The sequence below is a fragment of the Salarias fasciatus genome, chromosome 10 (assembly GCF_902148845.1).
Source record: "Salarias fasciatus chromosome 10, fSalaFa1.1, whole genome shotgun sequence".
NCBI lineage: Eukaryota > Metazoa > Chordata > Actinopteri > Blenniiformes > Blenniidae > Salarias > Salarias fasciatus.
The window spans coordinates 12,673,572-12,817,750 of record NC_043754.1 but is presented as its reverse complement, the minus strand read 5'-3'; the positions used below and the strand labels follow the sequence as shown (position 1 = coordinate 12,817,750).

The 144,179-nt window shown below is 43.0% G+C and overlaps 3 protein-coding genes across 6 annotated transcripts; all 3 read right to left on the bottom strand.

Moving 5' to 3' along the window:
- Positions 1–5,062: 5,062 nt before the first annotated feature.
- Positions 5,063–7,268, bottom strand: msx2b (muscle segment homeobox 2b). Its single transcript, XM_030100868.1, has 2 exons — positions 6,778–7,268; positions 5,063–6,416 (listed from the first exon to the last, which is right to left on the bottom strand). The coding sequence occupies exons 1-2, from the start codon at positions 7,169–7,171 to the stop codon at positions 5,965–5,967; spliced, it is 846 nt and encodes a 281-aa protein (XP_029956728.1). The 5' UTR covers positions 7,172–7,268; the 3' UTR covers positions 5,063–5,964.
- A 58,241-nt stretch (positions 7,269–65,509) lies between these two features.
- LOC115394890 (neuronal vesicle trafficking-associated protein 2) lies at positions 65,510–105,863 on the bottom strand. 3 transcript variants are annotated; one of them, XM_030100185.1, is made up of 5 exons: positions 105,848–105,863; positions 101,836–101,984; positions 89,592–89,702; positions 68,204–68,314; positions 65,510–66,224 (listed from the first exon to the last, which is right to left on the bottom strand). In XM_030100185.1, the coding sequence occupies exons 2-5, from the start codon at positions 101,962–101,964 to the stop codon at positions 66,033–66,035; spliced, it is 543 nt and encodes a 180-aa protein (XP_029956045.1). In that variant the 5' UTR covers positions 101,965–101,984; positions 105,848–105,863; the 3' UTR covers positions 65,510–66,032. The 3 variants fall into 3 exon arrangements, with proteins under 3 accessions (XP_029956045.1, XP_029956044.1, XP_029956046.1); XM_030100184.1 differs by lacking the exon at positions 105,848–105,863 and adding an exon at positions 102,317–102,434 and having other exon boundaries at positions 101,836–102,008; XM_030100186.1 differs by lacking the exon at positions 105,848–105,863 and adding an exon at positions 102,317–102,417 and having other exon boundaries at positions 101,836–101,971.
- A 2,233-nt stretch (positions 105,864–108,096) lies between these two features.
- LOC115394889 (cytoplasmic polyadenylation element-binding protein 4-like) lies at positions 108,097–133,136 on the bottom strand. 2 transcript variants are annotated; one of them, XM_030100182.1, is made up of 10 exons: positions 132,614–133,136; positions 130,338–131,575; positions 120,358–120,448; positions 113,784–113,807; positions 112,659–112,829; positions 112,438–112,527; positions 111,928–112,046; positions 111,624–111,738; positions 110,405–110,586; positions 108,097–109,146 (listed from the first exon to the last, which is right to left on the bottom strand). In XM_030100182.1, exons 2-10 carry the CDS (start codon positions 131,526–131,528, stop codon positions 108,919–108,921), a joined length of 2,211 nt encoding a protein of 736 aa, XP_029956042.1. In that variant the 5' UTR covers positions 131,529–131,575; positions 132,614–133,136; the 3' UTR covers positions 108,097–108,918. The 2 variants fall into 2 exon arrangements, with proteins under 2 accessions (XP_029956042.1, XP_029956043.1); XM_030100183.1 differs by lacking the exon at positions 113,784–113,807.
- Positions 133,137–144,179: the final 11,043 nt, after the last annotated feature.

The following is a 144,179-nucleotide window of genomic DNA, read 5'->3' as shown; positions in this document are numbered from 1 at the left end:
CACTGGGATGAAAACACGCAGCGAAGTAAAACAGGTGTTGGAACAGTCCTGGCATGTTTGCCAGTGTTTTCTCCTCTTCAAGCATCCTTTGTATTTTCCCAGATGCTCCAATTCTCTATCAGAGTCAGTCAAGCTGAGCGAACCTCGGCGGACACTGATTATACAGAGCTTTAACTTGGACTGGAGCGCCTCTGCTCTGGTATTTTGGTCTCTCCTCGCTCTATTTAAAGGAGGGCAGCCAACTGAAAACATCCTGTTTCGGATGGTCCCTGGTGGGTCGGTGTAGGGATGAGGAGATTGCGTTTGTTTTTTGTTGCTTTGCTGACACCTAGTGGATGTTAAAACGAATTTCATCCGTGCTCTGGCTCTCCCATTCCAGATGCAATCTCCATTTGATCTCGCATAACATGCACACGCATGCACAGGAAGAACATGCAAACATGGGAGCACACACCTATTATTGGGAATGCAATCAGAAGAACGAATAATAACAGCAGATTATTATTGATAAAGGAGAAACCAGTTAATGGGCTTGATCTTACCCAGTGGAGGCTATCGTCTCACTGAGCCGGCTCATTTTGTGTTGTAATGACTTCATGTACTGACAGAGGAGGAGCACATTAACAACAAATCTACTTCCCTTCACGTTCAGGTGCCTCGGCGTCATCCTTCCCCTCCCACGTTTTTCTTCTCATTTGCTGGAACTATTGATTGGAGGAAGAAAATTAACACTTGCTGACTCCTCTGCTCCTAATAGGCTCATAATACAGACACGGAATTCCACCGAGTCCCGATTTGTCCCCCTTAGTGTGCGGTTTGATGTTTTGCAGTGGTTTGACTGATACTTGCTCCTGACAGCTGTCTTGTTTTGAGCAGTTGCTTGATGGTAATGCCGGTGTCTTGCAACAATTACACGGCAAACCATTGCAGAAAAGGTCATCGATCTGATTTAGTGACTCCCAAATGGAATTCATTCGTCAACTAGCGACAGTCCAAACGTCCCTGAACGGGCACTGGAATAAGCACTCACGCGTAGACGCAACCACTTTAATAACATGACCTGCCAAGCTGTTCTTTTAGTGCCACAATTCAGTGCAGTTACTCCTTAACATCCATCACATATGAAATAAAATACGAACTAAGCATCCCCAGAACACATTTTACAAACATCACTCACATGCATTTCCATCTTCCAAAGTCTACAGGATTGTGTGTCATATATAAGAAATCAAGTCTTTTCCATTTGAAACCAATCAAGTGTGAAACAGCGTCATGCTCGCGTTGCCTCAGGAAACACCAGGGAAGTCTCTGTGGTCCCAGATAAGCAAGCAATACATTTTTATTGACAGTTTATTTATGGTGTCAGAAGCACCATGCAAATGGTGTAAATTGCCGTTTAGCAGTGCTTTCAGAAGTCGCTTTAAGGTTTCATTTTGCAATAAAGGAGAGATTTCGGCGTGACTGTGACTTAGTGGCATTAAATCCAGCATGGAAATGAAGAGTCTTCTAGTTTATAGGCCTCATTAGAGTGCCTGCTGCTGTTTCACATGTAAACAAAGTTAAATAAGTTATTGCGAAACATCGGAAGCCACTTTTCATCATCTGAATGGGAAATCATCAAATCCTCTCTTCAGACTCACTTTTAGGTGAGTGACTATCAGTGACAATATTTTAACAGAAACAGGACAGAAGACAAATTGTGGAGAGACCTGTGTCTATTTTTAATGTATTATAGATCAAACAAGCAGTATATAGGGGTTTCAGGAGTGAAATTAAAGATCGAGTGTTTGCATTTAAGAAATAGGATGAGAGCCACTAGACAAAAATCTTATTAAAGCAGACTGATGTTGTAGCAGTAAAACGTGTCAGAAAAAAGTATTGGCTTCAAGAAATTCACACCAGCATCCATGAATAAAAGTAATTCTTGGAACAATGCATAAAAATATTGAGAGATCCTTTTTTTTTTTTACAAGTTGTTTCTTTCTATGAACTAATCCATTTTTCAGCTTTAAAGTCATCTTCAACATTAAACCGAAACTGAACTGCAGGGGGAATAAATATTCAACACATTGCAGCGGAAGGAGATACATGAAAGATGAAGCAAAAAGCTTGTGAAGTGATTTTTTTTTTTTATCCTGTCTTTGTATTTTTGTGATGATTACACTCAGAGTTTCAAAATATATTTCTCCAAAAAAAGCAGTGAAATGGAAAGTGTGTGTGTGTGTGTGTGTGTGTGTGTGTGTGTGTGTGTGTGTGTGTGTGTGTGTGTGTGTGTGGTGTGTGTGTGTCTTTAGAAGCGCTGGCCATCCTTTTCTTCCACTGGCCTGCTCCGGGCAATTCCCTTACATCTGCTACTGTGTTGCTCTCGAGGGATGTCTCAATAGACCACACACACACACACACACACACACACACACACACACACACACACACACACACACACACACACACACACACACACACACACACACACATACAGTCGCATCACGTAAACAGCAGCAGTCTTGTGCATCCCGTCCCGGTCCGTCCATGGAAACTCACAGGGGGGTTGTCTTTGTTTGAGGACACTGCTGCCCAAGGCTTCATTAGTGTCTGTAAACAAATTTGAAATGGGAAACCACAGAGAATCAAAAATACTCTCATGTAAAGGGAGAGGAAATTACTTTTGACTACCAACATTTCACTGCGGAGCTTCTGGGGTGTTCAGGGCTTCTTCTGCCTGTGAGCTTCTGGCAGCAGCATGACAGTGTGCAATAACAGCATGAAGGAAAATAAAAAGACTGTATAAATGTTTTTCCTTTATCCTGACATGTCGACAGTTGGTGGACTAAGCCCGATCTGATATAAACCTCATTAAATGTATACAGCAGGTTTTTTTTTTTTTTTTCAATAAGAACCACAGGTTGCCTGAATGAACAAAAGCCCCATATAGAAGGTGTCACCTGCCATTCCTCACTGATCAATAAACCACTGCGGCCTTTCTTGGATCTTTTCTCGACTTTCCCCTGACGACAATGTGGGATCAATTTGTTTAGTTTGTTTTTTTTTTTTCTTAATGTATATCTGTGAAGTTTCATAAAGAATCAGGCAGTTACAGGAGTGTCAGTGACATTTAAAACAAGAGTTCGGTATGTGTCATACAGAATGCTAAGCACACAACAGCCAGGGGGAAAACTGCTACATTAATATACTTTGTGCTTATTCAGCTGCAGAAGCAGGTCTTTGCAACTTGCCCTCCAGACTAGATAGTTTTCTTTTTGCCTTTCCTGTTGGGACCACAATCCGACCTCACTGGCCCCTAGGTCAAGGTCAGTTCCATATGAGGAACCACAGGTCACAGCAGCTAAAATACTATTAAGAGGGTGTGAAAAACAGCAGCATCACAACACACACATACCCTCCAGGCTCCAGGCCTTTCTGTGAGGATTCTGAATTCTCTCCATGTGTTTTGCCAGTTTCCTCCCTCAATACAAAGACATGCTTGTTGGCTAAGTTGATTACTTTAAGCAGCCGGTAGGTGTTAATGTGTGTGCTGATGGGATGGAGCTGTTCCGGATGCATCCTTCCTTTTGCCCTGCGTCAGCTGGAAACGTTTTCCCACGCGTTTTTAGCTGGATGTGTAAATGAGAGAGATCACCCATAGAAGGAAGCTTGATTGTACTTTTTTTTTATATCTCTGTGGTCAAAAGATATTTTAATTCTGGGATTTTTAATCTTTGTGTGCCTAATTTGCATATGGGAATCAGGAAATTAATCAAATTTGCTTTGCTTTTTGTTGACAGTTCAAGAAACTCTGAATACCAAAAGGTGTTCTACAACACGTGAGAGGGTTTTCCCATGATGCTATATTCCAAACAGCCACTAGAGGAGGTCACAGGCAAACACATGACAACTCAGAGAGCTAAAGTCACATGAAACATTGCAATTATGCACATCGACATGAAGAAGACCAAAACAATCCCCAGTGTTTGTGACAACCCTGTGAACACTGAATTCTCTGCCGCTGAAATGCAACACCTCTCCAGTCGTGCAGCTTAACACGAGATTGGGAGTCTCTCTCCTGCCAATCTGCACTTCATTAAGCTGATTGCTCACTCATCTGAAAGCGACTCGCTGGCTTCCCTTTGCTGCCTGGCCTCCCTGCCTTGTTCTGATTAAAGGGGACCCTCATAAATATGATGCTGCTGCCTATAAACGATTTCCTCATTACATCAAAGTCACACGGAAGTTGTATCCCGTTTTCTTTTTTTTTCCTTTTCTTTTCGTTCTCTCTTTTACAAATGTGACAAAACACAGGCACCACACACCATCAAACTCGCCCCGTGGCTCAATAAAAAAACCAGCGCCGAGCTGGACGGGTCTGGCTTGGTTCAGCCAATTCAAAACAAAGCCAATAAATCTAATAAGGCAGGAAGAATATGATGCACAGCTCTGATCAGCTGAGGAAATTTATGACAAACAAGCAACAGTTATGTCCATCGACACGTCTCCCACAAGCCGATGGAAACGCTGTAGTTAAATAAATCGTAAAAGTTGCCGCTACTCGGTGGTTTGGTTGTGAAAATCCTGACAAAAACAAAACCTACCAACTCATACCAGGGACAGATGTGACAACAAATCCTCATTCTGCTTTGATAATAAGATCCAGAAAGATAACACATGGCATTTCTGTAAGAGGGGGGGAAAAAAAAAACATACAATTATACAATTACATCTCAGAAACATGAAAAGAAGAAAAAGGGAAAAGTTTGACCACTGTGGAGGACAGCAGCTCAGTAATAACAAGAAGTATCTGTGAAGCTGGATAATTTATGGGTATCATTCATGGCTTGTCAAACATTTCCTTGAAGTGACCACTGTCTGATGGGAAACACAGACGTGGGATTGAACTACACACACGCACACACACACAAAGCATTAAAAAAAGCAATAACAGCTGGATTGTTTCACTCTTATTGCCGAAATTTGACTTGAGATCTCAAGTGAACGGATGCATATGTTCACATTTTTCAGCTTTATTTTTTCACTCCCAAAATAAAAAAAAAAAGCCTTTTATGAGAGAAACAGTCTATAAGGCTTTAATCATTTTGCTCTTTTCAACAATGAAACAGACAGGAGAAACGTATATACAAAAAAATACAAACTGCATAGCACAATGGAAGCCCTTTCAAAGGGACATTCAGGAAGAAAGGTACTATAAATACATCGTGGTCAGAAAGTTTGTACCATGTTGTTGCGACCTTTCATAAATACAAAAAGCATAAGGCACTCGTACATTTCCAGCATTGTTATTTTAAGGATAATAAATATGTCTATGCTTTAAAAACGTGTTGTAAAGACACGATGGCGTGGCAAAGATGCTTTTATTGCTATGACGGACGAAACATGAGCAAAGTTTGAATTACTGTGGCGCAAAGATTATTGAGAGGGCTGAACTTGACCGATTCAAAAGAGCCCATTAACCTGGATCCGACTGCTGCATCAAGGCAAACGAGACACTTTGGGAAAAGCGGGAATAAACAAGAGTGTTTCCGTGATATGTTTTATCTGGCCTGAGTTTGTAAAACACCCGATTCACCCACATCAGTTTCCTAAGTCTCTTGGTATGAAGGCCCTTTTTGTTTTGTTTTGTTTTTTTCATAGAAAAAGTCACAGTCTGTGTCGTGGCGCACAGTGCAAGTCCTCACCCAGCTCAATTACTTCAGAAGTAAACAAGGAGAGAGCATAAACAGCCAGACGGAAGCGCCCGTCTTGACGTAGACGCAGTCATGTAAACTATCCAAATGGGCAAGAGAGGAAGTGTTTTTCATCCTGGGTGGCAATAAAAAAAAAGAAGAAGAATTTGCTGCAAAGTGCTCATAAAAGAGGATGCGAACACTTCTTGTGCAGTAGATATTTTATAAACAGATTTTGCGTGGGAATCCTTTAAAACGTGTCTCACTCAAGTCTGTGATATCTCCATCTTTATGATAAGTGGTACATGCTGTAGCCCAGGGGGGCGGCGTACAGTCCTAAAGGCGAAATGGGCAGAATGGGTCTGTGGTGGCCGTGATAGGCGGAGTACGACTGTCCGTACAGCGACATGGCGCCCAGCGACAGGGGTAACGTAAACCCGGGGTGCAAAGCTCCTGCGGCTGCCGCCACCGCCGCCGTCTTGGCGTCCGCGGCCATCTTAATTTTCTCCAGCTCGGCCTCCTGAAGCCTCTTGGCCTTGGCCCGGCGATTCTGGAACCATATTTTCACCTGGGTCTCTGTCAGGGTGAGCGAGGAGGAGAACTCCGCTCGCTCGGCGATGGAGAGGTACTGCTTCTGCCGGAACTTCCTCTCCAGAGCCAGCAGCTGCGACGTGGTGAAGGGAGTGCGGGGCTTTCGGTTGGTCTTGTGTTTCCTCAGCTGGCAGGAAGCACTGATGTGACCTGGGAAAGAGAAACAAGGTGAGGATGAAGACCGGTTTTGGAAATGCGCCGTTTTAATGTCACTGGATGGATTTTATGTGGATGTGGAGCAGATCTAATAGAGATTGAAAAACAACAGAATGCATTTTATCTTCTAGATTATTACAGATTTCAAACTTAAGAAATCAGCTTTCTCTTATAATACATGTTTTCAGATAATGATTTAGGTTTTTCCATCTTCATTCACTCTTAATGCGAAAACCTCAAACTTTACTGTAAAGTTTTGTGAGTTTTTGTGAGTTTGAGCAGCAGGATATGAAAAAGAAATTAAGTTGTCAAAACCACAGATACTGATGATCACTAAGAAAGGTGCGAGACTTACGTGGTTGTGCAGAAAAGGCGCTGGCTGTGACCCACTGAGCCGCGCAGTCTTCGGACTCGGACGCCTCGGATTTCACCGGCGACGAGGGCGCACCGGGCGCGCACTGCCTGCCTCCCTCCGGAGGACTGCGCGCCTCCCGGTGCAGATACAGCGGGTTAAAGCCCGCGGCCGGGGAGCCTCCCGTCGGTTTATAGCAGCCCGTGAACTCCCCGCTCCGCCTGTCCGCCTTCCTGCCGCCGGACATGAGCGCCTCCACGCTGAACGGGTGATGCCGCCGCGCCGCCGGGGACGTCTTCTCCACGAGCGGCGGCGGCGCGTCGGGCAGGTCCGCGCGGCTCCCGTCCTCCTCGGAAGAAGTGCAGCCCGCGTCGTTGAACGTCTCCTGAGAGGACATGTCTCCTCCGTGTCTGCTCGGGCTTGTGGCCAGGTGAAGCTCGGTGCGCGCGCTGTCGTGAACTGTCGGGCGCCGTGTGGGAGTTTGAGGACGCAGCGGCACGTTGACACGGAGCAGCTTCAGCCAATCACAGCGAGCCCTGCTCACTCCGCTCAAATACACCTTCTCCTGCTCCTTCCGGTTGTTCCTCTTCTTCTGAAATCCAGTTATGAAACTACACACCTCTAGTTTTTTTTTTCTCATTTTCTCCCAGAATATAAGTATTTACATATACATGCATACACTGTTTTCCAAATATTTGATTTCAGAAAAGAAAGAAAGAGAGACAAAAAAAAAAAAAAAAAAATAGGAAAACTAAACAAAACACCTCCACTCCTCTGCACCTGTAAGGACCACACCGACCTGACTAACTGAATAACTGGCTGCAGTCCTGGAAAACAATTAATTACCTTACCTTACTGCAATAATGTTTGGCAGAAATTACTATTTTGAAATTTTTTAAAGATATATCTTTATTGCTTTTCTGATTTATACAGGGAAAGTATTGCACAAAAACATAAAAGCGCCTTACAGTGCACATAACAGAAAATAAAAAGAGAAAAGTCCATAGAGGCCCTTAGAGTCAGCTCGCTCTCCACACTGATACAGTCCAAGAAAGGGCTCCACGTTTTTAAAAATTACAGGTTTATCCTTAAGCCTGTAGGTCATTGCTTCCATTACACCCAGGAACCACGGTGAGAGCTTGAGAGGTTTATCAGGGATGCAGCATATCTGGCAAAATAACATCAAGCAGTCTCAGCGTGCAAGGTTTTAGATTTAGTGCAGGATGTAGTCCAAGGATTCAAGACTTTGGAGTAAGATCCAAGTCTTGGTGATCCAAGATCACCAAAAATGTCAGAAATTCCTTCGCAAACCTCCTGAAATGTTTAATAAAGGGACAACTTTATTTAATCTAGAGGCTGGAAACTATCTCAGGGGGGTGTCCAAAGTCGGTCCTGGAGGGCCGCAGCCCTGCATGTTTTCCATGTCTCCCTGATTGCAATGAGGCTGGTTATCTGGCTTTCTGCTGGACTTGGCCATGAATCTTCATGAGATTTGGGTGTGTTGAAGCAGGGAGACATGGAAAACATGCAGGGCTGCGGCCCTCCAGGACCGACTTTGAACCCCTGGACAGTCTTGATTACATAAGGTGAAATGACATCATGTGGAAGACAATGATGGACGAAAAGGACAGATGTGTGTTAAAAATCCAAACATGGCCTGGTTTCAGAACATCCTGACACAGTGCCTGTTTTAGTGCAATGCCATTTGTTTGTGATAAAACTTGTTAAAGTTCTGAATTTATTCCACACAACTTCGAGATATAGAGAGTTGGACAACTCTGTTTAGAGTTGTCCAATAGAGAGATTTTAGAGCATGTGGTGCTGCTGTCTCCCATCTGGCCAAGCCAATACCCACATAACAGGAACATAAGCTTTTCTTTGACACCTTTCTGGTGTTCCAGTCACACCTTTCTGGAACATTTACTTTTCCTCTTGCATTATCAGCTCCTTGACCTCTCTTTAAAAAAAAATCCAGGTGATCCAGTGACGGTTTGCCAGCGTTTGAGGCTAAACATGCTCTCAGACATCCTGTCAGGCACTTGATCTGCTTTTCAATCTGATACTGCACGGTTTTTATTCTGCTGCTTCAATGCAAACAGTTCAGCTGGGTACTTAGAGCTGAGTTCTTGGTATGACATTCAAACGCCGTCCATCTCCTCCTGGAGGGTTTTGGTTTTTTTGTCTTTCCATCAGCAGGACAGCTGATAGTTTTGTACCAGACTACGTTTATCAGACACACCACCACTGCATCGGGACAGTCTCTGGATTGGATAACCTCCTTATCCTCTTCAACTTCCTCTTTGTTTCATTTTTCCTTCTTTATGCGTATTGTTTTTTTTGGAGACTCAGAGCTTTCCTTCCAAAGTGTTTTCCTTCTCCATTTCCAGCAGCACCATCAACGTTTGGATTTCCTCATGAAACCTGTGGATAGCAGGACAGTGCTGCTCATCGATCATTCTACCCTCCAATAAATAGCAGCAATCTGAAATCACAATTGTGAATCTGATGCAAAAAGCTAATCCTCATTTATACAAAGACACTTTCGACATCCACCAAACTGTTGTTGTCACCATTAATTATCACTTAGCACCGTGCTGTCTTCTGTTCCTGTGTTTTTGTGTCTATATATATAACACTCAAAACAACACCTGTGGTGATCACTTGGAGGATGGAAATGTAAACCTGAGGTGTTGGAATTAAAAAAAAAAGTTACTCAGAAAAGTGGTTTGAAAATGACATTTTGGTGAACAAATGCAGATGTAAAAGTCCTTGGAATATGCTTATGAAAGTGCACTCAAATGTAACTGAGAAGCAAGTCATCGTGCATCAAAATGCCATTAAAATTATTTTTTTAATTGTAGAAAGTAATACTATGCTTTTATGGGAGTTACATTTGTTTTCCACTCCGACCATACAGTTAAGTCTTGAAGGATATTGCTCAAATAACCTTGTTTTATTCTTTCAGCAGTGTACACGTCCTCTCTCTTACCGTAAATTTACGATTCTTCAGCCAGAAGCCATTTCAGGCTTTGGATTATAATAAAGTCAATTTTTCCGGATGGGTTTGAAGGTGTTTGTCCGCTTGAATTTCTTCAGCGAAAATCAATATTTCTTTGAAAATCCAGATGACACGGATTGCCCTCGTGTTGCCTCTCTGGCAAAATAAGTGAATTCGAGGAAATGGACTCAAATATAATAGCTGTGAATTATCACATGTTAAGCTTCGGTAATGGATTAGCTCTAACCCTAACCTCATGAGACTGCGTGTGTAAACACGGGCCCCATGCGGATAATTATGGAGAATTACACCCGGGATGAAACACTGATCCCCTTTCTTCTTTATCTCGCTCTCCGATATGTTTGGTGTTCCTTTTATTGGGACTTTCCATTGTAATTTACAAAGCTGTTGTGCGCCGTGTCGCTCCGGCGTATAAAAAAAAAAAAGGGTGTCACGCTCAAATTACAGAGTAAATCACTCTGCTAAATTACAGATTTAGTTTTTTTTGGAAAACCTTGGCTCGCTGCAGATGGTGTTCTGAGGCGCAACTGGACACAAACCCGATCAGGAATTCACATGTCTCCCTCCATGACTCATTCATCTTCTTGTCCTATGATTCAATCCAATTCACCACGCACATTACACATCAAGTGCGCCATTGTGGCACTTATGAAATAACTCATTGTGATTTTTTTCACGGACAATTTCACGTTTTGTCAGATGAAAGTATTAGACCCTTGATGAAGAACTTAACACTTGTTCCAGCGATTTCTCCGAAGAAACAGCCCTTTGATGGCGGCCGGAATATTTTAAGCTGAAAGGATGTTTCTCTTATTTCAAGATTTTTTTTCCCATGGTCATGCTTATTTAAGTAATTCCTTATCTTTCGCCTAATTGCTCATATTTAACACCCAGGCCGTTGCGGATCGGAACAGTTCTGCGACTGAATGTGGATTGATCGCCATTTTACATCACAAGGTCTGGTCCATGTGAAATGTGCAGAGCGGCTGAACGATGTACATGTGTGTGTCCTGTCATTCATCGTCCCGCAGGAATCAGCTGTAGGCGGCAAAACAATTCTCACTCGCTGCCCTCAGAGACAAATACAGTTTTATTTCTCGGTTTTAAAGGGCCCGTCTTATTTTCCTCAAACGTCCCTCAGGATAGATTTTCTGTACATATTTGGGTTTATCTGTGTATTTGGTCTTTAATGTTTCCCCCAGCAGGCCCGAGGAGCTTGTCTCTGTCAGACTTGCAGAGCAGGACTCAGTTCCCAGGAGGCTGCCACTGCTGCCTTATTAAAGTGGGGTTATTTCACAGACAATCAGAGGTTTGTGAAGGCGCCAGTGAGCGGCCAGATGAAAGGACCGACTCCTCAGGGGAGAAACTGTTGCCTTTTTTTTTTCTTTTTTTGCAGTTCTGTTTGGGATCCCACCTCTCTCTCTCTCTCTCTCTCTCTCTCTCTCTCTCTCTCTCTCTCTCTCTCTCTCTCTCTCTCTCTCTCTCTCTCGCCCCGCAGGCACCTTGTGAGTCAGTCACATAACTCGTTTTTTTGGCTGAATATCTGCTGGTGTATTTCTTTCTTTTGTACCTCCTGTCATGTCTTTGACACTCTTCAATGCTAGTTAACTTTGTTGTATGCCCTCTAAGTTTATTAGTTGCATTCTTTCCATTTGTATCCCTTTTTTTTCCCCCCCAAACAAATCTTATTTCAGTTTTCTCTGCAACTCCGTTTCCTCTATTTTCTCCATCTTGTCATATTCGATCCAAGTGTAAACAGCAGGATTTCAGGGGGTTTATTTGAGAATCCACCCACTTTTTTCGCTGAGTTATCAGAAAAAGACATGACTGAAAAGACGTGAGGATCATCGGAGTGAGGCTGAATGGGGCGGGACGTAAAAGTTGATTTTGACGTGTGTCAATCAATCTTTCAATGTTGGAGCAGAATGAAATGTTCCAGTGTCTGCTCCTCTGGCATTTTGGCACTCATTAATCACTTTATTTGAATATTTTAAACCCATACAGCTTCAAAAGAAGCTGCAGCTTGCATAGAGCACACATTGAAATCCAACACAAACTTCCTCAGGCACGTCTCTGTAACAGGTTCCTGCTTTTCCTCGGGTTGTAATGTTCATCTAATTTATCTGTGTGTTCAATAAGGAGGTTGTAGATTTTAGTGGCATTGCGGAAAGTCATTTCCAACATCAGAGGGGAACAGTATTAACCTGTAATCAGACCATATCTGGTAAGAAAACGAGATGTGTTTAATTTACTGGTTAGCTGGACATGATAACTTCAATACTCAGCCTAAAGTAGAATGATTTTTTTTTTTTTAGTCATCACTAAATAAAATTTTGAATTTAGTTAGCGGATTTTTTTACAAAAGTACCATTTGACATTTAGGAAAAAGTACCTCTTTGTACATCAAATAGATTCAGCATTCAAAGGCAGGAAGAAAGCGAGGAGGGCGAGGAGTAAAGACGAGGAGGGGGCGCTCTCCAGGGTGTAGCAAAATTACCCACACATCCCACTTCCTTTTTTCCATAATATCATTTAAGCTTGATAATAACGAAAGCAATTTGTCTGAACATGTTTGTGCGTGTGTGTGTGTGTGTGCGTGTGTGTGTGTATACATACACAGTGTGTGACGGGGAAGCTTGAGAAGCCCCTGGTTGTGTGGGTCGGGCACACCTCAGAGCATTGTAATTACAGCAGCAGCTTTGAAGTGGTGGAATGTTTGGTGGGGATAATCAGCAGGCTGGGCTGCACTCACACACTATTTACATTCCCATTAAAACATTCATTCATGCCATCGCACCAGCACGCCTTTACTATCTGTGCTCATAGAACACGGTAAAGAGTGGCAAGTTGAAACCTAAAGTGAGACATAAGTTTGGCATTCTATATGCATATTTATAAACAGTTTTTAGTCTTTTTTGAATGATGTAAAGCTAAAATGTGGCTGTAATGTAAGGTTCAGGACAAATCAAGACATTTTGTGTTGTGTGTTTTCAGAAAAAAAAAGAATAATACAATCTGACGCCCCAGTTACATGACAGCGTTTCACATATTATAAACAGACACCTGGAACGCAATGAAGATTTTGTGTTTTATTTTGAAACCGTTGCTGAGTAAATAGGACCTGAAACTCAATATCACATGTCCCTTTTTTTTTTTTTTTTAGGGTAAATACATTTCATTTAAGGTTTTTACAGATTCTGATTGTGAGAATTTTTGCTAATTTATCAGTTGCTGCCCTGAATGGTGTGAATTTTATGTTGTTTTCTTTCGTTTGACAGCTCAGTGTTGCCCTCCAGCTGTCAGCGCTCTCAGAAGCAACAAAGCTAACAGATAATTCAAATGTTTGAGTATCATTTATGTAAAATAAACAGAAATAGAAAGTCTTTTATTATATTACACAATGAACAACAAAATTGGAGAGCTGCTTCCCTCGCAGTGCAAATGAACAGAATATAACAAGAAGCAATAGTGCAACATAAAGAATAGTGAAATATGGGAATAGACTCACGGATGTTTCACAGTCGATGGATGAGTTCTTTAATGAGCAGAATGTGTGAATCAGTGAATGTTTAGGGTGGTTATAGTTAAGGTAAATGTGTGTGAGGTGTGGTTAGTTACAAAACCTCGCATTTGAAAGCATCAATTAATCAATCATTTAGACAATCCGTCTTCTCAGATGCTAAAATAAGCTGCTATTAAGGTTTTCTGTTCACCGTCTACACTCATGTTAACCCCACGTTGGCCAGCACTGTGTCGGTTTTTTCTGTATTGATTCAGAAAGGGGCCGCGGTGGCCAGGAGGTCAGGGTGTGAAGCTTGTGACCAGAGACGTGCAGGTCACATGTGTGAACCGCTGGAACACACTGTTCATTTATCCATGCTATATTATACACTGTGGTCCATGAGCTTTTGTGTATTTGTTCTTTGGCAGTTTTCTTCTTTCTTTCTTCACATTGACAGACTTAACGTTGTGGTTTGTCACTACAATAGATTTGCATATTTGTAACACTGAGTTTTTGCCCCACAATGTAAAATTAGAATACCTCGCAATTATGTTTTATGTCCTGAAACAATCCAGCTGTCATTTAAAAAGTCATCCCCACTTTGTGCAATTTATCACACAAATGCAAACTTATTTTTACCCACAGGCACACAAAAGAGCGCTGTCCTGCACGCTCGGCTGATACACACCGTTCCCAGTAAGACACGCAACTTGTGAAACCAGTGGGACACGTTGGTCACGCATGCACACAAGTTCAAGGCATTGCTTTTGGCTTTGATTCATATTATCTTAGCACAGTCAGCCACCCCGCCTCTCCCTCTTTCTGAGCTTCCCAAACCCTCAGAGCCTCCGTCTGTAATGCACCTAAATGACTACCTTGAATGCTACAATGGCGCCAGAGTCAATTAGCTGTTAACACTGGAGACAGATCTATTCAGGAGCCGGAGAATGAGGCCTCCTGTAATGTGAAAGATTGATGCCTACTTTGCTAATGACAAGAGAAGGAGGTAATCTGCTGTTTGACTCAGAGCCGGGCTATGTTACAGGATAGTCAGCTGATTACTGCCAGCCTGCGGGGGAGCGCTCCTGAGAAAGGTGGCAGTGGATTACAGGTCACCGCCGGGGTTGAACGGAGGACATTACAGCGCTCGCACACCTACGCACGGCTGTGCGGTGATGACTAAATCCTGGGCACAGGATATCATCAAGGATATGAAACTTTCATTTTACCTCGCCGTTATTTTAGCATCCTTTCCTTTAAGGTTGCGTCCGAGCGAGTTCGGCAACACGGAAATAGAGCAAATAAGAAAAAACAAAAACAAATTAGCTTCACGTGTGAGTGCGTCACTTCGCTTTGCACTCCAGCATGTAACAAACTGTTCTTTTCAAAAGGATAATTGCCTGGATGATTGCCAAGCGTAATTATATTTTAGAAGTGTTCTCTGTTCTTTGGTGGAGTTTTAAACACCACCTATGAGCGTGCATACTTATAAGAGTTCATCGCTTCACCTCACCATAACCCATCATTATCAGGTCTTCCTCTCATTTCATGACTAAACTGTTAAACCGAGGAGGGTTTTGGAAAGTTGGCTGCCTTCGAGCTCCATAACCTTTTCACCTTTCCTGTGCCCAATTTAAATTTTGCAAATGGATTACCCTGTCTTGTTATTATACGTTGGCAATTAACAGAAACACCCAGGAACCAGTTCTGTGGAAAGTCTTGGGTCTGTCAGAGGTCAAGTCGTGCACCATATGTTCTTTTCAAACAGCATAATTTTTGTGTTTAATTAGTATTTAGAGTTAATTAATCATTACTTTGATGGATTGTTGTTATTGGCAATAATAGAAATGGCGATTAAGTAGTTTCAATTCAAAGCATAAATTACACAGTGAATGCGGTTAAGGTGCTTCTCAGGGTGCAGCTGATGCGCAAACATTTGGGCAGATTGTTATTTTAGGATTTTTCTTTACATGCTGCGCTGTGTGACATAACCCACATTAAGTGTAAAGGTTGGTATGTGGAGACTGCAACTGGGTTGGCGACCCCATAACGTACCGCAGTTTTGCAAGCATACCATCATCCATGCGCACCACCTGCACTCTCAACACACACATATTGATATGAAACTGATGCAAATCAGGCAATTGCTCTTGTTATACGAATATAGAGAGGATCAGAAGACTGTGGACACGCACTGCATCTGAATTTCATGGATACTTACAGATCAGAACATTCACAGACATGCAACAAGGAGAGTGACTTAAAACGTTAGATAAAACAAGAAATATCACAGCAAGGATGAGGGTGTTTTGGGGATTTAGAATAAAGGGAACTGCTCAGGCAGCCTCGAGAGCCGATTTTGAAATGAATAGATGGAGTGCTGGAACTGGAGGCTGCATGGCTTCAGAGTTCGTGTCAAGCGCTCAATCTTTGCAGACAGTAAAAGAGACTAGCCAGGGGCCGTCTGTTCTCCGCACAGCGATGAAGATTCTGTTCGACACATTATATCTTAATCAGCTTTGGCAGGTAATATTTATGACAAGGCCATCGTGTAAATCACAAAGAAGCTTGTTATCATGGGAAGGCAGTGAAATGGTATAATTGTTTTAAGTGGTACTGGAAGGGCAAGTGTTCATGTACTTCTTTGCGTGTGTGTGTGTGTGTGTGTGTGTGTGTGTGTTGCATGTGATCGTGTGAACATGCATTATGCTCTGGGAAGTTATCCAGCGATTGGGGAAATCCACCTTCCACACAACAAACAAGCTAGACCACAAAAACAAATCTCCTTAAAAGAATTTTTTGTCTCATTATGGCAAATGACATTTCATGGCTGGAGAAGCCGCAGCTTTCCCAGCTGTTACGACGGAGTTACACGCACTCCTTCAGAGTGAGAGAAGGAAATGTGATTGCACACAAGAACCAGTGTGGAAAAAGCTCTTTATAAGGACTTGAAAAGATCGTTTTTCAGCATGCAAATTGTCCATTCCTTCAGTTTTTCTTTGATTTGTCTTTGCCCTCAATATTTGCAACAGTAGATCTTGAAGTATGTGAAGTGTTGAAGTGTTGTGTTGTATTGTATTTAATCACAGTAAGATTTAGTTGCTGGGTTAATTGGTGACTCCAAAAAAAACTTTGATGACCAGTTCAGGATGTGGCCTTTCTTCAGTGGATTCCTTCTCCCTGTGACTCATATTTGGATATAATCGCTATCAAATATAGCATCTAAACTTTTTCCACTGTGGGCCATAAACAGAGAAAAATACCACGGAGGTGAATTTCCTGATTCTTTATTTAGCTTTAGCTACCTACTTCTGTACAGTCAAGCAAAGCTGTGATTCGTGGGAAGGATTTGACAGCTCGCTGCTGGCAGGCCATAATTTAGATACCTTTGGCTATATATTGTTGCTCATAATGATAATTACAGTGAAGCTATTCAGTTGGCAACATAGCGCACATGACAGTCACTACGATGGAATTTCTTAATTAATTGCCTTCGTGTTAATTCTTCATTCATTGTGTCCCAGGTTGCAGTTTAGATAGTTATTTGTCTTCAACAAGGGAAATACCAGAACACAGAGCCAATTTCCAACCCAACTCTGCATTATACTAACTTTTACTTTAGACATTTATCCCCCATCGATGGCTGTTAACCTCTGGAGACTCACATCTAAGATTCACGATTAAAAGTATTCAACCAGTATTTGCAGCTTTGCCATTGGTGATCATTGACACCTCCTTTTAGAGAGTCATAAACAACAAAGTACTGAACCGATTAAGCAAATTTAGCAGAAAGAAGAACGCGAGAGCGTCAAAGTTAGTCGTAACCATTTTAAAGGTCAGCGGTTGGGAAGGGCCTGCGTGGCTGCCTGGCTCACTGATTGGATCTCCAGTGGTTTTAGTGCGTGAGGCGGCTGTTCGGTTGCGGAATGAATGGCTGGGAAAACTCTGGGCCAAATGATCATTACTATCACTTGCAGGCCACTTGACTGAGAAGACCGACAGTCCTGCAAGCCAACCTTATAAAATATAAAGAGCAAACAACCTGACACACACACACACATACAAGTGGCTCAAGATGGTCGTCAAGAATGAAATCATTCATGTCTGAGTGTTTTGTGTTCGCGGCAGACTCAACACTGTTTAACGAGCAAAGGATGCCAGCCACAGAGGGGTCGAGGACAGAGCTGGGCTACGATCACATACAACTCACACACACAGAAGCTGAAGTGCTCTTTGCTCTGACCCGGTGGAGAGAAGCACTACTGGAGTCTTGTGTGGTGACCTTTCCTTTCCTTACGGGGTCAAAGGTTTTCAACCTCTGCTATTTCCTTTGAAATAGAGCAACAGGGGCTTGCTGCTGGACTGACTGGTGGGACGTCAGAGTGAAATTTACTATCTCCAGTGATCACGCAGTGAGGGAGAGGAGGGCTGAGAGAGCAGCTTAACATTAAGTGTAAATTATAGAGCGTGTGTCCTCTCCCCGGCTGTCTTACAGACTGGGAAATGGGGCATAGTGTGTTTAGGCTTGCTCTTGCCATTTATAAATAATGCTGTTGCTGTATTTTCGGCTAAAGCATCATTTTAAATGTGACATTTTAATGGCTTTCAGAGTGGATGAAGCATGTCAGCTTTGATCACATCAAAATAACAGACTTTTTGGGGGTTCATGTTGAATATTTTAGCACTGCGAGTACTTGGCTGATTACTTAAACAACAACATTCACAAATCCTATGTGATGCATTAGTCGCACTGATGCATGCTGGGACAGGAAACTCATTTCCAAGGATAAAAGTGCCATTGGTCAACACACAAATGAAATTAGAGCCAGGGAGCAGCAGGAAGTCGCTGAACAAACTGCCCTCCATCACAGGCAATGGAGCCTTTTAAAAGGGAAACTGCACCAGTGGCCAAGCAGGTTGTAAATACATCCACCGTATCCCTGTGATCTTCACCAACAGCGTGCACTTAAGGTCAAATCAGAAATGTTAGAGCAGCTGCTTTTGATATTCCTATATTAAAAATGGATTGATGGACCACATGCTTAGGAGCATGTCTATTAACTTTTAACTCAATAGTTTTTATATTTAAAGTCACATCGTTACAGCTCTGATTTGGCTGAGGCCTAACAGAGTAAAAAAAAAAAATATATCCCTCATAATGGATTTTAAATATTTACATTTGAAGATGAAGAGCTTCTTACTACATGAACATGAGCAGTTGGAGCTTTTCCACCCACACCCAAAACGCAGTGAATGTTTTCCCTACATCGTACAATGCCCTCGTATTAACAGGACCTAATTTAGAAAGTTTTATTCCACTCTGCAGTGAATAGACAGCTACTTTAGATATAGAAGCAGTGGCGTACTATTCATGGAGTGCTGTAGCTAATGCTGCTAAGTAACTACTTACTAGGCAAAGTAACTATTGCATTACTTTAAAAAATGTGTCTAAATACGTCAAAGAATTTGGATCCCCTCTTAGTGGAACTTTAAGATTCATTTTCAATTATTATAAAATTGAAAACTTGACAAAATACAGTTCAGACAGGAAACACTGCATTAATCTAAATCATTTAGATGTTGCTGTGTGATAATATGAGACAAGACACAAATCAAATTTGAACACAATAGGCATAGATGTCTGTACTTCCATATAAAAGCTGCCTTTGAATAATCAGAGCTCACATGACGCATTTTGCACCAATATGGTTTCAGACAAAGGAGTTGGCAACAATGCATTGGTTTTAAATGATGTCATCAACCATTTTGACCTGGATATTCAAATGAGCACACATACAAATTGGATGATGATGTCATATAGAATGTTCCTGACTGAGGAGTTGGCAAAAATATATCAGCTTTAAATGACATTGTCATCTAATTGGAGTTTCGTATACAAATGAGCAGATATGCAAATTGGATTATGATGTAATTGACTGGAAAGGAAAAAACTCCTTTTTAAAAAGAAGAAACCTTCCTTTTAAAGGTCAATTATTAAATAAATAAATGGACACTTGATGGAATAAATTACAAACAAGAAATGCTACATTAATCCAGATTTTTCAAGTGTTGCTGTGCGATATATGAGACAAGACACCAATCAAATTTCATTTGTAGCTGTAGACCGGACCTCTACATTCACTGACATAGATCTTTTTAAGGAAAATTGGCACCTAATATATTTTGCCATGAGTCTCATTTCAGGATTAAGTTCGGCGGTTCCCTCTGTTGCCCCCTTCAAACCTTTTAAGTCGGGCTGTCTGCTGATCTGCAGATAATTGGTGACGGTAATAGTTGCCAGGAAATGGACCAATCAACTCCAGATGACGAGACAAGAGTGTGGAGAGGGGTCGGAAGAAAGACGGCGGAGATATATGAGGGCGGTTTTGTGCAGCGGATGTCACAATCAGTCACCGTTCACGACAAAATATTGTTCTGCCTTCATGTATGTGGGGCAAGTTGCCAACATGTCAGTGACTTTTCCATTTTGTTTCTTATGTCATTTAACAGCAATCACTCGCGATTCAACAGTACTTGAGCGCCACTTAAATCCTGTTTGCCTCTAAACTCCCCGTGGCTGTGTTTTAGTACAATGCCTAGATCTTCCAGCTCGACCCTGAGCTTGGAGGAGTGAGTGACATTGTTTGCCTTTGGAGTAATGGCTGTCATTATGTTGAATTACTACTTTACCCAAACACAAGTGATTCCCTAAAACCACCCCACAGCGCTCCGTCTCTATCTCGCTCTCTGGTCCTGTTGCCTTGTTACAATCAATTAAGCTGATTACAAGCACTATCTTCACCACATCAAAGGAGAGCCATTAAACCGGGTGAGACTTGCTGTCTCTTCACTCCGCTGCCTTCTTGTTTGTCCCCGAGAAAGGAAAAAAAAAAAAAAAAGAAGTTTACTTACATTACACTTTAGCATTTGAGCATGGTGAAGTCTGTTGATTTTTCAACAATAAATACCAGTGAAACAAGTTTTGTAGGCCAAGATTAAAGGATAAAAGACGAGTAATGAGCTGGAGACAATTGTTGCTTTGGGTCCTCTTTAAAGTTGAAGGTTGACTCCACGTGGGGTCAGACGACAGGTCACACAATAAACGCAGGGACGCAGCGAGAGGGAGCGAGACACCAAGTCTAGACGGCGCATTTAGGACCCTCCCTGATTGCTTTGTTCTGCTCCATGTCTACAGGTAATTACCTCAACAAACTACAGGGAACCATGTCAAATCTGACACAAGCGATGGGTGACAGGAATGAAAAGCAAATGAAGTAAGACAATTAATGGGTTAACTCTCACGGATTTGTCCCTGGCCGTAATCTGCGGGAGCAATGTGGTAAATAAGCACTTTTAAAGATCGCTGTGACTCCGCATTACCATTGAAAGGACAGTGGTTCTCAAAGTGAGGGGCAGGCCCCTGCTGCAGGGCAGCGGAGGAAAATCTGAGGGTCAGGAGGGGAGGGCGCCTTTTCCCAGCCGAAGGTTTACTTTTTTAAATCTGAAGTGTTATAGACAAATCAAAACTGTAAAATAAGCTTCAGTGTGAGATCATACATGTGAAAACAACTGCATACCATGTAAAAAAAAAAAAAAAAAAAATAGTAATCCTGTGGGATTTATAATTTATTGACCAAGACGAATCATGTTTTCTTTTATTCCAAATGGACCTCAGTAATTATCAGCTGTTATATTGTAAAATGTGAAAAATATAGGACTAAAAATATGATGAAACAGTTTAATAAAAACAAGAGTCTGAATATTCGGTCAACAAATGTTTCTGTTGTGTAGTTTTTGTTGGTACTAAACACAATCAATCCATTCAAAGTGTTCATTATATCACTAAAAGGATCAATAGACTGCTTGTAATTGTCTCATGTGGTGACAGCCTCACCTAAACAGAGACTCACTGTTTACAGCTTCACCCTTTTGTACCGAGAGTTATCTCATCAGGCATCTGGAAAACATCTTCCAACCACAGCAACACAACAAGATCAATTTACGCAAACCATCCTCGTTCTCACACATAAGCCATCCAATAAGCAGTTTGACTATGAAGCATCAGCAACAAAGATTTTTTATCTACATCTCCTGTATTTTTTACAACAAAAACAACAACAGCAACAGCTCTTTGGGTGAAACGACAGCAAGAAACTGATCAATGAATTCAAGTTCTGTGATGTGCTTTAAATAAAAATCCACACTCATTATTACGTTCAATCAAATTCAAGTTCTGCTGCTGTATAAAAGTTAATGAGAATGAAACCCGTCCAATCCAACCTTTCATTATGATGAGGCTCACCTGATCGTTTTCTATTCATCTTTTTTTTTTTTTTTTTTTTTAATTACCAAATGTGTTCATCATTCTGGTAAACAAAGATGGCATTGTCCTCCTGACATCTTCATCCAAAGAGCCCGTTCGGCCACTTCTGTTAACTGTGGGAATCGCTTTTCAATGCCAACTAGTTCAAATCCACTTAAATAATTAGTTGGTTACTTTTCAGTCCTCATAGTAAATATTATTTCACTGTTGACACTCACCTTTGTGTTAATATTATTACTGGGATCTTTTTCAAGAGCTCCACCCAGCCAGAATAACAAGCATAAGTACATTATGACAGGATAATTATTGTACAATTACCAAATAATGTAGTTAGTCGGTACACACCTGTTACCTTTAACTGTTTCATCAGACTCAGATGTTTTCTCAGCTTGTTCAAATCTACTGTCAACAGCACGCTGTAACATTTTAATGAAGCGTTTGTTTTGGCAAAAACTAATCCCGTGGATTTATTGGGGATGCGCGTCATTAATTAAGGAAAACAAGGGATGCAGCCGCAGTGGAGCAACACCCAACTACATTTACATCAAGCCGTCTGCAATAAAAATGTCCTTATGTCTTTAACTAGACCCCAACAAGCAGAGTAAGGGCTGGATTATATTTTAGCTTCGTTTTTGTCACACCTGACACTCAAACCCCTGCCGGCAACCTGCTTGGAAAATAATATTGTACATAGCATGTCTGTGAAACTGTAAGTGAAGTCAGCGGTTGAACGCAGAGTGATGGTTATCTGTTATGAGCTTCTGCTGTTCCGATTATAGCGTGCTTTCAACGAACCCATTATTTTCATGTGAATGCTATGAGGTCCTCTCCCGCCCAATAAATACACGTTTGGCGCCATGCAGGCGTTACATTTCTTTGCCCCATCAAAGATGAGCGGATAAGATTTGCTTCTGTGCGTCCGTCATGAACAATCTCCAAGCACAAAGATTCATTGTCAGGAAGGATCAGACAGAAGCAGAGAGGAAAATGCGAATCCATTTCACAGGACGGTTCCCGTATCCTCTCTCCGATTCCCTGAGACTTTAACAGATGACAGACGGATAAATGACTTCCGAAGACACCGAATGTCAGCTCATATTGATCGCTAGAAAGCTCAAACTCTCTCTCTCTTGAATTTGTCCTGCATGTTTGGATCACGGCTGACCGGCAGATTGCTGGAGTGGAGGCTTATGTTGCAGCGACGTCGGCGACTACAATTCAAACTGTCAGAGGCCTGCATGTTCAAGAGGCTGACCAGACATTGTTATCTTAATCCCCGAGCTTAACGCTAAAGGGGAAGTAAAGGAAAGTGCACTTCTTCCTCATTATACTCTTGACACGAGCTGAAGTGTCTCTGAGCTAGCCGTGCGCGCGGAGCGTGGTGCTGTGCGCAGCTGTGCTGAAGCAGCAGATATTTCCTACGTGTTTGAAAAAAGAAAGAAAAAAAGAAAGAAAGAAAACACTTGTTTTGATTGAAGAAAAACACAATTTTCAAAGTTAACCAAGCTGTCTGAAGTGGAGCGACTCCCCTCTGTCGTCTGCTGACCCCCCCCCCCCCCCCCCCCCCGCCCCTCGCTCGCACGCACACTCACTCAGCGATATTGCTTTGTCAGCCGACGTTTAGGAGATTAACCTCGAATTTTAGCCGGAGGGCATCCCCTCTCCGCCCTCCGCCACCTCGCTCTCTCTGGATACTTGCGCAACAAGTGGCGCCGCTGCAGAGCCCCCTGGGTATTAGAGGGTAGAGCGGCGTCCCGGAGAGCCATAATTACACCAACGCTCAGGTGATTTAAAGGTCCGGGAACATGCTGACCCATGCATGGCACCAAAAATCCCACATTACACTGACACCTACCCATGTTTCGTGTCGAAGGACACATCATTTATCTTTATCTCGCAGGTAATGATTTAACGACTGAAACAACCCTTTCGAATTGTTGGCTCTGCACGAACACGAACGTGAAATTGCCTCTTATCACACGCTTCCATACCTGTTTTCAGCTCTCCGGGCACAATAATTTGCATTGCAATTAAAGAAAACCTTTCACCTACAGATGCAGCAACCGCAAGCTGGCGGCTTCCGCTGCAGCCTGCAGGTTTTCCTCAACCAGACGCGTTGAGAGGACCATTAGCGAAGAAACGGGAATCACAGACAGTGCACAGCATTTAGAAAGTGGAGTTGGGTTTCCTCTCCAGCCAGGCAGACATGTTAGTGACAACAGGGAATGTTTTCTCCTTTAACAAGCTCTGGGCTAATGCTGCTTAATTTGAGGGGGACGTTGCTCCGGCCCGGACTCCTCAACTCTCACCTCTCTCTCATTTCTCTCGCTCGTCCTCTCCCTCTCCAGGTTTAACAAGCTGCCATGAAAGAGGTCACGGTGATGTATTAGAAATGTGTCGTCCGGGGTTTGCTCAGGATGAAAAGTGCCCCCCCCCCCGGCAACAACTTTTAGAGCGGCATCGAGTCGCCGCCTCTCGCCGCGGATCCGATGAAATCGTTACCAATGTGCAAAATTCTGCTCAGTTCGGAGGCACAGGGTTGCATACCGACACAGACTTGAGATTTTTTCATGACACAAAAAGTTGACAGAAAAATCCTGAAGCTAATTTTCGTCTATTTTTTTGGCCACAAAGCTGCAAGTATTACAGGCATGTGCTAATGCTAACAGAAGGCAGGCAGGCAAGCCCTCCGCCTCTGCCTCGGCGGTATTTCAGCTTCAAGGACACGCAATTTCTAAGAAGAATTTACTTGCGACTTTTGCTGGAGTGTTGCCTCATTTAAAAGGGGGAAACAAAGGTGAGTGGAAGAAGCGAAAAGCTTGACAGACAAGCATTAGCGCAGAAAAGAGATTATAAATAGTTTCTTTTCACTCAAGGTTTTCTCAGCGTTAGCAAATGAGGTATTAAAGTTTCCTTTCTTCCTGTTAAGATTTTGTTTCTGACAGCACTGGTTAAAGAAATTGTGCCTTTTCAGTTGTAATCCCTACAATTAAGGCTGTAGGTGCGGCTCCATTACCTCAGCAGGATTAGTAATGACCCAGGAGAGAATATAATTGCTTCTTAATTTGAAGTTGTGAAGTGCATGAAATACCTGAGGCTCAGCCTGCCGTCTCAGCAGCGGTTCGTTCATGGATTAGCTTCATTTTCCTCCATTTGTTTTTTTTTTTTTTTGCCTTTTCCAAACCAGGACTTTCAGAAGTGGTGGGTTACATGATGTCCTTTACACTTGTTAACAATTTAAAAGTGATTGGTTCCACTAACCACAGCTGTTTAAAAAAAGAAAAATATGTTTAAACTGCTCCTTTTTTCCCCCTTTAACTCCATTATTAACCTGTAAAGAAGAAACATTTCCATCCAGGTGCCATATAAGAAAAGTAAGACCGGCGTGAGCATTCAGAAATAACACGCTGCCACACAGGTTGGCCAGGAGACAGCAATACCTCTCATTATTCGGCCCCGACATCTGGCCAGGCCGACTAATACTATATAATTACAAGGCCTTTGACCAGTCATAATGCTCTTTTAAGACCTGCCTTTTGTCCTCGGTGAGACATTTCCAAAGTGTCCATTAGCAACAATGCCACAACTGAGAGCTGAAAGCCCAGCGCGGCCCGATCGTTATTTAACTGCGGGGAACTAATGTGATCACGTCCAGGTGGTTCAGCCAGAAATAAAACGGGAGAAAACAACATTTTCATCGGATAAATAGCCTACTTACATCCCAGCTTTGTGACTGTAGGGCGCTGTATGTCAGAAAGCTATAATTTAAGCCGTGTTTTCAAGGCTGACACACAAAAAGCAGGCCTTTGTTTTCTCGACAGTCAGAATCTTTACCGCCTATAAATAACCAAAATAGTTTAGATTTTATGGAGTTTCTCCATGAGATTAATCTGTATTCTCCACTACTGTTATCTCATTGTAGCGTGTGTTTTCTTCTTCTTTTTTTTTTTTTTTCTTTTGAGAGGCCACCATTCCCACGCTTCACAAGCACAAGGCATTCACAGAAACCAATTGATTTCTGTGATACTGTTCTTCCTTGTAATGTTATAGCGCTGACGTCAGCGTGACGGCTCGCCCTGTAAACAGAGAGCCAAAGCAAAATGAAGCCGATACAAGAGAAGCGTTTCAGGGTTTTATTATGAAGCAGCTTCACACACCACGACGCGGTTCGATGGAGGAGGAGCCGAGGGGAAAAGAAGATGATTCATGAATAGATGCAATAAAAATGAAACACGACACAACATGATGTCTGTGAGAGATTTGATTTGGTGTCAGGAGTTTGTCCATTTCTGATTTTTACAGCTGAGAACGATTTTAAAGTGGATCTGAAATGTTCGTAGGAAGAAGTGCAAAAATGCTGGTAATGCAGTTTCATCTCTCACACAGTATTTTCTTTGCCAGTGACTAATGGCTTAGTCACTCTTCAGCCTTTGTGATATTATAGAACTTTATTTGGAGGTCTGTAAAACCACTGTAGTGTTTCTGCAGTGAAAAGACTGTTTGTTGGGAGAAACTCGTTTTTTTATTGCTGATATTTATGTGCTTGTTTTTGGACCTGAATCGAGTTTGTTGCCGTCATTTATTGTGTTTCCTTATCTAATTTTTCCCACCCTGCCCTGTCAAAGTGTCGGAGAGAGACGTCGCTCCACATGCAAAAACACGTAATGAGAAACCTGCGCATGCAAAAATCTGCTGAATAACTTTCCCAGGCTCCGCTTCGATCAGAACGTCGGTGACTCATTTTCACACTAACAATGCACGGAGGAGCAATAAAAAAAAAATCAAAAGGTTGACAAGCAACAGGATGTCAATTACACAGCAGCAGTGAAATCCACACTTCATGTCAGCTTAGAGCTGTCAACTGTCAATAGAGAGGAATGCCAGACGGCCGCGCAGGAGCCTGCGTGTGTGTTTGCGTTTGAGCGTGTGTGTGTGTGTGTGTGTGTGTGTGTGTGTGGGAGGGGGGGGGGGGGGTACTCTGTAACTGTAATTGGAAACATTCACTCATCCGTGCCGAAGTGTGTTCTGCAAACATAAACTCGACAATCCGCAGTGTCAGCGTCATTGACGGCAAATTAATAGAATCAAAGCGTCACGTTGGCGTTTCCTCACATGCAGCTCTGACTGTAACTGTTTTCCCCCCTCGGCCTGTCGGTGGGGTTTTAAAATGCAGATGTTGTGAGTCTTCCTGCCCCCTCCCACCTTGACACTACGTCCAGCGCTTTAATGTCGAACATTTTATGTACAAGTAACACAATAAACAGGAACATTCAGGCAGCCAAGTGTCTTTTACAGAAGTCACTGAAGATTTTTTTTTTTTCAGTTTGTAGAATATTAAAGGATAAAGAAATGTTTTTGGGTGTGTCTGTTTAGATCCCATTTGCACTTTAAAAGTTCATTTTTTTTACACGGCAAAGCTTTAAAAACAATGTCCATTTACAGGGAAACAGCAGAAAAAAAATAGTAATTTTCCTGTTTGGCCACTAGTGGGCGCTGATGCTTGTTTTTGTAATGAAACCACACGCATGCAGAGAGCAATGCGCCGTTGCCATGTAAACAGAACTTTAATGCTGTTTCTTTAAATTTCCTTTATTTGGAGGCTCATTTGCTCCCTCCAGTGGTTGTAATGATTATGACAGGAGCATGGAGGAAGTCGGGTCGCCAGTATGAATGAACCACATGAAAGCAAAAGTCATCTCAGATCAATTTTAGCTTCCATGTGTTACCTGATGGTATTTAATGCAACATCAGCAAGTGACAATTATTTCAAGAAGTCATCTTGTTTATATTAAACCGAATGCATAAATCTATAATTTAACTAACCAATTGTTCAGTTGTTTGTTCTTGTTCTTTTCACGTGATTTTCATGAGCTGTTGTTGCTCTACATCACTTTCTCCTCAGTCTTTCTCAGTCTTTGTTTGTAAATCATTTTTCAAAATTTTGAGTTCAGTAAACAAGTAAATAAAAACTATATTCCTTCATTAATCATCTTTCTTTTTTGTTTGATCTGTGAAAAAAAAAAAACTATTTTGCGATGTAACGGTTTCCGGTTCAGCCAACCAGTAATGTAATAACAGCAAACAGCATGAAACATGTGACCATTTCAGATAAAATGACAGTAATTCAGTAATTTTCATTTGATTCAGGATTTCCCGCTGACACCTGTAGGACTGCCCCCCCCCCAGTCCTGACTTGCAGATTTGACACAATAGCGTCTTGACTGGATCGGGCTATTTTCTGCTATATTCTTTTATAGCAGTAACTTGAATCATGCTTGATCTGGATCTCAAACCTTTACAGCTGCTGGAAGCAGGAGTTAGTTTGTCTGCGGAAGCTGCTGCTGGTTTCCTCAATCAGACGCCGTGTTGAGTCCATCTGCCGCTCGGCACCATGTAATCATCACAAAGCTGATTTGATTAATGATGGTCTCCACACGCGCCAGCTCACTAGACTTTACAGGACCTTCGTTCTTAAACCCCAAGGAACGATTAAAGTAGCGTAATCTGTGATTATTAATTATTAATTATTAATCTCATTTATATTTACTCTGATTTCATTGATCGTAACTTCAGCGTCTTTCTGATGTTCAGCAGAGTTCTTCTTCAGAACCAATGTGTAAACTGAGCACATTCTCTCTCTCTCTCACACACACACACACACACGCGCACAGTCTTGTATTTCTATCCTTGTGGGGACCGTCCATTGACTCCCATTCATGTCTAGCCCCTAACCCTGACCCTTACCCTAACCCTAACCCACACCACAACAAAGCCTAACCCTAAAGAAATGTTTTTGCACTTTTACTTTTTTCAGTAACAACAACATGGTCAAGAAAACACAGTTTCTCCTACTTAGGACCGGAAAAAGGTCCCCACAAGGCACGTCGTTCCACGTTTTGCTATCCTTGTGGGGACATTTGGCCCCGACAAGGATAGAAATACAAGAACGCACACACACACACACACACACACACACACACACACACACACACACACACACACAAAAGGTCAATAGCAGCTTCCCATTTTATGGTCGACTCATTTCCCCAGTAAATTATAGTTTGTGTGTGCGTGCGTGTGTGTGTGTGTGTGTGTGTGTGTGTGTGTGTGTGTGTGTGTGTGTGTGCGTGCGCCCACTAAATTAGGAACTTATTAGGACTAAAAAACGCTCTCGTCTTTCACACAGGGAGCCCGGATCAGTCTTCAAAGCCTGTGGTTTGGCTCTTTTTTATGTCGTAGCACCTCATGTTTTATGTTAACCTGAGGTCACATGTCAGACTCAGACGTTGATGATGTGCGGTTTAGATGTGATAGGTGTTAACAAATGACAGTTAAATCACTTCCAAAAAGCCACTTTTGGCTTCGTGTTTGTCTTCATTTCGCCAGAAAAACAAATTCTGTTGACTTGCAGCCATAAAATATCATGAGTTATTCCTCATTCTGCTGCTTTCTCCTTTGAAATAAAGCCTAAATTGTTAAATTTGACAATCAGCAACCACATAAAATTTGTTTAGCACTTGTGTTATATTTAGAACTGTCATTTCAGTGAGACTTGTCCTCGTAGGGCCACAAATCCACAGCGCAAGTACCACAACACTCGCTTTCATCTTTTACAAGCATGTAGTAATCAGAGAGTTGGAGTCTGTGTTTCGCCATGAAGCTGACAAATCGTGTCGTTTTTCACCGGGAGTTTCTCAAGACACGAGCACGGTGCCGAGCCAGCGCCCCGAACCATCCGTCCTTATTCTCCCTGCAGTAAATACATGTTCACATAAACAAGAAGAGCGGAGAGCCCTGTTCCTGCGTGAAGCCGCAGAGCCGCCTCCCTCCGGGGAACAAAAACAACCTCATGACTTCAGGTCGAATGCAATAAAAAGTGACCACCGTCCTGATTAAGAAGCCTTTTAAGTAGCCTGAAGGCTGTTTGGCCACGTTATTAGAAATATTAGGAAAAGTATTGATGAAAAGGTGTTCTGATCAGGATGTATGAATCATGGAGTTCTGTCGTCTCGCCCACGCCATGTTTTATTCACAGGCCTCTCTTATTATCGGAAAACCTCGGTGGAAACGTCCCTCCGTCTCGTTCTGTCTGTCATCGTATTGCATTAGCGTCGCGAGCTCAATGCATCGAGGGAGCGGCTCGGATTTCCCGCGGAGATGAGACGGAGATGGAGCGTGAATCAAACAGACGGAGACAGAGCGCCGTTGGTAGACGGTCCTCATGTTCCTCTTCACAGCTGCTGCCAACAGCAGGCCAGTTTGTTGTCTTTGTGTTATTTAGGGCCTCTGACACAACAAGGAAACTCGACCTGTCTCCATTATGATGGCTCCGCTAATAAACGCCGTGACTCAGTTTCAAACCGAAGAACCTGTTTTGTGATTTTGCAAGGCCGTCACTTAACCCCCTCAGTACTTACCCCCATTAAAACTGCCTCTAGAGATTGATCTGGACACTGGGATGTGTGTGTGTGTGTGTGTGTGTGTGTGTGTGTGTGTGTGTGTGTGTGTGTGTGGCGGCAGGAAAAGAAAACAAGAATATTAATCCTTTTTCACCTGCCACTTTATATATCTATATTTGAGGGATGATTTAAAAACACAAAACACAGCTTTACATGCAAATCATGAAATTAAACCACTGAATAATTGGCTTGAAGGTGGCCATAATCTCTCGTTTTTCATGCTTTCCATTAATAAGATATCCTTTCCTTTGATAAAATGAGATATTCACACAAAAAATAAAGTTTTTCTCTCGATCTGATGCATCAACTGGGATTCAGAGAAGATTTACTGTTAAGAATATTTCTTTTTCCTTCCTGCATTCCTCCCATTCTATCATTTTTGGATTGGAGGAATTCATAAATATAAGCACAAGTTCCCCAATGTTTGTGTTTCTTGTTTATCCGCTCTGACACTAAATGAAGAACTTATCATTGCGGGTTTACATTTCTCCGTTTTGGAGCGCAAAGGGGAAGAAACTGAACGTTTCGATGTGCCGCCGTTCTCATGGAGGAAAGTGGGACTTTGATGCAGACTGAGAAGTGTCCACTACAGTGACTTTTTTTGTCCTCGTGTGACGTCAAAGAGCTCTAAAAATACCGGCGGCCCAGCAGCCTGAACGAGGCTGCTTCATGATAAACCGCAGGCTCTTTGTGAGTTATAAATGAGACTTTAAGGATCCTTTTCATCATTCATAAATTGCCCCTCTATTTTTGAGCTTTGCTTTCGTGAGAACCACACCAGAATATCTATGAATGGAAAAAGTGGATGATGGCAGCAACCAGAAACACTTCAGGAGTGGAGCAACTGTTTGTGAAAGGATCGATGTGACGGCCTGAATACATTTTTGGAAGTGTTTAATCTTCATGCTGTGGTTTTATCAGTAGAGATATGTGCATGATGTGATCATAAAGTGGATCAGACGCATTGCAACAGGTGGCGATTCTGTTATCCTGGCAGTGTGATTTTTTTTTTCCCAATTTCTTTATCTGTGTCTTCTTTGTGTGTGTGTTAATATAATAGGACGTGACATCTATATGCTGTCTGTATTTTAGAGGTGTCGTATTTGTCATTTTCAAGTGTGTTACAGTGAAAATTTGATAATTCATCACAGTTTGTAAAAGTCTCCACAGGTTTTTATGGATTTGTCTGCAAAATCCAGAAAAATACACCATTAAGAAACTTTATATAGGCTCTACTATTTATGGAAAAAAAGATGTTAATAATGTTCAAACCAATCAGTATGTGACCCTGGATGCAGAAATAATGATTCTTAGGTGAAATGTCAGTATTCAATATATGGAAATCTTATTTATTTTATTTCAAGAAAAATATAACACTATTTCATTCATACAAACTAATGCAGGGATGTCAGACACATTTTATTTCAGCGACCACATTCGGTCCAGGTTCACCTCGAGCGGTAAAATAGTGCCATGATCTTTACATTTAAATTTTAGTTTTCTTTGTTGTAACGATCACTGGGCGTGAGAAAAATGTCTATATACTGATTAAACCAAACAATCGCTGCCGAACATTGCTAAAATCTGAGCAAAATTTCCAATTTGAGCAATCCCTCCTGGTGCAGAAAACTGTGAAATGTTAAAAGAACTTTTGCAATTTGCATTTTATTTTTTTTACAAACTCACCAAGGTTCTTGGGGCTAATGCTAGTTTAGTCGCAGTGCTCTCAAGAAATTTGTTAGATTTTTTTTTTTATATCTGTTTTCTTAGAGATGTTTACAGCGTGTTTGGTGGATTATCTTTATCATACATTACATATGTTTTTGTTCAAATGTTTTTTTGTTGTATTCAGACTCTGAAGCGACCTTTCAGTGAGATGACAGTACCAGCAGTGGCCCCCACCTCAAGATTGGACCTCTGCATGAGAGTTGGGGGCTTCGCCACTGAGTTATCTTGTGCAAGAGCGCCCTCTTCTGTCAGGTTTAGATACTCACAACAATTTTTGGGTAAGATTTTTGTTACCAGATTTCTAGCATGTAGGTCCCATGTTATGGAACATTAAACAAAAATTGTATTTGAATTCAAATTCTTTCACACTAATAATGCAAATTTGTTCAAGCAGAGATAAACGTAGTATAAAAAGTCATTACATTTCATGGCAATCAAAATTCTTTCAATATTCCCATAAACGTTTCTCTGCTGGGTTGCTCTGAGCAAGGATGTGCTCTGCTCGTTTTCCACCACATCATATTTTGCATTTAGTCCATAAAGGTAAATTCTGGTCCACAGAACAGCTGGATTAACACTGAGATTACATTGCTCCCAGATGAACTTTACTCAACAGTGAGGCGACTTCTGAAGGCTCTCGGTTGAGAGATCAGCCATCAGCGTTTTCCTCAAGATGTACCATTAGTCTTACAAGTCCTGCTGTGAGGGTGGATTTGTTTAAAGATGCTCCCTGAAGGCTGCAGAAGTCATGTGGCCTGAGTGGAGACGGGCTTTACTCTGAAACGAAACATTGTGCAGAGCTGGTTTCAGATGTTGAAGGAATTCGTTTCACTTTTACGATGAAACAAAATTCAGAGGGAGCCGAAGAGTTTCAAACGGAGAGCGTGTTTCTGTGAGGCGATATTTAATAGAGAGGCGAGCAGTACGGACGGCAGGAGTTCAGCGGATGTGGAGAGGTTCAGCTTTGTTGAATAAATGATGACCAGAGTCGTCGTTCGAGAATGACTTGAGAGTGATTGTATTTTGGCAAAGAGGGGGCAAATATGAAAAATGATATTTTATGGTGTTTCTGAACTGTATATGTTGTCTAAAATAAAGCACTTGTAAAAGTTTTTAATTTGGATAATATTTTATTAATAATATTTTAATAGTATTTGATTAAATGTTCACGTTTTCAAAATGACAGTGTGACTGTCATCTGTCTAAATTCAGCTTTTTGTGACCCCTAAAGTGTCCATTCTGGTAAAAAACCTGCTAAGTCATAGAAGTGAGGGACGCTCCTTTTATATATAGTTATGTTAGAAACTGCAGTCAAGTTTTCCCAAGTTCTCTCAAATTATTGATGCATTATTCCCATTTCTTTTCCAGCCAGTTTGTATTTTCTTTCTTCGCAGTTTTGTTTTTGTTTTGAATGGAGACTGTAAATCTGAGAGTGGCTTTTCTGGTCATAAAATGATTAAATCTCTGACCAAACTGTGTGTTCAAAAGATCATCTCATCCAAAAAGGAAAATAATATGAATGGACTGATTAGCACAAAGGTGTTCCTGTTCTGGGAAATAAAATATTGATTGCAGGACATTTCACATTGCATCCCTGGCAAATGGCATGAGTAGCCTTTTGTTTTGTGGACGGCAGGTGATCGAATAAAATCTCCGTACAGTTTAACTTTCAATGAAACTCTTTGAGTCGCTGCAGCTTTGTGCCGAATGCATCATTTTTTTTTAATTTATCTCCTGTGGCTAAACCAGTTTAAGTGGACCGTAAACAGTGAAAAACATCAAACACTTCCCAGAAACATTCGAGGAAAAGACTTTTAATGTCTTGTTTAGTGGAGTTTCATGATTGTGAATAATCACTTTAACAGAGTCAGCAGTGATGCTGAAGGTCAGCATGAATCAGAAGTTTGTTCACAAAAAACCTCCTGCAGACAAATTTCTTCTCCTCGAAAAAAGAAAGCGCATGTTGTTCAAGTGCTGTGGGAACAAACTGATGGAGGAACAGAGAGAAGCGATGAGAAACACTTCCAGTATCAGCCAGCGACACACGATACAGATAAAGGACGAGACACTCGCAACACGACGCCTCCAGTAACAGCAAAACTCACCGATCACATGAAGAAAAACATGAAAGATGGTCTGAGGAAAGAAAAACACAGCATAAAAAGCATGAAGTTTATTTGAAGTGAATGTTTACAGATGATACAATGTTACAGAAACAAGATTATTCATTTTGTGTTTCGTGCATTTTAACCCCTCTAAACACACTTAAATATACAGGCTCATAAAACAAAATCAGATTTAGCTGGGAAACCAAAACACATTCAAAATAATGGAATGAAATAAGACAAAAACAAAATGGTGAAACGGTAAAAAGACATTCAGAAAAAATGACTAAAACAACCTGATGAGGGAGTAAAATATAAACTGTATAATTATTTCAACAATATATAGACTTGAATGAATATTAGTCCTAAACAGAGGTGTTCAACATAAGGTTCCAGGGCTAAAATCTGCCCACAAGAGGCTCCAATACAGCTCGCCAAACAAATAAGCTGAATTTTAACAATTTCAAAGAAAACAGTGATTTCTCCACTTTGGATGAAGCTTTTTGCTCCATAATGTATCATTAAAATGGACTCTGTGTTCACATTGTATTCATTCTTGGTAGTTTTTCTTTAGCTTTGTGAAAATATAGACATTTTTATCAGTAACACTCTGCACCACTGTAGTGGTAAATTATAAAGTTTGCATCTAACGGCGTTTATGGCCCTTTTTACTGATCTGGTTCACTCGAGATGAGATTAGACTGTATGTGGCCTCCGAACAAAAATATGTTCGACATCCCAGAAACTATACTAGAAGAGCAAAATCTGAATGAAGCTACAATAAGAACACATCACCAACGTAAAAAAAAATAACAAGTGCTGAACCAAAGTCAGTGGAAAAGTCACTTTATACAGAAATGTCTCTACAAAGCAAAGCAGTAAATATAAATGTTTGACAGTCCATGAAAAAATACTGTTCAAGCTTTGAGCAACTTCCAGAGTCAAATGAGGAAACAGCTGAGTGAGTTATGAATATGCTGCTGCTGCTGCAGGCCCTGGTTTCTGTGTGGATACTAACAGCCAGCAGGTGGCGCTGTGCGTCTTCTGATAGGTCAGAGAAGATGAACACTGATGCCAGACACTCCCAGAGGCTGGAGATGTTGCACATGGTGGCCTGATGGAGCAGTGGTGGAGTGGTTCGCACTGTTACCTCACAGTGAGAAGACTTATGGTTCAAACTTAAAACGACAGGATATCGTGGGGTTTGCATGTTCGTTCTACATCTGCAAGGAACACAGACATGACTGGTGCAGCAGTGGGGTGATGGGAGATCAAGATGGAGGCAGATGCAAGCTGAAGGGGTATAAACTTGATTCAAAATTTCCCCCCTGACATCATGCCATGAATATTTGTTCCACTTAATGCATGTTTTTGTCATTTCTATTAAAAAAAGAAAGAACTACGGCCAGTAAATTTCATGCTGCGAATGGAAGTTTATTCACTTATCTGAATGGAGTGAGAGAAGGGTCAGCGGAGTCCAGGTTGGGGGGTTTGAAACCCATTACTGCGTTTTGTTTAAGCTGAAATCAGACGTATCAGCTGCTGTTGTGTCTGCAGAGGTTGCACCACTGCAGCAGAGCCGGGGCCTGAAACAGTCCGGTGGTTATTCAAACCCTGACCACGTACTTCAGAGTTTACTCTTTCTCCTCTGGCTGCAGTGTGTGTGTGTGTGTGTGCGTGCGTGTGTGTGTGTGCGCGTCAGACCGATAATTACTGCAGATATACTGTAGGTCACAAACATACACATGCACGGGAAAGCACAGCAGCAGAGTTGTGAGTGTGTGTGCTTACAGTGTGACTGGACCAGCGTGGGCAGAAAATGATTAATCACTCGGCTCACTCTCTGCTGCTGGACGTGCGCTCACATTTCTGTCTTGTTAGGAACGCTTGTTGACTCCAAATGGGAAAACAGAAAATATGAAAAACCAGAGGGAGGCAAAGGACGGTTGATTTAAGTATGAGGCTTCAGATTATTGATTGGATTAAATATGTAAAATCTGAGGTATAAATTGTCCGTAGAAACTCTAATTCAAGACTTCATTTTTTTCCCCGTGCCGAAGTGACACATACGTCTCTATCAAACACATCTGCAAATCCTCTGAGCTCATAAAACACGGTTTTGATCAAATCCTGACTGAATCTCTTCTTGCTGCTCTCGTGAGTCATCATCATCTCCATGTTTTTCATTTTTTCAGCCAAATTCAGATGTATTTGTTTAATATGTTTGGCAACCTCTCCACCAACAACTCCATCTCCAGCAGACCACGTTTTATTTAGTGTTTGTCGCCTACATTCAGTCATGCAGGACCCTGCTTGTAAAAGAAATAATTTGATCTCAAGCAGCTGGCTGGTAAAATAAAAATCAAATGAATAAATAAACTAACAGTGTGTGTTCACATGGGACAGTTTTCTTAGTTCCAAAACACATAAAATCTGAAAAAGCAATCTATTTACACGTGGATGCAAATTAGCAGGCTTTTCACAGGATCTTGTCAATTTGGGCCCCTAAGAATCAACACGTCCCAAAGTCCCAAAGTATTCTCGAGTAATGTCATCAAGCATTAAAGAGTAAATGAGGTTCACCGTGCGCATGCTTTACATGCTTCGGACCTGCTCTGCTCAGGGGGAAATTACCATGTGCAGCGGAGCGTGCACGTCCGGCACCGCTAATTTTTTTTTTTTCCCCGGCGCTGGAATGAACCGAGCCACTGGAGTCTGGTTATCAGCACCGAAAAATCTGATGCACGCTCGTGCATGTCAGAGCTGTCAGCTGCTGTTTGGAGACGGACCGTCACCGTGCTCACTGCGGACGTTTCCCGGCTAATTCCGCCACTCGCGGCTAATTGGCAGCTTGATTAAATGTCCAGAAGTATTGTGGTGTTTTCCCAGTCTTCACATGTAATAAAAACAACTGGGACTTTCAGAAACCTTTCCCCCTCCTCTTAATATTTTCTCTTTTGAGATTCTGAATCAAATTTTTTGAAAGGGAGATCTGATTGAACCGAAATGGACACGGTTTGGATTAGGAAGTGCTCAGTCAAATTAGCTCCCGAAGTCTGAAACGAACGGCCTTCAACCCGATTCCTGTTCAGTGTGACTCCTTTTAAAACAGATTATTTGGATTTTCTGAGTAAGAAAACACAGCTGCTGCCAAATTTTATGCGGCTTTGTTTGACAGCGAGCCAGCAGGCTCAACATCAGGATTTTTTAAACTAAAACACCAAATGAGAAAAAAAAAAATCCATTCTCGCAGGCAGTAATCATTGTGTTCATAAACAAATGGGGATTTCCATCTTTATTTGTCAAATATATGATAAAAGTTCCTCCAGCCGTCTTCGTGGATGCAGCTCTGTACCCTCAGGACTGGTGACAATGACATGATGCTGTTATTGTTGTCAAACCAGTAGTTGTAGCGACGGCTGCTTTTGGAAAGACTGATGAGAGTTTAAAGTGTGTGTGACGGCGCAGCCCCTTCCCTCTCCGCCTCTGTATTGAAATGGCGCTCTCTGGCCTGTCATGATCATTTCTGAGTTGGTTATTTTCATCCAGTTTTGTTGTCTTTGGACAGGAATATGGGATAAACCTGAATTGTAAACGACAAGTGTCAGTTTGTTGCTCCGATATCAAACCTGAAAAACAAATGTCTTGATGAAAGGGAAATATTGCATGATGCAGGATATTTAACAATCGCAGAATACTTTGAATAAATTTACCTTTCAAGCTCTTTATGACTGATACTGGAGCTTTGACGTCTTTGTTATCTTGATGTTTTGGTGCATTTTTTCGAAGTGAATTGAGCTGCATTTGAGACTGAATGTCTTTAGTCAAAGGTATTATTAAAATAAACACCTGCATCATTAAGCAGAGCGTTCCTGTATCAGAACTGCGTTTCATCTCTGTGATTTCTACAGCAGATGACCGAGCTGTGAGAGCACACGTGGGTGTGCTACTCTCGGATTACTGTTATTTATCTATCTGAATTAATCATGTCTTATAAAAAGAACCAACAGTTCCATGATTGCAGTGTTTGCTGTGACATGTGAGATAAGCTGGAGGCGTTCGATACTCGGCCTAATGACTGATTCCAGTTCATTAGTGGGAAGATGCTCTGCAATTTGGACACCATCAGTTCTTCAAACACAAATCGAAGAGCTAATGACAGCGAGAAGAAGCAGCAGCAGACACCTGATTTAATGATGAGCGGGACCACTTCACGTGGTTTCTACAATGAAAACTACCGATATGTCATTTCATTGACTTGGCTCAGAACCTACATGCACAACATTTCAAGTGAAAATGCATCATTTTTGCATTTTCATTTCAGAAAAGTTTAGTGTCATTTCAAAAAGTTGTACCCTGGAATCATTTTTCAAAACGTTAATTGCAAGATTTCTGAATCCATCAATCTAACCATAAACGCTAACAGGATATTTATCGCTCTAATAGATTAGATTATTAGTTAATTGTCGAGAGTTATCAAAATGAGAATGTCACAGTACCTCACTCATTCCTTCATTATTTTTTTTAATTATTATCATTGAAAGGAAAGTAACTGTGATTGCTATTGCAGACAAATTGATGATATCTCAAACAGAAAACAGATAAAAACTACATGCATTTATTATTCTCTGCAGTTTTAGATGTTGAAAAATGATGTGGCACAAGAACAAAAACTAAATTAAATTGATTTCTGCAGATATACATGGCTGAAGCAGACCATGCATAGAAATGACTCAGCTGTATCCCCAAAGATTGAATATAATGAAGAACAAAGAGAAGAAAACATTAAAAACCACCCAGTGTATCTTATTTTAGCAGTGAAACCGTTGTTTCTTTCTGTAGCTCATGACTGATGTACATTTTGCACATTTTGTCAATAAATGACCTGTTTTGCTGCCTGAGGAGCCACGTCTGGAGCAGAAATGTCCCCCATTAGTGAGAGAGAGGAAAAAAAAACACTCCTCTCCGGATGCTGAAACATATTTCTAAACCCATTTTCAACAAGAGCTACTGTATTTAGAAAATTAAGACTTTTTTGAATGCAGCTTTGCACACAACAACAGCAGCAGCGGCAGCTGCCTTTTACTGATCAGAACAAGGACGTATTAAATACTGAAGTACCTCAAAAGCCAAGATCAGGGAACTCTGACATTGAGGAAGTTTTTCTGTGGAAGCAGCAGCTCAAAATCATCGCGCCCCTGCTTTAATTGGTCTTTTGAGGATCACAGTGCAGAATGAGGATAACCCACTCCAGGTGTGTTTGTAAGATGTTTGCTGCAGTGAGAAACATTTAGACTGCAGGTTAAAGTCACACAGTAGAATTAAAGGGAAGATCAGGAGACAAAAACAAATCAATGAAAAAAGAAGTTAAAATCATTTTCTGGTGTCGTGACGGAGAGGATTCCTCTTGTCCATTTATCCACTTTTCTGTACAATTTTCTGTAGAATCATTTTAAAGGCAGGGAAACATTTATCTAAAGTCTGTAGTGAATCTGCTTCTCCAGCAAAATGGGCCAAAAAAAAAAAGTACAAACAAATGAGCTTTCAACCATCTCACACACCCAGAGTCAAAAGGTCTCGTCATTATCTCTGCATTAACTCTGCTTTCTGCTTTCTATCTTTTTGACTTGTTCTTATTCTGCTTCTCTTCCATTTTTATGCCACCCATATATTTGCCATTTTTTTTGTTGTTTCCTTTCAAAGCATCTTTAGTTCTCAGTCCGCCTGATTAACGCATCTCATTAGAAACCGTAGGTCGGAGCCGATCCACTAAAGCTAGTCTAGACAGTGTGTTCAATTCCAAACGCTCTGTAAGCAAATCGAGTGCACCATTTACAGAAACTTGGTGAGAAATGCATCATGTTAAGATTTATTTAAGGCATTAAATTGTGATTTTGCTAAATTTTACTCAGGCACAGGTGTTGCTCTTTAGTGTTTAGTTTTAGAATATCCTGTTACCTTGCACTGGATGGATGGATATTCAGCTGTATGTACCCTTTCCAAGAAATGTTCTGTAAAGTTGTGTATTTTGGTAAAAATGTGTATATTTTTGTGTTTAAATATGTTGAATTTAAGTCTAACTGTTTGATTTTTCAGGTTAAGGCTCAGATTTTCTATTAATCACTTTCAACCATCCTGTCTGACATCAAAACAAGAAGTGATGATTATCCCTTTTCTATTCAGATATCTCTCAGTTACCTGTATGCCATGTTTTTTTTTTTTTTATATGCACATCATATACTACAGAGTCCACTATGATTTGGAGTCTCCTCTACATCACCATTAGGCTTGTAAGCGACTAGTAAATGAGGCACACGGCGAGCTCGTGCCGTGTCTTCCTTGTTGTTACCATGGTGATTACATTACCAGCTGATTGCCTGGGACTGTTTTTCATCATTTCTTTGCCCTCTCCTCTTTTCTTCCTCCTTCCCCTCGCCGCCTATCTTCCCGGGGATGAAAGGCAGGGTATCAGCCTCTCTGCTTCCCTTCGTTCCAAAGCCAGCCAGTTGCAGACCCAAGCAGTGCGAGGGATTATCCCTCTATTTCTATTAGTCACACGCTCATAAGCCATGTATCACTGCGAAGCTTTGTGTCAGCAACTCCACATCCAAAGTGCAGAGCCTTCTCATTATTGGTGGATTGAGAGGTTTTTAGCTAACACAGTAGAGTGCAATATTTGGAAAGTCATGTCGCGTTTGAAGTGAAATGCGTTCCGCAGATCACAACATCATGTCATTTGTCGTGACTTTAATTGCTGTTCTGATTCTGTAATTGGTGTGTTGGTTAAAGCTGAAGTGTGTGCATCATTCGTGTTTACCTGAAATGTTTGCAAGTAATATTTAGGTTTACCGGTTAACTTCACACACATGTTTTGATCTGTGGGAGAAAACTGGAGGGCAAAGCTTTCACACACAGGGAGAACATGCAAGCAGGCGCTCTTCTTCTTCTTCTTGATTGTTTTCCTTTGAGCATCACTCATTTGAAGCTCAAACCTTCCTAAACAGACACGTATGATCGCTAAAGCTTAGTGTTCGTAATTGTCCTCTAAAAAGTGGTATCAGTGCCTCCCTATGTGATATCTTCCCCTGTATAGAGCTGGAAGGTGGTTTTCCAACCGTGAAAATTGTGGAGCAACAAAAAAAAAAAAGTTTCTGAAATGTAAAATCTATGAAGAAGTGACTTCACAGCATAAAACCATTGAAATCATTCAGAGATTGTGAAGCTGCTCGTCTCTTCTCTTCTTCTTTTGGATTAGATTACAGTAGAAAAAGACAGTGGTGAGGCTGGTCCTGTCCCTGCTCCTTTCAGTGAAGCTGTATTTAATAAAGGAATCTGAAGCACAGTTGTTGTTCTGTGAATAAGAACTGGGTTATTGGAAGTCATCGGCTCTTGTTTTTTTGGCCAAACAATATGACCGCCCAAAAGGAAAAGAAGAGGGGAAAAATAACTAAGTTACATTTATGTGTTTACTTGAAGCTGTGTTGAGCTTCTGAGGCATTGTTTCACAGCTTATGGAGCACATTTCCACGACTATACGAGTCCATAAGTATTTTACTTGCAAGACTGTGCATGTTTTAGTGTGGTTGTTTTGCTTGTGATGAATATTCAGCGCAACGCTGCAGCTCACAAAATCATTGCTTTGTGCTGAAAGATCGACTTTGTGATTAAAAAGCCTCAGAAAATTCATCCTCTATAACAGGAAAACATAAACACGCACAGCCTTATTTCAACTCGAGCGGGTCGGATGGGTAAAATATTGCCATAAAAACCCTTTGAATTTAAAATTTAAAGGTTTTATTTGTTGTGGCGCAGAGTGTATGTGAGGAAAATCTCTATATTTTTGCAGCATTACTATGGAAAATGACTCGATATAAATCCAGTTTTAATGAAACCTTCTGGTGCAAAATAGAGAGGAATGTCCAAAACTCCACGTACTGCTGCTGCATTATGAATGTTTTTATGAACTCAGCGATGAAGCTGATGCCAGTTTTCTGTCTTTCATGGCAGCATCACCGACGCCTCAGCTCAGGCCTTCGTGTCATGTAGTTTTCACAACTAGAAATCTGCTGAATAGAAATCAGTGTTTTCCTTGAAAGTTCTACAGTTTGTTTGGTGGTTCGTCAGCCGGATCGGAGCCTCTTAATGACACCTTAATGATCTACAACATCCACACATTAACTATAAATGAGGAGAGTGATCTTTTCGATGGATGAATGACCGCATGAGTCCTTGAAAAATCCTTCCAATGTACGGAGGAATAAAGGACAGAAACTGTGTGGTGGGTTTTAATGCACATTTATCCTCTGGCAGACTAAGGCAGACTCTCAGTGCATTCGAATGTGAGCAGAGTTCTACGACTTGATGCTGCAGATACCTTGATGCGATGTAATATACAGAAAGTCAGTGTAGTCTGCCATGAAAAATACTTGGAACAACGCTGCGGGGAAGAATTAACATTTTATGGATCATCCTTGGATTTAATCTTACTGTGTAAAAAGCTAAACTCATTGTTCTGATATAATCTTCTTCTATATGCTTCCCTCCGTCTTTCTTTTCTAAGAAAGACATTAGTCTTTTCACCGACTCAAATCCAGCTTTATGTTAATTCCCTCTTTTTTTTTTTAATCTTTTCAACTTTACATTTGGCCGTGACTCAATGACAGTTTCTGTGAGTGAATACTAGTGCCACAGGTCAGGAGCATCTTCACTCTCAGGGACACACTTCCTGTTTGTGTGTTCCCATTTTCTGTGGAGCGTCTCGTTTTCAGAGAAGTGACCTGATTTATTATTATTATTATTATTATTTATTTATTTATTTCATTCCCAAAACTTAGAGCAGTTACAGGAAGCCATGATTAATTCATGAACAAATGTAAATGCAGTAATGTAGCAGGATTAAGGGTGACCTCAGAATAGCTGCACTTTTTGTGTGTTAGGATGGTGTGATCAATTTTTGCACAATCTAAATGATTATCATATTTGTTTGTTCCGCTCCGACCTCCTTAAGATGAAGCTGGACTGTCTGTGGCTCTTAAACTAAAACATGTTTGACAGTCTGTATATGAATGGGTCACTCTGTGGTTCCAGACTACAACAAGTAAAAAAAACATTTTTAATTATGCTTAATTGCGTTCAAACACAGAAAAGAAAAGTCAGAGATGTAGTTATTTTAGCTCTTCTACCTAAAAAAAAATCTTGTGAAATATAGTAAAGTACAAACACTGTAAGAAAAGCTTCTGTTTTTCTTTCTGATTGAAGAGATGGGTGTTGTTTGCTCCAGTGAGCTCACTGAGGACTTTTATTTCGAAGTCCACACTCTGCTGCTTGGTGTCGATCTCTTTGAAAGCACATCGAGACGGAGTAATCAGCCTCGCTGTCAATTACACACATGAACCCACAACCACCACCAGGACTGTGAAACCTGCAACACAGCAATCAATGAAAGTGATTTGAATTATTGGGAGCCTCTTTTTCAAAGATTGTCTCATTGATGATGGTTTACTTTTCAGTTTCAAGCTTTCTTAAAGTCAGATGTGGTCCTGAGCTCAGCGGTGTGTTGCTTACCTGTAGGCAGGTAGTGTGTGTGAACAGCTTCTTTTTTTTTGTTTTCTATTTATTGAGTTATATGAGAATACAGTTGGAGTTGTGAGGTCATGTGTGTGTGTGTCCCAGCGTTATGATAAAGTGAATAAAACATGAAATGGGGGTCGTTTCTTTATAATCCCCTTCAATGCACAGACTCTGAGACACACTGCTGTGTTCAGGTGAGCTCATCTGAATTCTGAGGACATCAGTTCGTATCTTTTATTATTGCATCAAATGGATAAACAGCACTGAAAAAAAAAATCCCCAAAACACAGATTCAGACTCATTTGAAGAAAATTGGTTGCTGCTCCTTATTGTTATTTCCATGGTGTAATTTGTGACATGTTTATTTTGCACCACCTTTTGTGGCTTTAGCGCCTTTTGAAAATGCTCTCCTGGCTGTAGCTAAGCCCAGCAGTTTGAAACATGGTCCAGAATGTGAGCAGTTGTACAGATGATGCATGATTTAAACTGTTTTTCCTTTATTTCCCTTCAGAAATCTGACAGCGCGCTGCACATACCTGAAGAAAACACCCTCATATTCCCGCCTACAAGCGGCGCAGACAATAAAGAACGGTGATCACTGAGCCGGCCGAGTCAAGGGAGCGAGAGTGCGGACGCCCTGGAGGAGTCTGCTGAAAGGAAGATTAGTCATTTCAAGCCTCCCACCCCGTCTTTGATGAACTGATGCAGTTTTAGCAGTTCAGCTGTGGTGCTAAATACCATCCAGCTGAACGAAGCTCTGAGCCCCATGAAGAACTGCCCCATGTCGTGACATTAAACCACTGTATCTTATCTCACTATATCTTTTCTTTTTTTGCTCTGTTGTGCCTGTAAAAGAGCAAATCCAGCATTATCCCATATTTCCTTGTATATATCCTCTAATATGCTTTCAGCCACATTTCCTCCTCACAGCAAGAATATCTCAGACAGTTATAGATGAACGTTAAGGCCGTGATTTACCACGATCGCCGATAGAAAACACGGTAATATCGGAAAACGAAGAGGCCGGCCCTCCACCGGGGGGCTTTCTAAATTCATCCATGTTTGTTTGGAGTCTGTGCGGCGCGGAGGTGACGATAAGCGGTTCCGTTTTAAACAGCTGGCTCCAGCGGAGTGGCAATTACCGGGCGAGGAGAGGCTGGAGATGCCCACGGACTCAGAAGAAGAGGAAAAAAAGTGAGGGAAGCACAGTGACTGAACTAAAGTAAGTGGGTGTCTTCCAAGGTGTTTATTATGTGGGTTCTGCATGAAACAGCAGGAAAGTAACAGGCAATTTGAGTCGCAGGCCGTGTTCAGTAGCAGGCTTTGTTTGGCAGCTTGTAATTATCACACCCACACTTTTAAAAAAAATAACAACATAGCAGCACTCGGAGTCGCCAAGGGAAAGCTTCACTGCAACAATTCACTTCCTGGCGCCGTTCTGAGAGCCTGAAATCTTCAAATCATCAGATAAACACAGAGCTGTGGTCAAAATGGTGCGTTTCCCTCAAAGATCCCCAGACTTGTATTTTCTACTGCAGAGTTAAATATAATCTCTTATCTGATCCCCAATATGATCAGAACAGTGGCCTATACGACATTTAGTGTTTTAACTGTGATAACAGTGTTTGACTTATTATTCTGACTTTCCCAGCGGGCACGTTCAGCAACCTCCTCTGGAAAATAATTGAATAGAGTGGCAACGTTGTGAACTGAGGCACTTCAGACTTTTCTTAATTAGAGGGAAGATCAAAAAGGCCAAACTGGCCCTGATGTGCTGCACATGCAGAGGGCAGGCGGAGGTCAAGTCCACACAGACCTGGAATCACAATTCACAAATAAAAAAGACAGTGTGGCAGCCTTGCTTTAATCACCGCATTCAATGCCTTGCTTTTTTTTTTTTTTTTTTCCTTCCACTTTGTCTGAATGGTGAGCCTGACCTCAGGTCACTATTCCAGATGTTGTTGAAAGCATTAAGAAGTGGTTCGTCCTCTATGCAAAAGACGCAGACGAGTTCATTCAGTCACTGATGCTCTGCAGCCTGATTCAGTCACCATCAGGGTTTTTGCACACAGCACTCAAGATCTATACGATCCACACTCGATAAAAAATTCTAGGATTGCTAAATTTTCAGTGTATGTAGACGTCTGGAACGTGTGGTGTAAATGAGAAGCACCTCCCCTTGAAGTACTGAAATCACCAAATGTTTCCTTTGACAGAATATCAGTATCATGCAAAAATGTACATATTCATCTTTTATTTATTGGGAACTAATGAGGCTCAAAATGTACCTCTGCGAGGCAGACTTGAAAAGTGTGAATGTCGTATGACACTAAAAAACTAGTTAAAGGGAAAATAAACTAGATTTCATTTTAAAAAAATGTTTTTCATGAATGTCAACACATGTTGCTGGAAGAAAATGCCTGTGTTTATAAGACCTTTTACTTGTCAGCCTTAAAAACATGCAGCTAAATGTGTTCTGGTGGTAAAAGGTGTGTGATCCCAGTTTAACCATGAAGCCGTGGCGCTTCTGGTGTTTTCCTAGACTGAGCATTTTGTGACTTGGAGGCACTTGAATGTGAACCTGCATGCATAATTTGGGCAGGTTGCAGCGGAGTCAGGGGGCAATGCACGGTTCAGGAATTCTAATTGGTTACAAATCGCCTGGTGGATAACGTGTGCTCACTGCCTGCAGGCTGGGGAAGCACAGGTTCACTAACCTTCATGAACCAATGAGCTGCTCCGACTCCAAGAACTGCTCCAAAGATTCTTATCATATATTAGAGTTAATCACACCTACGTCATGTCTGTCTCTTTAACTCTTGATATATTCATTCATTTATTTATTTGGAGCTATTCAAGAGCAGGTACAGAGTCTTTGTTTTGTGTGCTTTTCTTTCTGCATCAGCAGGTTGTGCAGTGAGAAGCTTTGGAGAGTCTCATGTGCCTTTTGTTAAATTTATACACAGAGTTTGTGCTTTTCTAAAATCTTTTTTATTTTTCAGTTTAAATTCATCAGTGTGAGGAGAGGAGGCCCTGCTTTGCTGAAGGTACGCAGCAATAATTATCCAGGTATTCTCGATGTCAGTGGTGTCAAACATACGGTCCACAGTCCAGAACTGGCTCGTCAAAGTCCAATCCGGACACAAGGTGGAATTTTCCAGTTGTGATAAATTAGCTGCAGTATATGCGTATGACGAGTTAGTGTTATGTGGCTCAAGTAGTCAGGATTACAGAAGCAGAAATGAGTTGACATTGAAAACCATTTCTGGAAATTGATCTTTTACTCTGTCCATAATACGACTCATCCACTATATTTTTAGTTCCAGCTACTCAGACCAAGTAGTGAATTAAGAATGTCATGTTTAGCATCACAAAAAAAAAAAAATATTGCCAGTGGTTTTTAAGCTTTTGCACATTTTAAATGATAAAGTTAAATGGATCAAATGTTCAGCTGTAATCAAATGCTCAGCCCACCCCATCATCACACACATACACACGCACACGCACACACACACACACACACACACACACACACACACACACACACACACACACACACTCTAAATGTCACAGGACTTTAACAAATCCACGTCTTACTTCAGACAGATCAGCGACTTCACAGAAAAGTCTGACAAAAGACTGAAATAATGCAAACTACTAACTGCCAGACAGGATTTAATACCCAGGGCCAATAATTATGATTTCCTATTATCATACATTTTCACCTCTCCGTCTGGGAGCGGAAGAGAACTGGGAGAAAGAAGAATAGAGGTCAGAAGGTTTTCAACACTTCCTCCTAATTATGCCATTTACAATGGCAGCTTGAGATAATTGTGCTGATTTCATTCATTGAAACAGAACCTCAGATTTCTTTTTTTTTTTTTTTTGTGGTCATTATGGCCTTCATGACATTCAAAGTAAGTCATTTTGAAAGAAGCGCTCAACTTTACAGATCTCAAAGAAGCAGCTGATCTTTGTGAGTGAGTATATTAGACAAGTCTACTTTAGGATTTCAAATTGGATAAACATTAAGTGGCAAATCAACCAAATTGTATTTTGAAAGAAGATGTTTCATGCTGTGAAGAAGCATGAGGTTTTCTGGTTTGGAAGGTGAAATGTTTTGTTGTGGTCACGCTGAAGTGTTTACTGAGCCAGACTTCAAACAACGGTGTGATCAATGGCTCGCCGATAAATTGCGTTCGGGCTCAATTGAGGAAAGTTCCCTGAAAGTGGTTATTGAATACATGATGAGGTCTTCCTCCCATCAGAGCGCCTCTGCTCTGCGTCAGGAGCATGAAAGCGGAGTCTGGCGGTCTCCGCGGGATCGGCGCCGTTCAGCGGGAAGACTTGATGGGATTTATGTGACAGATTTCTTTTCCTCTAAATCAGCAAACCGCCTCTGTGCCTCTGCCGGTTGTTCTACATTCAGTCTGCTTGTTACACACAGTGAATTTAAATGACTTCGCGTCAAACACATCAAGAGTCTGTCGCTCGTCGGTTTGTTCCTCTGCTTGTCTCCAGCGCGGTGACGATATCCTGACTCGTCCTCCTGAATGTCACATTTTAACTGTAACGTAAATACGACGGTACGGAATTAAACGTTAAAGCAACTTGTTACTTCTGTCGTATGTTGAAAGAGTGGAAGAGCTGCAGAGCCGCCGGTTGTTTACAGGCAGGAGATGTTACTATGTCATCAGACTCCTGTTCACTCCTATAAAATACTTACACTTACTGAAGTTTGCACATAAACTTTGATGTCTGTTACACTTTGGATGTATATTTAAACACTATCACAATCTATTTAAAGTAAAAGAACAAAAAAATAAATAAAATAAAAATAAGACTAACCAGACAAACCAGTGTCGTCTGAAAAGTTTCTGTTTCTTTGTTGGAAAATAAAACATAGAAATAGACGGAGAGCGACACAGTTAAACTGGCTCCCATCTGCACGTGTAGGGAGTGACCAGAGAGGTGGGAATGGAAGCTGATTGATTCAGAGAATAAGTATTCGAATGGTGCAACAACATGCAATGGCGAGTGTGAGGACAGCAAAGTGGAGCGATGGGGGAACAGTAAGGCAGGAAAAGGGACACATAGCAAGGGTTCGCTGTCAAATATTATTTAAGCAGCAAAAGTGTTTTAACTAAGCCTGGGGAAAGATTGAAAAAAACATTTTAAATCATGATTAATTGCAAAATTTCTGTCATCACAACTAATCACATTATGGCATATAAAATTAAAATTCTGACATTTTGCATTTAAAGGCAGTTTTAAGCCTTTATATAAAGCATTACTTATCAGAGTGTCTCAGCTCGGAATCAGATGAACACAGAGGATTTCCTTTTTGATCTTTTGAATAGAAAACAGAAAATCAGTTTTTCTATTATGTGTTTATTTAACAAAAGTCGAGAAATACAAACTGACCATAATTCATCTCAAACTGTCGGAGTAGCGTTGCAGTTTACTATTTAAGCCACGTAAAACTGTTCAGACGATGTGCTTGAAGCTCATTCAGCAGCAACACGAGTTCTCCTGAAAGCACCAAATTCATTTTTAACTGCTTGAATTAATTCGCCAGCTATTTTAGCATCAGCATCGGCGATGGCCTGTCTTTCCTTTGCTAAAGTATTCTTGATGTTTTGTTCCTCCTCGGCCGCCATTAGTGATGATGGTACATGTTGGGAGCATTTCTGCCGTTACTTTAACGCTGGATGATGCTCTGCAGTGTCCTGCCCGCTAGGGTTACCGGAGCGTCAGCTGCTTCTGGGTGTTTATCATGGAGGTCGACGTTCTATGGCACGTTCTACGGCACTTAAGCGCTTTTTGACTCGTAAACTGAACCGTCTGGGTGTTTTTTAAAGTTTAACAAGCCATTCAGGAGTCCAAAAGCACTCTGTCTTTCCATCACTACCGTGAGTTTCCTGTAGAAAGCTGCTTCAGTCAGAGGAGGCAACAGGTAAGTAAAAGGGACGACAAAGCTTACAATTTAAAGTCATATTATGGAAAATTCACTTTAAGATGGTGTCTTTACAGTCATATTACCTCCCAGAGCCTCTGTACGATCCCCCAGAAGTGAAAAATTCAGTCACCTCCCTCAGTTGCGCACTTCACTTTTAAGGAAATATGCACTCAAACACGATTCTGAAATCTTCCTCTTGTCAACGTCAACAAGAGGAACCCCCCCCGGAAGAGGATCCAGCCTGTGGGGGCCCTCGGATAGGTGGTTATAGTAGTATTGTTGCCGTAGCCTCATTGAAAATTGTCTTTTTCCTCCTTGTCTCGCTACACAACATTTTTGAAAATGAACTTAAACTCAAGCTGAAACGGTGGAGGGGACGTGCCTCTGACTGTGGCCCCCCATATAGCATAATAGGTCCGCTTTAAATACAATTTAAAGATATACTGTGTTAGCCTAATTGCAATTAACGCTTTCATGCTGACAACTCACTGTTTTCAAGCAATATATAATCAAGGTGAGACTCTTTGAAGGCATTCGGTGTTTGATTTACTAGACTTACCGCTTCTGCACTGGCTCTCGGGTGTTGATCATGAATGATCGACCAACGTGAACCAAGTAAACCCACGCTGGTCTAAAACATTGTTCAATATAAATATTTAAAGTTGCCATCTTCTACTCTTCGTTGTAATTGCAAAGACGACACTGACATGACAAATCACATGCTGTGTTTAATCACATGTAAAGGATTTAAAGTAATGCAAAGAAAAGTCGCTTTAGTGTAATGGCTCCTTCGGGTGACGGTTCCAGATGTGTTACTCAATAGCAGGTTGGTAAATACATAGCGGAGAGTCAATATTCATGTCTCAGTCTAATGCCACAATATTTGATCTTATTGGATGTTTTCAGATGATTACTGCAGAAGCGGGTCCAGTTTATAAAATTCTAAAAAATGAACGCAAATGAAAGTACCACCACCAGCAGGACATGCTGTTTCAATCCTGAAAACTCATTTTAGTTCCGTTTTTTGAAAGAGACTCTGGGGCTCGATTAGGGTTTCATTTGTATTTCGTAATTACTACCCTCACTTTCTATGAAACGAGTGATATCGGAATAAAATAGCTGCATATTCACTTGATCGTCAGGCCGCGCGGCTCCGCAGACACGGCTTCAAAGTCTGAATAATAAACTGTCTGAAAAGGCACAGTTTTTTTCTTTTTGTATTTATTGTACATTATAAGCTTGATCAGTTATAAACCGTGACCATTAGACCGTGAGAAGTAGACTTCATAAAGTTCACAGGAACAGCAAAAACTAAACAAAAACAAAATGGAAGTTAAAAAATGTTTCATTTCTGGGCACTGTGAATATTTTAGACATTTTGCTGACTGACAACAAAAATCAACTGGCTGTGATCACACATGTTGAAGAGCAAAGAAGACGTCAACTCGAAAGTGTTTGCATTTGCCTCTCCTGTAGACCCACAGAAGAGTTTAATGTTGGACAGAGGAATGTTCACTGACCCCGTTGATGAGGGACAAACATCTGATTTCAAGCCTCTAATAGAAGATTTAAAATGTAGGAACTTTCGCCAAGAACCAAGAACCATCCTAGAAACTTTGGACATCTTGACCTCTGGAAACAGACTCCATACTGAAGAACTTCTGTCAAAAACCGCTGAGTTTGGGTCTTATTTCTGAGTGCTGATTGAATGGGCCTTCTCTGTCTGTGCAGTTGTGTGTGACTCTCTCTTTTAATTTATTATTAGTGTGCTTCCATCATTTTTGGCATTTCAGATCCAACTTGTTATTGAGGTTCTTTTCCACTCTATTGTCCCAATGAAGCCATTTGCGTTGCTTTAAAGCACTACTCAACAGCAACTGATGCACTTCCTTTATGTTTACGGTCTGTAAAATGAGACTCGCAGCCTCTCTTTCATTTTAATGCTGCTGTGTGACTTCCTCTTACTGCCCCCCCGGGTCGGCGGTGTTATGCAGTTACATTCATTGCTTCTTTTTTTTTTTTTTTTTGTCATCAGCCTGATTTTCTAAGCATAACGGATGAAATCCTGGATTTCAAGACAACATGTATCATTGTGTCTTTTCAGAAACGGAGCAGAGCAGAGGTGTTTTCAGCTGCTGTGAGCTCCTCCCAGATGTTTTCTGAGTCGGACACGTTTGTGACGCTGCGTCCGAGCGAAGGACTCTTCATAATGCAGTTATCTTCCTCGCATACATCCTCCAGCAATCAGGCTAACTGCAGCCTTGGTACTCCACACAACTCTCCTCTTCCTCACCAGAGTCCATTTTCTCACTGTGTGTGTGTGTGTGTAAGTGTGTGTTTTCAGTGTACTGAGCTGTGCATATGGTTTTCAGTACACTTTCTTTGATAAAACTCATCTCTCAAAATCAGCCTTTCATATGATAATTCGGAGCACGTCATTCGGGACATTATTCAAGGTGTTTTGATGTTATAGAACAAGGGCTGTGAAGCCGATATGACAGCTGAGATGAAACACCGAACAAGAACCAGAGTGACAGGGAAGCTCGGTATTTGGCAAGTATATTGAGACGGGCAAAATGCCTTTTATTCTGTCTTATAAAGAGACGGATGCCTTTTCAGTAGACTGTTCTAATTATCCACACGCTTTGAAATGCTTTGCTGAATCTTGGGCCTGTTTAGTGCTTCAATAAAACCCCTTTCAAAACACAGAAAATGTCCTCCTTTAAAGCGTATCTTAATGATTTTCTAAGTTTAAGTGATTAAAATAACTATGCATCATTATATTTTAATCCCTCAAGCTGTTAATAATAAATATAGAGCCAGCATTCATATTAATGCATGGTTTTCATTACAGTGTCAATGCAGAAACGTGTGAAGGTCAAAATCCTCAAACACGGTTAGGAAAAAAAGAGGAGGAATTGGCAATAGACCCTGAAAATGTTATCATGCAAGGAGTAACAAGCGTGAGTAGATGGCTCTCCCTGCAAGGATAAAAGACATTTATACCCCACAAGCACATCACCCTAAAAACACACTTCTTCAGAAATATAATTCCCCACATTTGGATAGGTTGTTCAAGGGAGATTAGCTTTATCAGCAGTGCAATTACCATTTCTAGAAAGAGCCGGTGGCCGTCTCTAAACATGAGCAGGATGTGAGGCAGAGAGATCTCCTTAGACCACGGTTCCTCCTGAGAAAAGCTGTAAACAGATTAGGGGGATATTTTAAAATCTCTCCTTTGCTCGTCGGCACACTGACACAGACTTGACACAATCACCACGCTCTAATGTATTGTCTGGAAAAGTGCCACAGTGTGTCATTCATTATTACATGTTTTTTTTTCTTCGGTGATTAACTGTAAATTCCTGGAAGGCAGAGCCGGAGCCGCAGAGGACGGTCGCTCACCGCAGGTGAGAGTCTGAAATTAAAAAAGGACGACATGCCTAAACTGTTGAGTCCTCTGTAATTTGACAGATCAATTTTATTACAATTTGCATGTCCAACTGCATTTTAACATACCGAGAAAACCAGAGGTTGGTTTAATTAAAAACCTTGAATGCCAACTAAGGTTGATTTCAGAGTTTTAGTTTTTAATTTCTACAGATGTTTCTGATCTCCTCTAGTGGAAGATGGGATTAAACATCGATCTTTGAATCCTGATTACAGGCAGGATATCCACTGAAAACTTACAAGTCTGTGGTGCTCATGACTTCCTGCCTACTCTTATTAAGCTGTTTTTAGTGTTTTCTTTAGCGTACAGTCACAATGGGAGGGACACTGGCATCATTACTGAAACAATGCATGATCACACATTTGTGTCATGATTTGTGAAATAATTCTGAAAAAGGTAGGGACAGTATTATGAGAACAAATAAAACACATAATACAACCTAAATAAAACTAGTAAAGCAGTCAAGACAATGAGAACTAATGTCTACAAGTAAAAAACAGTGTTACTGAAGAAGATTGTGTAAAAAGATCTGAAAATAACATCTCTCAGATTCCTCTTTCACTTTAAGATGACAAATAATCTGCAGTGACCCTGACAGCAATGCAGCTTTATCGGTATAACAGAATGAAGGAAAATGCAATTTAGAGGACTATTCATTAACAAATATAAACAGTTGGAAAGAGCAATTAGAAAAATTAATGAAAATAAAATCAACTACAAGGGATAAAATGTACAATAATGAAATGTGTAACTTGAAGTAAATACTTCCTTTCCTGCAGTAATAACAAAGGTCTTCAGTCTTCAGAGTTGGAGCCATCCTGCAGTTTTCAGTCAGAATGTTTCAAATATTTCAAACTAAAAGTTTCTGTATGACTAAACAGATGTGGGCCGTGAACAGAGCCATGAGGAACTCCACATCAGTTTGTTCATACTTTATGGAGCAGGACGGAGGGGAGAGGCCTTGAAGACATTTAATGAAACATTTTTTAAATTAAACCTAAACTGAACGAGGAGCCAATGATTTGCTGTTTGAATCTGGGTGATGTGCCCTCATGGTTCCTGAAATTGCTGTAATTCAAGTGAATTGAAATAATCAAAGCAAGTTGAACTAAAAAGTTGAAATGATGCAAAGAAACAGCTTAATTACACATTAATTCTTATATATTATATAAGAAGTTATATAACATTTATAAAGCTTTTAAAGTATCATTAAAACTAAACCTTTTGATAGGAAATTATTACATTAAAAAACAAATACATGTACATCAGGACTTGAAACCCTGACCCAGAGTTGCAAGAAAACTCTTTCCAAAACATTATATTCTAATATAAAATCTCTTTCATTCAACCATGAAGCACTGCTAAATGTAAAAAAGAAAAGAAAAGCATGTTTGGTGTGAGTGTGAGTTTCTACCTCATGGTGAAAAGTCACATATCCACTGGAAAAGTCAGATAGTTTTTTGAGGCTGTCAGATATCCAGGCTCAGGCGTCTGTCCAAAGCTCAGCATCTGAGGTATAAAGTCTTGATCTCCTGCACTCAGTTGATCCTTGAACGCTTCCTGAAATACTGAGCCCACACCACCTTCTTGAAATCACTTCAACTGGCTTTTTCCTGGAGTAAGAGAGCAGAAGGCCGAATCAGAAATCCTCAATCATCACACCGACAAAAAGCATCCCCCCTACAGAGAAACCCATTCTCTGGGTCACTGAGACGGTGAGATGAGGGCAGAGACGATGATCGATGAGTTCGCATTCATAAATCCGCCGTGTTTTCCCTGCCAACCTCAATCTGCCTTTCTTCAAAAGATATAAATCGATTCAGCCCAATTTAATGCACTTCAGAACCATCTGACACAGCGGTGGAAAAACATTTTAGAAGAATAAATGCAACAGATGCATGCGTGGCCAGTGAGATCTCCAGCAGCCCTCCTCCAGTGTCAGATGTGTCAGTGCACCGCGCTTTGCTGTGCAGTTTCTCCTCGGATGCACCCGTCCGTTTTAAAATCTGCCAGCTATGGCAGCCCCGGGATGTCAGGCTGACACCAGAGTCCTCGGCTCCGTGTGTGTGTGTGTGTGTGTGTGTATGTGTTTGTGTTTCATATGTGATTCAGGACATACCCCGTGTGCTCCTGCTCTCAGATTCTTGTTTGCGGGCAGTAAATGCCACGAGGTGTGCACATGCTGACCTTAAAATGCCACACACCTCTAACAACGGCGGCAAGGCGTTCAGAAGACGCAACGAGTCGAACATTGTGAATCAAGAGAGAGTTTTTTTGGGGTTTTTTTTCTTTGCAGTTCATTGATGCTTTTAAGCAGAGAAGTGGAAACACCTCAGTTAACAGGTATTTAGTGGCTGTTTTGCCCCAGGGACATAGGTGCGCATATCCACCGGTGTTTTGGCATTTTCAGAGGGACGAGGAGACACTTCCTCTTGCGTCTCGAGAAATGACGGGAAGTATTAGTTTCTGAAATGTCTCGACGTCTGCGAGGTTGTGCGGCCCGGACTCAGTGACATTTCACGTAGCATGAAGCGGACCCAGTGTTTGCGAGGGAGTAAATGTGGTGAACTTCTGCAGGCATGTGCGGCCCGTCACATCAGGTCTGCAAGCAGGTGAGAACGTGTAAGATTTCACCCCCTATCTCAGATTTCTTTTTATTTTGTTCAGAAATGCAGGATATGTTGTTATATAACGATGAGTAACCACAGGAATCAGCCTCAGGACAGAGAGACACACAGCAGTACTTCAAATATGTGCACAATGTAAAAAAGAAATAGATAAAAAAAAAAAATAGTTGGAGGACCTCATCACTTCAACCACTGTCAAAGATCACTTCTGAATTTAGAAGAAAAAAAAATCTGTGCAGATTCAGTATTCATGACTGTTACTGTCAGCTTCAACTTCTTCTCATGCAAATGAATCTCTGATTGGTTTTTGAATAAAATTACGCTTTTTGCAGGGAGAACCAGAGAGCTACAGGCAAACAGAGGCTCACAGTGCTCTGCGTCTAAGACACGGGAGTTTCTCTCGTTTCAGTGCAGGAGCCACATGCAGCCCGGCTCTGTCCTGGGTGGAGTGGACCGGTGGAATAAAGTCATGACAACCTTTAAATTTCAACTTTAGAGTTTTTCTCTGCTCTACCTCAGAATACACATGATGAACATATCTATATTTCTCCCAATATATGAACAATTAATATAAAATAATACTGCAATATAGACATAAAGTACATTTTAATGAGGAAATGTCTACAAAACATCAGTAACCTTTTCATTCTGCATCCTTTTGCATGCACCCTGGCCTTCATGGCTTTGAGGCTATAATGCCTGCTACTCTGGAAGCTATGTGTTTTAAAGTTAATGCATTAGCTTGTTGGATTTTTGGGCCAGACTGGAACCTGTAATGGGCTGGTTTTGGATCTCGAGCCATATATTTGTCACCCCTGTTCAGCAGTTCAAGCTTCTATCGAGCTGCATGTGAAATCTGTTGCCTCTGAATCATAGCTAGAGTTAGCATTTTAGTATTTTTTTGAGGGTGCAGAAGCATAAAGGGACAGAAGTCTCACTCTTAAAACGCAGTCCTGCTTGATCTGCATGTTAAATACATTCACTTCTGTGTGTTTTGCTGGTTTTTTGGGAAGCAGCAAACATGAAGGTTGCAGACATCAAGTGTCCCGAGCAGCAGCAGAAGAGAGACTGCTGCAAAGTTCAAGTCTTTCAAACTCATTTGTTGACCGATTGATTTATTGGCTACAAGATTCAACCAGAACATAAATCCAAGCTGCAGGTGAAGGACGTTTCTTTGTCTTTTTCTCCAGGTGAAATTGTTAAAAATGTCATAATAATGACATTACAATAATTTTTCAGTTGTAATCTAAACCTATTCAAGTTTTTAAAAAAAATCAATTGAATGAATGTGTTTGCATAATGTATATTTGGGTTATATATGGCACCGCAGTGTAAATGTGTTTCGTATTGAAGTGAAGGGAAGTTGAAGGATGTACAGCAGTGTGTCTGCTGTTTACGATCTGCTGCTTTTTTCACCAATAACTGCATAACTGTGGAAGTCACTGTACCATATGGTTTATGTTTGAATGCAAGCTGTTGGACATTATGCGCCAAATGAACATCATGTAGAAGTGACTGCCAAAAAAATATCACTAACACCTTCCCTTTACTTTATTTCCAATCTGAGATTTGGCCCGCCGCCACAACCTGTTTTCACCTTCATGAAAAAAAACCCTAATTAATTCTAGCTTTTCTACCTAAATTAATTCTCACATTTTGTCATGCAGACCTTTTCAAATAAATTCCCCTCACCTCACAACAGCAAATGGTGTAAAATGTAATGAAATAAATAATCAGCAGTGGTTTGTTCTGGAGTGGGACTCATTTCCACTGGATCACATCTGACAACAGAATGCAGAAATATGTGTATAAATAAAGTTTCATGCGTCTGATCTGTAAATATCAGTGATTTGTGTCCTGGAGGTGTGAACGCACTGAAGGCAGGAAATGTGAAATCTGTCACATTTTTTCCTCACTGCCGCCTGCTGTGATTTGAAGTACTTTACTATTGTCACACAGTTCTAATATGTACTATTTCCCTGAATATTAATAGAAATTGCTTTTTGCTTTGTGGGAATTGAAACAATGTTTGCTTTCTTTATATGTTACGCGAGTCAAATGTACTGTATGTCAAATTAAACATTAAAAAATTATACTTAAATCTTTCAAAGGTTAAGCGTTGAGGTAAACAGGAGAAGATAAACCACCTCTCTGATTATTCTTCATTTCAGTGTGACTGTTTGATGAGGCTGTTATGCAGGTGAGTAAAAGCTCAATAATTACAAGAGAGATTTTCATTTTTAGAGGAATAAAGAAGAGAGGAGGGCAGAGTATAGGTGGAGAAATGTGTGATCATTACTTTAGAATGAGCACAGCTTCTCTGAACTTTAATGGGAACCAAACTGAGGCCTGCAGCAGGAACCAGAACCGAAGAAGACCAGCAGACTGTAAAGTTCCTGTTACACTGCGGTTTAACAGTCACACATTAGCACCAGATTGTCAATATTTCAAATTAACAAATCAGTTCCTGCAGTTTACAGAAGTTACCTGAAGAGCTGCAGAGCCGCTGTCTCTCTTTCCTGTTTAAAAGATTTCAATCTTCCTGCGCCATCTTACAAATCTTAATCTCATTCGTGGGACACTCGTTGCTGCCCTCTGAGCTGGTTTTCTCGTTTGTTGGATCCGGCGGTGCAGCCGTCGGAGCGGAGTGGGCTCGTGTCGTTACCGCAGTGAAACAGTCCCGCGTTTCTGTCCGCCGCTCACACAGCAAGCTAAATAATATGAGTCATAAAATTAACACGCGAAATGACTCCAGGCTGGTATTTAGCATCATCTCTGCGTAATCCCTGCTCTCGCGGAGCAGGGTTTCGCTGTTTGCTGTGCACACGGCGCTGGCATCCATTCCTAAACATGACTGACATCTGACCAGGGATTATCCCATTGGCCCAGTTTCACTGGGACTGGCAAGCAGGGAGCGCTGTGTCGTAAATAAGCTGCACAGACTGCACAGAGATCAGAATGTGTGTGTGGGTGTGTGTGCTTCACAAGTGTCTGAATAGGTTCATTTCTGTCTGTCTGTTGAAGTATGACCATTTACACACACTAATATTAAACTGCGTGTGCGTATGTTTGTCGGTTTTGGAGCATGAGACATATCTGAGACATTTAATTGGTTTCATGCAGTAACAAATGTCCAAGCAGCCGGTGTGTTATTAGGCGTGTTGCAGCTCCGAGAGAAGACTGCCATCCTTTGACCCAGACGTTTCTTTCTAAATAATTGAAGTGTGTTTGGTATTTTGAATATTATATGTAGTGAACTCAGCAGGAGCACCGGGCAGCATCCAGGGTTGGTGGATTAAACTGACATCCTCCTAAATGGAAACTAGGCCAGAGCAAAGTCCTCAGACACCCGCAGATGCACACTTTAGATATATTCACAATTCAACATTTTGATGATTATTTATTGGACTAATTACTCTGTTGTTATGTCAACACACAATTTAATATAGTAAAGCTGTACAAACAGCAGCTCAAGGCTCATTAGTCTGTGCTGTAGATTAAAACGAGTGTTAAACACACGCACGCACACACTCGGGATTACTACTCTCTTTAAGGGAACATTACATCGACTTCCAGTCATGTCCTGCAGACGAGCATGAAAACATTCACTGCCTGTCTCCACGGCAGAAACAAATTCTTATCAATACACACATACAGAAGACACACACTGAGCTGCATTTATATTTAAAGAAGACTTAATTATATATTAATGCACTTACATTGTCACAGAAACATTTCAATATTTTAGATATTACGAAAACACAATTTTTTTGAACTATAGATTAGAAAACTTTTCACACACACATGCACACACAGACACACTCAGCAGGAGCCTGTAAACCCATTTGTAAAGCTCTGCAGGTCTTCTTCCAGCAATTATTTTATAGGTGTACTGACAATAAATGATTCCCTGGTGTTTTACTGCTTTAAAGTCAGGCTGTTGTTTTTTTTTAATACTTTCCCAAAGTAGATCAGCTATAAATGGTGATGGACTTTACATAAATGACACATTATCAAGTGTGTAGGAACCCTTCACCTTAAACACAAAATGTGAATTTTGTGCTGAATATTTCAGGTTATATGAAGATTGTTTTTTTTTTTTTTTTTTTTTTTTTTTTTTTTTTTAACATACATTCTTTTCCAGCAGTTCACAGACATCACACCTGGTTTTCGGACTTCATTTCTGAAGAGGTCTCATAAACGGACAACGCCACGTTCTCCACAGAGAGCTCGTTTTTGAAGAATCCTTCACTTCTCACATGAAGTGGTGCAGCCAAATGTCTTTTCTGCATTTAATCCATCCCTGAGGAGGCGTTTGTAGCCGCTGTGCAGCGAGCTTTCCTGGGTTACTGGCCCTGATAAGGGAGCCATTCGACCCCCGCGGTCACAGACCCTTTGCCATTAGGTATCAAACTCAGGAGGGCTGACCTGATAGGTGCATGCTGAACTGTGCCCCGCACCTTTCCTTCCTTGCTTCACCATTTCAATCAAATTTAGTTCTTTTCCTCTTCTTTTTTTTCAGTTTCCTACATAAACTTTGCTCACTTTACTGCTGATAACCAGGCTCCATCGTACACTGAAAAACTGTTAATTCCATATGATCCCTAAAGATTATTCCATTCTCGGCGCTGCTTCAGAGGTTATTACAAGTATTAAGTAGAATTGGAGGCAGAGCCTCCAGTTATCAGTCTTCTCTGATGTGGAACCAGCTCCCAGTTTCAGTGAGAGACGCAGACACAGACCATCATAAAACTTACAGCGGGTGCTGGTTCAGCCCACTGTGGACCACTTCCTAGTAAAGCTGCTGCAGGTTTAACCGGGTTCGGCAGAGTTTTTCCTTCTGCGTTCACTCATGTTGCCTTTTTCTCTCACCTGACACTGAGAACTCCTGCAGTTTGAGAGGTCGGAGGCCTTTCTGTGAGGAGTTTGCACATTCTCCCTGAGCATGCAACTGCAGGTCATCGGACTGTGTGATTCATACAGCGAATTTAATGGATACGTGTGTGTTGTTTTATCTGACTTGAGCTGTAATTCCCGGATGTTTCGAGGAATGTTTATACTGAGTGAATTTTCCACATTTTGTACAAAAATGCACTAAAGCCGTGCCTTAAACCAAAGATTTGCAGAGTGAGGTGTTTTGCTTTTCTCCCTCTGCAGATGCTTAGGTTCATTTAATGACACTAAAAACTCAGCAGCAGAATGTGTGGATTCAGACCTGAAGTCTGAATGACACCCTGTCAGGATCTGTCTGCAGAGCGGCGCTTTGATGAAACTCCTCTTCCCCACCATTTACCTGCCTCCTCCTCCTCCTCCTCCTCCTCCTCCTCCTCCTCCTCTTCCTCTTCCTCTTCCTGGGGTAAATTCCCTCTGGGTCTGCCCCACTCCTCCACTATTCTCTCTCCTCCCTCTGTTTTCCTCCTCCGCCTCTGAGAGGTCGACTGCTGCGAGGCAGCCGCTCTCTGACAGCAGGGGAGCGAGCTGAAGGGAAAGATGGAGGTATAGAGCACAAATTACACAGATGCCAATATATATGTGTAGTTTGAGGGCGTGTGAATGTCAGTCAAAAAAAAAAAAAAAAGACAAACACACACACACAAACCATGTTTGACTGAGGATTTGAAAACGCTCAGGGGAAAAAAAAAATGAATAAACGCATAATGTGCAGCCAGTAAACGTGCAATAATCTTGTGGCGTGTTTAAGTGAGAGGATCGCTGTTCGGGGAGGACGGCAAACATAATATTGTGTCTCATAACTACAGCATACACGGCTGAACTCTGGTTAACATCCTGTGAAGAAATCAACACGGCGGAGCTGCGGGGAAATGTGGAGACAGCCGGAGTGTGCACGTTTCAAACACACTCGAGCTCGAAGTCCCGCTGGACGGACCAGACAAACCTTTTTAAAGCTGAAGTGGCTCAGGTGCTGGAGAACAGTGTCTTTCAGTCATAGTGATCAGTGCTTCTGTCCTCAGGAGAAAATGCGGTCAGAGGTGTGTGAACTGTCACCTGTTGTCCATAAATTCCGCTAATTATGAAAAGACTTTAACTGTTTAAAGCAGGCAAGTAGTTGAAGTTCACTTCCTCAGACTGTAAAGCAGGTCCTGAGCTGTAGGGAGTATCAGAGGGGGCTCAGTACTCACCCCTGTGGTGCGCCTGGCGATGATGTGCCAATCCCCATCCTGCATCTGTTTTTATTAATTAAATATCACCTTTCATGTGTAAACTGCGTGTTAGAGGGAGTTCTTTCAGCTGCAGTCTGCAGGATTGCCATTAGATGCCAGTAAATCCTTCAGACTCGCTCTTCACTTTCACTGCACTGCAGCTGAGCTGTTTCAGTGCATGTTTGCAGCATTGTGTTGGTAAAAGCTGAGCTTCGTCTTGCTCTTGAAATGAAAGCTACACTCCTCTTCTGACTCATCTATTCATAGGTACATGGTCTAAAGGATTTAACATGATGCTAAATAACAGCTAAATGCAACAACTGCATTATTTGCCTCAGTCTCATCTCTGTACTGGAAACAGAAGCATCTTAACTTGTGTGATGGTTCAAGCCCAAAAACTCTCCTCTGTTAGCAGCTGAAAACATTTACACCGTGACTCTTGATTTCCCCCTTTGCCCGTCTTTCTTCTCTTTCTCCAGCTCTTCTACAATCTCTCTGCTCCTTGTTCCTCTTCCTCTCTGAAAACGCCGACGACCTGTCCGCCGCAATCAGTCCTCCTTCACATCAATAGCCAATATCCTGCACTGGAAGGAATTTAGTCTGAATTATACCTCTAAAAGCTATTTGCTGTTATAATTAGAGAGACAGAGAGAGGATTAAACTGCAGTTCATCCCATATCTGATTTCCAATTGTCTCTCATAAGTAATTAGAGCCAGAGGTCTTTTGAATGAATGCTCTAATAAGCCCGGCGAGGATTGTTCGGTCCTGAGAAGAAACACATCTCATGTTATGACCTTTTCCTGATGATCAGTGAGCTTCAAATCCCATAAGTTTATGTGGAACCTTCTAAACCGAACTGAGCTTTAGCAATGTGCGGCTTTGTGTCATTGTTCAGTCAGATGAGTCAAAGACCTTTCCGTGTTCTTGTTGGCTGCATTTGTCGTACCGTAAGAAAAGCAGGTGGCTCTGTGGCTTCACCTGTGTGTGTGGACTGACCAGCTGCAGCCCCTCACCTCACCCTTCATTCAGACCGTGTCAAGGTTGTGTTAGCATTGTGTAAGCTCTGCATAAGCAGCCATCTGCTCGCTTCATGCAGGCTCTGTTGTGCAATCTGTGTGTTTTTTTTTTATTTAATATGAAAAGGCAAACATCAGGAACAAAAACATTTATTATGGATTTTTTTTCCAAAGGTTTTTGTTTCCTACACTGCATGAAGGAAAACGCTGCAACATAACAGTGCTTAAAACTGTTATACAACACTTGATATTGTTGAGTTTGCTGTGTATACTGCTCTGAATATAAAAGTAACTGCAATGACCCCATTAACTTTATTTGATCCAAACTCAAACTTATCTTCGGTTTTCCAGAAAGATGCAATCCTAAAAGGTCATGTTATGATTGTCGGCGCCGTTTTGCATAAACTTGCAGATCTTATTTGATGAGATGTTCCTTGTGTGTTCAAATCAGCAAACTGGGTTTGGTTTAACCCGTCCGGGGCTGGAGGACAGCTCAGGTGTTTCACTGATTGTGAAAATGATGATTAATCAGAGAAAATTAGTCTTTTTAGCCATTAGGAGCTCTTATGGGCCTTTAAAGGCTGAAAACTGAGCAAAAAGATTTTCAATTTCATGTTTAACAAGTGGAAACACTCCGGCTTTTCGCCTAATGACAACTATTACTGACTGTGAAATAGTCCTTCTTCACCACAACTGATACAATTAATGCACCACTGCAGCCGCTGCAGCGATCTGCCTGTTGGTCTCACGCTCCACCCTTCCCCCACTCATGAACAAGACCCCAAGATACCTAAACTCCTCCACTTGGGGCAAGGTCTCCCCACCAGCCTGAAGAGTGCAGACCACCTTCTTCTGGTAAAGGACCATGGCTTCGGAGTTGGAGGTGCTGATCCTCATCCCCATCGCTTCACACTTGGCTGCAAACCGCCCCAGTGCATGCTGCAGGTCTGGGTTCCATGAAGCCAACAGGACAACATCATCTGATGAGATCCTGCGGTCTCCAAACCGGACCCCGTCCGGCCCCCGGCTGCACCTAGAAATTCTGTCCATAAAGATTATGAACAGAACAAAGGGCAACCAATGTATCCCTCTGTGATAAATTATAATGAAACACCACCAGATGTTCTGCAGGCTCCATCCTGGGGTTTAAATTACACACACAGAGTTGATTAAAGTACAGATACATGTGTGAGAAAGGATTTAGGTAAAAACACCTTCCTTCCTTTACTCATTTCAAACTTAGACAAAGTTTTGAAAATTCAAATCAAGCTACTCACTTTGCTGTTGCACAGTATATTTTTGAGGTACCTTTAAACATTGTATTTAAATTTACTTTAAATAAAGCATAATTTAAACTGAAGCAGTTTTTTTCTAAGCATAAATTCTTGCCATTCAACCACTATTGATTGATGTGACTCCATCACCTTCGGTATCAATAATTCCGACTGTTTACTAACTGTTATTCTGAATCAGTTAAAAAAAAAAACCCTTTTATTGATGCTGGAGTTCAAAGTGCAGATATTTGAGGGAGAGTAAAAAAGAAAAGTCGCCTGAAAAAGAAACCCACTCCATCAACGACATCTCGGTTATTTAGACATGACTGTCTGTTTTCTCTCCTGTTTTCACCCTTCGCGTGTACACACTCACACACTCACACACACACACACACACACTGGGCTGATGATTTCATTAAAATGCTTGGCTCTAATTAGGAAAGCCGGTTATTCGTGTTGCTCTTTGAATATGAGAAAAACCAGGGAGCTTATCTGCCGCTCACACAGGGACTCCGCAGCTGATTAATAAATCCAGCTGCCAGTGAAGACGTGGGTCTTTCCCCGCTATGTTTTTGCTTGTCAATCACAGGTGTGCATCATTACAGCCACCCTGAGCGGCTCCGGAAGGTTTTTTTTTTTCCACGCGAAGAAAGCAGCGCGCACACACACACACACACACACATCCTCTGTAGCGTCGGAATAATGTAAAGCTGCTGTCGCTGTCATTCGTGTATCTCTGCCTCGGGCCTACATTAAGCACTGTGTGAGCGCTAAACACACACAGCGGTGAGTGAGACTGACACACACACACACACAAAGCACAGGTCACAGCTTGTTTTATTTTCAATTGGAACCAAGAGAAGAAGGACGAGGATGCACACTGATAAATTACACCAGGTATCGCTACATATCAACTAACGACGTCACAATATCTCATTAAAGCGGTCTCGACGACAGATCCGACGTTACAAAATTTAAAAAAATAAACAGTGCAGGGAACAAAACTGAGCTGCAGCTGAAGCCCATCTATTAACGGAAACGACACACAGCGGAAAGTAAGGTGTTTCTGGCGAGAGACGGTGAAATGCACAACATGTCCGTTCCCATTTTGCTTAATGAAGCTACGAGGCGGCAGCTGAAGCCAAATGGAAGAAGTTCACTTGAAGGGGGTTGCAGGCCTGCTTAAAAAAAATAAAGAAAGAAAAGAATAGAAGAAGGAAGAAAAACTTTCCTACTAAAAGCTACCACACTGCAAAAACACACAGAACTAGCCTGAATGCGCAACGGTATGTACAGCTTGGGCCAACAGGGGAGCGGAGGATTTAAAATGTATGGCACGGCACACTGAAAATGTCATCGTACGCCAACTATCAAACCGCCGTAATGGAAATCTTCATCTTTGACCTCAGACGAACCGAGCGGAATTTCTCATCCTGTGAAAACGCATTAGCATGAGACTGAGCCATCTGCGCCTGTCGCGCTCGAAAAGTGGACGGGAATGAAAAATACAGTAACTACATTATTACACACCTAAAAAAGAAACGACTCCAAACTCCGGAGAATCCCACAAAGAAGAAGCTTGAAATTCAGCATTGACTCGTGCCTTTGTACAAAGAGTTACCTGGTAATCACATACAAAACATCCATACAGTACAGTAAAAAATAAATATATATATCGTGACCGTCGATGGGCGATAAATTAGAGGAGGGGAGTAAACATGATGTCAGGAGAGCAGACTCGTGTGTTGATATGTGTCAGTGTGTATCGATGGCAATCCCAACAGAGCCAAGGACCCGATGCCCCTCGATAAGAGAGCGAGCACGTCAATGAGCAGACGGGGGGAATTAAGATATAACCGAGCGTGTGCTTGAGTGTGTGTTTTGATGTCTGCATGCATGTTTTCACTCTACATCGTCACTATAGATGTCAATTTGCGTCTCTTTTGTCTAAAACTCTAGATATTCGCCTACGTGTTTTGTGTCTGCGTCTACGTCTGTATGCACTGCTTCATGTTCAACGTCTGCCGTGTTGTCTGTGTGTGCGTCGGCGTCCTCCGGCTAACTCAGTGGCCCTCGCCGCTGGGGGGCTTGGCGTCGTGCCCCGCCGGCCCCCCGGGCAGCCAGGGGGAGACGGAGTGCGAGGTGGTCTGCTTGGCCATGCTGTAGTGGCTGATCACCGTGTAGAAGCGGCCCCTGGAGTTGGCGTCCTGCGCGGCGTAGTAGGCCTCGAGTGACGCGGGGATACACCGCTTGTGCTGCGGAAGCAAGAGACGAATTCATTGAGCTCATGCAAAACTTGTAAACCACATAAAACACATTTATTATGATTCATAAAATATGTCATGTCATTGTTGTAGTTTTTTATGTTTTTGCTCTGAAACTGCACTAAATGTGCAAAAAAAACAACTCAAAACTATATTTTATCAGTCCTGCCATTCGCTTCATAAAAGAAATATTTGGCAGCAGTTTGTGAAGTTACTTCCTCAGCTACTTTGTTTATCTGAAACTCTGCTGATATTGAAAAATAACACTGAAAAATATAGATTTTACAGACAAAGTATAGGCTGAACTGTCAACACGAAGAAAAATGTATTTTTCAAGGTTATTTTCAACATAATGAAGCCAGTTTTATCTGGAAATGCATTGCTATTCAGGCATTAGGGGTCCTAAACGTGCCCCGGGAACCACAGGGAAAAATAGTGTTAGGGAGAATCCGTTCCTGCGCCAACATTGTGAAGTCGTGCTGTTCACGCTCCTTATTGTGCGAAAAACTGCATTTATTCCAGCGCTGGAGGAACAGGCCTCCAAGGTGACCTCCCGCTGAGTACGGTCAAACCCATCAGGAGTGAGGATCCCTCCACGCTCCTTCACACCACGACAGCGTGCACGTCCAACGGCGCGGCCTGAGCCGCTTCCTGTGACGGCAGAGCGACCTCGGCCGCAATGATCCGGAGTCAATCATAATGCGGTAATTATCGCAAAATAGGCACTAGGTCTAATTGGTATAATTTCCATTTAATCGTCAGCAGAGCTAATAGCATAAGAGAGCAGACTCACTGGAGTCTGTTGCTTTGCTGTTCAGAAACAAGAGCATAAAATCGAACTTAATTATCACTATAACAAATCATCAATATCACTGATTGATGATTTCCCTTCAGATTTGCCGTCTTCCAGCAACAAAGCGGGAGGGTTTTTCTCTTCTCCCGACGGAGACCGCTGTCACCGTTTCGACCAGAAAGCGAGGCGGGACGTGGTGAAGGGCAGAGGGGATTCGCTGCCTTGCTCAAGGTGAACACTTGCAAGCAAAGCAGTGCGACATTATTCAAATGAGGAATTAATCGTTCACTCAGCAGAGAGGAAAGTGCCAAATATTCAGCCTGAGGCTTTGATGCTTTTTAAGTAGCGAATCTTTTGGATTTTAAATGTTGATCTGACAAAAATCAGCATCCTGACAAAGTCACGGGTAACAGCCTGATGGCACCTCGTCTGATTTATGGGAGCAACTCCCAGTTCCTGCCTTTCAAAGACGGCGTGACGTGGCGTTCACACTCTGTGGAAGCTGGTCGACAAAAGATTTGCCTGGAGGAGCTCGACGAGAGAAAACACGGGATGTAGCTTCCTGGAGGACTTTATGCTGACGAACCCTAAACCTTCATTTAAATCCTTCTGAGAGTCAACAAATAGCGGCTCAAATAAACATTTCTAACAAGGTGAAGAATAGCAGAAGGTAGTTTAAAGCGGTGTCCTCAGATAACTGAAGCAAGCTCATTTAGCAAAATGATGTCTGCAGGTTTCCCAATGAATTAGATGGATTTTTCTTCAATAAAACACACTCAGCTTAATTGCTTTTGCTAGTCCTGTTAAGTCACCGAGCTTACAAGACCCTTCATTTATCTGCAGTATGTACACATTATCCCATTTAAAGAGTGAAAAATTGTCTTCCTGCCTCCGGTTTTTCTGATATCTGTAATAAATTAAAAAACAAACTGCCGCAGATGCTCGTTCAGCAAAAATAACTTAGATCAAATCATGGCGTTTATTAGTCGCACAGTGTGTCGAGTGGATGGAGGAACTGAAATTCCAACTGACAAGTGATTTATTAATGAAATCCACATGAGCTGCAGGCTGAGATGATCTCCGACAACGAGTTTCCAGTTCGTCCACCCGGCGGCCTCCGGCTGGGGACAAACATGTTGTCCGGCTGTGGAATGAAATGCAGGCTCGAGGGTCTCACCTTATAAATGAATCCATCCGGGCAGGCATGGTCGTAGGTGAAGGCTTTATAAACCACCAGGAACACGATGCAGGCGAGGAAGGCCAAGGCCAGGATGATCAGGATCGTCACCTGCAGGGAGGACAAGCGGTGGTCGGTGTGAGCGGCGCGGCGACGAGGAGCAGTGAGGAGGCGGCGGCGGAGGGAGCAGACAGCGAGAAAGATGGAGTATGTGCAATAGTCAGTATCTGTGTGTGTGAGTGTGTGTGTGTGTGTGTGAGTACAGTCATAATAAATGGTAAGATGCTGCCGGCTGAGGTCAACATCTCCTCAAGGCAAGGTGTTCCTGCGGAGTTCTGTGATGAATGACTCAAGTCGCTGTTAGAGAACCGGCTCATCTCCACAGACGGTCTGCTGCTCGCTCTGTGCAGGCAGGAAACTTCCTGTCAGGTAAATCAGCGGCACATCAGGACCTTCGTTCTTCTACAGCATCGATCCCGTTCAGGTGTACAATCCAGAAGTACATAAAGCTTCTTCTTTGTTATATTTATCTTTATTTCAGGGAACAATTTGCAATGTTGTTTCCCCCCCATTTCCATGGAGACAGAGTCGGAAATATTTACTCTAAATTCAGCAACAACTTGAAGCGACAACATTAAAATTAGGCACAGAATTTCAAATTTTTTTTTTTTTTTTTTTATAAAACTTCAGATTTTGTCAGTCTAATACTGGTGTGGTGATATAAACCGCTTTATTTCCTTGAACAGAATCCAGCCCTAATTATGAGTTTATTATGTGGACCTGTTTGTATTCTCTCTGCAGCTCCAATGGGTTCCTTAAATAAGGTTTGCCGTAATTATAAACTTCAAATTAGCCGTGCTAAAATTTATATACATGCTGCTCATTAAAATTAAAAGTGAAGTGAAGCCACTTCAGGCCTTATAACACAAATCACTTTATTATTACTGACCTGTGTGGTGATTTTTCTTTATTATTTTCATCCACAGTTTTTTCGCTGTTTCACACGTTGATGTGCAAAATACTCATCTGAAGCAAATTATTAATCGAACCTGTCAAAGTGAGAAAAGCTGCTTATAATTATAATCATACAAAAGATTCATTGTTCATCTTATTTGCTCAAATCTTGAACTGGGATATAAAGTATTTTCTACAACATTCTGATCCACTAATCCACTTTTATAAAAGTCCAAGTGATGCTATCACTTGGTATTTTCTGAACAAATGCCACACGCACTTTCCTCACCGCGTTGGGCGAAATAAAATAGATTTCCCCTCACGTCTTGCTTCCATTGAATCAATCAGGATCGCTTCCACCTCAGAACCCACATTGACTGTTGACGCACTTAAGCCAACCCCAGAAACATGCCGGTGTTTCATTTAGCTTTTGGATGTTTCCAGCTGTTTACTGTCAAAAGCAGACGAAAGAGAAAAACGCTCTGTGTTCGTCTGGCTCAGTAAGGAGGCGGCGCTGCGGATTGCGAGCTGCGCTTGCTGACAGCCGGAGCGTTCCATTCAAATTAGGGCTTTTCAACTTTTGGTCTGAACTCATTTTATTCCGTTTATAAACAACTGCGACCAAATAAAATGTTCCGGTCAGTTTTTTAAAACAAGGAGCTATGAAGCTGTTATCAGCCTCCGCCTGAAAGTGCGCCGCGAGGATAATTGAATCATTATGCGGCGTGGAAAATACCTAATATCAGCCACAAGCAGAGCAAATCTAAAATGATAGAAATAATGCATTTAATTCCACCTGTCCATGCAAATGTGTAGTCTGAGGTGTGAAATATGCATTTCCCTGGCAGGCCAGACAATGTTGTAGTAAAGCAAATTAACATATAAAAGGAATTGTTTCCCACTACTTTCTACTTGACACTCTGATTGGGTCCATCTGAGTGAGCCTTTAATTAGAATTATGCAAATGAGGAGGAAAGGATAGCTGCAGGTGTGTGTGTGTGTGTGTGTGGAACGCTGCACGTCACTCTCCAAAAAATGAGAAGTTGCCATTTAAAGAGCTGAAGCATCTTCTGTGAAGGGGGTTAAACCCCCCCCCCATTTGGCGTTAAAGCCACCACCGATTTCCCGGCCGCCATACGGTCTGTCATGGCGACCTGTCAGAGCGATTACACGCGGGTGTGATCATCGGTCTCCATCAGGGCGGACAGGGACACCCGGGCTAAGTGACTGTTTACTGGGTGTCAGCTGGGGGACACCGCTCGCAGCCTTGGCCGCCGGCGACACTCTTTGGTAAATTACATCTCCCACATCACACAGCGGCAAACGGGGGGCATCGAAAGTGAGAGTGGCCCGCCCCTCTGGAGCCCCGTCTGAAGCCTGTCCCCCCCCCCCCACCCCCTTCTGCATAGCGGCACAGTGATGCACATGAAACGGCTTATTAAGAGAAGGGATTACAGTAAAGCTCCTCACATCACGAACGGAGCAATGTGACTGTTTTCATGCTTGTGGACTTAGACACTCTGAAACGTGAAACCGAGACTCGAGCCGCTAATAACTGAAGAGATTTGCACTTTTGTGCGCGACTGAAACGGATAATAACCCTCAAAGCGTCCTTTGCATGTGCATTTGAATGACAGCGTTTTGCCTGAAGTCGTCACTCTGCGGGATTATTTACCGAAAGAGAACCGATTCCCGGCAGAAAAACGATCTGGTCACTCTTTAACGAGTCTTAAAATGAGGTCCTGACACGGACCATACATGCAGCAGATTAGTGGGATTAACCCCCCCGACATGGGGAGGAGAGCTGTGTTAATGTGCAATCACTCTTTAATTGTACATTCAGCACAAGTCAAGAGCAACAGTTCGTACCGAACATACCCGGCTATTAGCGAGGGGAGTGATCGCTGTGAAATCCCCGCGGATGCAGCGGCGGCCATGTGGTGTAGGAATCCATTAGAAATCCATCCTGACCTTTCTCCGTCATTTATAATCTGAACTCCGCGGTAAACCTCAGGAGGTCGTCAGCGGATGAAGACCACCTCCATGAAGCAGGCTCCGTTTCTCCGCGATACTCTAAAAGCTCTCTGTTAACATCACTGAGCACAAACAATTGGACCTTATAAAACAGGGCGAAAATAGAAAAGAATACAACGGAGCTAAGATATCTCCCGGCGAGCGGCTTCCTCCCACTCGTTCGGCTTTCCAGTTCAACGCAGTGTGTGAGAGCGCTTCGTCAGTGCGTGTCATCCAACACCGGCAGACCCGGCGGCACAGTCACGGCTCTGCTGGCTGTGGCGCCCAGATAGCGGCCGGGTTTCCACCGAGTTCAGTTGAACTTTCCTTCGCGGGTCGCGTGCTTCGAGGTGAGTCCAGCCGTGCAATCGGCCCCACATTCCCGTCCGAAGCCGGACTTCCCCGGCCCGCCGCGCTCCTGCCGCCTGCGTCCGGCGCCGACGGGCGTCGGAAAACTCTCGAGTCCGTTTACACGGCAGTGATAGAACTCTGTCTCCATGGAAACGGGCAAAACACAAAACACGCCACTTCTGGACGGCTGTTAAGCTGGAACCGATCATTTGGCATTTTTGCCGCCCCGAAACAGCTGTTGAAATATTTGCTTTTTTTTTTCGTTGTTTATTTTTTCCTGCCAACATTACAGATCAGTGGATGAAGCTGCCTTGTATTTCCTGCAGCTGCCGCTGTGGCTGGATCGCATTATGAACCAAGACAAACAATCAAACCAGATTATAAAAGATCCATTAGGATTGTTCCTCTGCTCCACGGCCTTCTCATCTCTGCCTGCAGATTAAGCAGTTTCCCGATTGTTTACTTCCATCCGCATCTTTCACATCAGGAGGTGTGATGTTTCCTGCTAAATACGCTCCACATCAATTACTTACGGCTGCACGGTTGCGGCGCGAGTTCAAAGGCAGGCTTTCTAAATGGATGTGCTTCCTCACACCCCGTTTCACCGCCGTTTGACATATGATTTTGACTCCTTTTTTTTTTTCTTTTTTTAACACCGCACTGTGTTAGAATGCAACACACCGCCCACACGCAGGCGGCGGTAAGTTGACAGGCCATATGGGGGAGCAGACACCTCCTCACATTCGCTCCAGGAACAGAGGACAATATGTAAGAGCGTGTCTGAGCGCCAAGAGAGGTGGGTGTGTGACAGGAGAGGGAGAGAGGGGGGGGGGGAAATGGCGACGATAAAAACAGATAACAGAGTGACGGAGTGAGAAATAAAGGGGGGAAGATGGCAAAGGCAATAAAACAGCGAGCGAGGAGGCAGACAGGGAGCGAGTGACGGAGGAGCAGGGGCAGATGGAGACTCTGGACAGACGGACGGACGGGCGGGCCGACAGGGAGGCAGGAGGGCAGCGAGCACGATGGGATATCAGCTGAAGCATCAATCAATACACCTTCGACGGAGGCGGCCGCCACTATTCCTCATTCATCTTCCTATTACCCCACTGTCACCTCCTCAAGAACACAACAAAGCAGCTCCAGACAACACTTCTTTACTCATTCTCTGCTCCGCCGCGATTTTTCGTTTGTGCCTCACTCGTGGCGGCATTCATTAAGAAGAGCTATTAATACCACATGAGTACAGCTCCAGTATGATGTGGTTTATTACGGCCGTAATATCTCAAATGCCTTGAGCCAAGCTTGTTGATTAATGAGATTAATGAACTTGGTGACAAGTTGAGCTGGTGCAGAGAGAAAGCCTGCCATCCCCAAAAACAAATAATAGTTTAAAGAAGCGTAAAGGTCATTGAGTAGATTAGAGAAAATGCCAGGATGTCGAACAGAGTCGATGTTCGAACGTATAAGATGCTGAAGGTAGAAAAAAAAATACTCCTAAAAGAAATTAAAGCTCGTTTTCAGCGAGTAAATAGACATAAAACAGCATCTTCATCTCAACATCATTACCATGAAGATATAAATATCATGACCGTTTATGATCAAACCATCTGGATTTCCAATGTAAACTAATAATTCTATGGTTATCATCGTCACTGATCAAATAAGCTGCAAATCAATTTAAAAAAAAGCTGAAATAATCAAGTCTGAACTGACTGGAAAACGCAAAACGCTGAATAAAAGCTCAGACTGCCGAGTGACTCTGTTTGATTTTCCAGAAGTTTCTGACAGATCGTTCAACATGTGTGGAACCGAACAGTAGGAGAGAAGACCTGAGCAACTCCAGTGAGTGGTTCTGTCTCTGGACTCAATGGACTATCAAAAAAAAAAAAAAAAAAAAAAGAACATCCAAAAATATACATTGATAAGGTAACAAAAAGGCAAACTGCTGTGTTGTCTCAGCTTGTCGAACCTTAAGAGCAGTGTCTTGTTTCATGTTGAACTTTTATTTTCTGAGAACATCTTGTGTGCAGTTTTGACACATTTTCTCACAAAAAAAAAGAGAAAAATAACAGAGACAATGCTTTTGGTTTCCTCTGGAAACACACCGCGCCAATCTAACCTGGACTTTTCAGCTGCAGAGACGCTGAAGTGTTTAATCGTGCACGTAAACCCCCCACCCAGCCCGCCACCCACCGATTACATGAAAATGTAAATGAAATATTCTCTCATCCTCTTAGGGCAGTTTTGTAAGGATGAAATTAATGAAGTGGGTGATAGAGTACCTGTTAGGGCAAGTGGTTGGGAAGTACAGCTGATAACTGAAAAGGTCACCGGTTTGATCCCCAAGTGTCCTTGAGCTAAACAGCGCTCTCGCAGCTCCTCTTGTTACACATGGACTGTGAATGTAGGGACGGCTATTGCATGCTGGAAGTGGAAGCCAAAGAAATCAGAGGAGTTCTGTAAAGAGGCTTCAAGGCCGGCGTTAAATCAAAACTGAAGCTCGCCGTCACTAAAAAGCAGCTCTTTCTCTCTAGAATAGATCATGATTTTTGGCCCTTTTGTGACATTTATACTTCAATTAGATTAAAACTCTTCAGTTTAAGAAATGATTGAAGGTCATCGGACATGGAGTGTGTGGTGAATTTTGTGTGTGGTGTTTTGACTGTGATAAAACTGGTTGCAGTTCACACTTGAGTTTGCATGTTCTCCATGTGCATGTGCAAGTTGTTTTTTTTTTTTTTTTCTCTTTTCAGACCTCCAGCCACAATCCAAAAGAGTGAGAAGTGTATTAGTTTACTCTACCTTGCTTTATTCTGGGTTTTAACTAGAATGAACGAGTATTCTTTGATCTACAAAGCAACACCAGCTCCACTTCTAAACTACCTTGTCTACCAGCTACATTCTACAAAGTCATTACTTTTTAAACGTACTGAAAGCTTGGACAGATTTAGAAAAAAAAAAAAAAACACTCTTTCGTACTGGAATCATTTACAAAGATCATCAATAATCTGCCGATCCAGTGTTTTTCTAAGTTTCAAGTGTTTTGATTTAGTGTCGCAATTTTTTGAGTGTTACACACATTATGGGACTATAAGTACAAGAAATAGGATTTTACGTTACCTCTTCAAAAAGTGTTTTTATTTAAATGAAACCTCCCCAGAAGTTGGAGAAATATCTGATGTAAAGGTTTACAGGACAGAAAAGGTCTGGTTTAACCTTTAATGCAGCGCTGCGTTCACTGTGATCATCACTGTCTGTAACACAACATGCTGAAATGTGACCATCTCCAGGTGAGAAACATGTCATTTCCCTGTGAAATGCACTCCAGGAGTTGTGCACAACAGCAGGACATGTACCGAGAAATGACCGAGTGTGAATGTCTTCAGTCTCTTTGTGTTTAAGGTTCAGTCTCAAGCTGCGGTTCAGCAGGAGGAAGCATCTTTTTTTTTTTTTACTGAATTTGTATTTTTATAGCTATTTTGTTCTGTTTGTTTGCCTTTGAACTGAGGTGTACTCCATTTCACAGATTTGTTTTTGTTTTTTTGTTGCTCCTAATCTGGTGCACTGCTTTTTTTTTTTTTTTTTTTTTTTTTTTTCCTTCCAGAGAAGCTCAAAGAGAAATTCTCTTTGTTTCCAGTCAGTGGAACAAAGAAAACTCTCACAGCAGACATTGTTTGGGGAGCCGGGAACCTCAGAGCCGGGTATCTGAGACGGGGCAGGGGGATGTCAAGGAGACCGCGTACGGGGGATTTGGGCTCTTGAGAACTGCTTATCCGGTTGAGACGGGCGCCGCTGCAGTCGTGTGGCAACACAATACAAACACTGCGCTGCGGAGATGCACGGCGTCACGGATGGAAACACAAACTGTTAAAGCGCCAACCTGAGAAAACACAACAAAACATCTGGGTCTGGTTTCCGCTCATCCACCCCCCCTCCCACACCCCCTCCGTCAGGTGAACGAGCCGCAATGTTCACTCCGCCCGAAAACAAGCGCAGGAACACAAGCGCGGCGGTTATTTATGCAGAGCTCCTGCTGCGCGGGGATTTTATCATAAATCCAGTATTTCCAGGAAAGGTCAATCGAATGCAGCACAGAAAACAATTAATTCAGTAAAGTCACGTCAGATTTTTTTGACTACAGCTCTGCGCCCCCAAAACTCTCAGATTATATTGAAGATTTGCGGCCGCACAAGGTGGAAAACTGCTGTGATTAAAAAAAAAAAAACCTAAACTCTGTCTGGTCTGAGCAAACAAAATCTGTGACGGCGAGCATCCGGGAGGTCAACATTCTGTTACAAACATTTTGTACTTGAACGTCCTCTGCAGCCGCCTCCATAAAAGCACAGCGAGAGATGCTGAGGAGTCTTTTCAGGCACAGCGGGCCGTCAAGGCTTCTGAGTACGGCAGATAAAGTCTCAGCACTTGTAAAATCCTGACCGACTGTGAAAAGGATGTCATGCGTGTAACACGATTTAAGCTTTTAAAAGTCATAACAGGGGGGAAAATGTTACTTCTGAATTATCTCAACCCATTCTGAGGCATTCGGTGATTTACATTTCCTCCAAACATCGACACGTATAGGTGTTGCTTTTGGCAGGATTTCAAGGACAAGTGTAAATATTGAGCATCCATGACAGACACTTCACGCTTTTGAACGGATGTGAATGGAGCAGATGAGAGGAGCGGACAGTTTCAGATGCAGAATATTCAACAAAGAATTCACATGTCACCGAAGTCACAAAGATACTGAGTAGGAGCTCATTAGACAGTGGCGTTAATGTAAAGTTAGAGAAATTAACAAGAAAATGAAATAGATTAAACAAGCAAACAGTCAAGAGAAAAATTACAAAGCACTACATTACAAACCGGCTCGGAGCGTCAGCCGATGTTTTCTGAGATGATAAGAGGCGCCGCGCAGGTTCACCGAGTGAAAACATTTCAGTCAAGTAGTCTGAAGCCAGAGCCTGTAGCGCTTTGTAAACTGATAAAAAGAATTTCACGATCAATAGCAAACAAACAGGTAGTGTGGAGACTTTAAAATCAGATAAAAGTGCTGTGAATTCTGAACTGATGAAATGCATTGTTTGGCGGAGCAGAGAACAGAGCAGGGCTGGTCCTGTTGAGCTGAGGAGACAGCATGCTGCAGACGCGTCTATAGAAACAATACAGTGAATTTCTGATTCTTCCTCTGAGACGAGAGAAAGAGAGCGTCCATGTTCAGCAGGAGACGGCTGCTAATTATGCTAATGTCTCCCAATTAGGCGAGGTCTCTATGGAGACAAAACTTCAAAGGTTTTCTGGAGGCTTTACTGTCACATTACTTCCAGACGCAGCTCCGAGGAGAACGTGCGCTCATGGGGATAGACTCCAAATCAAATAGCAGGTAGCATGAAAGAGAGTGGAAATAAAAAAAAAAAAATAAAATTCCAAAAAGAGAGAAACCTCTATTTCAGCAGTGTTGAATCTACTGCGACCTGCAGCTGTAAATACAAACAAGTAAGATAAATAACAATAACCGTTCACGGGGAGAAATCTTAACGTCTGTCCAATAAAGTGAGCCCTGAAACAGACACTAATCATGGATCAGTTAAAAAGTCTCGACGGAGACGCCGAACATCTGGATTAGATCTGCTAATCACCTCCTACTCAGCTTGATGAAGACGCTGCGAGAGAAGAGAGATTATTAATGATAGGGGCCCTCCTCCTACGCATCCACCGACACACACACACACACACACACACACACACACACACACACACACACACACACACACACACACACACACACACACACACAAAGCGCTAAACAGCTGTTTACATCACTCGACAAGGTTCATTACTCTAATGTCTCCTCAGCTCTGTCTCCTGGGAACTTTTTATGTTCCTGCATATGTTCACAATGTACACTCTGTGTGTGTGTGTGTGTGTGTGTGTGTGTGTGTGTGTGTGTGTGTAATAAACTGCTCGAGTCACAAACTCTTGTCTATTTATGTAAGTTTGGTTTCATTAAAAGCCAATTTACATGTTTTAGTGCGAGTTACTGGTTGCCTTTCATCAGTATTAAGTATTATTAAAGCAGTTTAATGATGCTTTATATATGAAAACTGATGCACAATTAGTGTTTTCTTATTATTTGATCCAAAAAAAACTTAAAAAAAATGAAAAGGGTTTCTTTTTGTTTGGTTTTTTGTGGGGATGCTAGTAAAACATGTGAACATTGTCGAGATAATGATAATGATCATGGTCACGTCAGTGCAAATAAAAATCAATACAGTACAGTTTTGAGTGTGCAAATTTGCATATATTCTTTTGCCAACAAATTCTAATGCATATTGCATAACAATTGGGATCCCTGATATTGGATTGTGCTAACATATCCAATCAGACTCATCTTTTATCCCATCTTTAGTCAGACGAGGGTCACAGAGGACACGCAGCTGGTCTGATTTCCCATTCAGCATTATTTAATGCAAACTTCCAGGCAGTGTGAGGAAACCGTGCAAACTCCAAACTGAAAGGCCCACAAGCCTGCACTACCCAATCTCGGCAGAAATATTTATTTTGCGACAGTACTCGCAGCGGTCTGGTGAATTTATGCCACCCTACAAATCAAGAGAACATTGAAAAGCCAAAGTGAAGAACTGGATGAGTCAACTCTCTGAAGTTTGAATAGAAATTCATACTTCAGTCGCACCGGGTCCAGACAGCCCTACTATTACATCGATATGATCGCAGGAGACAAAAGAATTTACCGAAGAAATATGAGAAAAAGAAGTTGAGGGGACAGATAAAGAGGATTTCTGTGCTCGGAGAGAGTAGATGGAGAGATTTGAGTGTGGGATAATGTTCAGCGGGGACAGAGGAGTGTGAGGGTTTGTCTTCAAGAGGGAGGCTTCACGGGGAAATGGAGAAACTGCCTCCTGCTCTGATCACCGCTGCAGAGCTAATGCAGCAGTTCTCAGGAAAACAGGCGCAGCAAGAATCTCACAAAGTTCATGACAATCGTGAGATCTGTGCTGCTTTATAAGGTCATATAAACTGAAAATACCATGGATTCAGATCAAACGGCACAGTTTTTATTGGCTTTAAGAGAATCAATTGAGGAAATCTCAAATGCTACATATCACCAACGGCACACAATTTGAATATTTAAATATTAAAAATCGACAAGCTGGAACAGCGTGGGCTCAATCGCTTTACACTGGGGGAAATATTGACTAAAGGACAGGAGGCGTCTTCATGCTTGGACATTGCTTGTGGCGTCCCTCAGAGGTCAGTACTGGGTCCCGAACTCTTCACCCTTCCTGCAAAGTTTGGAGTGTTTTAAAATTGGCCTAATTTACAAAACAATAACTGCAGTAGCATGTAAAATAAAGAATTGGTTTGACAGGAATAAATTATCACTGAATCTAAACAAAACTAAACTTATGTAATTTGATAATTGTCAAAAATAATCCAAACAGATGGGACTGACATCACAAGAACTTGTGAAATCCCATTTCTCAAAGTAATACTGAATTTATGAAAATCAAACAGGAAATCTCATGTTAAACATGAAACTGTAATGAAGGCAAAACACTTTCTGGACCACAGTTCACTCCACATTATCTGCTGTTCACTCATATCACCATATTTAAATTACCGAGCAGAGATATGAGTTATTTTTACTGCCATAAAGGGCCGTAAGAATCTTTCACTACACCGGTTAAAGACACCACACAAATCCACTATTCTTACAGTCAAATTCAAATTCACTGCTTCATTTTCAAACAGCGCAAATCATGTGAAAAGCATCAAATAACTCACTCCAGGCAACATCTGAAAACTGCTTTAAGGGGAGGTTTATATAATTAGTGTCCAACCATGTTGTTGCTTTGTGATTATTTAAGTTTATAAAGATGTGGTTGGTTGAACAAAAAAACAGAGATGGACTGGTGAGGAGGTTGGGTTTAATGAGATTATGCTTCTTTCTTTTCAAGCTTCAGTTTTCATTTTCATTGCATTCATTGTTGTGGGCTTTTTTAAATTTATTTATTAAGAGAACTATTAGCGTTCCGGACCTGATAATGTCGTTGACGTCTGCGCCTCGCGTTGGAAGAGCGAGGTGAACCAATTTCAAGGGCCGGCGTTAAAGAGAGAGGAAACAACAGGAAGCGGCGGGTCAGACACACACTGTCTGTCTCCTAATTGCTCCCATGGCTCAGCTTGTCAGAACAACAGCAGCAAAGCGAAGGACTCTGTCTGAGGACAATGACCGCTCACTTTCTTCCTTCACTTTATCATTTTAGACATGAAAGCATCCAAGCCGGCTTTTTCCCTTTCTTTTTTCTTTTTTTTCCCCCCCTTCCTCTTCATCGCTTATCTCTCAAGTCGATCCGCTGCAGCAGAATGAGCACAAACTGTTCCCCTCTTTCTGCAGCGGGACACGAAGCTCGGCAGCTGAGATGCTGCAGAAATTCGCTCTTTCTGCCGAGCCCCGCCGGCCTTGAATTCATAATCGTAATAAATTACATTTTAATCCCGTGTATCATGCAAAGAGACCTCGGCTAATACGGAATGTCCTCCAAACTTAACATGCACCGTCGCGGGGAAACAAGCAGCTGGTACTTCTGGATTTTTGCTTGGAAATCCATCCAGTCATCTTGGCCTCACGGCCTCTGCGGTCAATACAGAAGATATCTGAAAACAAATCTGACATATTCGGAGCTTGGAATATTAAACCGCTGATGATGAAAAAGGACCTGTAGTCGACAAACTCCTCTGGACTTGGACTAAAAATACACAGCGGCTACAGAAACATGTGTTTGGGGTTCATTTTTAATCTAAATTGCTCACAGATATAAAAAAAATTCCTCGAAAGGAAAAGGATTTGACAGTCTGCAGCTGCTGACGTGTGAGGGCTTTAGTGTATTTCATACAGTATGAATTCAGATCCAGACCTGCGCAGACAGTCTGTCCCACTTATTGTTTCAAAAACGATCATCTCCTCTTGCGGAGTGATGAAATGCTTTAAAAACCGCCATATCAGCATCAGACACTAGTTAACTGCGTCCTCGGGCGATGTCCTAATTTTCACAGCAAATTTCACGATGCTATAAAGACATTTTCAGCCAGCTATTGAAAGAATAGTAATTAAGTTGAGAGACGGTTTTCCAACCAGCCACGGAGACGACGGGTCGTTTAATCGCGATGTGGCGCCGGTCAGCTGAGAGGACGGTGCATCGAGGTGGGCTTAAAGCAGAGTCGTGTTGACGGACTCAAGCAGAGTCTTTAGCGAAGCCGCATCTGGATGCGAGAGCGAGGAGATTTACTGCTGTCAGGCCACATGGACTTATTATTGGCCATCCATCAGACTCCGATATGCTTTTTACTCCTGGCAAACAGCGACAACTGAGTTATTCAGTCTATCAGCCACCTCTGCATCTCGCCGTAAAAACACCACGGGAGACAATATCAGGATGCATTTCCTGTGATCACGAGTTGGGTTTTCTCTTGGTTTTGACCTTTAAGGACATGCAGTAAACTGCACTGAGATGCTGGTGTGTGTTGACTGAGAAGCGATTTCTGTGTGTATTCACGCCTCTGCTGGTATTGATAGGGCGACTGATGGTGACTGAAGTGCGCTGAAGTCCTTTGAGCTGCCGCTTGATGTGGGATCTGGAATGAGAAGTCGAGCGGAACAGAAGCCATCTGGACTTCTAAGTCATCCCACATATCAGTCACTCAGCAGCCTCTCCTGTTGTCAGTCTGTCTGTCTCTCTCTCAGGCCTCAGGGACTTCGAGTCGTCCACCTGTTCGTCGCTCTCATACGGAAAGCGACACCCTGAACCTCTCAAACAGTTGTGTGTTCACGGTTCGGTGTAGCGTGACGACGCAGACACCCTAAAACGCTTCGGAAGTTTTACGTTTTCACTTGAAATGATTGTTGGGGCCTCCGATTCACCAAGTGTTTCTTATTTTCAGCCTTCGTCCGGTCTGTTCCGCACCGATAACTCATTTTCTCGCTCGCATAAAAGCCGATGCAGCCGTCACGTCCTGCCGGGGTCTAAACTTAACACCGCACCCTGAGTGTATTCACAATTCGACAATAACGGTCTGCGGCGAAAACCACGCAGGCTTCACGTGTGTGCGCACGTCACAGCTCCAGGACGGAGGGATCACATCTGGCCGTTTCATTTTATTGCGAGCCAGTTTCCAACAATAGGACGGCTGTGAGTATCTGCCAACGGGAGCTGGCAGCCGTCCCCACTGCGAGTGTGTTTGTGTATCGCAGGAGCCGTAAAACGCCTCCCACCGCACAGTTTTACGAGCGAGCGCGCCGCTGCCAACCGTCGGCTCGTCATGACACGACGGAGACGGAAGAGGAAGCGGGTGAAAGGAGGTAAAACGGTGCACAAGAGTGTGAACCTGATGAGAAGGCAGGAGAGGGATCAATATGAAGAAACATGCAGAATTTAAAAGTCCTGTGATAGCGGGGCTGCGGAGTCCGCATGTTCTCCCTCTGCATTCAGTTTTCTGGGGTTTTTCTCAGAATGGTCCAGTTTCATCTCTGTGTTTCTTGGTTTGCGTCCACCACGGAGAGACTGGACGGAGCAATGAGGCGTCGCGCGCCTCGCGTTAGAGGGGGAAGTTATTGAAAATACCGGAGCGTCACAGCAGATAAACATGAATTCTGCTTTAAAAAAAAACACAGTATGACAGATGATGAGTCACATAGTCGAAGCTGTGTGAAAATAAAAGCAAGAGAAGAGATTTTTTTCAATATTACAAGACATAAGAAGGATACAACTGTATGTGTGTGTGTGTGTGTGTGTGTGTGTGTGTGTGTGTGTGTGTGTGTGTTCATGCCTGTTTTTATAAATGCAAACCGTCAAACAATACTCTGCACGTGATTATGGAGGGTGCATTCGTTTCAGTTATTGTTTAGCGAAATGATAATTCTCTTGAATTCATAAAGAAATGTACGGAATGATCTTCTCTCCGGGATGAATCCTCCAGCAGGTTAACCTGCACCTTTCTAACCAATTTCTTTAAAGCTGCCGCTGGCAAAACCACAGCTGCTGACAATGATATGCAGGACGATTACTACACTGAAGTCTGCACAGGACTTGTAAAAAAATGTGTGGAAAAAAAAAAAAAAAAGCTGAGAGTAGAAAGTAGAAAGCCCTGAGGCGCATATCTCCCTTTGGTTGTCAGTTCATAAATATATTCACCTAATGCATTTTCTTCAGCCTGTTCCTTCGCATCCTCCTGTAATGAAACAGATGAGGTTTTACGCCACCCTCACCCTTTCTTTAACAGCACCGTGTTGTAAGTAGGGTGTAAATATAGGAGATGTTGTTAGAGTTTCTGGAATCACAGATGAGAGCCTTTTGTTTTTATCCTGGTAAAAATATTAAGACCTGGACTGTGTATGAAATTCCTACATTTCTATTTTATTTAACTTCTACTGGAAGAAGGGCTGCAGAAGTGGATTTGACTGAAAGCTCACTGACGATGCTAATGCATGCCTTTTACGCATGAAAATTTATGGAAAACAAAAACATGTCGGGAAACTGTACCTGACATTTCTAAAACGTCCCATTAATCATGATAATTCATACAGCTGGTGGATCATCTGCAATCCCTCAAACAAGGAATCCACAAAACGGGTTCTCCCCCCCACTGACAGGGCGACTTACATGGACAACAAACAGTTTGGCTGTCGGTCCTGAATATCATGAACTTTTTGCAATTAAAAAAAAAACCAAAAAAAAAAAACCAATATCGATGTGATTTAAAAAAATAGCAAAACCCCTTTAAAGACACCTGCTGTTATGTTAGAGCAGCAGAGGAGCTAAATAATTGATTTTCTCTCACTTCAAGTAAAAAGAAAAAGAGCTCCCTCTAATACATTCCTCCTCAAACGGCGCACACAACTCAGGGTATGATACCAGTACTATGGATGAATCAGTCGCTCTCCGTATTGTTCACTTCTGTGTGTGTGTGTGTTTGTACGTGGGGGTGTTTAACTGAAACTAGGCAAAGGCTGAAACGCTCCCTACAATCAGCACACTGAGTCATCCATGAAAAAAAAAAGAGAAACACAGAGCGGCGATATGTGAAACAGGAGGCTGCGTAAGGTTTCAAACCGCAGCAGTAATTACCTCCAACCTGACGCGCAGTGAAAGTCCGCTGTGGAGGCGGCAGGCTGCTGCAGCAAGGCTTTTATCTGAAGGCAAAATGGAAGGAATAATAGGATAATTGTTTTGGACGATTGTGCCGCTACCTGCTCACTTCTACTGGCAGCAGGAGTGCTCGGCTTGGCACTCATGGCACTGTCATGTGGTCGTTGTCTATACCTGTGTGTGTGCGCATAGTGAGGTTTGTGTTGGCATTTGCCTGCGAGGGTGAGTGTGTCCGTCCTGCGTGTGGGTTTGAAGTGTGTGTACGTGGGGGCGAGAGCCGGCCAGCTAACACCATGTTCTCTGAACGAGCCAGAAAGCAAGCAGGACAACACAAATCAGATCTCCCCGTCATCAATCTCTACACCTGCAACTCTGGACGCCTCCCCGACTGAGCCGGGCTAATCCGTTCCTCCGTCTCCAATCCAAGCCTTCAGATCTTCACAGCCTCCTTTAATGAGAAACTCCACGGCTGAGCATCATAGAGCAGATCTTCTGCTGGATTCAGACCCAAAAACAGAATAAAATCCTCCAGACGTTTAGTTTGCAGGGTTGCATCTGGGTCAAGGCAACATATTTAAAAAAATCAAGCGCTCTAATTACATGCTGTCTTCTCTTACACCGTATGCAGGGAAAGTGCTTCCAGAATATGCCCGAGCTGCATAAAATAGAGGAAAAACAGCTGATTCAGTTCAATGTGGCCCTTTGCCTGCATTTTAAAACCAGATTGGATGAGATAGATCTCAGTGTTTCCACCACAGAGCAGCAGATGTAAAGTCGCTAAATGCACACAATCCAGCATGTTCTGGTTCACTTTCATACCGGTCCAGCACTGCTTTGGTTTGCATTCAATATCTAGTCTGGAATGCAAGCAGTTTCAGTTATTTATCTGAAACATGGACACGAACAAAGAAATCTTTTCAGGTGTAATACTATCAGACTTAATAAAATGGACTTCGATGTCTTTTTTGTATCTCTGGTGCAGTTTCTAACTGGTTTTAAAATATCTTTCTGATTGAAAATTTGAAATAAATATCAGCAGATGCTCATCGTTATCATGCTTAACATTTTTATAATATGAGGTGTAATGTTTCACAGGGATCGGTTTCAGTCTATGTTGCCATCGGGAGGTGTGATCAAATACGGCACCAACCTTCACAGCTATGCAGATGATACACCGTTATACATAACCATGTGTCCTGATGACGAGGCGTGAATTAATACTGTTTTTTGTTTTTTTTTTTGTTTTTTAATGTATCTTACACAATAAGCCCAGAATCCAGAGAAACTGAATTTTAAACTCAAACAATATTTGAAAAAAGGAATTTTATAATGTGTGTGTCTCTGTGTCGATCCTGCTGTGGACTACTAACCCATCCAAGCAGTACAGTAGATGAAGGGAAGGATGTAACTACAAAAGAAAATGAATTAAATTGTGAAAAGAAAGAGCGCAGTGAATACTTAAATGAATGCAAATCCAAAGGAAAAAAAAAGGTTTGAGCTGCTTTGAAACGACTAATGAACAGTAAAGGGTGAATATGGGCAGGCCTTTGTCTTTGTTTCTCACTTAGCAAGGACCTTTCAAGGTTCAACCTGCTCTTTGTAAATGCGGTGAAATTCAGCAGCGTGGACTCCGTCTTTGTTTCAGAAAGCTAATGAGGTGGGGAACGTGGCCTCCTCGGCTCGTTCCTGGAACAAAAAAAAACTACAGGGAACGCACTGCAGCTCAGACCTGCTGGGAGCAATCAGGTAGATGGAGAAGAAACGTAGGAGGGAGGGAAGAGGGACAGAGGAAGAGATGACACATGAGCCTGGTCTGAGGGGAGGCATCTCTGGGAAACCGAGGGAGGCGGAGAGCAGGGAAAAGAAGGATGGAACCATCACACAAGCTGAAATTTAGGCGTTGCTCGTATTCGTGCCTTCTTGCTTTAATCCATCTGCACAGTGTTCCTGTTCGTGCGCGTCAGTCGTCTGAGCATCGCTCGGCGTTCGCGGGAACACTGTCACAGCTGTGCACGTCACTGTGTGCAGGAGCCGCGCTCAAATGTCTGGAAAGCAACATGTCGTTTACCAATGCCGCTGTTCCGCAAAATGTCCCAAACAGAACCGGTTTAAATGTTTAAAAAAAAAGAGAAAAAGAAAGAAAATCCACCCTGCAAGCAGAAATATGAAAAGAGAGGGGAAGAAAGAAGCCGGAGCAGGACGGAGAGTGGAAGCAGGAACAAGGCGGCGGCGGCGGCGGCGGCGGCGGGGGGGGGGGGGGCAGATTAGAGAGCATTTTACACTCTGAGCTCTTCATCCATCAACACAATCTGCAAAGCTTTGAAGAGAGAGGAGATGTGCAAGCTTTTCATCCAGAAATGTTTGCTCTGCACAGCACAGCGTGCAGTGCTCTGTGCTGTGTGTGTGTGTGTGCGTGTGCGTGTGTGTGCGCGTGTGTGTGGCTGCAGAATCAGCTCTGTCAGTCAAGCACAGCGAGCGAGCGGTTCAGTCGAGCACCCAAAACTAAGCGACATCGCACAAAATCACACGGACTTGAAATGCATTTCTGCCTAGCAGAAGCTGATGTGATGTGGCAGGCCGGAGACGACGGCGGGGTGTGTGGCGACGTTCCACACGGCTCTGATAAGCGGCGGCATCTCAACAAGCCCGCTCGACGTATACATGTATGTATACGGAGCGCTGCGTCTTCATTCATATATGCTGCGAGTCGCAGCGACGGCCTTAAACGCCTGTCCAATGTATCATGAAAAGATTTAAAGCGTCGGGAGGCTTTTGTGGCTGAACTGAAGCTCTCGTGGTGAATAGTCACTGTGACAGCCTGGAGTTTAGCCGTGTGTGTGTGTTCAAAGGCTTTGCTCAGCAAACTGTCATGTATTAAACTGTAAGAGGAGACCAGCAGTGCCGTCAATAACCCCCAGTTAGAGCTGCAACAAGCATGAACTTTGGATATCATTCATTCTATAGTCATAATATGTATGATAAACGTTCATCTTAGAAAAGAAGCAAATATTTTCAAAACCATGCAAAATGTGAAAATATCAATCTATTAAATATGCCCTAACCCAAACCCAAGACGTGCAATGTTGCTTGCTATAACATAAGGTCACCATATTTACACAAGGATCGATCCATTGTCTATGCAAACTTCATCCGGCGCAGGCCTTCGGGGGCTGAACCTGACCCCAGTTTCATGCCAGTCCGTCACAGGGCGGACACGCAGAAACCGATGTCTTGACTCAACAGGTCATGACGATGTTTAATCCACGTCGCCCGCGCCTCACCCTTTTTAACCCGCTCAGTTTCAGATACCTTCTTTTAAAAGATGTCACCCTGGTCTTCGCATGGCTAGAGTTGAAATCAATAAAGAACACCAGAGGCGAGCCAGATGCAGGAACGATGATGGACAAAATCAGTATTTTCTCAAAGTAAGAATATATTCACGTTCGCGTCCATCCGTGCTGCTGATTCTCAGAAAGCCTTGTCGTTTCACAGCTTCGGAGCGCTGCGCAGGACCGGTTTTCTGCTTAACCTTGGCAGAAACGCTTCAGTGTAACAATCTGTGAATGGAAATGAGGCTCACTCGGTTTTCATAACCTCTTCTGGTGTCTGATATCCAGGGAGCTATTTTCCATGGACGGAGGGAGCACAGCAGCCCAGTGGACCACACATCCCGTCAACGAGCAACGATACTTAACTAACACCCCCTCCTCCGTCCATCCAAATTTTCACTCTTTCTATATCTGTTACACTCCCATGCCAACATCCTGTCTCTCTCCTGCAGGCTGCGCCTCCTCCTCCCTGCGTCCTCCCCTGCTGGATCATTTGTGCCTCGTGACCCCATGGAGCCGCTGAGCCAGCTCGCTGCTTGAGGTCAACTTGTTTGTCTGCTTGTTTGCGTCTCTCTGTCTCTCGTCCGTTGCTCCCTCACCAACCCGAGCCCAAACAGCAGGAGGCCACTGCCTCTGAGTTTGAGTCGGCAGACGTCTCTTCTTCCCACACTCGCTAGTAAATAAAACTACGAGCCGTTGCAGGGAAGCGTCCTTTGCTTGAAAGGCCTCTCGATGTGGCGCCGGCGCTCTCCTCTCACACACCTACACTCCTCCGCCTGGGCACTTTTCTTTTTTTTTTTTCCCTCGTCACTCTCGATCGGGGTTGCCATGGAGGGAGGTTTTCTTTGCTGCCATGACAACGTGAGTTCTCAGCAGTCCTCCTCTTGCAGCAGAGTGAGCAGAGCGATGACGATGTTTTCGATGCCTAACGCCGGGATTTACCAGCGTGTGGCGGATCTCACATGCACTCCCAAAACACATCGGATCAATAGAATATAAAATCAGAGTAAAGCAACCCTCTCACTCCTCATTTCATCTGAGTAGTCCTTAGTGCATTATCTTGAGTTTTACATTAAAACTTATTGTTAATGTTTTCGTCCACGTACCAAAAAAAAAAAAAGTTTGCTGATTAGAAGTTTGAAACTGTCACATCTGAACATTTATGCACTGCATCTTGTTTACAACATCAATTTGTCTTCATCAGACTAATTTGTGGTTAATTGCATAAGTAACGGGACTAAATAATGGCTTGAGCTCCACTTAAGCCTTGCAAATTGCGCCCTGCAGGTAACAGTCAGGAGCAAAATACTACTGAGGTGAAGACAAAGAAGAAGAAAAAAAAAGCTTAATCTGCAGCTGAACACTCCCTATGAGTCATTTGCATATTAATACCTGAAATTACTTTAAATAGTGGTGCAGCAGGTTAGAAGCTGTGCCTCCAAAGTTGGTTACTATAAACTTCTTTTTTTAATCTATTTAGCATACAGGAAGATTCTGTTTAGTGACTTTCGACTAATGATTTCTATCTGTACCATAGCAGTGAAGATGTACTGGAGGGAAGATAGAAGCAGAATATCCAGTAAAGACAAGGTTTAGGTTATTAAATTACAGTTTATATAAATGATCCCTTCTATCAGAGTGTGTATTTTTCTACTGATGCAGGAAGTCGCCTGGCTGCACACTGCAGAGGTAATTCAGTCAATCAAGAAAAGGTCAAATACAGCTGAGTATCATCTTCAGCGGGGGAAGCCGGAGTGTTGCTGGCAGTCAACTGGTAGCCTGCGTTGCACCTTCTAAAAATAGTATAAACAACATTCTCTTCGACACTTTTGTCTTGAGGGTTTTCACTCGGTAGCCTCCATGAGGCTCTGAGAATCATAAAGCTTGATCATCCAATGATCTCGGTGTTTTGCAGCCATGCAGAACCGAAGCATCATTTCATGATTCAAAACTTTCTCTCATTACACAGTGACACATTTTTTTTTAATCACAACATTTCTTAATATCTCGTGATAATGTAAAATGCAAAAATCTAACCACTTTTTCTCCATAATATATCATTTTTATGCATGTTTAAGAAATGATGATAAATTAACACATCTAAAAGGGGACGCCACCCTGAAGGACTAAATAATAATGACAAGTAATAAAATATTGTGGCAGAACGTACAAGCACACAATAAGAAAGTGTCACGAAATCGCTGCTGCACAGCCACATAAAATGGGAAACAAGAGGCTGTTACTGGGGAATCTACTCAGCGTCTCTCCATCATGAGAGCCGGTGCGGCCGCATGCATTTGCATGATTACGTGTGTGAAACACTGAGAGCGCCGCGTTCACGTCTGCATGAGAAGGTCACATTATTTCTCATCGTTTCATTTGTTTGTGCGAGTCCACATCACGGGGTGTTTGTGTAGTTATCCTGATGACGGGCGCGTCTGAGAGCCGGAACTGGTCACACAGGTGGGTGTAACGTCAGATGAATCAATATCTGGTGGATAATTACAGCGCCGATGGCGAAACTCCCACTGGAAGAGTCTTATTGTTGGTTTCCATCGCAGCCTCTCTTACCTTCAGTCTCTCGGAGACGCCGTCGGTGAAGCTGATGGTGAACTCCTCCACCTTGGGACCTTCAGGCCGCTTCTTCTCCGTCTGGTACTCTGTGCGGGTTTTCACCACCACCTGAGAGAGCAGGGAAACTCAGGATGTTAAATATGCATGGGCGCAAAGACGGTGGAGGTCACGCTGCTGTAAGTGACAACGGATTTAACACAAGAAATTGTGTGAAAGATGGTAGATATTCCTCCTACAGTCCAAAGACGTGTGTTTGAGGCTAATTGTCGATTAAATCGCTTGTTTGTCCAAAGTGGATCCTGCCTTCCCCCATGGATGGACGTATGGAAAAGTATGATATGAGAATCCCTCGATTTCGTCCTTGGTGTTTTCCATATCCTTGAAATAAAGTGTGGTGTTCTCTGCCCAGTTAACTAGATGTGTTGAGATTTATGGGGCCCATCTTATAAGCTGCTCGAGGTATTACGGCTGAATTAAAACCCCCTTATCTTGGTCGTACAGATTCCTCAGTAAAATCTTTTATTTATAGATTTACAGGCTGTGCCTTCTGTACATACAGAATGAATCTGTGTTTTGAAGCGCCCTCTAAAAACGGCTAATAACATAGTCTGAGGCATCGTGAGCCATCTGGGAATAAAAGCACAGTGAGGACGGCTCATCTCTCACTCTATAAATTCTACGGAGATACAGATGTGATGAAAAGCCATTCTAAACAAGGCAGATTGACAGGCGTGCACAACTCGATACCCCAAGGTCTGAGTGTGTAGCATCGAGGAAAAGTAAAGTAAGCTACAGGGAAATTAAATTCTGCAAACAAAAGGTACACAGACACATATTATAGAGAAACTGTCAGATCCACTGCAGCCGCTCTGCATTCTAAGGGAAAACATGGACCTCTTTTCTTCCAGCATGGATCAAATCTCAGTTTCGGAACATAAATCAGACTGAACACTTATTACAGCCGGAGAGGCATTTGCAGACCGAGATGCCTGTTAGCTCTACTGTATCCTAAAAAAAAAAACTGGAGAGAGAGAGAGGCCCAGATCCACAATCTAAGATCTAAAGAGAAAACTTTGTGCTTTGTGCTGCACCGAGAAGAAAAGACAGAGGGAAAAAAAAAAAAGGCCAAAGCAGCAGAGTCCTGTCAGTCTGACGGCGCTCAAACATCACAAGCAATCCAGCCAGAGTTCACAACTCCTCCGCTCTCCAGCAAACTTTCAGCGGCGTGGTGGGAGTCGGTGATTCAGACGATGTGGGAGAAGAAAGCGGAGAGGATTTCACCACTAATCCCAAGTTCTCCTCAACACAGCGTCAACTGGCTCAAAGTTTCACCATAACAACAGTTCTGACAACACAGTCAAAACATTCAGTCTTTATCGAGGCTTTTAATCTTTTTATTATTACCGTTATTCAGAAAGACTGTCTAATCTTGCAGTGAACACATACAATTTCAGCAATTCAACAAGAGAACATTAGAAATTTAATCTATGAATATAAAAACGAATCCAGGATGCAGCGTGTGTGATCCAGTCATTTACAGGTTTAAACATTATCATAATGTGTCTGAACACAAAGCCTGTCTGCAGGCCGCTGAATTTGTGCTCTAATGACAAAATTGGTGGTTCAATCCCCACCTCGGCTGGCTCTAAGGCAGGACTCAGTTTTTGTTCACATTTTTACAAACACTTTGATACTGTGTCTCATAGCCACACTTCTTCCTTCTCACATGAAGCAGTTAGTCATTGACCCAGTATTTAATCGTATTGATAGGATCAGGAATGAATGATGACATGTGAGAGAAGAGAAGCGAAGAGAAGAGAAGAGAAGAGAAGAGAAGAGAAGAGAAGAGAAGAGAAGAGAAGAGAAGAGAAGAGAAGAGGAATGCTTTATTAATCCCAGAGGGAAGTCCCTTGTGGCGTTGCTCCACACAGAGAAGAAGACACAGAATAAACAGAAGAGAAAGTTAAATATCAAATCAGACAGGATAAAATTAGCCGAGTAATATGATATAATAAAAGGTCCGGGCCTGACGGTGGATAATATAAGCACAGAGCGAGTGAAATTAGTGGAAAACACAGCAAACACTCTTCAGAAAGAGGTGTTGTGTTCAGAAGTTCAGACTGAAGGTTCCTCTTGACCCCCGGCATCAATAGGATGGGTTAATTCTCCAAGGGGATCAATAAAGGAGCTAAAAATAGATCCAAACAATGTAGAGCCACAATCCCCAGATGAAAGGACAGCTTTTATATTTCTCTTTTCTCTCCATATCTGTAATGAACCAATAAAGTATCCCAGCGCTCTTTGTTGTGCTCTCAACACTGACTTGTGGCCACATTTGCACAACCGCCGTTTTACTGATTTAGCTCCCTCCGCTCTCTTGTGGCCGGGGCTTAAACGAACCAGAGAGGCACTTTCACCAGGTTTCACCTTCATCACGGCAATTACCGAAAGACAAAGTGTCCCCGCCGCTCCGTGCGTCCGCCGGCGCCGCCGGCCGGCAGAGGGCAGGGCGTGGAATGGCGGACGAGTGACGGGGCGGACGGGAGAAGGATGGAGGGAGGAGAGGGAGAAAAAGGACGGGAACAATGTCTCGGTGTCCTTGTGGCTAATTGTGCTGCCTGCGAGCCGCTCTCTCCGTCACTCGGAGACAAGCCAGGAACTGCTGCGCTTCTGCGCTCTGAATAACAAAGCTGTCGGCCGGCTCCACACCTTATCTCCAGCGTGCGGAGGCCTCGCTCGGCGTAGCGAACACGACGCTTCGATTGGCCCCCCGGGGGGCTCCGGTACCCGGCGGCTCTCGCACGTCAGACTCCGACACGTCTTAACTAATGCCTCAATTTTGTCCCCCAACTTAGCTCGTTTCACAATCACAGGCCGAGGGCCGCTGGGTTCACTCTACGCCGCTCCATTACTCGCTCCCCTCCACCTCTCCTGCCTTTATTTCATATCACCTAACGAAGCGGTCATCAATCAATGTCGCCTAATTTACGCAGCCCTTCAGCTATAAGCAGCTCACAGAAAAACTCCCGACAGAGTGACACCTCGCTTGATTAGACGGCTTTAAATTCAACCTGGGAAACCATTGATTTATGAACAGCCGGCTCTTATTTAACCAGACCTTCTGCGCAAAGAAATCACATCAATGATCGCCATGAAGCGCCACGGCTGGATGAACAGAGACACTCTGACAGTCTGGTTTCTTATTATTCTACTGCACTCTTTATTTATTCTGATTCCTTTGGAGACATTTCATTAATCATGTGTAAATCACACCTAGCGGCTTTACTGGTCATCACAGAATGTGACTTCTCCCATGAGCCTATCTGCTTTATCCTGTTCTGGAATTAACTTAAAATATTTTGGAACTGTGGGAAAATATCAAAATGTACAGCGCGCAGGTGGAACATGCAAACCTCCACACAGAAGGCGTGTGCAAAATCATACATGAAATACATGACTTAAGTGTAATCAAATACGACAAAGCTACTTACGAATAATACACCAGAGGGATGAAAAACGAGAACCACCTTGAAGGACGTGAGTCAAACTCAATGCTGCAAACAGCCAGAGTCACAATGAAAGAAAAGCAGCAGTTCTGTACTGCTAATTCTCATCGGCCGTGACGGTGTACAATATGTACAATGTCTGCAATGAAATGAAGAAATGTAGCCGGCACAATGTGGAGCCAGACATGAGCACAATAGTACCTGTAAATTACAGTATGCAGCAGCGTCTGTCAGTGTCGAGGCTGAGCTCAGGGTACAGGGTTCACATGTGAGTGGTTTTGGTGAGTTCTCCAACAAACTGAGTTCCACCTTCTAGTCTAGAATGATCAATCTTTCCATATTCTTGGATTTTTCACTTTATTCAAGTGACATGATGTTGAATCGGTTCAGGTGATCAGGATCTCTACACAGATGTAGAAATGTATTCCTCAAAGATCATTGTTAGATTTTCAGGAGTTACTCTGATCATAATATGAGCTCGTCGGCTAATATGTTTGACTTCCAGCTACGTGTGGTGAAACGTTTTCTAAATAGTGCGATAAAAATCTACTGTGTTCCGTAAGTTTTGAAGCCAATGGTCAACTGAGACATGATCTTGTGGAATTCCTAGTTCTTTTTTCAAACTCCAGGTTAGTCTCATGTGTTTAAAAGGATATTTCAATAAACGAACTTCTTAATGATGTATTGATTGTTTCATTAAAACAAATACAGAGATTTAGAATTGTAGTTATTCATATATTATGTTGTGTTTCTCGGGTCATTAAGTTTCTTTCAAACTATTTCAGCTCTTCCACTCTTTCCGTCTCTTTCTGAATGAATGAATGAGTGAATGAATGACACATGACGGGCATAAAAGTACATTTGAGAAAAGAGCGCTTCAGCTCGTCAAACTCGCCCTGCCACTACCCGTTGTGTCTCTCCATCTTTCCATCTCGAATCACTGTTTTTTTTTTTTCCCTCCTGATTTGAAATTCCCTGTGGAAAAGCTGTCAGAACTTCTTTTTTTCCTGCCCGTCTCCCCCCCCCCCCCCCCCCCCCCCCAAGTCTGTGACTCCTCAGACCTGTTATCACGATCATCGGCGGCTCGTTTTTATTCCAGCCTCTCGACACGGAGGCGTCGGCTGACGAGATCTTTGGTGAGTTCAGCAGCTATTCTGCTGCGCTCACAGCGAGCGGAATCCATTTCCTGAGGAGGCAGCAGCGGCGGCTGTATAACAAGTGAGATTATAGGGTAATAAGCGGCTTTTTAAATGTTTACTTTTTGGTTGATTGTGATTACAATAAGCTGTTTGCAAGTCATTCCATGAAAAATGGCAGATGATGTTGGTAAATGGGTTTGGTTTAGAGCGCTGGCTGTGTATTTTCAGATCCTTCAGAATGGATTTACTTCCAAACATTTGCAGCCAAAAGGGCTTCAAACTTTCACACACAGCAGAGTGATTCCTTTCACATTTTAACCAACAAAATACGAACAGCGAATTCAACACGTACCTGTCTTTAAAGCAGATACGAAAACCTTCCTATTTCAGAGTCATGCAGTGCTGTTTGAAGCCACCTGGAGAGTTCAATAGACATAAACTGGAAAAAAAAAACAAACAAAAAAAGGCAAATATCCGGCTGCTAAATCCCGCACTTTGTTCAACATCACTTCTGCTGTTTGGTGCATTGGAGTTTTTAGGGATAATTTAACGGAAAACAGCTGCCTGCCGCATCTAAAAATAACAAAAGAGTAAAGCTGCAGGCTATAAAACTGAAATAATCTCTCACTCTAAGAGTTTCATCATCACAATAAAAACCTACGGTGCTTTTTGCTTATTGCTGCAATTGTATTAATGATTGCATCTTCATAAGACGAAAGCCCCGCACGGCTTTAACCAGCAGCAGCTCCACCCTGATGCCCCCACTGCGGGTCTCTTGAGGCCGGCGCTGCTGGTTTTCTTATCATGCATGTAAGTAAGAGCAGTTATTTGCATTTCCCCCGACATGGCAGTTATAGCTCAATCTCCATTTACAGAACTAGATCAAAATAAGGCAGCATCCTGAATTCTGACGTAGTATAATCACGAGGAGACGCTGCAGTTACATTATACATATGAAGACAAAGATCCTGTCGGATTTTCTCTGTACTCTTTCAACGAAAGAAGAGATACTTTATCGGCCTACTGTTTATATCTCAGTTTGACCAAACTCATTCGTTTTTCAATATTCCAAAAATCACAACTGTTGCAGTTGCATGTCAGGCCACTAGTGGGTGCTGTATTTCGCAACCAGAGAACAACAAAGGAAGCATTCTCGTGTCTTTAGCTGTTCTTCATCAGCAACCTGCGGCTCCCTGACATTCTCAGAAAATTATTTGGAAATGAAGATTTTATTTCCAGAAGTCATGTAATTTGATGACAAGCTTGTCGTCGTCAATTTGACTGAAATTTTGAGGAAAGAAATGAAAAAACGTGTTTCATTAATGCTAAAACGTCATCATTAAGTGTTCTGTATCTCGAAGTCGTTGCTGACATGGAGAACCATTTACTGAAATCTTGCCTAAAACCTGCGGAATTTACACAAACAGTTTTGTAAAGGCACAACAGAAAATATGTGGACATTCATCAGGGAGCTGAGAATAAACTAGTGATCAATGGTGGTTCGCCACTTTTTCTAATAACAATTTCAATGATTAAACAGTAAAAAAAAAGAAAAAAAGAAAATATCTTACAATAAATCCTGTAAATTAAAGTCATGGCTAGCCACTAAGCCTCTCACCACAATAAGAGGGCGAGCCGATTTACACCTCCTCTCTAAACCGTTTGATCAAAACGGACACGATCGATAAAGTCCTGCTCGACAGCCCCTGTGAAAAGGTGTCCAGATAAATGTGAGTTTATTTGCAATTTATTGTGATTTGTTTTAATTAAACTTGGAATCGAGAAATCACTCAGCGATCCGTGGCCGGCTTGACTTGCTGACTGAGGATTCGCGCTCAGACAATAATTCACGATGAGAAAACACCGCCGTGAAGAATGAATGAAAGTTAAGAGCTACTTCGAAGTTAAAGGGGGGGGGGGGGGGGGGGGGGGGGGGGGGGGGGGGGGGGGGGGGGGGGGGGGGGGGGGGGGGGGGGGTGAAGCAGGACTTTCTATCTGCTGTTTGTTCTTGGAGAAATGACACTACGAGGAGATTTAAGTGTCTCTCTGAGCGCTCTCTCTTCTTCCACCCTCCTCTTGTTGTTGTTTGTGAGTTGTTTTTTTTTTTCTTCTTCTCTCAAACTACCAGCAATCCAATCAAGATATTGGTGACCCGGCGGAGGCTGCGTGGCGTCCCCGCCCAGATGGAATCAAATCTAATGCCTTCCTAATGCCGCAGACTCTGCATGTTTTGTGTGTGTGTGTGTGTGTGTGTGTGTGTGTGTGTGTGTGTGTGTAGGGACTTCCCATTCAAACCCACCCGGACTTCACCTTACCCCTGCAAACACCCCCGGGTAAACCCGCAGCCTGCGAGGTCATGCAGTCATCAGGAAGGATCAGGGTGAAAACAGCTGGGGTCGTATTTGTAAAGCTGCCCTGCAGATCTGGGGTACGAGGCGGATCACATGACCCAATAAAACTCGCTTTAGCTTTAAAGGGCGCCGAGAGACAACGCCGGTCTGCAGGGTCAACAAAAGCTGATTAACGGTGAACGCTTTCTGTGTGGCGAGGAAAAAAAACAACAACAACAACAGCCTTAAATTTGGAGAGATTATAGAGATTTAATGCAAACACAGCTGGTTTCAGACTGTCAGTGTCCTTCATGTGCCAAATCACACGCGTCCAATACACACTGTGAAAGCAGTAACTGATAAACACTCACAGCTCAGATATTGTACTTTCTGTGAAACTCTGTACTTGTAGTGATAAACTCAGGAGAATTGACTGACTTTCAGTCTCTCCCTGAAGTGATCTGGTTCACCGGAGTCACTGCTGTTGTTGCCCGCAGTGTTTCTGTGAGTCCGCGAACTCGCCTCGTGCGCTTGGCACCTATTAGCCGGAGCACTCCGGGGATCCAGGTTAATGGAGACCTTGAACATGTGACGCTGGAAGCAGGAAGCAATCTGCCTGACTCTGAACATTATCGTCACATCCACAAACACACAAAATAGAAGAGACACAAACGGCGAGATGTCAACGCGATGTAACACGGCGGTCAATGATGTGTGACAGCCATGTGTAAATAAATGAGAGTTTGCCAACATGTTAGCTTTATCCGCCCAAAGATGGATGGTGACACACATCAGTTTGTATTCAGCTCGCTCCTGCTGCCCACACAAAGTCAAGGTGTGTGTGTGTGTGTGTGTGTGTGTGTGTGTGTGTGTGTGTGTGTGTGTGTGTTATCAAGCGGACCCAGCTTTACAAACTTGTGCAGTCTCACGATACCACTTGGTGCCACGCTGACATCTAATCTGTCCTAAATCCATCCAGAAAGGAAGAAGCAGCAATTACGGAGTTCAGAGAGGGAAGAGTAAACACAAACTCACAGAACTGAGCACTGCAGTGATGCTCGGCCACCTCCACACACAAACACACACAATCTGACATCCAAACCTCACACACTGCTCAACTGAACATGAAAGGCTTCAACATGTCAGTGCGGGTTTCACGTATTTCAACTGCAAAATTCTTGCCCGTATATGTAATCTAATGAGTAAGTTGGTGCTAAAATGAGGAGCTTCGGTGATATGACATGTTCACATGTGTATCTCCACTTTACAGCAGTGAAATTTACTCATGAGGCAGCAACAATATCACTTTTAATTCCAATTCTGAACTTCAGCTGTCACTTTCACTACTGCTTGATAGATAACCCAAACCTAAAAGACCTTAGTAAATATCTAGTGAGATATTTCTCTTATTTTATAGAACATTTGGGGCTTTAAAAGTCATTCTAGGTCATTTTTCACTTTTTTTAACAGAATGTATTGAATATGTTGACATGTATTATTGCTTATTTCTAGTGAAAATAAAATAAATAATTTTGTGATATAGTTTAAAAAAAAACCACACACATCCAAAATGGACTACTGACTTCCATTTTTCACTGTATGCTGTAGACCAGGGGTGTCAAACATAAGGCTCATGGGCAAAAAACCACCAAAGATTGTAAAAACATACAGAATCTAACAGTTATAGGAGAAGATTTTTTTTTGGACTTATCACTGTATTTTGAAAGAAGAGTTATCATTTATTTAAGTTGTCTTTATGCTGAGATTGCTGTTATTTTTTATTAGTAATTGTTTGGATAAGTGCAAATACAGACATTTTCATCATGTCTACTCTGCATAAAAACCAAGACAGGTTATCCTGACACAGTTTGAGCAGTTCGGCCCACTCAGGATGAAACTGGACCCTGAACTAAAATGTGTTTGACACTCCTGCTTTAGCCTGTTAAAATAAAGACCTGTAACTTTGAAGCTGATATTACAACACTCAAAGAAATCACCAAAAAGACAGAGAAATCAGTGATATTCATGATTTTTAAAAGAAAGAATTGCAGCCTTCTATATGCTGAACAGTGGAGGGTAAAGGTCTGAGTGCTGAATTTGAAATGTGCTGGCCTTCATTAACATCTCCTCCATTCTAATGTGTAATTACAGAATCATTATTTTTTTGGGGGCCTGTGTTGGTTTCATGCATCACTTAGCAGGAAGACAAATTCTCACACTCACAGCTCTCGACAAATTCACAGAATTAAGCAGCGAATTGACCTTTTACGACTCCCACACTGTCCGGAGAACGAATGACCAGAGCTGCTTTCGCAAGATAAGATTATCAAAATAATTTGGTCTATGAAGCAGCTGAAAGAACCAAACAGAAAATGCTCAGGCCTTCTGTAAATCTGCATCAGCTGACAGGAAGTTTATCCAAAAACAGCAGTAGCAGTTCAAGGATGTGCCCTCTGAGGTATGAAGAAATTCACCTTTAATCAAAAAAAAAAAAAAAAATCTTTCTAACCTCTTCCCTTTTTTTTCATGTGGCAACAATAACTCCCCCTATCTCAGGGTATTCTCTCGGCTCAGGTAATAAGTGTAACCTCGTGCTCATCATCTCAACACAACGGCCGGAGCAGAGCAATGTTCGCGAATCCGCCGGGACCGATCTGATCAGAGCCAAATGAGTGGCAGCTCTATGAATGTGGTGTCACCAAGTGGAGGGCTGCTGACAAAAACGACTTGTCACTTTGATTCACACACACACGCACACACTCGTATTGCACCTACACACTCTTAGATTGCACGCAGGCCTCCACTGGGAGAGTGCGAGTGTGTGCGCGCGAGTGCAGTGAATGACAAGTCAGCCCAGTTATCAGGTATGTAAAATGAAAAGCGACGGCGCCTCCCTCAGCAGAATACGCAATGTGAGTTCAGGCCGTGCTGCTTGTTTCTGTCTGCAAATGGATTTTCACTTTAAGCAGTATTGGGGACTGAAGCCTCCATAAGAGATGGCTCTAACAGCCCTGATCAAGAGTCGGATACCCTCTTTATGGAAAACGTGACACTCGCTCTCGCTCTTATGAGATAGCATAAATTGCTTTTTAAAGGCCACAATGAAATCCTTTGTCCTGTGAAATTTGTAATACTTAAACGGTCCCAAAGAAATGACATCTTTATTTCTAGACCTGGTAAACGGTTTCCTGCTGCAGCAGCAGCCGGATGCGTGTTTACATGTATTATTGTTCTGGAGCCTGTGACTGTTTCAGGTCTGTTTGTTCACCTGATGGGAATATCTGGCTCTTTAGCTGCTAAATGCTGCACCGTATCCGAAAAACTCCTGAACTCCTGATGAAGCTCCCTTCACTTTAAAACAGACGCATGCGCTTTAAACTGTTTAAACTTCTCCACCTCTTTGCTCCCATGTGACCTTTTGTTTGGCAATTAATTAATCAGTGTTTGCTCTTGCGGGGTTTCTCTTTAATAAAGAAGGAGGAGGTGAATCACCGTGGCGTGAACCGGGAACCGGGACAGTTTCCAGCAGGGAACGTCCAGTTTACAGCAATCCCACCAAAACAACAGCAAGCAGCAGCGGTACTGTGTTCGAAGCTCAAGAAGTAGAAGTTCTCTCCACACCGCAGCTCTGCAGACTCTGACCTCAGTTAGTTTTCTGCTTTAACATTAAGCTAGTTAACGTGAAGAGTTCCCAGTTCCTCATGAGTATAACGTTTTAATCACGTTTCACACACCAGAGTGTCTCACTAAATCATCTTATGGTGCATAGTGGGTTTATGGTACTATAGAGCAGGGGTGTCAAACATGAGCTCCGTGGGCCAAAAGCGGCCTTCAGCAGTCTCCTGCCAGGCCACCAAGCAAAGAGTGAAAATTTCAAAGAAGACTTTACTCATTTGAACAGAATTCTTAAGAGTAGTGGACACAACACGACACTGAGACTGAAGCTGAGACGTCGGTGATGCAGACATGAAAGCTAGCAAACTAGCATTAGCCTCACAATCAGGGTGAGTTTCTATGTTTTGAGGTATGCACGTATGAATGCAGCTATGCATGAATTTTAAGGTATATTTTATATGAAATGAACCAACCCAGTGTGTTAACATAGTTTGGATATGTATATATATATATATAGAATGTAATCAAATGAGTAAAATTCATTAAACTAATCAAAATCACACTTATTTCAGCTTCTCTTGCATAAAAAAAACCTCTTGTTTACACTAATGAGCACCACTGTTGTACACTATATACTGGATTATATACAATGAAGTATCCTGACTGTGAGTTATCACTCGGCCTACAGTACACATTTAGGAATGTTGATCCAGTCTCCTCCAGCAGTTGCACAGTATATGTACAATACATCACTCTGTTTTCATAACCTGGTTCCCCTCGTCATTTCTGATTAAAGACATTAATCAGAGGATTTCACAGGGGTGAAGAGCAGCTCCCCCAAAGCATGAAGTGAAATATAACAGCAGCTCCTGCATCAGTCTTTACCATCACATCATAATCCTGTATTTGTTATTCTCCTCAATTTATGATGAAGATGTCAAGAGAAACAATAAATGACAAATCATGATGAATTATTAACACCAGCATGAAACCAACAGCGTTGTTAATTAGGTTGTAAAGGTCTCCCGGCTTCAAATAATAATGTTTGTTGATTAGACAATAGAAAATATTGATCACATGAACCAATAAGATGTAATGTCATTTCTCTGTGCAGTTCCAGATTGAACTGATCGGCCGGACGAGGTGGAAATACGTGCAGGAAACACAGCAAACACACAGTAAAGCTCTCAGATGTGGAGGGAGCGACGAGGAGCTGGTCTATTGTCTGACTCCATTCATTTTTATAATGTGCAATCAGCGCAGCTCGCTGTCCCAGCCCCACACGCACACCGAGGGGCTCCACGCCGCCGCCATGGTAACTGGATTAACCAGCAGCAGTGCAGCGACTATGGGATGTCATGATGATAAATGACAGTCTGTCTGCCACCAAATCTGTCTCCTAATCTCAGCTGGAAAACAAAGGACACGGCTGGCAGACGGCAGGAATGAATGAATGAATGAGAGAGTGAGTGAGTGAGTGAATGAATGAGTGGGTGGGGGATTTGCGGGGGGGGGGGGGGGGGGGGGGGGTTGAGGATGGCAGAGGTCAACAACAGGGAGTTCATAACAACATATTCAGAAACAAGCAGGAAAACACTCACTTATCATTTCTCACACACACACACATGGAGTTGGTTGAGCGGTCTCTCACCTTGTCAGGCGCTTGGCTCTGGAGGCTGCCAACATCCAGCGGGGTGATGAGGGGCACATTTTGAAAGCCATCCTCCACGCTCACAGGTTTGGCGCCTTTGTCTTGAAGATTACTCCCCAGTTTCACCATCTTCACCCTTTAGATATATTCCCGTATTTCCCAGAAGACTGCTCCTGGATGGAGGAGGAGATGGAAAATGATGGTTTTACCTCTCAGCCTCCCAGCTCAACGAGACCAGGCAGACTCGAGCATCACATTTAGACGAGGCTACAGCATATCGATCACTGGATCAACTGGATTTCAGCTTCAGAAAACAGAAAACGCTCAATTGATGAAGATTTAATTGGAAGCATACCCGGTGATAAATAAATAAATAGGATCATACACACATGCTGGAGTTATAGAAACTAACAGACGTTGTGTTTGTTTGTTTGTTTTTGCTATTTGTGCGGTGGAGAAGCAGAATAAAAGCGGGACTCACAGCTGATCCTTCTCGTCCGTCCGCCGGCTCCGGTGCTGCTGCGGCAGTGGAGTGGACGGAGGCGGAGCAGGTGAGGCTGGAGGAGGAGGCGGAGGAGGAGGAAGAGGAGGAGGAGGAGGAGGCGGAGGAGAGGCTGCGGGAGAGCAACGCTGAACCGCCGGAGACGGACTGTGGAGGTCTGGATGGAGGCTTGTTTTTCAGCCCAACCCCCGAGGTCCACACGGAGAGACTGCTCCTCAGCGCTGCTGCTGCCGCTGCAATGGCCGCCGGGAGCCGCTAGAGGGAGCTAGAGGGAAGAGCTAGAGGGAACAGAGGAGCAGATAGAGGGAAGAGCGAGAGGGGCAACTGGACTAGAGAACAGCTAGAGGTGTCGGCTAAAGGGGAGGGGGGCCTCTAGAAAGAGCGGCTAGAGGGGGCTAACACTGTCACTGACACATCACTACCACTAAAACAAACACTATCACATAGAGTTGGTTGTTTGTCACTCTATTTGGTTCGTTTGATTGTTTGTTCCTTCTTCATTCCTTCCTTCATGCATTAGCCTCCAGATGGGGAATGTTTACCAAGCTGACCTGTCAGTAGAAAGGCCCACAGCGCGGCAGTCGGAGGGAGCTGATGGGGGCCGAGGGTCTTCCTTTTGAACTTACAGTGCATATTTTTTGGTTCAATGTCACAGTATGTTTTACTTTTACATTTAAAATATTACTAAAGTATTTTGCTCTCAATGTGACCTCTTGACCTCCCCTATGAGAGCCCACAGGCCTTCAACTAAAAGCTCAGGAATAAATAGTTGTTTATGTTGCTATTGTTTTAACTTTGTCAGATGTATTTATTTTGTCTTTTATATTGCAGATTCACAGATATTCATCAGTCAATCTAAGATCATTGATTAAATTTAAATGCATGCACTAGGAGAAAAATATATTGACCAAGGGCAACATGGGAGCTCCACGCAGACAGAACTCAAACTTATCAACCTTTCTTTGAAACGAATGTAGTGCCATTATTATTATTACAATTTAGACATTAATTTTTGACAGTGCCTGTCAGCAGCAAACTGTCTGAGACTTCATTTTGATCCTCTATCGCCCCCTGGCGGTCTCCTCACTGACACGCAGCTAAACCCCCACATTATTTGAAGTAGTGTATAAAGAGCAATTCATAGCATGACTGTAAATGTGTTAAACCTCTGGCGAAGATAAACATGTCTGCAGGAGAAACATAAATACACATGATCTATTGAAGTTTGGAGAAATTAGAGGCTGTGCAAATTTGCCAGATTGAAGTCAAATGGTTGGAAGCAAAGAAAATCTACGAGTATAAATAATGTTAGAGTAAATCTGACTGAGGAATGAAGTGCAGCACAATCAGGATGTTCTCATCAGCTGTCTTGTTTCTGTCTCATTTGACTCATAAAATGTATTTTTCTTTCTGTCACAGCCACTTTTTTCATGTATTTTCAGACTGTAGCTATTGCTTTTGATGATTTGTTTTTTGCTGTTAAAACTAATAGAAAATCCAAGACAGTGTTATATGTCTTATCATACAGACGTTTATCCCTCATATCCATCTAAACTCCGTAAATTTCCACTGAGACTGATATTTGGGTTTTATATCTTTCTGATCAGATTTTTACAAGAACAAAAGCTTTCTTGATTTGAATCTTTACATCAATGTAGATTGTGAGAATTCCAATGGAAACCAGTCGGAAATCAATTCCCCACCATCACCCGATGTGCTATTTGTTCTTAATCATGGTCATTTTCGTGGTCAGCTGTTAATTTTTAGGGGAGTGTAATCCTGTGGCTGTATCTCAGCCCTCAGTTATCAATAAATAACCTGCTCATTCCTGCTTTTTCATTCACAGGTTAATAGATCCTCTCACGTGCAGTACAGTGCAGGAAGCAGCCAGCAGAGGGCGGTGCCGAGCTGCGAATGTGGCCCACAGGTTCCTTTAAATTACAAAAAAAAACAACCTAGCCTGTCAGAGGTTGTTAAATATACATGTTGACTGTGCAAAACTTTTACACTCAGACAAGATGAAGTGATTGGTTTTGACCAGAGTTTTTAACTGATCTGCGTATCATTCGGCCGAGCTGGCTTCGGTTTATAGCATCATATTAATCCGGGGTCACGTGGGCCGGGGCTTATCCCAGCTGACCCCGGGTGACGGGCACGAGCTGCCAGCCAGTCAAACAACCCAACTCGCTGAAAGAAACACAAGCAGCTCCTTCTTTCATCACAGTTAAGATTTATTTCATTCAACATTTCACATTACAAATATTTAAAAATTATGCATACTGTTATAAATAGTTGGCTGCAAACAATTAAATAACATTAGATTTTTCTTTTCGTTTCACTAGCACTTCTACAGACCAACTCCTAGAAATATGGACATATCCGTATTACATAACTTAATTAGAAAGGAAAATACAAAAATAGGAACTTATAAAGTGAAATGACAATAAAAATTAAGGTGATATCTTAAGTAAAAAATGCTATTAATAAATACAACAACCTTCCCATACACAGTTAAAAACTATTGAAATCTTGCCATTAAGTAACATCATTAACAGACAAATATTTAAATATTTATTTTCCTTCAGAAAATGTGAACCATATATTGTGGAGCACAATATAGCAATTAGTAAAAACTAGACACTTTAACATATTAAAAGCTTCACCTCAAAAATATAACAAAAATCTGATCAAAATTATAAAAATCAATTATACATTCCAATTAAAAATATACCAATAAACAGCTAAATACATTGTTGACCTAATAATTACAATGCAATCAATCACAGTAGCTTAAAATAAACAAAATAAGCAAATGAGCACAAAACCTTTTAATGTTTTAAAAATAACTTCAATTATTTATATTAGTACAAATAGTTTGATTTCTTTTCTTTTTTACAAACACCAGCATGAAAAGGATTACAATAACAGTAGAAAATGACTGTGAAAAACATATTAACATCTTCTTTAATTAAATGTCTGCAATTAAAAATGGCATTAAAGAATTACATTGCAAAGAGTCTTTAATCTGGAAAAAGGTTCAAAAGAAGTATTGCACATAACAACTTGAAGTTAACTTGCAACATTTACCACATTCAAGTCTTTAAGCTCCCCTCTCCTCCGGATAGGTCTACGTTAGAGCGCCTCGGCGGCGGGGCGGGGGGCCGGCTCGCAAGTCTTTTTAAAACAGTGTGTTTTCCAGAAGGATGCTCAAAGTCCTGCACTGCCAAATCAATGTGAAACTTTTTCTCTCATCTCTCTGTCATGTGCATCCTGCAGAGGTCTGCGAATGGGTGGGGAGGGGGCAACACGACGTGGGGGGGGGGGCGAGGAGGAGGAGGGGGTGAGAGTGGGTTCGGGGTTGTCCTTAACAATAAGTTGAGAAACATTTGGTGCACACCACAACAATTAATTGTAATAGCTAATTCATGTACTTGTCATGTTCTCTTTTTTTTTTTTTTTCTTCGTCATGCATGCTAAGGATTACAATAGGTGCTAGTTGGCAAGTTCAAGAATATATATATATATTTATATATACTTTTTTTTTTCAAATATTAAAATATCTAAACACCAAACATCCATTCTTGTGATACGAGATTCAGCGTTAAGCGTGAACCGAATTTTGCATTCTCCTTATAATAAGTTACACTCCATCCATGGAGAGGAAACCAAGACAGAAGTTACCATTTCCAACTAGTAGAGCCATGTTTAGAGACATTAACATCGATTTCAGATTACAACTCTTTATGTGTGTATTGTTGTTGTTTTTTTTTTTTTTTCTCGCCATGCTGTTATTGACCAGATTGACTGGAAACATTTAAATGTACGAAAAGCTAAGACCAAGAGAGCGATACACTTTGGTCTCTCTCCTCTGCAGATCTGAAGTCGCATCAACACAAGTGCGCACTTAGTTGTAAAGATTCCTCAGCACTGAAATGTATAAAAAGCATAATTGAAAATAATATATATTGAAATCACTCAACTTTTTTTTTTTTTCTTAAAATGAACATTTCCATATATGCAGATCTCTCAGTAACAAAAGTACAAAAGCTACCTTTCACAATGTGAAAAATTGAGGTATTGCAAAAAGGAGTTTCCCCATTTGTGAAAAATGTGCCTAAAATGACTGTTGGAAAAAGAAAAAATATTTAGAAAAGTAGTGCATAATAAATGTTTATATGTGCATGACAAAATAATTTAGCTAGAAAACACTGTACCAAAAATCAGCAGGCCATGTATAAAATAATCTTTTTTTTTTCATCTCATTTAACAGCAAATTCTTCACAAAGTGTTTTAACTTCTAAAATGCTCACCCAACACACCCGCAAAACTAATGTCCAGGGTGCAAAACCGGTGCAAGGACACCACGCCGATATGAGGATTCTCACTAGTGTGTATCATCAAGTTTCTGTACTGACTCCCTGACATTTAAATGCTCGGCTAGTAAGGTTACCGCTGAGTGACGGGAAACAAATGAGAGGATTAGTTTGACTTTTGCTGTGGGAACATGCACTTTGTGTTAACTTTCCCAAACACGCAGACCTATGTGAGATTTCAAAAGAAAAAAAAAAAAGAAAGTGAAAGGGCGCACCTCTGGCCGGAGCCGGGGAGTGTGAGGCCGGTCGGGTTTGTGTGTGTGTGTGTGTGTGTGTGTGTGTGTCAGCCCTGATCCACTGGTGGTTCTGATGGTTCTCTGTCAGACTATAAAGATCATGTTCAAGGCCAATCTTTGGTTTGTTGGAGTCCACCAGGGCGTGACAGTCAAACTAAACGTGGGTAAGAAGATTTGAAAACAAAAAAAAACTATGTCGAGATATGGAAAAAAAAAAACAAACATCCAAACTTAGAGAGAAAAAAAAAAAAAAAAAAAAAAGACGATATAAAACAAAGCGAGAGGAGAAAAAGAGCTCCAGAATGAGCCACTACTGCACGGCACTCTTTGGTTCCCAGAAGCCGACTGGACCTGCGCTCCCGAACCGCATGTGGGTCACAGGTGTGCAGTAGTAGAGCACGCTGCAGACACTATCTTCATTTATGCTTCAGAAACACTGGATGCTGAGTTGGATTAGCTTGGCAGGAGAAAAAAAAAAAGGGGGGGGTTGGGGGGTTGGGGGGGTGGAGGGTTCGCTGATGGGACAGATCCCTCCACGACGCAAAGCAGGTATTCTGCTTTTACTCATCGCCTGACTCTTGGATGCAGGGTAGAACTTTTCTTTTCTTTTTAAATTATTATTAAAGACTTGGGAGAATTGCACAAATGCATTTAAAAAAAAAAAAAAAAAAAAAGAAATACAAGACAGGCTTTTCCTGTTTGGTGGTAAAAACTGCACTACTGAAGCAGCCCTTCGACCTCCGACCTGGATCCGGTTAAGCGGTGGGGGGTGCGGAGCTGAATTCATAGCTTCTCGTCTCTCCCGCAGCCTCCCTATATGCCATACATTCCCATTAAAAGACGCGGCGCACGCCGTCCGGCGCGCCGCTCCGTTCCCCCTCGCACAACCCTGGGTTCGTTACAAAAATAAGGAGGTGATGAAGCAAGTGAGTACAAAACTGTGCCGGTCACATCGCTCTCGCTCTCTCCGCCTGTTGCTTCACTTCCCTCTGATTCTTCTACTGAGGAAAGGAGAACACTCGCTCTCTCTCTCTCGCTCTTTTTTTTTTTAAACTGTATTCGGCACATTAGCAGCTGAGTTTGAGGTATTAGTTTTTGCATGTCAAAATGGAGATCAAAACCCAAATCTGTTGCTAAAATTGAATGGCGATTTTTCAAGTAAGGTTAAAATATCCGTACGGCCTCAGAAACCATAAAAAAGAGAAGTTCAGACTTGTTGTTGTGATCTGGAGGGGAAAAAGGATGGGTTTTGTTCAGCAGTGGGCCCTCTGTGTGAATTGAGATTCAGCTTTGGTTAACTACTAAGGGTCTCATATAACTGTGTCTTCACTCTTTCAACTGGAAATAAGTGCACTCTTCTTCAGCAACACCTTTTTTTTTTTCCTACTTCTTCTTCTTCTTTTCAAAAGCACATTTTTTTTGCCGTGGAGCCCGGAGTCTCGCCGGTGGAGACTCCGGACAAAAGAAAGAAAGGAGAAACAGCTCTGCTACAAGTCAGCTGAGTGTCGAATGGAAACAGGTCGTTTTGGAAATACACGCTTTAGGAAAAAAAAAAAAAAAAAAAAAAAATATGCCAATTGAACAGCAGAGTACCAGAATCACACCGCAACCTTTCCTATATATATGTTGTTGTTGTTTTTTTTCCAAGAACTAATAAAAATATTCCAAAAAATCAAACGCATAAATAAAACTATGTTACACATCTTTTTTTTTTCCTTGCTGGACATTATCGGATATAGTTCCAGTTTTTCTTTTCTATCTTCAAAATATCGATATATATTAACTTTTAAAAAATAAAAACGAGGAGAAAAAGAAAAAAACAAACAAACAAACAAAAAAAAGTCCGGTGAAATTAGAGCGAAAAGGAACCAGCAACAGAAAAGTGCATTTATTTGTACAATGATTTGCGACTCCTGCACTACCTGCCCTCCTGCTGCCTTGCCTCCGTTGCCTCTCCCTCTCCGGCCTCCGCTCAGTTCCAGCGGAAGGAGATGTGGCGCGGCCGGTCGCCGCCCTCCTTCACCAGGGGCTTGTGGAACTCCCGGCCGGCGCGCGAGTGGATGGCCGCCCAGCAGTACTCGCAGTAGTACTGCAGGCAGGTGACGTTGGCGCAGAAGAACGGGGCGAACTTGCCGCCGCAGCGGGTCCCCTGGCACTCGTCGCACAGCTGGTCGTCCAGCACGTATGGCTTCACTTCCACCTGCACACACAGCGCCGCACGTTTGCATTTCATTTACATCCCTGTGTTGGCAGAAGTGCATGAGACTTTCACAGGAAAAAAAAAAAAGAAAAAAGGAGTTTACAGTGTGCATTTGCAACTCGATCTCACTGTTTACCGAGCCGCTTCCGACTGCTGAATCAAAGTTAGATCAGGTTACCACCAACCAACAACACATTTCCTGCTTCTGGTGGTTTGCAGTAAAAGTTCCTTCACAGCAGAAGAAAATTCTTATCAGCGAGAAGGAAAAAAAAAAAAAAAAGTAATTGTGATATTTTCTGAGAGAAGAATCAGTCGTGGTTGCTGTACTGTGAAAAAGATTTCTGGCTTTAAAAAATTCAAGTTGAAGGATTTCCAGTCACGACAGAAAAGCTCCTTTTGAATTTTCTAACAAAAACTTCCTCGACACGTTTACTTTTCAGGCTGCGCCTCGGCTCACGTGACGTCTAAGCGCTGGCCGTGCTCTGAACACACCTCTTAAAGCCACGTTCAGATCACAAAGACACGTCAAACAGCAGCACTCACCTCAGCGGAGCTGCTGAAATTTATGGATTTCTAACTTCGGCTGAACGCTGAATCACTCTCTCAACTCACGGGCAAAAAGAAAAAGTCAAGAGTTAACACTAAAGTACACCTGCGCTGCTTCTTTCCTGCAATAAGAAAGCGTCTCCAGCGGTAACCGCCTGGTACGAAACACCCAGCGGGGCTGCAGAGTGGGAGGAGGAATTTCTGGCCCTCTTGGACTGAAAATTGAAATTTCCATCCGGCGCTGCCACACAAAGTGTTTTGCCGCTCGCAGCCGAGAGCGGGGAAATCGTCACTTGTGTGGATGATTAACGGCAGCGTCATAAAACGTCTGGTTCTTAGACAAAAAACTCAAAAAGCCACGGGCTTGGGAACATAAAAATTTAAGAGGCGCAGTTAACTATGACTCCCAAGGTGCATTTCACCGAGAAACATCCCATTACAGAGCTTAAGGTTTTGTTAACGCCGCTCTCATAATGTTCCTCCAACCACGTCCACTTTACTCTCACTGTAACAGTTATAAATGGAAAAAAAAGGAAGAAAACCGGTCAATAATAACGTGAATAATTTAAAGTAAGATGTTGATATTGAACTTCATCTGTGTGTGAAGGCCGTCTGGGGGGGGGGGGGGGGGGGGGGGGGGGGGGGCTACAGAAGAACGGGGGCCTCGAGGAGAGATGTGAAAAACAGTGAGCTCTCTTTTCTTTCCACTCACCCGTTTATCGATTTCTCCATGCTGCAGCTGTACAAAGCGAGCACTGATAGCAGCAATGTAGCTCTGCTGATTAGAGAAGGCGACCCGCCCCGCTCCCTTGGGGTACTTCAGCTCGGGGTCTGTGTCGATGCCGGCGTAGCAGACTCCCCCGTACAGGCGGTCCATGATCATGGCCAGCTCCACTGCAGACAGAGACGGGGAAACGCACAATTATCTCAACCCAAAAATTTAAAAAAAAACAAACAAACCGAGCTAAACACACAACAACCAAGTTTTAGTTTGATTAAAGAATATCAAAGTTGGATCAGGCAAATATAAACATGGCAGCCCCGTGAACAGCTCCAATAAATCCCAACACGGACTTTACGGGCGACAAATACGCAAAGTAAGGGAACATAACTGTGCATATTTTAAAATGTTGATTTATTTAGAACTGCATTGTTATGTGGAATTTCAACTTGGAAAGTTTGACCCTGTTATTACAGAGAGCGAGAGAAAGAGAGAGAGTCATAAAATATTTAAAGCACTGCAGGGCCTGGTGACCTTGGTCATTACCGCAACTACAGCACAGAGGTCTGAAACATGGCTACCAGTGGTGCACGGCGCATATAACATTGCTATCAGGAATAAAAGGAATTTAATATTCTGGACGGTACATTGTGCCACAGAGAGCACTTCCTGATATAACCAGTGTAGGTCACTGCCTCTTTAGCTCCAGCAGGTCTAATTTTACTACGACCACAAGCCGATCGTGTTCCTGTGTCGTACAGAATGGAGCGTTTTGCATTTCAGACGTCAGGTGGACAGCAGTGGAAAACAAAACCACGTCTTCTTAAAGCTCCGTGCTGAGTGTTTATGCTATTAAACATGGGAAATTCCATTAAACACGTTTTCATTAAAGGGAATAAATATTTTGAGGATTTTAATGATCCCGCCATCCATGTTTTGAATTAAACGGACCTAATGTAAGTGAGAGGTTAGAAAACAACAGTAAAGATTTTTTTGTGTTGTGTCGCTAGCTAAAGGACACTTTGACACATCAGCAGGGTGAGACGGGGCTCAAACCTCCAACCTTGGGACTGCCAGGCGACCTGCTCTGGCAGATGACCCGCAGGTGCGCGGCCCGTATGCAGTGCGTACACTTCAAACGAGTGTGTTTGTGATATAAACACTGGGTGCGTCGGCGATTCGCCCGGTGGAGTTCAGAGGCAGAGGGTACCTGCACGGAGCGGACGAGGAACTCCGCCCACAAAGATGGTTTTCCTGGGGTCCAGAGGCTGAGATCCATCCATCACGAAGTCGCTGTCATTGAGGTTCCACGGGCGGATCTGGACCTGTCACACACACACGCAAAAAAAATACTGCTTTCAGCTCCAGAAATAAAGCCATAACTTCACACAAGCTGCTGGTAAAGTCAAGTAAAAGTCATCACCGCCGAGTTCAGAGCAAACAGCGAGAGATTTAAACACACGGGTGAATTTGAGTGTGTGTGAGTGTGAGTGTCTGTGTGTGTACCCACTGACCGGCTTGTCTTTGATGGTGGGGCTGGACACACAGAGGTACAGCTTGCCGTCCTCCTCGATGCAGGCATCGATCAAAGCCTGCACTGAGCTCTCATCCTGGAACAGCAGGAAGGCATAGCCTACACACAAACACACACACACACACACACACACACACAAAACAGAGTTATTCACTCCGCCGGGGCCACCAAGTATCGACAGAGAAGCGTGCTGGAATTCTGCGCGCTGATTACTGCGACTGTATGACTGATCACGACACGCTGCATTCACAGCAGCAGGGCTCAAAGCTTTTACAAACACACACACACACACACACACAGCCAAGACGTGGATAACAAATGCTTCAATAATGAGCTGCGAACACAACCAGACTGCTCGGATAAAAACGTTTAGTTGGTAGCACACTGACAAAGGTTTGCTTCCACTTTTCAGAACGGTGTGAAGGCGGCACGGCGCTGGCGGTGAAGGGAAGCAGCGGTGCGAATGCGCAGTGACGGCAACGGAAGATACCTTTAGGGGGGAAGTAAGATTTGCTCTCCGCTTTGTGAGGCCAGTCCACAAACAGGTGTCCGAAACGCCGGAAACTGGCTGTTATCTCATCTGAAATCAAGCGAACAGAATTATTAAAATTCCACAGAAATCTGATTCACATTTACAGCTGAACTTTCAGCTGTGTCCGTCTGAAACCGTCTGAAGTTCTGGTTGAAAGAGCACCAAGGCTTCTTGTGTACCTTCATCGATATCCGGAGGCAGACCCCCGACGAAAACCTTGCGGGAGTAGCGTTCCACGCGCTCCCCGTTCTGGTGAGGGAAGCAGTGAGGAGAGCCCAACCCGGCGAGGCCCTGCTCGCCACGCTCGTCGTCGGGGAAGCCGTCCTCCATGGGGAAGAGAGAGGAGTGACCTGGGAGACACAGCAAGACAGACGGCTGCTCATTTACAGCACTTCGTCCATTTTCCAATGTGCTGACTCAGCCGCGGGAGGGAACGCATTAGAACGTGTTTCTGTTGGAGCGCGCCGCCTCTCACATGTACTGAGGGCTCAATGTTTGAAACCAAATAAACACACTGATGGCCTCAGACTCCAGTGTCATGGAGATTTGAAAGGTGCATTTAATGAATCATGATCTTGATCACACACATGCAGAAAATGTAATGCTTATGGAGCGCATGCATGCAAGTTATCACAGAAACACGACCGTCATCCTAACGCAAAGGTCCGAATAATTGCAGTGTGTGCGCGTGTGTGTGTGTGTGTGTGTATATAATGCGTACTCTACGGTTGGACCTCCCTCTTGCTCGTTCCTGTTCTCATACAACTGAGCCTGAGCTGCTTTCTAAAGATTTATGTGAAGCAGTTAGCTTTAACTTACTAAATGAGCTGTGAGTGAGTGTGCCCGTCCATGTGCTCGGCTCCCGTTGCAGTGTGTGTGTGTGTGTGTGTGTGTGTGTGTGTGTGTGTGTGTAGCCCACGTCCTACACTCTCGCCGCCTCGTTACATTTCCGCTAAATGTTACGCTTATTTATCTCGTCTGCCTGGAGTTTGCAATATGTATGTGAAGGTGAACAAAAGCGGCGTGAAGTCGAGCGTGGCGTAATGAGAGAGAAACAAGGATAAAAGATGCATTAGATCACTTCACAAACTTAAAGCAAGGCGCCACACGCAAGACAGTCATGCAGACGAACATGGCACTTCGCTGGAAGTTACACGGAAAGAAAAGACTCGTCAAACACTTATATGACTTTTAATGTAACAACAAACCAGCAGCCTATATGCTCCAGCTCAAGGTGACAAAATCAGTTGGAACATCAAGGAATGAGCTGACAGCCAGACATAATATATTTATACTTGTATTACCTCGTCTCCTGCTATAATTCCTGGCTGCATGTGGAATAAGGACAAATCAAATAAAAAAAAAAAAAAAAAAAGGAAGAGGGTGTTCATAAATGAGGCATTTTACACCGAGGCAGTGAAAGAGCTAAAGAATGTCAATAATAGAGAGGTCAGGGGTCGTCAGTCTGTTAGGATGAGGAAACCAAATCTTAATTTCAATTGGAATTTAGAGTAGAAAGTCAGCGCTTCAAAATCTCTATTACAAACAATTATTATTAGTAGTAGTAATTATAGGAATTGGCTCCTGACAGCCAACCAGATCCACAGAAATAAAAGCTAAACTGATAAAAGGCAGGTCGGGGTTTATATATTGTCTGCACCTGCTGTTATTAGTGTGTTTTAATGAAATGACGCTTCAACCTAATGGTAAATCTCCTGCTTGAGAGCAACTGGATCACCGTGGTCAGAGATGAATTCTAGAGTTAAAAAGTCTGTTCCTCACGGTGGGATTACCGAGATGAAGTTCAGAATCCCTGCAGAGATTAGATGCTCAGATTCCCGCTGAGGACGGAGGACGGAAGCTTCATCTCGACTTGACCAGATGCCCGACGCCGGCCGAACAGCTGCGCAAACTCGCCCAGTTCAGTCAGTCTGACTGGAAATACTGAGTAAGTGTGAACATCACCGGGGGGGTGGGGGGGGGGCTGAGGGAGACACCCTGCCTTCTAATTATGGCCCTGATTGATGCTCAGCTGAAGGAAGAGGAGAAACATCCAGCGTGGAACCTTAAAGGTATCTCACAGGTGATCAAAGGACGCCGTAATGCTGCGAGATCGGCTGCTAAACCCACTGCTTGAGTCCATGGATCAAACGTGACTCCACAAGGCGTCATTACGATTCAAATCAGACTCATGCAGTCCCAATAACAAAATGAAGACTGAATTTATCCAGTCTGTCACACTAATCCAAACTTTCCTGCGGCAGTCCCCCCCTCTGGAGAGAATGCAGCGAAAGAACCACTGTACCAACCTTAGGAGGGGAAATCATGTCTCTGCACAGAGCTAAACGGAAGGAATTAAAAATGTGGGCACTGGAGAGATTTAAGCATGGAGCTACACTGTAAGAACATGAGAGGATGAAGAAGCGACCAGAGCACACAAGCAATAATCCTTGACTCCCTCAGTGGACTTTCCACCCCAGATGGACATTAACTCTGGGTGGAAGGTCAAACAGAGCTACAGAGAGGGAGAGGGAGGGAGGGAGAGAGAGAGAGAGCAGGAAAGCAGATTGAAAGAGAGCCGAGAGTGCTATAAAAGATGTGTGTGAGAGAGGAATAGATTGGGAGAGATGGAGGAGCAAGCTGATAAAAAGCTGTGTGGGGTGAGAGAAAATGAGAGGAAGGGAGAGATCACGAGCATGAGAATGCAATCTGTACATGTATTCTTATGAGAGAGGGAGAGAGAAAAGAAAGGGCAACGAGAGAGAGAGAGCGGAGAGAGAGAGAGAGCGAGAGCGCGAGATGGTGTGCGGCCTCTATCCTCGGCCTATCCACTGGGCACCATCTGTTCGGGGCTGATGACAGCTCCTGACCACGTGACTCTCCCTCATTGACCGACGGGCTCGGGAGAAACACTGGCCTCTCCCGTTTCACATTCTGACCCAGGACCAGTAGGCCAAACGTTATAACATCACCAGCACACGGGGCAAGAGCAGATCTGGAGGTGGCTCAATATGAACACTCTGCTGCGTATCTAGAGATGAACTTGTTCAGTCACAGTAGAAGAAGGAAAAAAAAAAAAAAAAAAGACGATATAACGTAGAGGAAATGCAATCTCACCATCACTCTTTGATAATGTGACTGTCAGAGTTAGTAATCTATACTTTCTGTTCAATTAAAATAATTAACTGAAAACAATCAAGTATACTGTTGTACGAAGGATATATCGGGTAAATCTAAACTGGAATTTCTAAGAACAGTCAGTCTCAGAAAGCCTGGCCTAGACACATACCACTGAGATCACTGCCCCCGTCTGAACCCGCCCAACACTTGGATGTAATAAACATTCTTCATCCAGCAAACCAAAAGCCTCTTTTCCAATTCCATCTCTTTCACCCCATGTACTCATTGCCTGGTGTCAAAAGCCATTACTTCTCTCTCCCTCAGGACAATCCCCCTCATCATCAGACAGTTTAAGAAACCGAACAGTGTGAACGCAGAAAAATGAAGGGAAAGGACCCGGCAGAACAACGAGCTGAACGACGAGGTGAAAGGTCACAGCAGAGAACGCTACTTAGCTAAAAGCACTTCAGAGTGGGCAGGTGTGGAAGCCGCTATATGATTTCCTTTTTCATGTCTGGTGTTGACGAAGCGGGAGCAGACGAGATGCACGAACTCGGTGCTTGGATTCGATCCCAGGAAAGCAAAAGCGAACAGGAGGCTCGGCGGCCACCAGACACAAACGCTCAGGGTCAGCCACACCGGCCAACTCCACTCCACCTGCCACGCTCTTGAGCGGCCAATACCGAGCTCGACCGGCAGATCTCGAGCTTTCTGAAATCGCTTAAAAGAGGGAGAATCATCGTCTTGTGGTCCATCTGAAGGTAAACAGGCATAATTCTCCCGAGGGAGTGCGTGCTTTACACAGGAATAAGAAGCGATCCTGTTTGTCCCGAACCACATATTTTCAGATTAATGAGTGATTATAACGGATGGAAGTCGTTCTTCTTAGAACACCAAAGAACAGTGTCAGTTTAACAAATTAGATTCTGGATTAAAAATCCTGACCTTTTTTTTTTTTTTCAATTTTATTTCTTAGCTATACCTTTGATTATAGCACACAGATTACCATACATACCATTAAGGGGAAGAGATTTTCCCTCCAGGGTGAGGGAACCCCAGACGACTACACAGAAAGACAAAGAGCAGAAATATGGATTATGGAAAATATCTATGGCTCTTTTGGCTTCACTCTGAGGTCAGGGCTTCTATGAGGCCATTGTTCTTGTCCTGACTCAAAACGAGAATAAAGAGGCAGCTGATACTTTGTTGAAAAAGCCTTTCGTTACCGAAGCGAACACAAATAGAAGCTACATTGAATAAACAGCATGAAGCAAGATGGCACCGCTAATGCTATCGTTTAGCAAGCAGCCATCGACACAGTGATGTCCTGGACTATTGCCACATGTGCTGGATCAACTTTGCTGTTGAGTACTAATTGTAAAGGAAACAAAAACGCATCATCGTTGCTAATTTTCCTTTGGCTCTGATCTCTCATTAGAGACACTACGGCTGTGGGACATCGCCGATCTCCTCTCCCCCCCCCCCTCACGCCGACCTCCATTTCACTGTCTGCACATCTCTGTTCCTCCGAGCCTCAAATCATACATTTTACATCGAGCCATTTGCCAGGACCATATCGCACGCACACACAACAACACGACACAACACACGCACACACCCACACAAATATGTGTTATGATGCCAAACAAGCCTCAAAGTTATGCAAGGCCCGCTTGCTTGCAGAGGGGATAATAAGATGAAAGAGCTGAAATAGTGCGGCCATTGTTGTGCGGGTACGGACCGCCCTATGATTGGTGCATTCCCGTGCCTCGGTCACATGGAAATCTGCTGGCCCCTCCCCCACACTTCTCCTATTGAGCTCCACAGAGCAGAGAAAATACAACTAACACTAACAAACACCGACAGGACGAAGAAGAGTCCGTCCACAGCTTTAATGCGACGCTACCCTACCATATCGTCACCGACATCCATGTGTTCTAGCACGCATCCAGTTTAACAGAACACCGAGTGCAATCAAAATAAAATCAGATTATACAGACGCAAATCCTCCACAGTACACTTCTCAATCCACCGGTTCCCCCTCCCTCTGTAATTAAGCTCTGTAATATCACCTTTTTAGAGCTGGGCCGACTAAAACCAAACCGCACCTGAGGAGACCTTTTCACGCTGGATTTTAAAAGCCTCTATTAGTCCGGGAGGGGCGGGTGTGCAGGCACGTAGGTACACCCAGTGCACGTCGGTCTGCGGGGCTGTGTGTGCCCCCTCAGTGAACCTTATTTGCATGCTGCTGGCTATGCACACATACAGTAACAGCTAAAGCCCATGCATGCACAGGCGCGCACACACACACACACACACGCAACTCAACACAGCGGGGAGCGTGGTGTGCATGTGTGTTTGCGATGGCTGAACAGAGGGATCCTTTCTGTCAGTCAGGACAATGCTGGAAGCGATTCAAAGCCACTTCTACTGTAGACATTTTGTCTTGCCCGTCCGCCTGCCTCGTCGCCCGCACTTTGTTCAATATGTTCAGCTGGAATGAGAAATGGCTGCATCGAAATGTGCCCATGTATGAGCGCAATCCGTGTTTGTGTGCGAGTGTGTGACCAAGCACAAAAGACAACAGGAGCTGGCCAGAAGAGGAGTGCCATCTCGATGAGAAATTTGCTGTGATGATGTTTTTCTTCTTACTTTGCCGTGAGGGGAAACACACTAAAGTCAGCGCGACTGTGCTGGAGCTGCACTGAACAAAGAAACAGTATCATTATCACTACAGTCGAGGGTTTTAAACACACAGAAAGGTGACGATAGGAAAATTAAATATGTAATAACAAATGGAATGCAATATAATATGCTTAATAAAATTAATTATTGAGTATCTGTGACAGAGAAAGATAACCGTGGACACAACATGAATTATTTAAGTCAAATTTGCAGCTACTCTAAGTTATTTCATCATATTTTCAAAATCTTGCACGGTCCCGAAAAAAAAAAAAAGAAAAAAAAATTTCAGTTTGGTTGTCTTCTGGTGCCAAACGGTTGGATGAAACTGATGTGGGAACCGGTGCCAGCACGGCTGGAGCCAAGATACCGAGACGTGCCTAACGAGGAAGAAGTGCAGTCTTCCTCTCTGGATATGGAGGGAAGACGTAGTGAGGTCGGACAGCAGAGCGTTAGATCACAGCTGGATGCAGCTGAGTCCGGTTTGTTTGAGGCTGAGATTGAATCCAGGTGATGGTGGGACTGTTTGCCCTCATTTTGTTACTGTGGGAGCGGAAACCGGATTGGAGAGTCTGCGTCTTCCACACGTGCCACCGTTCATGAACATGAGGCCACGTCGCCGATTCAGTGATTAAACAAGCAGTTTTTGCTTGAAATGATGCATGTAATACGTTTCCTTTCATATTTTCTTAGCATTCAGCACGATAAAATAAAAACAACACCTTCATTCTGAGATCTTTCATGCAGCCTATTGAGCACGTAGAGAAACCAAAATTAATCAATTTCTGGTGCTCGGCCCACGGATTGTTACAAGGCAACAAAGGCACAATGCAGCCGTTATCTACAATGGAGCCTCGGATCTGTTTAGCGCCTAACAAATATGGCTGACAGCGTCAACTACTCTGCGCCCCTCCCGAAGCCTTCAAAGTTGGCTAAAGCCTTGAGAAATCAAAGTGGTTCCTTTTAAAACAGCGTCACTGCCAGAACGACTCCGCAGCTCCTCCCTCTTGGCCAACAGCGAATTCTCACCACAATGCCTTCTGTTGGCCAACTGTTCTCCAAGCATCCTGCTCACCGAGTTCCACCTTCAGACAATAAGAGAACCGACTACTGCAGGATCCAGGTTAACAGTGACCAACGCCGCTCCGACAGCACACACCTGGTTAATAGCTGCTCAAGCCCAACCCTGTATTTTATGTTTAATGCAGTTTTGGCCTCTGATCAGTGCGTACGCAACTGCAGGTAACTGCAGCCATTATTTGAGCTTATCGCAAGCATGCCGGGCGAAATAACCTCCCATCATCCATCACTGCTCAAATGGGAGGCTGTGCCGCATTGATCATTACAAACTAATGACAGCCAACAACTTCGGTTCAAATCAGTGGGAGTCCTTCCATCTCGCGTCATAAATCCCTCTTAAACACAAAGCCTAGCCCCCGCCATCACGCTCCCAGCATCTCCGTCTTCTGATAGATAAGAAAAGGAGGGTCATTCTCACTGCATCTCGCTCAGATGACTGTTCTGGAAAGGAAAGAATCCCACTTTTGTGTGCGGGTGTGTGTGTGTGTGTGTGTTTTTTTTTCTCTCTTCATACTACATGAAGTGGGAAGAAGAGAGAAGCGTGAGGAAGACAGAGGTGCGATCTGGCTGCTACACAGACTGACCTTTCCTAATATTGTTGATTATAACACAAAAACACAGCTTCTGGAGGCCAGACCTGTGGAGGACGTGAAACTTCTCTGCTGAGAACTGAGGCGTTAGCTTGTGAAGACGCGCTCGCTCGTGGTGTGTGCGCGTCTGTGTGTGTGTGTGTGTTGGAGTTATCAGCTCTATTTTCAAGCGGTCAATGAGATGCAGTCGTGACGCTGGAGAACTGGTGCTGTTTTAGGAACAGAATGTCCTCAAACGTTCAGAAGACTGTCTTAATCTAGTTTCGTTTCTTTTTCCCCTCAAGAAACTGTTTCCTGTCCAAAACTACAAACCGCCAGCAGATTAAAAAAAAAAATAAAAAATCGGTAGCATTTCTACTCGTCTGTGGAACGTCTCCTGCCCCTGACTGACGGCTGGCATCGTCACCTTTCAGGTTATCCTGCTCAGCTCTCATGATGTCGATCAGGGAGCTCTCCAGAGTGTTCATGTTGAAGCTGTCAAATGACCTGGTGCGTTCCTGCGGACGAGAGAGAGAGAGAGAAAGGAGAGAGACGCTTTTATTATCTTCTATAACCACATAAATAGTCATGCACCAAATTTTCATTGTTTAAATTGTGACAACCGAAAAACACTTCATCAGTTAGCCGGAGGTCGGCTAAAAGCCGTCTAAACCGAACACAAGCAATCATTTTTCAATTCCACATTGACCCAGTTAACCCAAGATGGCCACCAGGTACGCAAACACAAGAGGAGGAGACGGCTTCTCATCCTGGTTTACACAAGAAGATATATTGTTTTGCTGCGATGAGCAAGTCGCACATGGTCCCAACACTTGTGCTGGAGGCACAAAGAGAGGCGTAAAAACAAAAAGAGCAGCCAGATGCTTTCCCCTTGCTTTTACTTCATTCTCACTTTTTTTTTTTCTTTCTTTTTTTTTTTTTTTGTTTGTTTTTGCTTTCGGTGAGAAAAAACACAAAAAGAGACGACAGATGGCCTCAAGGAGTATGACGGGCTCTTGGTGGAAGATTTGGAAACTTAAAAGTGGACTGGCACGTGCAGTAAGCTTCACGACATGAATTACTAAAAATATTCATTTCTTTTTTTTTTGTGTTATTGTGTTTGAATCTCACCACAACCCTCATTTCCTCGCATCGCCTTGCATTACCAGCCATGTCATTTGCAGAAGTCAGGAAACATTAAAGCCTTGGTGGCACTGGTTGGGCCGGGCGGCACAATGAAAGTCAAGAACAACACGGCGCAAGAATGAAGCAGCAGCCGAGAGAATTCCTGCGCGGCAGCTTTGTCACTTAAAATAAGGCCATCCTTGGCATACCAGCCACACTGGATCTATTTGTATGCACACACACACACACACACACACACTCATACAATGTGCATCACAAAACATGCTCAGAGTGAAAACACGCTGCCACAAACACACAAATCGCCGAAGTGCCTTGCTGATAAGGTTTCTGTCTCGACTCCACCTCAAGCCTGACAAACTATGCAGCCTCTGACAACAACATGCCAACAAACTGATAAAAACTTCTTTTTTTTTTTTGTGTTTCTTTCTGTCCAAAAATAACCAAGACTAATGAGGGGCACGAAACGAAACCCGTGACCTTCCTGTTAACATGTTAAACTTGTTGTAAATGTCACAAACGGGGCATGTCTTCATCCAAGGTTGTCTCATTCGATTTCACAGGAGGGAAAAAAGAAATCTGAACTGGCCTGAACTGGTAGAATTATCCAGAATGACCCAGAAATACTTGAAACTCCAAAGCTGTTCTTTTGATTTAGTGCAGAAAAAATATGAGGACGCTTGAAAATGTTCGCTTTTTTTTGCCCGAAAAACTTATGAAGCAACCTTGGATTTCTGCAGGAAAAGACATTTACTCCTGGCCACGGGCATCGCTGCCATCTGCATCATTAAATCCACTCAGAACCGCAGTGGAGCTTGCTAGTTTCACACTTTTTGAGGTTGAGCTGGAGAGAAGCATCTGAGGTCAGTTCTTATTTGACGTCCGTCTCTTATTCAGTTCGCGTTAGTCTTTATTTTGCAGCTATCACCTTGAATGCAGAAAAGCATTTGTAAAGTTTTTTCATTGCTCATACGTGCGTAAGCAACATCGCACCTCTGAAAGCCGTCGACATTCTGCTCTTCAGTAAGGTTGAAAGCTTATGACTAAAGGATTTAGTCATGTCGAATCTCTGTAAAACTGGCTGATCACGACTTGCATCGAGTTTTTTTTGGGCCTTCTGCAACAATTCTATGTATCGGCTGTTTAATCACTGTTTAATCATCTGATCATTTCAGCATATTTTAAATATAGGACAGAGATCTTTGCACAGTAAAAAAAAAATGCAAACAATTTAATATGAGCGAAGATGGGTTGGCTGCATACCTCCAAATTGTCAGAACCTGAAAGCGTTTGCTGATTTATGTTTTAAAGGTTGGAAAACTACTTCTAACAGGTTGGACTTGACGAGATGTTTGAGAGAGCACACTTCCACACCTTGCAGACAATGTACTGTTTAAACAACTAAAACACTGCATGCAACAATGCAGCTCGACTGCTTTGTTTAGTTAAGAGACAAATAGGAGGACCACCATGTCTCTCAGGCTTCCAGGGCCAGGGAGAGAAAATTAAGAGGGACGTTCATTTAGCTAAAGCGAGTATTTGAAATCTCTTCATCATCAATCAAATGCAAAGGGAAAAAAGCTGCACAAAACCAATTATTCGGAGTGAGTAATTTACAGTCACTACACGTACAGAAATACGGTAATAAATGTACTGCTGGATGCAAACTTCAGGCTTCAACTGAAAATGTAAGCAGTTTGAAAATAATGACCATTTACTTGGAAACGGCAGAAACACTGCAAACAAATGGATTCCCAAAATGAAAAAGAAGACTTTGTGTTTTCACTTGAAAACGGCGTGTTAACGGGGAATATTCGACACAAACGCCGTGCGCTCGGCTCTCCCTCGTCCTGACTGGTAACGGGCAGGTCTGGAACAACAAGAATTACCCAACATGTCAGTCAACCTTCCACCTGCGCCGAGCTCTCTTACAGTCATCCAGCAACCAGGTCAAACTCTCACATCAGCCTGTAGGCATATCAGTCAGGACAGCCAAAAAAAAAAAAAAAAAAAAAGGCTTAGCACAGCATGCTTTGCTACTCTGAACTCCCACAGGGGTCAAACGCTCGGGTTCACAAAAACACACATACATCAATGCACCACGTGACCAAAGGTCTGCCACACAGGCGACTCGCTTTTTACTGTCTGGACTCTGCACCGGCTCCCAAAATACCACGGCTACTTCGACTGATCCACCAGCGAGCGTGGTCGAATATCTGGCACGCCGCTTAGCCCAAAAGCCAAACTCCCCAGCTGCAGCCAAAAGATTTCCAGTGTTTGGGCTGGTGGAGATTTCCCACACAAGCATGAAGGAACCTCGAGAAACAGAAAGTTGTGGTGAGAGAACATACCCAGAGCGCACTCTCTCCCTCAAAACAAATATCAACATGGGGATATAGGCCAGACTATGTCTACTATTTTCTCATATCCGTTTCACTATCATGTGTGGACTTAGGCTGGAGCTTCAGGTCAAATAAACCAAACATTCAAAGACAAGTGGAGCAGAAACGAGTGCAGGACCAGAGGTACACTCTTTATTTTAGCTGTATAAATAAATAAATATGACAAGGGATATTCATATAGACAGCAGGCTGCCAGTATGAATGCAGATGCGGGGTTTATGGTGCCATGTTGCCCTCTTCTTCAGGTGGAGTAGGATTGCAGGGTAATTACATTATATGGCTTCCTGATAACAGGAATTCATTTTGTGGCTGGAACGAAGTGAGTCTGCCGGGCCCGAGGCCTCGCCGCCGCTCTGCAGTTGCTAAGCATTAGCCCCGAAGAGGTGCAGGCTGTGATTAATCATCAGATTTGTGCATCCCTCTCTCTCAACAACTGGCCAGCTGACCAGCAAAGTGCTTATCCCTGACAGATTGTGGGGCGTGCACAGGCGCAGGCACACACGCACCCGCATTAGCTACGAGCAAGATACACAATTTATAGGGTAGTCCGTGTCATGCTCGTCTATGAAAGCTGCCCACAATAACCCAAGGCCACAGGTAGAAATATAAAACACATGGCAGTAACATGCTGGATTACTTGCAGTCAACGGTGAAATGTAGCCCGGGGTGCATAGGTAAGCAGAAATAAAAGCCCTCTGAGCCAGAATGGTTAAAACTAAAGGGTGAGACATCCCCTTTTATTCTCAATAAAAATGATGGGTTGGGTTTTAATATGCAGAGGGGCAAAGAGCCTCTACCTGGCCCTGTCGCCATCTGTCAGCCTTTGGCCCAGAATTAACAAATGCGTGCTGACCTGATCTACGCGTAGAGGGATTAGCCACTCACTTAAAATTTACAAAAAAAGAAAAGGAGAAAGATCACACAAAATTATCAACAGGCAGAAAATATTACCTCAACACTGCAAATTACAAGATGGATTATTTTTGATTTTATCCATTTTCAGACATTTTTAGGATTTTAAATGAACAGATAAAATTAGACAGATTAGCTCAAGCTTTAGTAAATACATTTTCTTATCTGATGTGGGTCAGAGCAAAGAAATTCATCTATGATCTATGAGGAAAACTGCAGCTACGCGATTACTTCCAGAAATAATATAGCAGTCCCAGATACGGGTGATCCTGCTTAGCACAAAAAATAAAAAAATAAAATACCCATCCATGATACAGCTGTCATTTTGGGAAGTCATTGCTCCAAATTTGCACTTCATAAACAGGAAAAACAACACCAGGCAGGCAGGATTTTGAGCGTCATGCAGCACTAGTGAGTTCCCCTTCACACTTGTTCTGTAAGGAAAGTCTAACATCAGTTGCATCCTGAGCAGAGACCACCAACAGCAAAGCTTTTGTGCCTCGTGTCGACCGATGTCCAGTTTCTGTGAGAAACCCAGCTCGAGTGAGATCGACCCCGCTCAGTGCTCCGGCTAGATCGTCAAAATGTCACATTTTCAGAGATGACGCTCACCTGTAAGCTTATCCCAAAAATGTGTGTGTGTGTGTGTGTGTGTGTGGTGGGCGGGAGAAACGCAAAGAATGTCTCTCAACTGTAAGCAAGATTTAATCTTGGCCAGTAAAGAATAAAGCAACCTCCAAGCAGTTCTGACGACATGCAGAGCAGCGGAGAGAGATTGAATACAGCCTGCTGTGGGTGATTAACTCCGACATTAATCATCCCTGTCACCTGCCTGTTATGAAAAATGGAAGCTTAGGAAAGGTAGAGGGGAGTGGAAAGTAACGGTGCAAAGGACAAGGAGGTGTAATTTGTGAGTTTTTAAGAGTGTGGAGCCCTGTTTAAGCTGCTCCTCCACATTCGCCAGCGCCGGGGGCCGACCTTCTAATCACATCTGTGAGACAACAAAAAGGGAGAGGAAGCCCACAGCAAAGGGGGAAAGGTGGAAATGGCAGCGAGCGAATGCAGGCAGCGAGGGAAAGCCTTCTGAAAGGAGAAGAAAAGCGGGCAGGAAAAGGAAACAGGTTGAGCTTTTGATGTCTGCGATTATCTTTCTTCCTGGTCAAGTATTTCAAAGGCCCACGGTGACATTAAATACCCCCAACTGTCAAAAACAACCAATTACTTAGCGTTGGCTGGACAGCTCAGAAGTGGAAGTATGTGTGCATACGGGGTTTAACGTGAGCGACGGAGGCAGGAGCTCCGGTCCGATCCGCTGCTTCGGGTTCAGACTGAACCGACTCCTTTGTTGTAGGCAGTGAGCGAGGTTAAATACGAAACGACACTTCCACATAAACTCTGCGGCTCTCCTCTTTCTCCGTGAAGACACACGTGCTAAAGACAGAGGCCAGACACTAATTAGAGATTACACACATGGACATGCGCACACACTTGCAGGCGCTCTCTCTCTCTCTCTCTCCTGCTTTCTGAGTGTCTGTCAAGGGTGTGAGAAGGACACAATGAGGCTGTATGAGCAGCGGAGTTATGCGCTCGCCAATGCAGCTCGGCCCGCTCATTAGTCTCGAAAACATTTCTTTCATTTAACACTGTTGTCACAAGGACCACGGGCAATCACAGCTGCAGCCTTGGGCTTCAAAAACTTAATGGCTCAGTGTTTGTAGGTAAGGGTTTAAGGATTTTTATGTCGTACGTGAAGAGGACAAACACTTGTTCCCTTTAAAGAAATGTTTTGAGCCTCACGCTGAACACAGTCAAGTAGGGTGAAATAAGCTGAATCACCAGCTTTATAAATCAGCTCTAGTTTAGTTCAGAGTGCTAATCTGGGATGATGACATGCTTTCGGTGTCTATTAGAGGCCGAACTGATCCCACAATATGCCATTTGGATTACATTTTTATTTTGATTGCGTTTTTGATAAGCCACAAACAAAAATGTGTAAAATTGCAACAGATATAAATATGTTAGAAATGCAGTTACATTACTAGTTCGGAAAATATACCGTCCAACTAACTGCGAAAAGAACAATACATGAAAACATGTACAGAGACACATCGGTGATTGTCTCAGATCTGCTGTATAATTGCATAACTTCACATAAAACAGTCTATAAAAACCTTTCATGCTCAATAGCCATTATTGCGTATCAAACTTGTATTTCAAAATACTATTTTTTTTGCCACGTCCAGCACAGAGCAGAAGGATATAACCTGGTGGAGCTGCACCACGTCGAGCTGGAGTGTCTCTCGGCAACACAAACAGCGAGGACTGAAGTGTAACCAACAGTTACCCCGATGGCTTACTGAGACAATATCCTGTCCTGGCTTACACTCCTCCAGGCCCTGCATGGCTTGACCTGGTCACAGGCCAAATCTACCCATCTGAATCAGCCCTGTGCACCTGACACAACAGCACGCCTCCGACCTTGACACTGGCAGGTGAGGAACGAGACGATAGCAAATCATAACGAAGAAAAGAAAACCGAGGCTCTCTTGCTATTTTCAAAGCTAAAGGAAATGTTGGCGGAAGGCGTGCTACTAGCTGAAGCCCGCACTAGCTGTTCGCGGCAGTGTGTTTGGACAGGAGCCCATCTCCTGGACTAAAGCCGCTCTAATACAGCAGCGGCCCTCCCGGCTGCAGCCAACGCCACGGTGCAGGAAAAGCTTCTCCCCGTGAGCGCCAGGGCGCTTTACACCATTTTGGATAAATCATTTGGCCAAATGGCATTGGTAGTCACACAAGGCATCTTTGCATTTTCTCCCTGACTCCGTTTTGCAGCTGAAACTACCAGGAAGAGGAGGGATCTTCATTTCCAAGGCCGCCAATGACAACTTCACAACCGAGTGCAGATGAGATGAAAAGCACTACCTTCTAGAGATCAATTATTGCCTTTTAATTTGTAAATTTCAAGTTACAAATCCAGTCTCTTCTCAAATAATAGCTGGTTCATTAATTGTACAAAAGCAGAACAATTGAAATTCAAGTGCAAAATTCATTGATTCCTCATCCGTCGTGTTAGTGTGAAAATGGAAACTATGCAAGGCAGCTGGGAGGAGCCAAAAAGAGGGAGAGTGGCAAAAGTTCATCTGGGACTCTTAAGTTGAGAGTTACACCAACTAGAATACACTGTTTAACAAATTTGACTGTGCCCTGTGTGCTGCAATGGGCGTAATCTGCGCTTAGAATAATCTCAATAGACTGACAAACAGTTCATCTGGTTTAAAAAAATAAAAAAGTGATTTGACATAATTCCGATCACAGTAATTCTCCAGCAATAAAAGACAAAAGAAAGAAAAAGAAAAAAACAAAGCCAAAGCCAACTGCTGTGTGAGATGTGACATATGTTCATATTAACTATCCATGCTTGCATTTGTACAAAGCATAAACATAAGTATAAAATAAAAATGTATATAAAAACAAACTGACACAATGACTGCTTTAAGATTTAGTCAAACACGAGGAGCCCTGACACTTGGCTGCATGTGCAATCAGCTGCAGTTGTGCCATAACTGTGGCTTCTCCTTCGACAGCGCAACATGATCTATGTGTCACACTTCAAGTACACATTTGATTCAATTTCTAAATGAAAGCGGAAAGCTACGGTTTGCAAACACGCATTATATATGTCTCAGAATACGGTATACTTCCAGCATTTCTTTGAAAGCAGATCTGTGCATTACAAGCAGGAAAGAACACCTTAGTTGGAACAAACCCATTTTCCAAACCACACCGAGTGAATGATTCCTCAGTGTGCGGCACGCGGCGTTACATCAGTGGAAGATGCGACTGTGGGCAAAACGCCGTCGATCCCCATTTGGCAGCAAGAAGTGAGGCAATAGCAAACCTGCTCGAGCTGAAAATGTTTGACTTGAGCTAGAATTTGCAATTATGCCCATGAGTACCTCCCCTTAAAAAATATATGTTGTAGAGGAAATTTAAGTAGAGTAAGCTGTGAAAAGCTTGAGGTGTCCAGCAATGTGCATCACAACACTTTAGCATCCACCTTCATCTTTGTTTCTTATGCAGATGTATACTGTCACTTTGTTATTTACAAATGTGGGTTGTGTTTAAAAAAATGACTCCCCCACACACACACGCACACACGCACACACATACTCAGGCCATTCTACGCCCATCCTCCATCTGCCCTTGCGGTATGAAGAGGGCAAGTGGACAATGCTACTTTAGTTGATGTGATTCAACCAGGAGGAAGAACAACATTCTGCAGCTACAGTACATGAGGGGGGAACTGCAAGCTCTCACAAAATGGATGCAGAAACGACTCTTTCTGCATGTCTTTTAGATCGTTTGTAATTCGCTGTAGGATTTCTATGCAAGTAAGCTGAAAATACACCTCAAACACTCTGGAGTCATTCCTCAACCTGACCAGAGGACTTCCTGCAAAAAAAAAAAGACCCATTGTCTAAAATATCTGAAATGCTGTTCCAGATTCAAGTTCTTTCTTTTGTTCTGCTGCTAATTACTGAACAAAATCCTCCAGACATGTTAAGACATGTCAAGACAAGACGACTAAAGTGTCTTAAGTGTTTTGTCAGTGAACTGCTGAGTCATTAACTGATATAAGAGAAACAAAAAGACCACCGCCATCCACATTATGAGACATTTTTTAAAACCAGTCACTGTTACTGTGATTCATCGCTGAGAATATCAGGTAGAGCTGGCTTCCAGGGAAATAGGAATAGCCTATTGACGGACAGCAGAAGCATCGAACACAACTCAAAGTAATCGAATCAGGTCTCGAAGACAAGAAATCGTAAATACAATTTAATACTATCTATTTTTACCATAATGACATTGGCGACCAGTAGCAACCGAGTCTAAATGTGTCTTGAGTTGATGTGACAGTGCAGTAAGTAGATAAATGAACACTGTCCAAAGGTAAGAAGGCAAAGGACATGCACAGTACTTAAAGAAACCTTTCATCAGGTCATCAGGCTGAGCCGAGTCCACAGCAGCCTCGCTCCATCCTCCCCCGCCTGCTCACAATGCCTAACGCAATCAATCACACGCAGGATCAATAAAATGAATTTATCTCCATGCTCCCCTCTACTGCTTTCCATCACAGCTGGTTCCTACATGTGATAATACAATTATCTGAGGCATCTTCACAGTGTGTGGAGCTGGATTTTAGAATTACACCACGAATGCGCTCCCTTTTAAAAAGGAGTTGCGAGAACATGGCAGCCGTGTCACAGGCGATTAATAAAACTGTAACCCTGAAAGAAATCAGCAGGCTCCGTTTCACAAACTAAAATAGATTGATATCCTGTTATGTGGAAGGAAAAAAAAAGAGAGAATCTGCAGCATTTGCTACTGATGGTTTTGTGCTTGTTGGTTTTCGACGGGAATAAAATAAACCCCATGACGATGCGTCCTTGCACGCTGGCATGGTAAAATCTGTCATTCTTAGATTCTCCTCTCTGGAGTTCCTCATTTCTAACCCTGTTCTCCAATTTCCATATCCTTCTGCCCATCTTTTTCTCTCCGTCACCGATGCCTCCTCCACTCCCATACATCCACCCCCCCTCCTCCAGCCCCCCCGGCTCGTGAACGTGGCACACACCACTGCAGTGACAGAGCCACATTAGTCATCATCAAGGGACATACAGCTGTGGATAAACCCGGTCCAACGACAGATTTAACACAGTAACAAATGCTCTCTGTAAATCTATTCCCTCCCCCAAGGCTAAAAATAGCTGCCATACCGCACATCGTAATAATCTTACCTACTTACACGAATGACAAATAGATGCTCAATGTTCACACTCGTTGCCAAAGCTTAAAATATTCACATCCACGCACAAAATGGACACAACATATCGCTGGAAATTAAGCAAATACAGTACGTGCGACTTAAATGTTGAAGGACATTTACCTGAAAGGGGAAGATGTTGTCGCTGCGGCCAACTCCATCATCCATCCAGGACTTGGGGTTGAAGCCTGCGGGACTGTTGCGGGGGTATTTCTGGGACGCCATGTGGTTGTTGGGAAAGGTCTTCTTTAGTGGTGAAATGGAGTTGATGGGGGTCATGCCGCCGTTCAGCCCACGGCGATAATCTCTGCCTTGAGAGCCTCCCCAGCCGCCGCCGCCGCTGCCATAGCCTCCTCCGGGACTCCAGGAGGTGGAGGAGCCAGGGGAAGGAGAGGGGCTCTGGTAGCTAGCCGGACCCCAGGGGGACGGTGGCTTGTTCAGGCTGTTAGACAAGTGTGGCAACTGGCTGAAAGCCGGATTCCTATGCGGGAAGGGCGGCGGAGGGTGAGGAGAGGCCGGGGAGCGACGATGCTGCTGGTGTTGGCTATGGGGGTGTTGGAAGTGTGGGTGTGGAGGAGGGGCCGGGTGGTGCTGGGACAGGGCTGCTGCTGGGCCGATCTGGGGAGAGAAGTTCCCACCAAACCCTGGACTGACGTGGTGCGAGAAGTTCTGGAACAGCAGGGGCCCGTTGTTGGCGGAGGCCGGGTTGAAAAAGCTGACGTCCTCGTTGATAATAGTTGACGGCGCGGGCGGGATGGCAGCTGACCAGTTGTTGAAGCCAGTGAGCGATGATGAGGTTGTACTGGACTGGACTGGGCCTGTCCCCCCAAGACCAGACGTCTCCTGGTAGTCGAAGCCCGTCAGAACAGGAGACTCCAGGCGGAGCTGCTTCTCCTTTCCATTGCTGCTTTCGGACGTGCCGTTCTCCGCCTTGCCGTCCTCTGACCGGGCTTTTTCCAGTTCTGAAATTATCCCAACACCACTTCCACCCTCCTGGTGACTCCCAGGAGACAACTGCTGCTGCTTTTCTTGCGTTTCTTGCATTTCCTGTTGCTGCTGTGCTTTGGGCTTTTCTGGGCCCCCCAGGATTTCGTCTTGCACGCTGTTGTGGGTGGCGGAGGCAGGGAAGAGCCACGGAGAGCCTCCCGTGGTGCCATTCCCTGCGGCTGTGGTGCTGTTTATGAAAGCAGCAGGGCTCTGCGACACATTTTGGTGGTGGTGAGGGGGCTGCAGATGCGGGTGGATTCGGACCGGGAATGCAGACTTGTTGCCAGTATTGTTTTGAACTAGGACTCCGAACCCGTAATCCCCCATTTGTTTTCTACCCCCACAAACAAATACTATCCCGTGATCGTTTGGTCCTATTGAGAGAAGAGCACACAGGATGGTATGCACTGAGTTAGCAGTTAGCCTTCTGAATGAGGAGAATTAGAAACAACAGGGTGACAGGTTGTTTTAAGTTTTGATCACATGATGTACACTTTAAGTAAATCAGAAAAGAAGACATATGTTCACAGTTTGAACTAAAAGCTGCACAGAAGACAAGAACATTATCAAGTTGCAACCTTTTTGGTCATTGGTAGGCAATCCAAATGGCAAGCGATGAAATTTTCAACTATTCATGCATTCATACACCTTCATCTTCAGTCATAAGGTGGCCTGAGGTTCCTTCTCTACCAGTACAGCCTGTACTAGTGCTGTCATGTAATAACAGATAGTATCAAAGTTTAAAATCGTGAAAATAGGAGGAATGAAAATACCGTGAAACCGAGCATATCATAATCACTAAAAATGGGCATGAAAGAGCTCATTCTTCGTGGAAACAATCTATCCTTATTAGTGTGAGCAGCTGAAAAAAGCCAGGCAGTTAACATTACATCTTTAGCTAATTATAACCCCGTGACGTTGCCAGCTTGTAAGTCTACAGCTGAGCTGCTGGCAGCCAACACAACAGCCACAAACACTGCTGATATTCTCAGAAAATCCGCTGACACACGACAGCCCACCATAGGCTGGATTTCTGCTTCGATGCCATGAATGGAAAATATCATTACACGTTAAAAATTTGACTTAATGATGAGAAATTCTACAGTCGACCTTGCTTGACAGCTGTCAGCAGTCTGTGTAGAGTTCACCCCCGAACTGGATCCAGTTTACTTCCATTTAGATTTAGTAACGTTTAAATTAATCGTATATTATCTTTATTGTAAGACTTCGGGGGGAGAACCGTCGACTGTCAAGCGGTTATAATAAGCAGGACGTTAGCTGGCCAGCTAACTTTTCCATCCGCTGCTAACACTAGCCAGCTAGCCCTTCGCCGCTAGCACGGATGCTAGGCTAGCCGGGTAAGCTGGGAAGAGATACGGAACAAATGGGGAGGGAAGAAAAATCGTTTTCACCTTCTGATCACCACCTTCGACCTCGGCGATGTCTTTGTCGAGATCTCTGCGTCGGGCTGAGAGCGAGCCGGTGTCCTTGAAACAATGAGCGCGGCAGGCAGAAGCTTTTCTCTGGCGGTTTAATAGCTGACTCGTACAGTGCGGTCGGTCAGCTTTTTTTTCCTCTCTCTCTCTCTCGCTCTCTCTCTCTCGCTCGCTCACTCGCTCGCTCTCCCTTCTCCTGACGTGTCCTGCCTGCTCAGTGACACAGCTCTCTATCTGCTGCCTCGAACCTGCACCGGATCATCAAACCGCTTTGTTAATGTTGGCAAGTGTGAGATCGAGCCGGCCGCGGTGCACGTACAAGCCCTACTCGCTCGGTTTCATTGTCCGCGTGCCTCCAGTGTTTTTTTTCTCGCTGGCTGTCCCTGTCCTTTAAACGGAGCGCAGCCGTTCCCTGTGTGCTGCCTCTTCTTCTTCTTCTTGGCTGCCCCTCTCTCCTGGAACCGACCGTGGCCGAATGACAGCGAGAGATCAGCCGAGACACGCTTCCGCCTCGAGCTCCACCCTTCCCGCCGAGGCCACGCCCACACGGGGCCACACCTCGGCACGCGATAGGCCGCCGTGCCGGTTTCCCCGCCCCTTTTCTCCATGATTTAGCAGCCATTGGCCAATGACACGCAGCATGTCGGCCTAAGTACCGCCCACTGAGGTCAGGAAGATTAAAAAAAAAACCCTCCTCCTCCTCCACCTCCTCCTCCCAGCACGGTCCTGTCCTTTCACGATGCAGCCGGTATCAGGTCGTGAGAAAATGAGAAACCCAACCCCCCCCTCGAAAGACGGAAAAGAAATGAGAAAAAGAGCATCTATGGCTGCTGCTTTTTGATCTCCTGTTCGTTGGATAGGCAGAGTATCCCATCAGAAGCAGTTTTTTTTTTTTTTATTCAATCATGATTTTTAATATCAACTGCTTTGATTTATGCTCCATGGACTTGCAAAAACATATCAGTGCACTTTCAGTGGTGTAACAGGTCGCTGCTCTATGGCCCTGCTTAAATGACGTTTCAACTAAACATGCATTGATCATTTTCGACATGTTTCACTGCAGTGTTTTGACAACTATGTCTGTTCACACAGAAACTGCAGAAACGAATGACATAATGTAGTTTGCATGCTAGGCCACTAGTAAGTATTAAGTATTAGTAGTTAATAAATATTAACAATGGCAAAGTTCATGGACATTAATATAGACAGATAAAAAAGTTGTATTGTTGTCACGGGTGACTCTAACCAATAAAACTAACAATTTCAAGGAGAATATGGAGTCATGACTCTCTGGAGACCGCCATTGTTGTTTATTGTCAATATAGTTGCGCATGCGCTGAAGAACTATTTACTCCAGCTGGGGGTTATTTTCAAAAAGTTGTGTTTTCAGTGGCTCTCAGCCCAGATGCCATGTAAACTGACAGCCAGAACGCAACAAAAGTTTTCGAATTTCATTTGAAAATGTTTTGTAAGCATTGTGAACTCAATCAAAATGCTGATGAGAACTGTCAAGATGTATTTTAGAGAGAAGAAAGAAAGCTAACAATAACTACGATGGTGATGGTAGCAGTTACTAATAAGGTTAGTGTTGAGATGGAGGCAGTAGTCTGTGAGGCTGTTAAACACCTTGAGAGTCACAGTCACTCTTTGACAACTTCCAGGATCTGTTGCTCCCCTCCCACCACAGCTGGTGGTACTGCTCCGTTGGTCTGTATCTGAAAGCCTCTTAGATATAGATGGAAATTCAGAGGAAACGAAGCCTATCCGTGTTTACGTATGTAATGTCAAACATAAACGAGTCTTCATGTTACACTGGGCGCTAGCTCATGTTTTCCTGCTTGTTGTACAGAGGTTGCAAAAATCATCGGAAATATTCCAATTTCCTGCATGGCATCGTCTCAAAATGTGAGCTGCATCCTTGAACACAAAGTGCTTAGCTGATTTTCATTTCACTCAACTACTGAACAACAATGCTACAGCTATAAGATTAAAACAAATCTTCAACAAAGAAATCTATGCATGGCTTAAAGACAGATTTTTATTTGGGAAGGTATTCTTGAGTTGATGTATCATGTTTATACAGTCAAAGAGCCGCATGAGGCTTGGTCATGTCCTAAAGACGTCCAATGACAGAATAGCCAACGTTGCCATGAGATGGACTGAAACACCAAAGAGCACCTGACTGTGATGAAAGAGCTGGAAGAAATGAGTCGATCACGGGGCAAAGCACAAGCCCAAGCTCAGGACAGGGTTGGGTGGCCGACTATTATAGCAGCCTGATGAGGAGGATGAGCCGAGTGAGTTGTGTGGTATTAAAGCAAAAACACTTTTTTAATCTAAACTTGTGACCAGATCACATTTATGAAAAACATCAGGAAAACAATAAAACTGACCATTCAAATAATCTTGTTGTTGTCTATGAAAGGATATCATCCCATTGTCATTCTTGGATTTTATCCCCAAAGGATATTATGGTTCTATTTGTATATATCTATATTGCCTTGTAATGGGAATTTCACTCTTAAGTCAAAATATAAACCAGTGTCACACAATTAAATGTAGCGACACCCGGGAGACAGTTATCTTAGCTTTAATTAAAGGCGAGAAACAGTAGGAAGCAGCTGGTCTGCTCCAAAAGAAACACGACCCATCAGTGCCAGTACATTAGCATGTTTCGCTTCAGGTGTTTCATTTGTATAAAACAAAAAAAAAAAAAAGCAAAGATTTATAAAGATGAAAAGTGGAGGTTTTTTAAAAATGTTTTTCTTGCCGTCGTTTTGTTACCTTTTAAAACTTGTACATATTGTCCATCCCAAGAATGAACAGGAGCGTAACCAGAAACGTTAAAGAACAGAATAGAAATGTCTGTTAGCTGTCCTCTCATCCGCCCGATAACTGACCACCCAGCCCTTCCTCCCCCATCTCCCGCCCACCGCCTTGTCCCCCGTCTCTTTATCTGCCTGGCTGTCCTCCTCGGCGTCCTTCTCTCCTGTACGGTCATTATCACCGAGAGGTCATCGAACAGCTTTGACTCCGTCCGTCTCACCGACCCTCGACTGGCAGCCTTACATGCAGCCGCAAACGGCTATCTAATAAATCTGTCACTTCAAGTCCAGCAGGGAGAGAGTGATAAATTAAAGCCTGCGGCGTCCTGCATTAATAAATACGTAGAGGAGAAGACGTGCAGACAACAGGAAGAAGACGGGGGCAGGTATTGGCAGGATTATAGGGTGATTGGATTAAAGTGATCCGATTAAAATTATTGGTTACAGATGTCTGATAACAGAGCCATTCATAGAGATAAAAGTATATTGAATTGTAGAGTTTACTGATCAAAGGGAAAGATTCATGCTACAATAAGGAATGTCTTCGTGCACGCTAAACCCAAAGACTTCTAGATAAAATAATCATAGGATCATTGTATAATTTTATGTGTTGCTTCTTTAGGCACTGATCATTAATGTTCTGCATCAAAATTATTATTCATTTTTAATGGAGTTGTTGTTATATTCTCTGGAATAACACACTGGTTATGGGTTTGATAATGATGATTCTTTGTAAAAAGGGATTATTTTCCTGGCACTGTGTTTTAATCAGTGTAACCGTTGTGACACACAGACTGCCATCATATATCACTACTTTTGCTTTCGACCCCAATTTCTTCAACCTCGTTTTTTCTTTTTTTTAAATCCTCATTTTGTTCCACAAACAGAAGTACTGAAGTGAAGCTGTGTTCACACACTGGAGGGCGAAACCAGCAGGAGGAAGGAGAACTGTTTGATAGTGCTCCTGCTTTCTCCTCTCGCAGTGGGTGAAGATGATCAGGTGGAGGTTTCCAGTGATGTAAATAGATTTCTAGGACAGAATAACTAGTCTTACTGGCCTCACTCAGGAGACGACGCCCTCTCTGCCCACTGTCTCTTTTCTCACACTCTCGCAGCTTCAGATCCACATGCATTGTTTTATTTAATCAGGATCTCCGTGCCCAGCACAACCCAAAAAACAAAGCACCGAGCAGAAAGGGAAATGACATACATATTTATGAAATTATTTATGGGCCCCGTATTTCTGTATAGTTGATGCCTGAAATTCCTCTGTGTTCAAAGCTAGTGAGATGTGTAATTTGCCTGAGCGTATGAAATTGCTAATAGCCAGTTTTACCATGTGCTCGTTCTCTGGCTTTTTTTTTTCCTGTGTACTCTGCCATATCCAAGAGTGGATAGGTACTATGAATAAAACATTGGATCCATTAAAAAATTGATCGCCTCTACCTTAGGCGTGATTATGGTGCAATTTGTCCCAGAGTGCACGAGTGTGTTTGTGAGTGCAAGTGTGAGTAGAGGTTGCAAAGAGCAAACGTGCACAAGATAAGTTCACAACTCCACTATTCATGATTTATACTGGAAAATTTCACTTGATAAAAAAAAAAAAAGAATATAATTTACGTAATTGTACAAACTTGAAAACACATTAAAAATAAGAACAAACAGGACATTTTGACCTGACAGAAATTGTACATGGATGAATTATGTATCAGTTTGCATACATATGTTGTGCAGGTTAAACACTGTCGGAGCTGGGAGTTCTGGGTTTTGGCAGCATGAAATATTCAGAGGTCGCATGTGCTGCCAACACAACAAAGTGTGGACGGACACACTCTTGGGTGGCTTTGGGGATTTAAAAGATCCTCGGATGTGAGATGGGATGGCGGGGTGAGGGGGTCGTATTTGTCCATCTTAAAGCGATATTTCTTAAATGTCAAATCTGAGACATGACGAAAAAATTAAGGCAACTCTTCCAAGTTTTTATTTGCAGAACATCTGTTCCCCTGATTTTTTTTTTTCTCTTTCTTTTTCCGGACAGTCTCAGATTTGTCACATCATTCATCCATCCAGTGTACTTTACCCTGGTGTGGCCCCCCCTGGGATCCCATACTAATTAAGGCAAAGAGGTCTGACTGGGTAGCAGGCTGGGGTGACTGTGGCATGTGTGCACGTGTGTGTGTGTGTGTGTGTGTGTGTGTGTGTGTGTGTGTAGGAGTCTATGTCTCAAAGGCCAGGCTGATTTCATGACTCCACTGGGTACAGAAGCGATAATAAATTACAACAGAGCAGCAGCTGGGGGGCGAAGAGAGGAGGGGTGGGGTCGGGGGGGTCCCCTGATGTGGGCTTCAACGTGTGTGTGTTGATGTGCATGCTTGCACGTGCACACACGATTGAGCAAATATGTGGCTAACACTGTTAGCGGCGCGTTTCAAAATTCAAGACTTGGCTCAGCTTGAAAACTGGAAACAGACAGAAACCGATTCCTCTTCAGTCCAGTTTTTGTTTTTTAATCTGATGACAATGAAACTGTGCCCTCATTAAAACAGAAAATGTGACAACTGATTTTAAAAAAAACATGATCGAACTCGCTTAATAATTTGCCGAATAAAATCAATTTTATTCGGAGAGGTAAAATCAGAGAGCAAACTGGCGACATTAGCATAATTAGTTTAACTGGCAGAGACAATGAGTGCTGCTGGATTATCCACTTTGCCCCCCCGTGACAGCTGGGATCATAAAATGGGAACAGCACACATTATTGAAAAAAAAAAAAAAAAAGAAAAGTTTCAAACAGAACTGTGTGAAAGCCCCCCTAGTGAAAGAAAATGTCACCTTCCTTTCAAACCGAGACTGGATGGAGCCAAATCGTTATTGATCCCCTCAGTGTGGGGAAAGTGGGTCGAGGAGGAACCAAAAGTTGTAATCGTCTTCCACGACGTCCCCGTATGTTGAGTCACTCCCTACTATATGTGGCAGTCTGCGATGTGTGAAGTTGTTGTTGCCATGGCGATGTCACATTTGGGTTACTGGTTCGTTCGTTTACTTGCAGCAACACACACACACACACAAATGCAAAAGGATTTTAACTCTGCTTGTTGTCTTTTATTTGCATCCTCATTTTAGCCACAGATTTAGAAACAAGCATCAGTATGGCAAAAGGTCCTTCATGTGTTTGAGCGTGTGATTAAACGCAGAGCACGAGACGTGTGCGTGTGTGGGTCAATGTGTGTGTGTGTCTGTGTGTGTGTGTGTGTGTGTGTGTGTGTGTGTGTGAAAGCAATTGAGGAACTGTGCCTCTCAAGCCGGAGTGGTTTCATTTACCTTCTGGGCACTTCTCCATGGCTGATGAGTCTGGCTGGGCGGCAGGCTGAGAGGAGCCAGGATCACAGACACTGGATGGAAGTGGTGGCAGGCTTCAAGTTGAAAAAATAAATAAATAAATAAATAAATAAATCAACCCTTTTGATCATCTTTCATTTGAGGATTTCCATGGAAATTGGAGAATGTTTTGGAGAGCGTGCAACGCGAATCATTACTTTTCAGCCACTCCTATCATCAAGTCCAGATCTGACTTTGTCCTTTACTGGTTAATGATCAAGTGCTCGGCGGCTAATGGCGTTTCCATCACCCTCAGCTGCACACGCGGACGGACCGTTGGGCTCGCTGGCTGCTTTGGTCTGCCACAAACAATCAGCTTGACTGGAGACGAAACAGCACGAATTCATCAGAAACTCATTACGTGCGGCTCTCTTGAAAGAGTCGCGCATTTACATTCAGTGCTACAGGGATGGCGTTGCTCATTTTCCTGAAAGGTGTTATAACGACAGTGAGAGCCTTGCGGATCTGTTTTATCACACCGAGTGTAACACAACAGTCAGATGAAACTGAAAACTACTACAAAGGATCAACACAAATTCTCACCTGCAAAGCTAAACTGGACATGTTTCGTTGATTTGTTCACCTGTACATTTCATTATCTGGTAATTAGCAAATGTTACAAAGACAGTGATTGTTGAGATGCCATTTTCATCAAATTTGGCTCTTAAAGGAGTCCACAAGTGAGTGAATTATCAATATAATCTTGTTAGTTATTTGTAGTGGTGCTCTGACTCTTCTGTTGGTCACGATGCAGCTTTCCGAAATTCATTGAGTTTGATGGCAGGGATGAAAAGTGTTTGTGCTTTGTTAGTTTACCAAATTTTTTTTTTTTTTTTAGGTAATTTGTATTTTTAAACTTTTCTTTCTTAATATACTAAGGAGGGGAGGGCAGAGGATCAAAAAAAGTGTGTTTGTCATGTGCTGACTTGCTGGCTGTACACAGACCTGGGCTGCTGTTTCTCCTGTAAAGGCTGGCCGGCGGAGGTTCAGTGTCTGTGTTTGTCTTTCTCGTTTTCCGATTTCTGTGCGTCTGTACAAACACGCACATGCACACACACACACACACAAACACACACACACACAGAGTGCTGACAGAGGCTAAAAGACAGAGCCATGGACAGAGGAATGCTGAGTCAAGCAGACCTGAGTCTCTCCCTGCCCCAATAAAGGTACAACACATGTGGTCTCATCAATAATGGAATGTTCTTCAAGATCTGAAGAGACATTCACATGGTCGTGAGTGTGTGTGTGTGTGTGTGTGTGTGTGTGTGTGTGTGTGTGTGTGTGTGTGTGTGTGTGTGTGTGTGTGTTTGTTTATTAAGATATCCAGCTAGTTTTCTTTGGGTGCTGTGTGTTTTTATTTTCATTCTAAGGAAGAAACTTCCCATTTCATGACCTCTGTAGTTTAGAATTAAAGTTCAGTTTAAGGAACGTTCACAGCTCATGTCAGGTTGAGTCTCACTGAAGCGTTAGCCAGTGGCTTCTGATCGCTGTGGAAATGTGTGTTTGTGGGGGTGGGGGTGGGGTGCACAGAGGGAGATAGCTCAACTCATTCCAGATCATTTTAACTTCGAGGTGGAGCGTCAAGAGTGTCTTATCAGTGGATGCAGCTGCACCTCCGAGGACACTGCGAGGCGCTGCCATGTGTGCGTCAGCCAGCAGAAAACCGCTCTGCAATATGCGCACAAGTCGGCTACAAGCTGCAGGTTTCCAGACGCGACTGTATGTTTCTATCCCCAGCAACCCTGTAATGCCTCATAATCTTAGCTTCTTCAAGGATTTCGCAGCAGATGTTCTTAAGAACTCAAACTACTATTTAGTTTAAGTGCTACTGTGTGTTCACTGGTAACCAATGGACATGGTTCCAAAGGTTTGCCGCCCATCAGTAACATCAGTTCAGCAGCACATATTGAAGTTATAGCAGGCTCGATAAGTAAACTGAACATGACCAAGTTCATTTAACAGCCTTGAAGATTCATATTAACTTCTCAGACCCCATTTCCATGACGTTTTCAAGTGAGAAAGCAAACTTCCATTTTCCTTGGAAAGACTGTTTGCTTGAAAATGATTGTCGGAGCCACTGAAGGCGCGACTTTTTGGCAAATCCCAAGATAGGATTTTTTTTTTTAACACTCAGGCTCTGTGTAGACACCCGAAACGCTGCCGCTGTCGTAGTAAATAGTTCTTCTACACGTGACTACGAGGCGGCCTCCAGAGCGTCATGACTCCTGCTGTAACTGTTGAGAGTCACTACTAGTAATCCAACTATGCAAATGGCTGTGTACTCCCATTGTTAATGGTCACAGTGTTTGACAAAGTATGTGTATGGTTTCATTGCAAAAGCAACAGCACCCACTAGAGGCCCTACATTCAAACTACAGTCTTTTCAGCGTTTCTTCCATTTTCAAGTAAATGGACATGATTTTCAAAACGTTACCGTCTAAACGCAAAACTGTTCTGAAAACGCAAAAACGATGTGTTTTAATTTAAACGTTCATAAACAGAGTCTAAACCTCTGGTATCCAGAGGCTGATTTTGGTTCGCACATTGAGTCAATGGATTGTCGAACTGTTTGACCTGCGGCTTCAGGAAATCCTCCTGACTGATCCACGTGGATTGCTGGCTCTTTATTAGAGATGCTTCAACTTTGCTTCTGTCATTTGATCACTGAATGTCCGAAACTGGTTTGTGTTTTTCTTGTTTGAATTATGCAAGTGCAGTGCCATTTATTATTTGACCGCCTACCAAAGTGTTGATCAAATATCTCAACATTCACCTGTTTTCTGACTGATCTGAGAAAAGGTGACTTAGAGGAAGGTCAGGAAGCCAGCTGAGGTCGTCGGACTTTACAGGATTTCATTAATCCTATTTGATGTCTGAGTGGGTGATCACTGCCGTGTGTGCTGCGTTAGCATGATTATTAAGCAGAGAGACTTTGTGACCTTTCCAGTGAGCAAAACTACAAGTTGGAGACCTATTGTAAAAAGATTGATCTCCCCCTTCTATTTTTCTTCGCCCCCTCACCCCCATCACAAACCCCTTAAGGCTTCCAGGATCTGTTGTCTTTATTGACCTCAGTTTGCAGAGTTCACCGTGCGGCCCAGTGGTAGTTAGAGGCATTGATTGGAGTATAACACACACATGATCAATCTGTAAAAATGGCACAGGCTGGAGTTGAGCCAGTCAGCAGCCTCTGGGGTCGTGGGAGGCGTACAGCCGCGTGATGAGCTGGGTGGGGTCCAACAGCTTGTCTCTACATACGTGCACACACACACAAAAAAAAGGAGCACTTTGTGTGCACTGGTGCACAATCTGTATCGTCCATACATCAAACACACTCATTACCATGCAGCATGGGCAGCGTGTAAACATGCATTAATCATAGCGCGCTCACACACACACACAAACACACACACACATGACCGCAGCCAACAGTCAATACCTCACAAAATCCATAACAAACTGGTGCATTCCTCCATCATTTGTAATGTTGCCCTCACGAGAACCTTTCAAAGCAGATCAAGCAAACAAATGAAGAGCAAACGTCACAGTTTCTTTCTTGAACTTAATTGCAGAGACTAAACCTGTTTGCAAGGGAAACCAATTAGAATGTGTTTCATACACATCAAACAGCAGGAGCAAGGACATACTGTAGAAATTAAATCAGCAAGATCACTCACTTTTCCTACTTTGTTGCTTACTCTTTTAACTTACTGGGCTGATTTCTGTAAAACACCGACATTTAACAACTTCAAGTAACCTGAAAAAGATCAGAAAATATTGTTTTCTTTGTTGGTCAGGGGTAGCCACATATTTCACTGGGAGGATTCTGCAGTAGTCAAATCTCAGCAAATGAGAGCAAGCATGTTGCCCATTAATCATGTCTTGAATCGCATGAGTCTTCATATTACATAGAAAAAAAAATAAGCTGTAAAAACAAACAACCTCTTGAAAGCCGACCAAATTAGAGAACCTAGTAAACACACTATTGAATGTCAGTCGTGTAAGCAAAGAAATCTGGAGTGGCGAGTCATTTCTGGGGTCTGTGGCTGATTTTTGGGAGGTAAAATTTAAAAAGAGCAAAGAATGAAAACGTGTGAGAACACAAGATGTAGAAGAAATAATAATAACACAGAAGACACCTGAGCTCTGAGAGCTGTAGAACTCTCCAGATATCAACCAGAGAGCGATTTGACTGAACTGATCCATCATCCATCCATCCATTAATCCATCCATCCATCCATCCATCCATCCAAGACGATCATACGCACACACACACACACACACACACACACAGTCTTGTATTTCTATCCTTGTGGGGACCGTCCATTGACTCCCATTCATGTCTAGCCCCTAACCCTGACCCTTACCCTAACCCTAACCCACACCACAAGACAGCCTAACCCTAAAGAAATGTTTTTGCACTTTTACTTTTTTCAGTAACAACAACATGGTCAAGAAAACACTGTTTCTCCTACTTAGGACCGGAAAAAGGTCCCCACAAGGCACGTCGTTCCACGTTTTGCTATCCTTGTGGGGACATTTGGCCCCGACAAGGATAGAAATACGAGAACACACACACACACACACACACACACACACACACACACACACAAACACACACATACACAGTAAGTTATTTCTATGTGCAGTTTAGAGCGACTTTTGAACTTAAGAGTCATGATTTTGTGCAGTGTAAAGAAACTGGAGCGCCAAGGGGAATGGCAGGACACAGAAGGGCCCCCAACTGGACTTGAACTGGGAATTTCCTTGCTCTACAAACACTGTAACTTTTCCAAGATGCTAAATTTTAAACCTTGTCTTCTGCATCATTCGTAACACAAGTACAGCGATCACAAGTTCAGTTATTCTTCTCACACAATAGCATGCTAACCTCATACCTTATTTTATCTCGTGAATCATCATGTTGGTGATGCCTCCCTCTCTCTCTCTCTCTCTCTCTCTCTCTCTCTCTCTCTCTCTCTCGCAGTAGTGGACAGATGGTAAGATCAAACCCCATCAAACATTTACAACCTCTCTGACACAGACTCATCATGCTCGCTCTCTGACATCACAGAGGTCCATTTATAATACACACACACACACACACAGACACACAGACACACACACACGCACACACACAGACACACACACACGCACACACACAGACACACACACACACACACACACACGGTGCACCTGCCCAGGCCCGAGCTGATTCTTCTTTCCTAATTGTGAGTTTGAAGGCGGTTGGATTGAATCCTGAATGATGCAGTAAATCTTTTCCCGTAACCACTTACTGACTAAATGTTTCAGCAAAAACCGATCCTTCAAGCTCC

Bases quoted from the DNA above. Each gene is read 5' to 3' on its own strand.
- LOC115394889 (XM_030100182.1), bottom strand. From the start codon at position 131,528: ATGGGGGATTACGGGTTCGGAGTCCTAGTTCAAAACAATACTGGCAAC. The intron at 112,830-113,783 runs GTAATACAAGTA...TGTGTCTCCCAG, and splicing joins GAATTATAGCAGGAGACGAG to GTCACTCCTCTCTCTTCCCC. The intron at 109,147-110,404 runs GTGAGTGGAAAG...CTGTGTGTGCAG, and splicing joins ATGGAGAAATCGATAAACGG to GTGGAAGTGAAGCCATACGT.
- msx2b (XM_030100868.1), bottom strand. From the start codon at position 7,171: ATGTCCTCTCAGGAGACGTTCAACGACGCGGGCTGCACTTCTTCCGAG. The intron at 6,417-6,777 runs GTAAGTCTCGCA...TCTCTTTCCCAG, and splicing joins CGCCTTTTCTGCACAACCAC to GTCACATCAGTGCTTCCTGC.
- LOC115394890 (XM_030100185.1), bottom strand. From the start codon at position 101,964: ATGGTGAAACTGGGGAGTAATCTTCAAGACAAAGGCGCCAAACCTGTG. The intron at 89,703-101,835 runs GTGAGAGACCGC...CTGCTCTCTCAG, and splicing joins AGAGCCAAGCGCCTGACAAG to GTGGTGGTGAAAACCCGCAC. The intron at 68,315-89,591 runs GTAAGAGAGGCT...TCCTCCCTGCAG, and splicing joins GCGTCTCCGAGAGACTGAAG to GTGACGATCCTGATCATCCT.